This window comes from Lonchura striata, chromosome 5, assembly GCF_050655825.1.
Source record: "Lonchura striata isolate lonStrDom1 chromosome 5, ASM5065582v1, whole genome shotgun sequence".
NCBI lineage: Eukaryota > Metazoa > Chordata > Aves > Passeriformes > Estrildidae > Lonchura > Lonchura striata.
The window spans coordinates 69,507,565-69,619,619 of record NC_140707.1 but is presented as its reverse complement, the minus strand read 5'-3'; the positions used below and the strand labels follow the sequence as shown (position 1 = coordinate 69,619,619).

The 112,055-nt window shown below is 46.7% G+C and overlaps 3 protein-coding genes and 1 non-coding gene across 10 annotated transcripts; 2 read left to right on the top strand and 2 right to left on the bottom strand.

The window, feature by feature from the left end:
* Positions 1-16,891: 16,891 nt before the first annotated feature.
* ARMH4 (armadillo like helical domain containing 4) lies at positions 16,892-77,536 on the bottom strand. Of its 4 annotated transcripts, none has more exons than XM_085580975.1 (8): positions 77,449-77,536; positions 69,607-70,942; positions 68,563-68,775; positions 67,139-67,354; positions 52,231-52,485; positions 24,886-24,917; positions 21,010-21,144; positions 16,892-20,804 (listed from the first exon to the last, which is right to left on the bottom strand). In XM_085580975.1, the coding sequence occupies exons 2-8, from the start codon at positions 70,901-70,903 to the stop codon at positions 20,736-20,738; spliced, it is 2,217 nt and encodes a 738-aa protein (XP_085437101.1). In that variant the 5' UTR covers positions 70,904-70,942; positions 77,449-77,536; the 3' UTR covers positions 16,892-20,735. The 4 variants fall into 4 exon arrangements, with proteins under 4 accessions (XP_085437101.1, XP_085437099.1, XP_021390321.3 ...); XM_085580973.1 differs by lacking the exon at positions 77,449-77,536 and adding an exon at positions 75,688-76,830; XM_021534646.3 differs by lacking the exon at positions 77,449-77,536 and adding an exon at positions 76,765-76,830.
* Positions 77,537-88,840: 11,304 nt separating this feature from the next.
* On the top strand, positions 88,841-99,628 carry ACTR10 (actin related protein 10). Its single transcript, XM_021534648.3, has 13 exons — positions 88,841-88,974; positions 90,431-90,503; positions 91,057-91,139; positions 92,042-92,150; positions 93,643-93,750; positions 93,922-93,989; positions 94,264-94,343; positions 95,338-95,373; positions 96,644-96,723; positions 96,817-96,890; positions 97,716-97,797; positions 98,409-98,610; positions 99,153-99,628. The coding sequence occupies exons 1-13, from the start codon at positions 88,898-88,900 to the stop codon at positions 99,332-99,334; spliced, it is 1,254 nt and encodes a 417-aa protein (XP_021390323.1). The 5' UTR covers positions 88,841-88,897; the 3' UTR covers positions 99,335-99,628.
* Positions 99,629-102,131: 2,503 nt separating this feature from the next.
* On the bottom strand, positions 102,132-102,204 carry TRNAK-CUU (transfer RNA lysine (anticodon CUU)). The gene has a single exon. It is a non-coding gene; the product is annotated as a tRNA-Lys (tRNA).
* A 97-nt stretch (positions 102,205-102,301) lies between these two features.
* On the top strand, positions 102,302-111,474 carry PSMA3 (proteasome 20S subunit alpha 3). 4 transcript variants are annotated; one of them, XM_021534649.3, is made up of 11 exons: positions 102,302-102,359; positions 103,178-103,260; positions 103,779-103,902; positions 104,616-104,717; positions 104,845-104,918; positions 105,459-105,531; positions 106,468-106,533; positions 109,110-109,156; positions 110,654-110,721; positions 110,860-110,924; positions 111,286-111,474. In XM_021534649.3, exons 1-11 carry the CDS (start codon positions 102,339-102,341, stop codon positions 111,328-111,330), a joined length of 768 nt encoding a protein of 255 aa, XP_021390324.1. In that variant the 5' UTR covers positions 102,302-102,338; the 3' UTR covers positions 111,331-111,474. The 4 variants fall into 4 exon arrangements, with proteins under 4 accessions (XP_021390324.1, XP_085437096.1, XP_085437098.1 ...); XM_085580970.1 differs by lacking the exon at positions 102,302-102,359 and adding an exon at positions 102,534-102,696; XM_085580972.1 differs by lacking the exon at positions 102,302-102,359 and adding an exon at positions 102,562-102,616.
* Positions 111,475-112,055: the final 581 nt, after the last annotated feature.

Genomic DNA, 112,055 nt, shown 5'->3' with positions numbered 1-112,055 from the left:
CAGTGATACATACGGTATTATCTTCAGCTTTTCCTCATTTCCACATTTTCCACATTTCCTCATTTTCCACATTTCCACATTTCTCCCTGCCTACATCAGATCAATTCCTTCAGGCTGCTCCACACTCTGGACAGTAAAGCCAAGATGAAAGATCTCCCCTTCTGCATCCTTCTTTTTGGAGTATCTTGTGCTGTTGGAGAAAGTGATCTCTCCACACCCACTCTCAGAACATGGAGATTGAAACAAGTGATGTGACCTGGCCCTGCAATAAAACGAGTCCTGTCCCCTGCCCTTCACAGGTCCTTTAGATCACCCTGTAGAAGGATGGAGGTTCAGCTCCTTCTGATGTCCAAGACTGAACCAGATCACATCCAAAATTGCTCTGAAGTTTTGTGTGAATGAAGCCCTCAGTTTCACTACTAAATACCTGAGTGGCTTGGCTTGGGAAAAAACATAATCCTGGTGCTTCTGAGAGCTGGGATGTCTCATCCTGAGTCACTTCCAGGAGGTACAAGAGCAGATTGTTGCTGTATCCCAAGGCTGAATTTGCTTATTGCTTGTTCTGAATTACCCAAATTGTACCTGGAATGGGATAGGGCAGCACAACTCAACAGAGGCTCAGGGCAAGCACTCAGATTAGTCTCTCTGTGTGTGCATATCTCCTTTCAAAACATTCTGGTCAGTCAGGAAGATAAATATGTGCAGAAAGAAAAGCTCCCAGGCTGGGGGTGGTACCTTTAGCTGTGCTCTGCTTTCCCTGTCAGCCTCAGGAGGGTGGTGCATCACCCTTTGGAGCAGTACAGCTGCAAGCTGAGCCTTTTTGCTCTTGGGAATGAGGTTTTTATGGCGTGAGCTGTCTGTGGAGGTGAGGCTGATTTTTATCCTTTGCTTTCCATCTGTTTGCTGTGCTGGGCTAAGTCAAGCAGATCACAATCAGCCCTCAGTGCCCAGCCCAGCCTGCTGGCTCTGTCACACTGCCAGCAGCTCTGACATCCCTGAGCCCTCTGCAGAAGGAGCTCAGGAATTCAGACTGCCTGGGTGTGCTCCAGTCGGGTCTGTCACGTTTTGTCACCTTTGCCATGTGACAGATCTGGCTGGAGCCCTGCACACCTCACACCAGGTTTGCAGCCCAGCGCTGTCACTTCTCTTCTGCCTCACAGATAGACACGTGGGACTTGTGACCTGCTGTGATGCTCCGTGTGTGGGCCCAACAGCAGCACTGCATCATTCCCAAAGTCCCTGTCCAAGGAGCCCAGCTCCCTTCTCCCAAAGAACCCCAGGAACTTGACCCAGTGTCCTTATCCAGGTCTCATACTGCAGCCCCACTGCCCAGAGAATTCACTCCTGAATCTCATCTGCCTCCAATGTGAGATGTTTCATGACAGGACATTAAAAACAACACTGGAAGAGTCTGACCAGTACTCTCTCTCTCTCTCTATATATATATATATATATATTTCATGAGCTTTTTCCTCATTTCCTTTACAAATAACCACATTTGGAGACTTTATTCTTCTGCCTCTGCAGCTACTTCATAACCATGGGAGAAAACCCACAACAACTGACCCTTTCTCTAAAGGATCAGTGGGTAAAGCCTGCATTTCAGAATCTGTTTTCTCTCTGGAAACTGCTTGGATTAGATACTTGTGTAGGAAAAGAAATCTGGTGTCCCGCTCCCTCTGCTGGTACAACTTTTCAGCCAGTACCTTGTACCAGAGGTAAAGCTGTTCCAGTTTTCCAGCACCTCACCTGGCCCTGCTCCCTGGAGATCTATCCCTGTGCCCAAGGAGGAAGCTTGGGAGGGGCAACAGATCTCTTTTACAAACAGTTTTATAGTTAAATCCATGTTTTTCCCAGAATATTTTATGTCTGTCTTTGAAATTTCTGTGTGAGTCTTCTATTTGGAGATTTATTTCTGCGTCCATAGAGATTCCTGCTGCTACCCAGACTTTTCTGGTGGTATTTGTTCCTGCTTCCATAAGCATTTAAAAATTTCTTCCTTCAAGATGTCCTAGTCTGCTGCTTGGTTCTTTTCTGTGCTTCAGCCCTCAGAGGTAGGATCCCAGTGTAGATATCTCATTTTCTCCTTCTTACTGATATTTTATTTAGAGAGCTTTCTAGACTGCCAGCAAGCCCTGGGCAACCTTTCCATCTGATATTCTTATTTGTTACAAAGCCTCTTATCCCGTGTTTGCCAAATGCCACACTTTTTTTTTTTTTTTTTTAATTGAAATTGTCAGGGGGAAAATGACAATATGCTTCTTCCTTTAGTGATCACACACTTACACTGAAGTCATTTAAATGGGGTCTTTGGTCTTCAGAGTGATCAGAATTTGGCTTGTGTTTCTAACAGGGCTTGTCAAACACCAGCACAGACCAACCTGTTCTGCAGCCAGAATGAGCTGTCATGTTGAAATATCCAGGAAATGTCCAAACTGATTGCCATTAATCACATAAATTATGAAACCTTTCATCAAGAACAGAGCCAGCTGTTGCTGTTTTTAGCTAAATATATTACTTTTAAGTTGCCACACTTCTTGCTGCTTTCCAGAGTAATGCAAACTTACCATGAACAATGTTTTCAGTGTCTGGAGGTGATTAATTTTCTGCTGCTCCCTTTTGACATGTGTGAATCTTTATCTTTAGAAAAAACTCCAGAATTTTTCTTTACCCAGGAAGAACAAAATGCTCCATTCATACCCAGCACTGCTGGCAGCATCATTTTTCAGTGACAAAAATGGCATTTGGGGTGGCACTGAGATCTACGTGAAAGGGTACCACAAAGCACTGGTTCTGTAGAAGGGTCTTTTTTTCTTTTCTTTTCTTTTCTTTTCTTTTCTTTTCTTTTCTTTTCTTTTCTTTTCTTTTCTTTTCTTTTCTTTTCTTTTCTTTTCTTTTCTTTTCTTTTTCTTTTTCTTTTCTTTTCTTTTTTCTTTTCTTTTATTTTCTTTTTTCTTTTCTTTTCCTTTTTTTTCTTTTCCTTTCTTTTTCTTTCTTTTCTGTTTTTTCTTTTTTCTTTTTCTTTTTATTTTTCTTTTTCTTTTTCTATTTTTTTAATGTGATATGTGGCAGAAGTCACACTCTAGGGCAGAAAACTTTCTCCTGAGACAGCCAGGGCAGTGCTGGGTTTCTATTTCAAGTGTAACACGTAGGTGACACATTTTCTTGTATAATCTCCAAGAGAAATGAATTTACTAAACTCAGGGCTATGACTATGATACAATTGAAATTTGGAGAAGTAACAACCATTTCCTATCATTTGGTGTGAAGAATAGTTGGTTTCCAGTCATTTCCCTTTGTTTTTTTTGCTGTTATGAAGCAGCCCTGACAAGCCCCCCTGCCCTGTGCAGCTGCCCCACTTCCAAAATCTGTGTTACTCACCTTAAATCATGTTATGGTAAAGTTATTTATGCCCAGTTTGAAGGATGGCTCTTCCTCTTCATCCCCTTCTCCCCCTTGTCTTGGACACAGAGCCATCCCCATCCTTCCTTCCACACACATCCCCTCACACATCTCCAAGGCTTAAAAAGTAGCCCAGCCTCAAAGCTGACTTTTACTTATCCTCCCAAATCCAAGCCCACATTCCATGAAATTACTGCCCACTATTTTTCCTGCAAGTCTCTTACCTCCTGGAGCTGCTGACACAGTGGGCACAAGACACCAAGTCATCATTTTTCCATGCTCTGTGTGAGAGCTGAGCCCCTGTTTCCCACACAGCACCAAACCTCTGCACTGAACTGAACATGAATTATTCCCTGTGGGATGCTCATCACAGGAGAAACTGGGAGTTTTGCAAACAAAATCACTTTTTAGACATCACAACATACCACTAGGATGGAAAGCCCTCATTTAACATGTAGGGACGTAGGTGCAGACACAGAAGTACCAATTTTCCAGATATTTAACTGTGGTTTAGCACTTTCTATGTTCAAGGCACAGCTCTCAGTGTCTTTAGGGGTGGCTTGGAGAGCTCAAGCCATCCCCAAATCAAGCCTGAGTGGACCTCAGAAAACAAATCACTGATAATCACTGACCACAGGGGATAAGAAACTTGCTTATCATCCCTCCTCCTGCTTTGCTTGCCTTGCCTGGCAATGAAACACTAACAAAGGCTTTGCTTTCTTGGAACAAAAATCAATCTTAACAGAGCCTGAGAGACCAAAACCTCTGGGACAGCATCACTCAGTGAGATACAGGAAGGAAACCAGACCAAAATTATGTGGTGCAGGCAAAGAAACATCGTGTCGGTGATAAAAAAAAAAATAAAACAACCCAAAACCAAACAGAAATACAAGCAATCACTTTGAAAAGTAGCCTCAAAATGCTACTTAAGAGATTACAAGAACATCAAGCCAAACCCAGAGGGATCTGTAATACACAGAATTATTATGGAAGCTAGCACTTGTAATTCCTTTTCGAGGAGATGATGGAATGCCAGGAATGTTTCCTGGCAACAATCAATGCCAGTTGTGTACCAAAGGGCTGGGCTGTCCCTCCTCTCTGACCCCTGCACCTTCCTCTGCTCCCTTCTGGATCTGCTTCTTATCTTTCCAGGACACCAGCTGCTGCTCCTGTGCTTTTCCAGCACTGGGACACAGAATCCAGCTTTTTGCTGACTTGATCACAAGCTGGGCTCATCAGCTTGTACCTGGAAGGATTTATCTTCCTACAGGCCTTGTGCAAGTCACTTCCAAGGAGAACTTGTCAGAAGGAGTGAGAAGAATTATCACACCTTCCTTTAGGTGTTCCAAACATCCTTGTCAAGTCTAAACTGAAGCTTTGCATTCCTACTGCAATTAATGGAGAAAGATAACCAGTTCCACAGGGTGCTTCAGCCCATCCTAATTCAAATGCCTCACACAGGTGGCAAGATGTCTTTCCTGTGATTGCTAAGCTGCATCCAAAAGGACTTTTCCTCCCTGATTTTTCTGAATGCCTGCAGGTATTTCTATAAACACAGTCTTACAACAAGAATTTCCTCACATTAAAAAGCATGTGGTAAAAGTTAATTTATTTTGCTGCTTTAAAACCTCCCACTTGACCACTTGATAGTGCCCCCTTTGTCTCTTCATTCTGAGAAACAGTTTTGAATTGCTCCCTTAAATCTTCTCCAGCTGGTGCTGCTTTCACATGACTCCCTCATATTCTCTCCCAGTTAATCTCTGTTCCAGGCTGAAGGGTTTTATTTACTTCCCTTTTCCTCATAGAGATGTTGTTCCATATCTCTGGCCATCTCTGATGTCCTTCACTGTGCCTTTCTCTGGTTTGTTTTATCTGAGATGTCCTTTCTGAGCTGGGGGAGCAGCACTGCACACAACCTTCTCTGCACTCTCTGGATGTGAAAAAAAAAAGCCAAGTGATGGTGTCTGATTTGTTATCTGCTCTTACTAATAACCCTCCCATGCTGTTTTCATTTTTCAGCACCTCTGGAAGTATTGCCACAGATTTTAATATTTCTCTCCTGGATTGTAGCAGCCAACTCACAGCTAGCTTCTGTTTAGAAATGCTTTATAAGATTGTATTCCTTTGTACATACTACTTTTGAATGTCATCTTGCATTTTACCATTTCATTACTATCTAAAGATCCTTTCCCTACCATTTCCTCTGTACTTTTAACCACCCTAAGGAAAGGATCCTTGATAACACCCTGAATAGATGCCTGTCACTCAGCATTATGTCCTAACTGGTACTTCAAGGAAAATTAAACAAAAAAAAATTCAAAAGTCTTAGAAAGCATCACAACAATTCCCATGATTTGTGACTCATGGGAAATGTCTGGCTGCCAGTGTGACTTTAGGCCAAATTTCAACTCCTCTTGCCTCAGGCTTCCTCAGCTGTGAAACAAAAGATGCATTTATAGTGCATGGCAGAGGCCAGAGAACTTTGTCCAGCTGTTTCCAAGTTCAGCCTCCCAGGCTGCCAGAGCTTGTGCATGTCCTCAGTGTGATCTCCTGTCTCCCTGAGATTTCTCCTGATGGAGAATATCAAAGTGACTCTCCCAAAGGGACAGTTATTATCACCATGAAAAAATTTTTAAAAATCAACCTTTTATTCTCTTACTGAATCCAAAGCAGAGCCAAGGACTAAGAAGAAATTATCCCAGCCAAAACCAGGACATAAGCCTAAGTTTATAGACTCCCTAAAAAGTTTATTCTCCTTTGTAAGTACCTTGTAGGTCTGCAGAGGATAATTTATATCCATTATAGGTTTTCATTTCATATCCAATTACCCACTCCAGCAGCCTGGGCAGCAAAGGGTGAGGCTACATGAACAGGGGATGTGAAGGAAGGATAAACCAATGGATCTCCAGCACAGATCCAGCAAGGATCCTTGTCAAAAGTCCCTCTTCAGCTCTCTTGCAGCCCCTTTAGGTACTGAAAGGCTGTTTTTCCTTGCTTCCCTGGCTATTTCCCTAATATTTCCAAGCTACACTGCACAGTTTGACAAAACCAGTCTTTCTAAGCCGTTGTTTCAAGATTCACTTGCACTAAGGGAGATTTGGGAGCAATTAGAGTGGCTTTTACAAAGCAGTCATTTTTCTATTTGCAGTTCAGCTCCTGATAGTAAATATGACAAAGGGGCACTAAACCTTTAAGTAGCTCAAAGTATTGCTGTGCTCAGAGCAAGGCAAACTGAAAGAGAAGCCAGAAGAATACTTATGCAGACCACGTTACCAGAAACATTTAAGGGGACTGCATTTATAAAGAAAAATTCTTACAGTCAGTTATTAGCCAATAAGTGGAGCAGTTCATTGGCAAAGACACAGAAATACACAGCAGGCTACTGGAGCTCTTAGGGAAAATACAATTAACTTGGTAACAAAATTAAATATAGTAGATCCATAATAAGTGTGAGCAGCTTATAGTAAACCCAAAGGGAGAATTAAGAATTCAGCCCATCAATCATCACAGCATGTAACCACCCCTGGACAACATTTCGAAGAACCTGTTTGCAATTTTACGCCTGTTCCAGTTACTATATGAATAAAGCTGCTCCTTGATTGATTTTTGCTGCTATGACTCCTTGAATTTCAGCTCTTCACACTAGTGATTTCATTTCACATTTGGATATTCTTGGGCTTTGCACACATATGAGCTGCTGCAGTGTTGTTGCAAACCCATTGGGTTATTTCCACCACGGCCAAATAAACTTTGACAAGGTTTTCACCAAAAATGTGATTCACTTTCTCCATCTGAAAAATCTGGATAATGGTTCCATTTGTAATTATGAACAACTGGAGACTTTAGGCTGCCTAATGGAAATGTGTTGGTAGTGCTGCAGCCACCTCTCCTTTTGCCTCAGCTGAAGTAATCATGAGTAATGCCACAGACTTGGTGAAGTTTTTATGGTAAAATCCCAGCAGGAGAGAAGATGCATCTCCAATCATTCTAAAGAAAAAAAATATATCCATAAGATTGCAGCTTACAGAAATCAATCCCATGAAAAACAAATTGCTACCTGCTCTGTTTCACCATGATAATCCACTCTGGGCTCCCCAGTGGTGATTTGAAATTGCAGCACGTTCACTCAGCAGCTGTTCATTCTCCACTGATTCCCTTTGCCATCACAGGACAGGGAAACTCATTCTGTTTCAGCCCTATAAAGAGGCCCCACATCTTCAACCATGAGAGGTGACCTCAAAATGCAGCTCCCTGCTTCATCTGCCCTCACAGCAATGGATCAACTAATTTCTCTCCCCATGGATGAAGCTCAGCACTGGCAGAGTTCTGACCTGACTCTTCTGCTGCTCCTGCCAGTTCAACCCCTCACAATCCCAGCTGAACTGAATGTTTCCATATATTCCCCTGGAAAAGATAATGCTCTGTTCTTCTGTTCAAGACCACTTTAACCCAGGGAGTCAGAAGTGTCTGTAAGTGGAAATCTCAAGTTCCAAAAGACCCTGAGGTTCTGTGACCATTCCTAAATTCACCTTGTACTTCCAGAGCCCCCAGCTTGTGCTGGTTCCTTTGCCCCAGAGAAACATGGAGAAACTGCAGTTCCTAGGAATTCATGCAAGGATGAGGAGATTTGTTACAACCCAGGGGTTGGAAAACTGGAGAAGCACTTGAAAGGTCAAGTATTGGCCAAGGCCAACTCTGCTTTCTTCCTCCCTGGCAGCTTCCCAGTTCCTTATCCTCCCAACTCCTCCTCACTCTGGCCAGGGGCTGGAAAGGGTCTGATGCTGCCCAGGGTCTGATGAAAATGGTCTTGGAGAGGAGGTTTGGGCTTCTTTTCATATCCATCTCCATTCATAAATCAGGGACAGTGCTACAGCAAAATTCCCACAGCTGGGAGCATTTTAAACTCCGTTCTCCAGCCAAGACAATTCCAGAAAGGAGCTGGAATTGTCACCCAGCAGGAAGGGGAGCCTGGGAGAGTTGTGGGAGGAGGATCTGAGGAGCAGGAGTGACAGGTTTTTTGCTGGAGATGTTTTGATCCCAGCACTGTTTCCTTTGGAATACCCATCCAAGACTTGCCTCCCACAGGGTCCTCTCCAGGTCTGCTCAGCAATCACCCAGAGAGCAAAGGGAAAGAAAAAAAAAAAAAACAAAAACAAAAAAAAAAAAAAAAAAAAAAAAAAAACAAAAAAAAACAAAGAAAGAAAATTGCCACAGCCCTCTAACCATTGATTTTCCAAAGAATTATTCAGGGGGAAAACCTGCACCAGTTGCTCTTGTGGGTGCAAAAAAGTTGCTTCCATTCCCTTGGCATTTGGAAGACTCATATATTGACTGATCTGTCAGAGCAGGGGCTGCTTGTGCCCCAAACCAGGGCACACAGGCACCCTCCAAAAAACCCTCCCAGCACCAGGAGTGTGGCACAGACCAATGGCAAAAGCAGTAGAGAGGAGCACAGACCTTGAATAAGAAATATATTTTACAATCCACAGGACATGGCACCAGCTCAGGTAATGCAGAGCATCCTGCACACAGCCCAGAGTAGTCCTTGTTAGTCTGAATTGTCCTGTTGGGTCACTCCAAGGACTTGAGCAGACCCTTTTCTCTCCCCATTTACACTGCTCAGGGTGGTGTGAGCTGCTTCCTTTAGCAGAACCAAACCTTATATTTCTTTTTTTACCACTCTTCCCCCTGCCTGCACCACCAGCACTGAGTCCAAGGATTGGCAGTAGGTCAGGGGAAGAATCTGCAAGCTCTCAGTTTTATTTATTTCATTTTAATTACCCAGGTAATTCCCTAATCCAGATGCACAGCAGTGGAGGGTCCATGGGGGTGCTCCAGCAGACACTCACTAACTTCCACTGCTGGAGAGATTCCTCCATTCTTGGGAGAAACCAAACTCTGCAAGCTGTGCAGGTGGTATGAGGGTGACAAAGGTGCTCCCAGGGTGGATCCTGTTCTCTGCAAAGGTTTTTCATAAATACTCTTAAATAAAGTCATGAAACATTGCTGCTTGATTTCTTTGGAGAAAGGCTGTGCTGCTTCTCAGAGCTAGTGATGACTCCCCTGGCATTTGGAAGGTTTTTAAGAGCAGAAGAAAAAAATCCTGTTGCCTGTGAACAGACACAGCCATATCTATTTTAAAAAATGCAATGTGCATGCTCTCTGAAATGCTCAGCTGTCACAGCAGAGCAGGTCACAGCAGCATTTCATCTATGGCCTCCAGAGCTACTGGTGGACATCGTGTCCTTTATGGGCAGTTAGGTGCTTCTTCTTGTCTGTATCCAGCAAATTATTGCATTTGCAGCCATTACTATTTTTGAAAGGACTCTGTGCTTTTAAATAGACCATTAAAATAGTGGTTTAGTGTCCAGCCTCACCAGGAGCCACCACAAATTGACAGAGGGGCTGCAAGGACAGTGTGAACAGGCTCTGTGGCCATGACAGCATTTGGTGGCACCCTACTGCAGCATCCCCATCCCAAAACAAGAGCTTCTTCAGGAGAGCAACAGAACATCTCTGACTGAGACTAGCTGCTCCTCAGCAGCACTTTCTGATCCCTTTTCAGAGCCAGGGTGTTCTCTGTGCCCTGAAACACAAACAGCACCCACAGCCTCAGGGACACCAAAGCTCTCCAGGCCCATGGCTGAAGCTCTCCTGTGGTAGCACATAAAACCCATCTTGGACCAACATCCTTATTTTTTCCTGGGACCTCTCCCTTCTCTTACAGCTGGTCCTGCAGATCATCTCAAGCATCTCTAAAGCAGAAATCATTATTTTCTCACCCAGAAAATCTGTGGCTGAGCCACTCCTGGAAGTGTTCCAGGCCAGCCCGGAGGGGCCTTGAAGCAACCTGGTGTAGTGGAAGGTGTCCCTGCCCCTGGCAGGGGGTGGAACTGGATGATCTCTAAGGTCCCTTCCAACCCAAACCGTTCTGTGATTTGTGATTTTAGGACAGCACGTCACCACCCAAAGCTGTTTCATGAAGGGAACCCCCCAAGCCACCACCTCCCCTCTGCCCAACACCACGGTGGATCCCAAACCAGCTGGATCTGCAGTGGAGCGAGGGATGCTGGCAGAGCCTGGAGGAGAAGCAAGAGGCAGCTCCGCTCCCCCTGCTCTGTGTGTGAGACTTGGCAAGTCTGTGACTTGCACTTCCAAAGGCTGCTGAAAGAAAAGGGCCTGATTTGCCTTGAAGCAGTGGGAGTTCGGGTTATGTGCAGCCTCCCTCTTTGCCTTGAAAAGCATCTGTTAATAGAGAGGAGTTGGAGGGGAGCAGCAGACAAAGAGACATCACAGGCACCATCCTCCCCATCAGTGGCACTGCCGCTTGCCAGGAGGGTTTCTCATGCAGCCCACGCCTGTGATGTGCTATTATATTCCATGAAAGGAAGGGAAAATGTCAAGTTTAGAACATCTTGGCTATTTCCAGAGGTGCAATGCTATTACAGTGCTGTGGTGACACGCAGTAGAGGCTGCTGCCTGTTCCCAAGAAGCAGTTCAGGACCCAGCTCTTGAGGAATCACCCAAGTAAAAATAAAGCCAATCCCAGAATAAGACAGAATTCCCCATTTAGCTCCTTTTATCCATCAGGGCTCCCCATATCTCATCCTGAAGTGCCACTTGTTGACCAGAGCACAGGGGAAGGGATGGTGAAGGGCTCTGACCTCCTGTGACATTTCCCACACTCTGGCATCCCAAAGGCCATATGCCCCAGGGCAGCTACCAAATTTGTTGTCCTTCCTGTAACTCATTTTCCTGTTACTTCTGCAGCAATAAAAGAAACTCAGGCTCGTTTGCTGCATCCCAGGTCACTCCTCAACAAATAATCATCATTCCCCCTCCAAAGGAGCTTAAAAAGATCCACTAAACCATTTGCTCTCTGGTCCTTCATGAGGTGCTCCAGGTACCCACTGCAGCATCCAATTTCTCAGAACACCAGCATGGCAACAACTCCCTTCTGACAGGGGATATTATTTTAAAGGGCAGAATAATCGAACATCACACACAAGTTTTCCCTCAGTGCTGGCAAAGAAAATCCCTTTCATCTGAAACATGACACATCCTGATCAGGTGCAGGGAGGGAAAAAGAAAATAATCAGATCAGAGAGATTTTGCTTTCATGTGGCTACAAGATAAATCATCATCCAGGGCAAGAAATGGGTAATAATTGTAGCTCCTCTCTGCATTTACAGCACATCAGAGACCTGTGAGGGCTGAGATGCCTCCATAGCTACTGAGCCTCCCAGGCTCCAATTACCCCTCTCCCTGCTCTCAGTTTCAAAGGCAAAAAATTGCTTTCTTCATGCTGAATGAGCTGCAGGGTGCAGGCAAATGGGCAGAAGGACTTGGAGAAACGAGCGTGGGCTCTGCTGTGCCCAGGTCTCAGCTGTGTCCTCAGCTCCTCCTTCAGAGGAGGAAGCACAGTAGGAAGGTGTGGGGATGAAGGTGCTGAGTTTTGCACCTCACCCACCCTGTGAGGAGCTGGCTATTTGCTTTAGTAAACAAAAAAATTAATCTGGGCTCAGTTTGGCCTTTGGACACTCTGATATACCAGAGAGGAAGAAACAAACTGCAGAGAAAAATGTTTTTGTCTTCTGACACTGCACTTCCATTTAGGAAAAACACCCTGCAGCACTGACTGTCAGGGGCAGATGGACATGAGCATGTCAGGGGACTTTTCCTCTTAGAAAAGGAAAAAACAAGGCTGATGAAATTAATTTGGTATTAATTATCACCTAGCAATCTTGTGGCACGGGACCTTCAGTCTCTACATCCCAGCCAGGGCTTGGCTTCTCATGCCCTGCTGCTCTCCTAAAAGCAGAGACATCCTTTGGTCCCCTGAAACAAGTTTCCCTCCTTCCAGGTGGCACAAGACCTGCCAGGATGCTCAGCCATGACCAAATCTCTGTCAGGTACTTTTATCTATCCAGGGCATGCCCTCCCCATCCCTTAAATCAACTTAAAATGAATTTGTGCAAGGTGTCTATGCCCAGACATTTCAGCTTGCAGTGCCTCTTGTAGTTACATGCCCATGTAAATGTTTCCATTGCTGCCTGAAACGTGGCAGGTCCAGACAGCTCCATGGCAATGTCCCTGAATTTGCTGGATGCAGATTTTAATTAATCTGCAGCATTTCCAGTGCTCAGGTTCACTTGCTAATTCCAGGCTGATCACTGCACCACTTCCCTTCTCCATTGCATCAATTTTTTGGTGTCTTATACACTCATTTGCTGCTGACTAGACCCAAAAATACATGTATTGCTTCAATTTTATCTTACAAGCAGCAGCCATGGGTTTATAACCTCAAGAACAGCCAGGTAAGCAAGATCCTTTCCTTCACCATTCTTCAGATTCAATGTTCAGAATCACACCAACATTTTATTTCCATAGTTGAGATCCCTCTTCCACAGAAAATTCCCAGACTGTGGTTTTCTCATGAGCACCAGTGTCAGGGCTCAGGGTTTGCCATGGAAGTGAAGCTCACTCACAAGCAATCCACACTGAGATTTTAGCTCCAGTTTCTGCCAGACTGGGATGTCCAGAAGATTGTGCAGATTCTAATAATGTGGGTGCTATTCAGCACCATAAGCCCTGGTGTGGCTCACAGCACCTTGATTTGTTATAAGGTAAATGTGAAATTATAATATATTTTTCCTATTTCCTGTCTCCTCAAAGTCTGTACTCTGCTATCCAATAAACAAAAAAAAATCTCCCCAAGTATCTCCTGCCTCAGTGTTTCCACAGCCTCATCTCCTTTCCACTCTCAGATGTTTCAGAGTAATAGCTGTGTATTTTTAAGCCTAGCATGCTGACAGCAAAACAAATATCCAATTAAAAACTTCTTTTTAATAGATGCTGTACAGCTTGCATGCAGCCAAATCCCTCGATTAACCTTTTGTTTTTCATGCTCTTAAGCCACATTCTTCACTTTCAATTCTAGAGGAAAGTCTTCCCTGGATTGTGCATCCCCCTCCTGCAGCCCCCTGGCAGTGACCCCGTGCCCAGCAGGCAGATCCTGAGAGCCATGGTGGCTTTGGAGGCTTCTTCTGTCCCTTCCAGCAAGGACAAAACCCCCAACAAACCCCTGCCACCATTTCTCATGGTCCAGAGGAGCCACAGACCTGGCACCCTCCTGCCCATAAATAAATTCCACGTGCCCAGCACTGAGGCACAGCTCAGCTTTCCCTCATTCCAGCCTGGATTCAATGATGCATTTTACTTCCTCCCTCCTTTCCATTTTAAATCCAAGACCAGAGTATTTTTTTATGCAGGTCTCCTTGGTCCTGGCTGTGTCTTGAATACAATATCAATTTTATTCTAGTTAACTCTTCACCCCTTCTCCTGCTGAAGTGGGGGCAGCTCCACACTCCTCTGGGATGCAGGACTGACATTGTTGGTGAGTTATTTAATCTCACAAACAGTTCCCTGTGCCTAAATTACCTAGTTTGTCACCACAAAACCATCCTGGATGTTCACGCAACAGTGCAGCTCCCGTTCTGCAGCCCTGCTGATGCTCTTGTAACAAAAATCCAATTTCTGGGTATTTCAGTCGAATTCCAGACTGTACCCAAGTGACATTTAACCAGACAGGAATGTCATGCAATAAGTCAGTGGAATGGAAGGCTGTAATTTGCTATTTTTTTAATATTAAAAATACAAAGTATAAATAATCGGGGGGGGGGGGGGTGGAATTAAATCAGAAATCCTAATATTGCTTCCAAAATAGCAGATTAAGTTATGGAAGGAATAAAGCACAACTCCATGGGCAGATGATTTCCAGAGGCAAATCAATAGCTTTTAAAAGGCATATTGACCAGCAAAAATGAATCTTGGGAAAAGAGCTAAAATTGAAAAAATATCTACTTGACAAATTATTTAAAATAAGGATTTTTCAGCTTCTTGATCTAAAGTACATTTAAATCCAGTGATCTAAACATTTTGACTGCAAATCCCAGGTCAGGTTACAGCCTGATCCTGGCAAATGTTTTCATTATTGAGACCTTGCTTGTGTAAGAGAAGATGTTTTGAATTTACATCAGACACTCCTGATTTAATTCTGAATTTCCTTTTATATGAATATGGTCACTTTTTAGGCAGGGATTTAATTTTTTTTTTTTAGCACACTACAAATTTTCCCTCCATTAAAGAAAAATAAAATCTTTTCACATCAGCCTCTTTTGTTGCCCAGTTCCTTTTCCTCTGCCTCAGATGAAATGAAATACTTAGTGAAGAGCCTCGATGATTGCAGTTTGCCCTTCCAGTCACTTTGTATTAAAGATCTGAAAATTAGTAAAAGTACAGCTCCACTCCCAAATGCTGGCCCAGCACAGAGCTTGACACTCCTCTTTATGCACCATGTGCAAGACCCAGGAGTCTTTTTGGTATATTTTTGGGAAAGGACAGTCAAAAGCTGCCATTAATCTCCATTTATGTTCCTGAACAGCCCTGCACTGCCAGGAGCTGCTCAGCTCTTTGGCAACTTTTTAGTGTCAGAGAACCACAGAATCTTTAAGGTTGGAAAAGACCCCTGAGATCAAATCCAACCATTCCCCCAGCACTGCCAAGGCCACCACTGACCCCTGTCCCCAGGTACCACATCCCCATGGCTTTAAAATCCCTCCAGAATGGGCACTCCACCACTGCCTGGGCAATCCAGTGTCTAACAACTCTTTTTGTGAAGGAAATTTTCCTAAATCCCAACCTCAACCTCCCCTGGTGCAACATGAAGTAATATTCCCTTGTTCTACGGCTTGGTACTTGGGAGAAGAGAACAACTCCCCCCCACCCATGAATATTCCTGCCTGGACATCAAGGCTCTGCTGAACTGAGATCTTTCAGCCCATGCTAAAAAGCTTTTTCTGAACAGAAACACATTTCCATTGTTCTGGAAAGAGATTTTTACCAGGAAATCAGACTAAGACCTAAGCCAAAAAGACTTAAAGTAAACAAGAAAAAAACCACAGTGCCTAGGAGGTGGAAAACTTGGGTTGCAAATACCATATGGGTTTGCACTGGGTGCCCAGCACTTATCATTAAGAAAGGAAACATTTCTGCTGGGAACATCTCTGTTGACTCCCTGCTGCTGGCTGAGACCCAAATCCTTCCTTTGGGACAGCATCACCACTGGGGGAAAAAAAGGGGAAATCTCTGTAAGCCTTAAGGAAGCTTAAATTCTGTGCACTAAAATTCTGCACACCGAAATTCTGTGCACCTTAAAGTGCTTGTGACCCCCACACGTGCCAGGAGTTACACAGGAGGGAGGATGAGATTTGCCTCAAATAAAGGAGGTTTTTTGTGCCTGGCCCTGAGCACAGACCCTGGTGTGTGTGTTTACCACCAGAACATGCAGGGAATGCCTTTGGTTTGCCCTTCCCAAATTCATTGATGAAAACAGCCCCAAGCTGGGCTGTCTGTGCTGCTCTGCACAGTCAGGGTCCTGCTCGTGACTGAAATAGGCTGAGCCCTGTGCCAGACTCGTCCCTGGGCTTTGTTCAGGGCAGGAACCCCAATGATTTCCAGGACACCCAGCTTGTCCTCTCCATCAAGCCACATATAAATGCTGAAAATGCAGGAATTCTGCAGCCTCAGAATAGCTCCAAACACACTTTTCTTTCATTTTTTTTTAATTTTTTTTCTTTTTTTTTTTTTTGTTGTTGTTTTTTTGTGTTTTTGGGGTTTTGGTTTTTTTTGTTTTATTTATTTATTTATTTATTTATTTTATTATAGATTCTTCTCTCCCCCATTTCCACAACCCCCTGGCTTGGCTGGCAGACTCAGGGACATTAGAAGGAGACCAGCTGATGGACAGGCTCAGAGTGAGGCAGCGAGATCACAGAGAGTAATTTCCTAAGAAAATAGACCTAGGGAAAAAAAAACCAACAAACCCACATTGTCATTGTTTATCTTCTTTCAGCAGGTCTTGTTTTTCTTTGGAAAAAGCCAGCAGTGCAGCAAACAGCTTCATGAATATACAGATTGTTTTTGGCAACTACCAATTAGCAAAGATTGTGTTCATGCAATCCCCAAGCAGCTATTTCCCTGGGAATTTCTTGTTTTGAACAAGCCATTTTCCATTAGAGAAAACACACACAGTGACAAATAGCTCTTGCTGGCTCTTGTTAGTGAAGGGAGATGGGAGAAGGGCAGACAGACACCCTGGTACTGGGGGGTTGGAAGATCTGGGCACAGAGAAATCAGAAACAGGACAAAACAGAATGAAAAAATATCCTGGTGTGCACAGAGATGTCACTGTTGGGGCTCATTCCTGCCACTTTGGGGTCATACATCAAGGATTCCAGGTGAATCCTACCCAAAAAGTGCCAGCTGAGGTTCCCCACAGCTCCCATGGCCCCTGCAAGCCCAGCCTGGTCCTTGCACCGACCATGCAGCCTGGAGAAAGAAACACAACACCCAAATATTCCAAGCATCACTTCACAGCTTTGCCTGGGACACTGAATGAAACACAGATCAGGGAGACAGGCACTTAAAATCAGCTTTGAATGACAGCTTTTTATTTCGCAGTGTTTTCATGTATCAAAGTGCCACATTCCATAGTTACAGGATGAGGAGCTGCTCCTGTCCACGAGAGAAAACCACAAGGAAGCAGGAGGACTGCCCACAGCTCTCTGTGGAAGAAGAGCAGCCCAGAGGAGCCTCAGGGACACCTTTAGGGATCAGCAGCTCTGTGGTGGAGGTGCATTCCAAGGGGGCAAGAGCTGCCAGGCAGGCTGGCTCCTCCTGTCAGAAATGGGGCTGGAGATGCCAAATTGTGCAGTGCCCGCAAGGAAATTCTGGCTTGTGGGGTGCAGGGGGTGTTAATTGCTGCAGTGACATTGCAGTGCCAATGTCACCACCCTCAGCACTCAGGGGCCTTGCAGTTCACCCAGCACTGAGGATGAGGAGGGTCCTTCTTGGCTGCCTTCCATGCCCTGCCTCTTCCAAAGGAACCTGCTGGTTTGGTAAGGCAGAGGAAAAGATTCAATCAGCAGTGTTAGGCCACTGCAGCTTCAGCTCCCACGCCCTCCCTTGCTGCCAGCTGGTCATTCCAGGGGAATGAATCCAACTCCAGGAGCTGTGCAGAGGATATTTTTAAGAGCCCAATCCGAAGTCTCTTGGCCTTGAATGAGAAGGGAAGGGGCTGAGTGGTGCTTGTGCCTTAAGGACCTGCAGATGCTGCAGGAAACTCTGCCTGAGCTCCCAAGGCTCCCACAAGCTTCCCTCGAGCCACGGCTGGCTCTGACTGCCCACCTGAATTCCAGCTTAAGCTGAAGACGTGGGGACCCTCCAGGGCTGACCAAAACCAACTATTTCACAGAAAGCTCCCCTCCAAATGGCCTTCAGCTGGCACTGCTGGCCAGCAGCACCCGGGTCCCATCCTTGGCTGAAGGATTTCAGAGCCACAGTCAGGCCTGGAGTGCAGACAGATCACAAGAAAAACCTTTGGGAAATCCACCTAACTCCTAAATCTGTCTCCAGCAGAGATCAGAGAGCCCACACTGAACTGTGCATGCAGCTGGTCCTCCCTTCCTGGTCGACTCCCAGCATCCAAGCCACCCCTGCCACGTCCTCTCTGGCTCTGAGGACACCAGGCCCCCCCACAGATGCAGTAAAACCCCACTTCCATCATCCTGACTGGCAAGGTTGCCTTTAACTCCTCAAATTCATTATGCTGGAGAGGGAGAAGAGAGACAGGGAAAACTGATTGCCCCTGCAGAAAGGCAGTGTTTCCCAAACTGGGGATTTATTAGCCCAACAAAAGGCCACATCACCTCCCACCCACCTTCCCAACCCATCAAACTGACAAGCCATCCATAGGGATCCTCCTGAGCTGCCAGAGCTGGGCTACTTAAACCAGCAGCCTTCCTCAGCCATCCCTCCTCCTCCTCCTCCTGACTGACCCAGCAGCTCTGTGTTTTATCAGGTATTTTATCAGCTATTCACCTTGCAATCCCCACCATGCCTTACTGGGAAAAAAAATCATCCAAGAGCCCAAGGGACAGCATTTCCCAATAGTGCAAGACAGCCAGGATTGATCAGCTGGACTGTCAACACCTTAAAGCACCTCCAAGCTCCAACAGATTTAGGAATGAGAAGGAAATAGGGAGAAATCAGTCTGGTGGGAAAACTTCATCTTAACTTGGAGTGACCACTTAGTATGTGATAAAGAGGCCTGAATTTTGGATTTCATGGTATTGCCAGAGTGCCTGTTCAAGATGTTGGGCTGCTTTTAGGCAAAATCCTCCTGACTGATGTTCCAGCAACAAAAAGGCAGAGATGCACCATGGAGCCCTGTCTGGGAAAGCCTCTCCTGGAGGGATTAGAGTATGAAGACCCTCCCCCCACCCCATCACCCCCAAAATTTGTTGTCTCCCCATGCAGCCAGCAGGATGAATGACTGAGGTACCACCCACAGCTGTGGGTCTGGAAGACTGAGCATTAGAGCAGCATTTTGGAATTGGGGTGTCCCCCCTGTCCTTGTCCAGGTGACCCAGGGAGGCTCACAGGCTCACAGGAGAGTGCCTGGGCTCTGCTGAGCATCACATCTGATTTAATGTCCAGAGCAGGCCCTGACCCTCTCAAGAGACAGCTCACCTCAGGAGGGGCTCCTGGAAGTCCTCTCTGCTTTGCAACCCTACTGACACTTCCACAAGACATTTCCCCACCATCCACAGGCCTTTCCACTTCCACAGGCCACCAGATCCTCCTCCTGCCCCTCCTCAACCTCTCCTCCCTCCCACTTCTCCAAAGGCTCAGAGGGATTGAATCTCAGCAGATGTGGGGTCTGCCCTTACTTTTCTGCTCACATCTCCTCTGGCAACAGTCACTGCTCCTTGCAGGAAGGATGATTCCCCACAGAACAGCGATTCCCACCTCAGAAACATGGATGTTTTACATGCAGATTGGAGTAATTCAAAGTGGGAAGCAGAGCTCAATAGTGCAGCTCTTTTCCTGGCTATTTTGACAGCATTTCTGGGCAAAGCTACATTATTCTCCCCCTCTCAGTGCCTGTGTCACCACAAGCACTGTGTCCCTTAAATCTCAGCACTAACAGAGAACCTCCACAACCCCCTGCACCCATCTGTGCTATGAATTCACCTTTCTCCCTGCAGCCAAGGGTTCCCAGCGGGGTCATCTCACACCCCACAGCTGACATCGCTCCAGCTCTTGCTGTTTTCCCACTGTGAGACACAAATCCCTCAGCAGTGACTGCCATCTGCTCCCCAGCCTTTGGGGCCTTTCTGTATTCCATGGTTTGGAGACCACTTGCCCACAGAAGCCGTGGCTGCCCCATCCCTGGAAGTGTTCCAGGCCACACTGGATGAGGCTTGGAGCAACCTGGGATAGTGGAAGGTGTCAGGGTTGGAAAGGTCCCTCAAAAGTCCCTTCCAACCCAAACCATTCTGTGAGACAAGACCCATCCAGATCCCCCAAAGGTGCTGTTGTTCACGCAGCTTTCAGGGGCTGAAAATGCATTTTCCAGTGGGGTAAAGGGGCACGAGGCTCCACTCTCATCCCTATGGGAATGCAGCCTTGGAAAGAAAAAAACAGGAGTTAGTGTCCTTCCAAGAGGAGGCAGAAGCTGGGGAAGTTTCTGACCTGCCTCTTCTCTCACCTCCTTGCACACTGACCAAAAGCCAAGAGATGCAGGCAAGAGCACCCGTCAGTAGGTGAGCGCTGGTATTTATTGTGCTGTAACACACAGTGCTGGTTGAAAATGGACACGGAATTCTGTGGTGCAATCAGTGCTGAGGCCATTCCTGTGTGTCTCCAAGCAGCGTGGAGCAGAGCTGAAGGAAGGAAGGGGTGAGAGTGGGGGCAGAAATGTGCTTCAAACTGTATCAAGAACCCTGTACATGGGCAGCCAGGGGTACAGTTCAGGCTTACAACTCATTAATTAAGCAGAGCAGCTAATCTTAGCACTAACGAACTCTAGCTCAGGTAATGTAACATTTAAAATGAATTGGACAGAAGTCATTCACAGTAAAGATTTCCATTCCTGGGATGGGTGAGAGCTATTGTTATGATTAGATTACTGCCAGCCAGGACCAAAACAGTACAACAGGGCAAGAGGAAAATAATCATCCACATGGATCAGCTCCAGCTGTGGCTCTGAATGAGGCGCCGGGGGCGAGTGTGAGATCTCCACTACTGCATCAAAACAAACACCACGGGTGGCACACGTAGAGCATAGCATTGTCATTGTCACTGGGCTGGGGACACCACCCCTGCCCGGGACAGCCGAGGGAGCAGCAGAAAAGTCACTTGTTCTTCTTGCCCCCCGCTCTCCCTCCTCTGAAAAGTCACGGGCTCTCCCAAGGGCACTGCAGTTCCACTCAAAATTCATCTTCAGAGCTGTCAGCCAAGAGCATGACTCGGTCCTGCATGCTGTTAAATTCCCTCTGCTGGGGGAGGAGAACAAACATCAGAGAGGTCCACGTGCACAAAAGAAACAAAAGGAAGAGAATTCAGCTGCCCCCATCCCATAACCGAGGTGCCCCAGCCCAGCCAGACCCCAGCCAGGCTGTGTTTGCCTTCCAGCCAGAAGGGCTCACAGTTTCCATTCCTTCCCCTGGCAGTTTCCATTCTTTCCCCTGGCAGTTTCCATACCTTCCTTTTGTGTCTCTTGGAGCCGTTTCTCCTCCGGCGATTCATAATCTTGATGCTGTAGAGCGCTCCCAGGATGAAGAGGGCTCCAGCTATTCCAACTCCCACAGGAACCAGCATCCCTGACATGTATCCTGCCTAAAAGGAGAAGAGAGGAGCAGAGCAACACTCCCAAAGCCATCCTTTCAGAGCCATTTTCACCAGCCAAGGACTGCAATCTATCCCTACAGTGATTTCCTCAAAGTTTACTGGGCTGCCTGCACGGGATGATTCCCACCTCCAGGAGCAAGCTGGTCACCAGCACAACTCAGCTTTTCCTGACAGATATTTACTGGTGACAGCTGAGACCCTGCAGTACCTGCCTGCCTTTAGGAGAGGGACATAATCTCTCAGAGATGGGCCACTATGTGCTGGAATCCTCATCAGGGTGGAGGGATTATAAAACAGAGGATGGGGCAAATGAGAGGAGCACACAAGACCAGTGCCTCCTCAGCTTTGTACTCAAAATCTTGGAGCCAAACACTTTGGATTTCCATGGGAAGGGGTTCCCTGCATGGCAGCAGGATGGTGACACAGAGGGAGGGCACACACACCCTCAGGTGGCCTTAAGGGGAGCACAGCAAAAGTAAACCAGCCCCAATTCTATCACTGTGATCCATATGCCTGCACTGCCCATTAAAACAAAAAAATACAGACAGCATGGCTAATCTAAAATTACACATCTAAACACCCTAAATCCTCAGGAAAATATTCCCAAGTGCTGCTATTTTATATTTTGCTGCTTTAAATGAAAAGTAATCTAAGTTTTAAAGTGCCAGGTTACTTCAGAATCGTCATGTAATTTGGGCTGGTGGGCTCAGTGTTGCAAGGGAGGCAGGTAGAGCCTGGCTCCCCACTGTGTAGCTCTGCCTCTCCTCACCCTGCAGCCACAGTCCTCTGCTGTGCCACTACAGCTTCACCCTTTGCCTGCTACATCCCCCAAAAATCGAATTTACACCTGCCATGGGATGCAGGCTCCAATTCTGAGGACTAGCAGACAGCTCCTAGCGAGACTCAGCCCATTGCTTACAGCACCTGTTCTTCATCTGTGCTCTCAAAACACAACACAGCACACACACCATAATTCCTTCCCTTCCATAATCCACTGAGTGGGAGGAAAATAAAAAGTTATTCAGGTGCACTAGCCTGCCTTTGTACACTTACCTGGAGAATGACAACAACTGCTTTCATCTGGGGCAGGCACGATGCCAGGGAGGGCTGCTTTGTCCCCCAAGCCCCTCCAGATCCTACTCAGTGCTTTAAACAAAAACAGCTCCTCTGTGTTTGGATCCTAAAGCTTGAGGGATCTTCAGCTGCATTGTCCAGATTCCCTGAACACCCTCCCAGAAACCCCAGCCCTATTCAGCTCAGGTGCTGGGAGGGGGCTGCATGCCTGAGCCCAGCTCCTGAAAAAGGAGGTTAGTGAGGACACAGCTGAAGGCTGTGTCACTGTCAGGCAATTAAGGTGCCTTAATTGGGTGACCTAATTAGTGCAGCGGTGGGGTTTTCTATTTCTGGAAGTTTGCTGCTGGCATGGGCAGTGAGGGGAGGCTGCAAATGGCTTTTACATGCTGCCCAGCTGAGTTTCCATGTCAGAAATCACAATGGACCCCTCAGTCTGTCTGTGAGCCTTTTTCACACCCGACCAGCCCATGGCCTTTTACAGGCTTCCCCCAGCCCCCAGATCAATGTTTTATACCCCAAAAACCTGTGATGTGACACAAATCCAGCCCTTCTGTGTCTTGCAGCCCAACTTCTGAGGGCTTCTGCACTTTCTTGATAGAAAACCCCATTTCACAGGCCAGAGCCACATTTTCACCCCTTTATGTGGAAAATGTAGCTTCTTTAGGGATGTTTTCAATACACCCAATCCATGCTCATGCCCTTCCTGGCCCTGCTGTGCTTTGAGATAACAGCAGAACTGGAGAGGAACTCCATGTCCATTATTTGCCACACCAAATGCAGCATTTGCACAGTGACTGCAGGAGGCCAGACATAAATCTGTCCCTGACCCTGTGCTCCTGCTCCCACAGCCCCACATCTAAGGGACAGGGAAGGACATTTCTCTCAGAGATGGGCTGGAATTCTCTCCTGGGTGGAGGGATTATAAAACAGAGGATGGGGACAAATGAGAGGGGCAGATAAGACTGGTGCTGATAAACTCAGGAAGAGGAGGGAATGGGATGAACAGGTTTATTTGGAAGTGATTTGCTACAACTGCAACTGGCTGGGAGTGGTGGGGAGTGTTTTTAGTTGGGATTTTCTAAGGAAAAATGTGAGCCAGGTGAGAGATCCCAAAGGAGGGAGGTGGCTCAGGAGTGAGTCTCTCTTTGGACACCAGTGGTCCCTCAGTTACAGCAGGGCTTGTGCTGGGCACTGCCACACACCCAGGGGCTGCCTGCACCAGGTTCAGACTCCCCAGAGCTCTGCTGGAGACTGGAGCATGCAGCCCCTTGGCAACAGGGAGGGACAGAGGTGGCCAACAAGGTGACAAGAGGAAAGATGTGAGAGCTACAGCTTCAGGGAGAAGACACCCATGTCCCCAAGCTCGTGCTGTGCCACGTGTTGGCATGAGCAGGTGACTGTGCATGCTGCAACCCCTGCAGGCACACAGCCAGCCTCGGGGGCTGCTCTTTACCTTGGCTGGGAAAACCATTCTCTGTCCTTTCAGCATCTGCTCGGGATGAATCCCAGGCCAAGGAGGCCCTAGACTGCCTCTAGACTTGCCTCCTTCCTAGTGCAGAAAAAAAAGGGCTGGGCAGGAACCCACCTGGAACCCTCCCACCCCCCAGTCCTGGACACCAGACACCCAGCCCCTGTTTCACTGCTCTGATTTGATGGCAAAAGTGCTGCTGGAATTTGGTGTGGAGAACGTGGGAAGGCTGGGCTGGTTGGGTGAGCCTGCCTAAACTCAGAGATGTGATTTCAGAGATCACTCCCACTCCTTGTGATGGCTTTTGTTTCTACTGTCTCTGATCCTGTTCAAGAATTTCCAAGGCCTGTTGAGTCACAAAATGTTCTTGCTGCCACCTCATTTCCAGCTTCATGGCTCTGCTGTCAGCAACACAACACTTGGAAGGCTTCACAACCATTCTGAAATGTCAATATTTGCTCCAGGGCAGCAGAGCTTAAAAAGCCATCACTGCCTGTGGCTGGCACAGCTCTTGATTCATGGACCAGCCCAGGGAGGAAGGATCAGGGTCTGGTTTACCAGTTTATCAGTTTTACTCTATTTGATCATTCTCCTTGCAGGGATTTGCAGCACGTGCAGGTTGGAAAGGCCTCATCCAGAGGCACTGGCATGGCATGCAGCCTCTCACCAGAGAGCAGCACCAGAGCCTCTGGATTTGCATCCAGAACTGAGCTCAGCACGTAGAGAAAAGGAGTGGAAGTAAATTCTTTACCCCGGGGTCCCTGGAAACACCCCAGGTCAGGTTGGACAGGGTCCTAAATCCCTGGTCTGGTGAAGATACCCCTGCTCAGTGCTGAGGAGCTGGACTAGATGGACTTCCAAAGGTCCTTTCCAACCAAAACTATTCTAGGATAAGTTAAGGGGAAATTAAAAAAAGCAACTCAGCTTATCTGCCAAGGTCATTTTCTGGTGCAGAGAAATCAATCAAACACTTCTGTCTCTCCTGCTCTTAGTTACAACCCATCAGGGATTTATTTTGGATTCACACCACTCTATACCAGCAGCATCTGGTTTATTTGCCTCCCAGAAAAAAATTTTAAGCCCTTTCTCAACTGTCTGTATAGAGAACTGCACTGACATGAATTTATTTATTCCTGCAAGCAAAAGTGGCTTTGCTTTGAAAGGAACTGAAACACTGAGCCTCCTACCTTATCTTTCAGCTTCTCCATCCAGCTTCTCACTGAAAAATAAGGAAAAATAAAAGCTGTAATCATGTTACTTCCATTAATTACTGACAAACGATAGTGATAACATTAAAATAGACAGCAATTAAATTGACAAGCTGATAAGGCTGAACATTAGATTTCCTCTTTTCTCATTCATGAGAATAAAGCAAATGCAGCAAATCAGCACAAGAAACTCTTGGAGTGAATTGGCAGGCAAGTAGCTCTCCTTTGGCTGAGCAATCACATCTTCAGAGTGAATTAAAAAGGAAAATAAAAACCAGGATTTCAGGCTGTGGATTTTTGACCATCACTTTTCATGCACACACTGGGAGAAAACCTTACAGTGCAGTTCTCCCCTTCCAGTGGCCTCCTCGGTGTGGATATTCTTCCCTGTATTTTGTATAGCCTGTAACGATGGTTAAAAATGTATTATTCACTGCCTTTTATTCCCCTGATTTTCTGGAAGAGCCACTGGCTGCTCTGGGAAGCTTCCAGAGGGCTGGGATGGCACTGGAGGTGCTAAATCACCAACCCAAGCAAATCTGTCCTGCCAGCACTGCGACTTTCTTCTCCTGACAGTTGAGTAAAACATGAAATATGACAGCTGGGAGTTAAAACTGTGTAATGGCAGGTGCTTTGGGATGGAATATTCACTGATCTCAAAGTGCTGCCAGGGCTCAGCAGTGGCTGCAGGAGTCACTAACACCACAGGGCACTGGCTGTGTCTGCACTGCACCCAGGGCAAAATGCCCACAGGGATCTGACAGGATTTTAACAAATTCCTGCTCATAGGTAAGAATCAATAAATAGTTAAATATTGGGGGTTTTGGAGGCTCAGCAAGTGTGTTTTATCAAGGATTCTCATCTCTCCAGGAGGACAGTGCTAAAGGCACAGGGGACTCTTGGATGCAGCAATGTCCTTCTGAGGGATATTTTTTCCAGAGTGTGTTAAATCCCAAATGTAACAGGTAGTTTATGGATTTAGACCTGATTTCCAAGCCTGCTTTCTTATGAAACGTCCCCTCAAAGCTTGAATTGGCAATATCAGTGTCTGCAGGTGCACCTGCAGCACTCAGAGCACCCTTCTGTGAGTGGGGAGGGGGCACAGGAGGGCCAGCAGCAAATGGTTATTTTATGTCTCAGATACAACACAAGTTCAATTGAATACTCCCTTTCAAGTGTTAGCACCACAACACCTTCCAAACAGAAGGATCCCAAAGTAGCTAAAGGTGAACACGTGTGAAAGAGGCACAGGTGCACTCATCTCTGATGAGGAGCTGAGAAAAAACAAAGATGAATTATCCAGGAGAGGGACACACACAACACTAGAAGAGAACAAGAGGTTTTGTTTTATCAGCTCTCCCCATCATTAGTCCTGGCCTGCATAGGCTGAGCCATGCAAAACTCAGTTTATGAAGGTGCCACCACAATCCTCCTCTGCCAGCCCAAGCTTGCATGCCCTGGATTCACAGAATCACAGAATGACCAGGTTGGGAGAGACCTTCAGGATCATCGAGTCCAACCCAGCCCCAGCACCTGAACCAAACCCTGGCACCCAGTGCCACATCCAGGCTTTGTTAAACACACCCAGGGATGGGGACTCCACCACCTCCCTGGGCAGCCATTCCAAAACTTTATCTCTCTTTCTGTAAAAAACTTTTTCCTAATATCCAACCTGTGTTTCCCTTGGCACAGCCTGATGGAATTCCCAGTGGAATCCCAGAGAGGAAGGAAACCCATGGCTGCCCCGGGCTGGGTCTGCAGGTGTGACACTGCCAGGAGGAGAGGTGACAGTGGCTCGGCCACACAGGGATTGGGGACAGATGCACCCCCAGTGCCCAGCTGAGAACAAAGCCTATTTTTACCCCTCTCCCAACAATTCCATGGGAGCAGTGATCTCATCAATAGCCGACCCATTTTCCTGCAGCTGAACAACGGCAGCAATTAACTCCAGAGTATTTCTGCCAAGGCAGAGGCAGGGGCTGAGCTAAGAATATTCCATTACCTATTTTTAATGAACACAGACTCTGGCTTTGTTCCCCTCTGCTCCACCACACAACAGCAGCACACCCGCCGGGGCCCACCAGCTCGATAGTACAAATCTTTATTTGCTATTACACATTTGTTTGTTATTAAACCCAGCCTTGTTTTCAGCCATGAGGTGCCTTTAGAAATCAACCCAGGCCACCCAGGGAAAAACAGCCCAAGGTGATTCTCCCTGACTCTCCAGGGGATGCATTAATGCAGCCACAGCCTCTGACCTCTGCTAGAGGAAAATAATGGCCCCAAATTAATGAAATTCAGAAACCTTCAATGCACTGGGAAGGAGCAGAGAGCATGGAGCTGTCCCAGCCAAGGTCCCAGACCTGCCAGGCTGGGGCCAGGACAAGTCAAGGAGCACTGGGTTACCATGAATTACAAACACTTCTCATGTCACCAAGGTTCTAACACCTGGCAGGAGATCCCAAGCCACCGTGCCACCAAAACTGAGAACCCTCTGCTCCAGTGATTTACCCATCTGTGTGTGGCTAGGAGACAGAGCATTATTCCAAGGTAGAATTGATATCTATGCTAAGCAGCTACCATCAATTAATTCTGGGCTTCAGACTCTAATTATGCAACAGAATCCATAATTAATATTCTGGCTTGGGAGAGGAACGCTGTGGCTGGCACCTTCCCATGAAAATGCAGCACTCTCCAAGAACACCAGGTGACTTGCCAGTGAGGGCAAGCAAATAATTAGTAAGAAATACACTAGTCCATGTATTTGTCATCATCCCCTTTATTCCTCCTTTCTCTGATCACTGAATGTCCTGAAGAAATTCCAAGAGTCTCTGGGTGTGAATGACTAACAAGTGTCTGCAGTGCTGGCTCATCTTCCACAGCACTTTTCGGATGGTCACTGCTCCAAACTCTCTGCCTCAGCTTAATTTTGATCCCTTGGTTTCATGGGGAGCTAAGTAAGATGAGTGTGGAGCACTTCTGCAAATTACATCCATAATCTGACATTTCCTCAGTGATTTATATAATGTCTGCATCTCTGGAAATTAATTTTAAATAACATATAGCTTAACATTAAGCCGGTCAGGAGTGCAGAGGAGGAGCATGCTTGTCTGGCACTGGCCTCAGAGCAGTGCAGGATGAATTCAGACAGCTACAGATGCAATGTTGCTATTTTTAGGCAGTTTTCTCCCCTTCAAAATGAGCAGCCAGTTAAAGAAGTGAGGCTCGTTTGCAGAGGTAAGCAGCAGCCTGGGGTGTCTGCCTGGCCCTTTTTGGTGGGAGCTGGCCCAAAGGGACAGGCACAACCCCCTGTGAGCAAAACCCTGCTGGAAGTTCAGGTTTTGGCAGATGTAGGCAGGAGGCTGAGGAGGGGACAGCAGGTGACACCTGAGGGTATATGGCACTGGATGCCCAAAATCAGAAGGTGCTCTGAGGTCTCCCCAGAGCCTTCTCCAGGCTGAACACTCCCACCTCTCCCAGCCTTTCTCCAGCCCTCAGAGCATCTTTGTGGTCTCCTCTGGACTCACTTGGGTCCCATTTATGTTGAGGCTTCCCCCCTGATCTCCCTCCCTGCTGCTGTTCTAAGGATTGTCCATCTTCAGACAAGTTCTTGTTCATTTTCCAGGTCTCCTGTGCCCCCCTGTGCCCTGGCAGCTGCAGGGGCTGGGTGCAGGAGCTTGGCTCTGCCTTTCAGCCTCACCACAAGGCACCACCAAATCTCTCACCAAAGGCTTTTCCCTGTTTCCCTCTCCACCTTCCTCTAAAATCAGGAGCACAAGTCCTCAGGGCCTCTTGCTTTGCCAACTTTTAGTAATCCTAATTGCCTAATTATCCACTCCAGTGCAATGATAAAGCTGTTTAATAATTCTGTTCTCTTCTCATTCATTCTCTCCCTTCCCAGATAAGAAAATGCAAAGACTTCTGGTGGAGATTTTAATCAATAATTCATGTCCTACTGCCATCAGTCGTGTCTCCCCACTCCCCTCTTGGAGGCCCTGCTGCTTTGTCTTGTCACTTTGGTTTCATCTAATCAGCTTGTTTTAATCATATCCTCTCTCTTAATCATCAGTTCAAGCAATTCTGTTTTTCCATGGCACATTATCACTCATCCCTGCAGATGTTGCTTGGTTTTCAAATCCAGAACTCCCAGCTTCATTCCAGAACTCCATCCTGCTACTGATGAAGGTTCATCCATCACCTTTCCTTTTAATAACTTTCCACCACAACCCCCAAACCAGTGGTGAAAATGTGGCACTGCCAGGGATGGGGGATCCTCAGCTTCTCTGGGCATCCTGTGCCAGAGCCTCACCACCCTCAGAGTCAAGAATTTTTTCCTTATATCTACTCCAAAGCTGCACCCTTTCAGCAAAGGAGAGCTGGTTAAAGTGCAGAAAATAAGGAAAAGATTGGTTACTTTCAATCAGTCTGTATATACCAAGCAACCTGCCCTGTTCCATTACAGATTTCATCCCTTTCTCTTGCAGGTTAAACTTTTTTTCCCAAATGAGACTTGTGAGAACAATTTTGCAGAAATGCTCCGTGCTTCATCTGCTCAGCTCTGACAACTTAATGGCACAAGGGTGCATCTGCTCCTTTCCCTTAAAAAAGCACAATTTTCAATTTACTTACTAGCACAAATAAATAATAAAAGAAAATGGCATCTGCCTGGAAGGCAGCATATTTTTAATTCCAGAACAACTACGCCTACCTGATGGGAATGTTGATGCATGAATTGCCCAACTCGAGAAGACTTGAACAGCTGGATAATCAAACAAATGACAAACTGACAATTACTATTTATGTTTTCAGATAAAAATTTTGCTTGGGTGAACTTTGAATTAACCCAGTGAACTTTAACAGCTACCATGGCACTGTCTGGCCCCTGAACTGCACCATCTACAGCCTTTTCCCTGTCTGTCCAGCTGCAACCCAAGCATGGCTGCAACCCAAGACTGCCCCAACCTGCCCAAATCTCTTGGAAAATAAATGGAAATGGGGAGACAACCCACCACACTCACCCAGGAAGCAGGAATTAAAATGGGCTTCCCATTTTGACACTCCTTTCCCCATGGACTTTTGACACTCCTTTCCCCATGGCATGAGGTTTGGTTCCTCCTTTCCCTTTTCCTTTGCACTTTTTAAGCTGTTTTCCCTTTATCTGCCCACAGTGAGTAGCCCCTTACTGAGGCTGGCAAAGGCACTGCCCTTGTGCCTTGGCATTTCTCTGTGAGCTCAGTTCTTCTGTGGGACCTTCAAAACACATATTGACATCTACACACAATTTGTTTCTCCCTCAGTGGCCCCGGACAGGCACAAGATGTTAAATCCAAGCCAAGGTACAAATCCTCCCATTATCCTAAAAGGCATCAGCAGGACATTGCTGTGAACTGGCTGTCACAATTTGTTGCATGATTAAATATTTACTGATCACACTGTGTTCAAAAGCTGTGTCTGCTCTGGGAGAGGAAATGCAAACTTTTTTTATGGAAATGTCAACACCTCTGCTGGAGCACACGTGGGATCAGCTTCTCCCTCACTCTGCCCTGGCACAGCTCCTGGAGAACCCACCCTGCCTCAGCTCATGGGCTTCTTGTGTGCTGAAAATATTCATATTCAGCAGCTTTCAGAGAAACACAGGCTCATATGGCTTAAAGGGACCTTAAAGACAGGCTTGTTCCACCCCCACACCTTCCACTATCCCAGGTTGATCCAAACCCCCTCCAACCTGGCCTTAGGCACTTCCAGGGATGAGGCAGACACAGCTTCTCTGGGCAACCTGTGCCAGGGCCTCCCCAGCCTCACAGCCAAGAATTCCTTCCCAATATCCCATCTAACCCTGCCCTCTGGCAGTTTGAAGCTATTCCCTCTTCTCCTCTCACTTCATGCCCATGTCCAAAGTGCTTCTCCAGCTCTCTTGGAACCCCTTGAGGACTTGGAAGGGGCTCCGAGGTCTCCCTGGAGGCTCCTCATCAAAGCTGTATCCTGCTGAAGATGAAAAATCTTTCTTTATCATGGGCCTTGACTTTGCAGCTTCAATAAACTTTTTAGGGTGGCATTTGTGTGCTGTTTATTTACATACCACTATCCAAATAGAACTACCTAGAAGCAGCAGCTGAAGAGACAGGTTCTATGAAAGAATGCTTTCCAGGCTTTTCCAGTGCTTTTTCCAGAGCACTGATACACCTCTTCCAGAGTATTTATGATCCCTGCACTCTCAATTCTAAAAGTTTGCTGTGCAATTATTTTTTTCTCAGAGGTCTCCAGTAAAAAATGTATTAATGGTTTATTCTTCCCGTGATTCAGGCACTGGAGCAGGTGAACTTCTTCGGTCAGTTTTCTTAAAAAGTCTGGGACAAGCACCATGGAAAAATCTTGGTCCCGACAGTTAAAATTTGGTAAAGTTATCAAGAACTAGAATACAAGAGTATAAATCCAACAAATTTAATGATTGGATTTCTTTCCCCAGCAAGTGCAGTCAAGGCCACGTTAGACAGGGCTTGGAGCAACCTGGGCTAGTGGAGGGTGTCCCTGGCCACCACCCTGCAGAGGGGTGTGAACAGAGAGGGTCTTTGAGGTCACTTCCAACCCCCACCATTCTGAGATTCCACAATCTCAACCTTACTGGCTGATTTTTGGAGAAGCTTCCAGGTGCACTGCAATCCTTATTTTGCAGATCCTCAGATGCTTAATTTCCTGATTTGTACAGGAAATTACCTGACAGTGGCCAAGGATGCAGCCATGGAAGAGAAACCCTTCCTCCTGCCAGCAGGGTCCCTGTTGTGCTGTCAGGGTGCCCAAGTCCCCTTGGGGTCAGAGGGAACCAGCAGGTCAAACATGGGGAAAACTGCACCCATCCCATCCCATCCCATCCCATCCCATCCCATCCCATCCCATCCCATCCCATCCCATCCCATCCCATCCCATCCCATCCCATCCCATCCCAGACACCAGAGCTGAGCTCACAAACCATGTGGGGATCTCTGTCCCTACCCCAAGCCAATATTTTAGCTCTTTGTGGCACCAAGTCCCTCTAAAATCACTGCTGGTTTTGAGGGATGACTGGAGGGTTTGACCCTGTAAATTTACAGGAAAAAAGCCCAAGAGGGAATTTGGTCCTGTGCTATCTTTTAATGCCCATTTTTCTCCAAGCCTGTTTTCTGCTCCATAACCCAGCAGCCTCTCCCATAGTCTGGTATAAGGCTGAACAGATTCTGGCAAAGACAGAACAGATTTTTGCAAATGAAAAACTGTTGCAGGGATGGAAGGAGTGGAAAAGGTGGAGAAGCTGCAGGTGGAGAGCACCTCACACATCCCCCTGCTCCAACAGCATCTCATTTCAGCTGGAGGACAGCAGCAAAAGGGTGCTGGCTGTTATGGTGCCTTGAGAGGCTACCTGGAAAGAGGCTGGGCAGAGCTGAAGGAATAAAGGAGGGATTTATTAAAAGGCCCTCAAGGGATGCACCTTGGGCAGTGCAAGAGCCCAGCTGCGGCTCTAACTAAGATCAACCCAAGATGGACCCCAAGTCATGAGTTTTCACACTTTTATAAGATTTGGCCCATTTCCATATTGGAGTTAATTGTCCAATTACAGCTCCAGGTTGTGCAGTCCCATCCTCCCAGGCTGCTCTCCTCAATTCCTGTTGTTTGCACTTTTTGGGGCTGAAGCTGCAGCAGTGTCCGTGGTTCTGGGGCTGGAAAAGGATTGTTTTGTCTGACTACACTGTGAGGAGAACTTGCTGACACTTTAGATGAAGTTCAGAGTCACACACTAAGGCAGTCCAGAATCTGCAAAATGTGAAAGCTAAAACTTAAGGCATCAGTTATTTGATTAAACACCTTCCAAATCTCCAGCTGAAGCCACGTGATACTCCCCTATACTGAGAGGAGAGGGCATTTCTCATTCAGCCCTCTCTAAATGCAAACCACAGAGATCTTCCTGCCCTCCTGACAAAGCTCATGGCCTTATCTACTTTAAAGCATCAGCAACTACACTGCAAAATTTCTTTTTGTGCTTCAGTTTATGTCTGATATTAATCAGGCTCGGAAAAGATTCTTGGTTTGCTTTTTTCCTTCCATAAAGAACAAAAGTAATTTTCAGAATCCTATTTCCTGGGACACTATATGAAGGATTTGCCAGCAGCAAGGGCTGAAATAGGGAATTTTCCATTTCTGTGTTAAAAAAAAAATGATATCTTTTTCTTATTTCAAGTTTTGGCCTTTATTTCATCTGTCAAGATGCAGCACTCCCCATGAAATGACATAAAGATCAATAAAGGACTAAATGGTTGGAAACAAAAACGATGGAATTGACCTTTGAAGGAAAAAACAGGTATTAGACTGTGTTTTCAGCCAACAGTTATTCCACTAATTAAACCACAAAGCCCTGAGCATCGATTAGATGCTAAAAATAAGATCTGATTATCACAGAAACTCATTTTCCTGCAAATCTTGGGAAGAGCAGCATTGTCCAGTGTTAGTCACAAAAAGAAAATGAACTTGCTTATGTCTGCCAACAGGACAAGTCTTATCCCAGTCCTTCTGCATCCAGAACTGAGCAACAATTCCCACTGTGATTCTCTTGTGATCAAACACCAAATGGAGCCTTTAAGCTCCTGACACCTGTCCCTGAGTTCTTGTATAATTGTGGGCAAGTAAATTGATCTCTTATTCCATTTCCCATCCTTACTGTGGGAATATTAAGGATATAATAGATCATATCTAGTAGGTCACTTGTGTTTCTTTCCCTTGTGTCAGAGCCTCTTCCTCCATAGTTTAATAGCCCCTACTGGCTGTGGGATGTTCTGGGAGCTGAAACAGTACAAATCCTGAATCACAGTAAAATGGGATTTTTTGGAAACAAATGTTCTTTAGGATGCCATTATTTTAAGCATCCAGTTCCAATCCTCCTGCCATGGGCAAGGAAACCTTCTACTGTCCCAGGATGATCCAAGCCCCATCCAACCTGGCACCTGGAACACTGCTGAGTGCTCTGGGAAAGTCACTTCATGTCTCTGAGTTGGCTCCCCAAATGCAGAAGAGGGTTAATGGCATCAGCTGCAAGGCCTGTTTGCATACTATGACTTGTAGGCCCCTCCCTAGAGCTGCACAAGGGGATAATTATTCAGTTCTTCTGTTTCTAAACATGCCAGTGCTTCATGAGCATTGGAAAATGATAGTATCTTGTTTGCCATAAATGCAGTAATTATAGCTAAAACTCTTCATTTACATGGAAATGACAACAAATTAGAATCAAGCATCTACAATTAGGGTAAAAAGCCACAGCAATTTGTTATTCTTCACAAGAAATCATTTTTCACATCATTTACTGGGAAGGAGGTCTCATTATATAATGATATTTAGCTCTTCAACTGCTTTGCAGTTTATTAATTGCACTCACAACAGTTCTCTAATATAAACAAGCATCTTCATCTGCTGGCTGGGAATGCAAGGCGGGCAGCAGTGACAGGATGCACCCAGCTCTGCAGTGTCCAGCCCAGGAGGGACATTGACCTGTTGAGTGGCTCCAGTGGAGGCCACCAAGATGATTTGAGGGATGGAGCCCCTCTGCTGGGAGGAAAGGCTGGGAGAATTGGGATTGTTCAGCCTGGAAAAGAGAAGCTTTGGGGTGACCTCACTGTGGCCTTCCAGCACCTGAAGGGAGCTGACAGCAGAGGTGGAGAGAGACTTTTTACAAGGGCCTGGAGGGACAGGACAAGGGGGAATGGCTTCAAACTAACAGAGAGCAGGGCTAAATTAGATGTTAGGAAGAAATTGTGAAGGTGGGGAGGCCCTGGCTTCTGCCCCTTCCCTGGAAGTGCTCCAGGCCAGGCTGGACAGGGCTTGGAGCACCCTGGGATACTGGCAGGGGGGTGGAACTGATGCCCTTTAGGGTCTCTTCCCACCAGAACCATTCTGTGATTCTCTGTTTCTATTTACAGCCAAATAGAGACCCAAAGCCAGCAAAGAAAAGAGAGGGAAAACATGAAAATATCTTCAGCACAGCTGTAATTCCGTGGTAATTTCTCAGTAATAACAACCCAGACACCTGATGATGGCAATCAAATAAAAAGGCTTCACTGAGACTATGCTGGCTGAGGAGAAAGCAAGTCTGACAGGCAAAAGATCTTGCAGGAGGCAGAATGTGACTTCTTCTGGTCTATCCAAGTGAAGGAGCTACAAATACAAGGAGCTACTGTCTGTTTGGGCAGACAAAAGGTGGAGAAGGCAGCTCCAATTTAACTTGCATGGGGAAAATGGGCTGATTTCAAACACTTCAAAAGAACTCTGAAGGGAAGTGCTTTGAAGATGAGGAGCAATTTTGATTATTGGCTAGATGGGCAGCTTCAAGGTGTGGGTTATGGTAGGACCTGGCCTCTTTTGATCTGCATTTCAAAAGAGCACAAGGCCAAATTCAACCCCCAGACAAGCAAACCTGGTTTCATACTGTACTGGCAGGAGTCAGCAGGAAACTGCAGCAGTGCCTGGCCACCACCTGGGAGTCTGCAGCTCCTGATTCCCCTTCAGATTTTACCCACCCCTGAGAGAGATGCCCTGGCTTGAGAGGTTAAACACCAAACTAAATGCTGGAATCTGAAATTCAGGGAATTCTCAGAACTTTGGGCCTGTCAAGCCAAAGCTTAGAATTAAACAGAGGATTTAATCTGAGATCTTGGAAGAGGCTTCCAAACTTAAGTGCTAGAATAGAGAATGTGGATTTATAGTTTAAAGCAGAGACACGTTAAGCTAAGTGGAGGAAAGTTTAGAGTTTTAAAGTTTAAGATATAGAAAAAATAAAAGCAGTTACAAAGGTAAATAAGGAGTTTAGAATGCAGAACTATAGGTTTGTCATAATATGACTGGCAAGAAAGCTTACACTGTGCAAGAGTCCATAAGACAAAATATTTAAGGATTGGGTCAAAAACATAAATATCCTTGTTGGCAGTGTTTCATTGGTCAAAAAATCCTTAAAAGGTCTTGTAACTAAGGGTCTTGTGACCTTCTGAGCCATGCAGTGAAGATGTGAGCCAAACTTATCCTTCCTGCCTGTGTAGAAGATAAGAGAAGTAAATCTCATCATCTAAAAAACTCAGAGGTCCTGTCTCTGACTCATTCAGAAATTCTTCCAAAATCCCCATAACTAAGCACTAGCTCTACCTCCACATCCCTCTGGTCTTGTACCTCCAACCTAGGTCCTCATATAAGAAGTTTGATTGCATTGGAGAGGCTGTTCCAGGGGCTGCTGTGAAGGAAAACCTCTCTTTTCTCTGCACCACCTATCAACAGTTATGGGTGAGATTTGCAGACAAATTAATATCCCAAAATCTTGGTGACATTTGCTGCCACCCACTGAACTTTATAAAATCACCAGCACCTCCCAGACAAGCCCTGCACAGCCCTGCAGTGAAAGGGCTGATTTATCCTCACATCCTCTGCTATCCACACTTCCCATTTATTTCCCAATGGCACAGAGCACTGCTCCTGTGTACTCCAGCCTGTGTAATGTGATATATCCCAAACACACACCCAGTGCTGTGGCACTCTCCCATCCCACTCCTTCCACTCAGAAGTGAACAGATCTGGAGTTTCTCCAAGCAGATGGAGATTATCAGTAACAATTTACTTACCCTGAATGGGCATTACCCTGATTGGAACAGGTCAGAGCCCACTTCTGATTAGGACAGTGATATGATGTGGCTCTAAGAAGATATTTTAAGCATCTCTGAGTGAACTCCTGATTTTGCTGCCATCATCTGTTCAAATAATGAAGGACCAATTTGATACAAGAGAACCTTCACAACATTATCTGGATAAAGCCTCAGAGGTCAATCTGCTTTCAAAGTGGCAGCAAATATTGTTTATGATCTAAGTGCTGAGGGACACTTGGTACTGCTTGCTTTCCAAAGACCACCAAGTGGGCTAGAAAATATTCTGTTGGCTTGACAAGGGTGGTCTCAGCCCTCTAGGAAGACAAACTCTGCAGAGAGAGACACAGAAAGAAATCACTGACAAACCAGAAGGAAGAAATAAGCAGAGGACACTTTCTAAACTCATTTTTTATAGTGGTCTGATTGCACTGAGGTTTTAATAGGAGAAGATATTTAGATTAGTTATCAGGAAGAAATTCTTGATGCTGAGGGTGGTGAGGCACTGGTAGAGCTTGCCCAGAGAAGCTGTGGCTGCCCCACTCCTGGAGTGTTAAATCCAGCTTGGATGGGGCTTGGAGTAACATGGTCTAATGGAAGGTGTCCCTGCACATGGTAGGGGGTGAAACAAGGTGAAAGTCTCTGATTCACGAGTTAACTTCTCTTATTTTAGCTCCAAGGCTAACAAATATTAGCAAGGAAAGAGGTTGGGGTTGTCAAAATCTCCCCTTAGTCTTCTAAAGGAGTAGCTGCAATGCTTTTGTTTTTAACTGCAAATATTCTACACAGGGAATTCCCAGGGGAAAAGCTGCATTTTCCACAGCACAAACAAAACCACTATGGGCCACCTGAAATTCTTTGTAGGTACAGAAAACAGTGAAACTGCAGAGCACTTCTGAAATTTGGTCCTAAACATGAGAAGCAGTCTACTGTCCTTACCCTGCAATATTGTGAATCAATTGACAGATTTGGGAATAACTGAATAACCTAGTTACAGGTTGGACTGACAGACCCAAAGAACTATTGACTCAAAGCAGTTCATCACAACATCCTAATTTACCAATCTCTCCAGTCTGACAAAAGCTGTTTGTCCACTTGAACCCAAAGGGATACAGGAGCTGAAGTCTCATTTTTAAAGTCCATTTCAAAGAGCCAAACAGATCTACCAAAACCAAAGGAGCAACAACCCACACATTTCCATGTGAGCTGTTGGACCCATAACCAGCTTTGGGAATCCACAGGTAATTTATGCATTCAGGAAAATTTCCATTTGGTATCTGGGAACAGCAAACAAGACCCTGGGAAGCTGAGCAGAGCAAACCTGGTGCCTTGCTGGAAATGCCATGACTTTCTGTGCTATTGCACCAGCTTCTCTGCCTTGAAGACCTGAGAGAAAATCATGCAGGAGGGGAATTAACTCAGTCCAACAGCAACTGCAGGGCAGCCTGAGCACAAAACAAAACATGCAAAGTCCTCATCCAGGGAAGGGGATGACACAGATTTCCACTGAATTCTGCACTGAGCTGCCTGTCTTTGGTCTCTCAGTTAAACTATTGACATCTCTGATTTCAGTACAGAAGTGTTTTATGTGGAGCCTGGTTGTGGGAAACGGATTTGTAGAGAATTCTTAAAGTTTGACAGAAAGCTTACATAGTATTTGTATGTAAACTTTGAGGTAAGAAATGCTGACTTAGAAATGCTGTGCAATAGAATAGACATTGTTGAGAGAGAAATTGAACTAGAAACAAGTTTCAAAGGATGGCCTTGCAAATAAAACTAGATACTTTAGAGAAATAGAACTATGAAAGATGCATTGTAGTAGGACCCATGAGGGGTAATTTTAGATGATTTGCTTTAAGGCATTTACAGCATGGGGTGACTAAAGCTGATAGGCCAAGAAACACTTATAAAGATATTGTAATTAAGAAATAGTTGGCTTCTGATTGTGATGGTGTGAATTATAACATCTGTATTGTCTCACCCTTCATATAAGACTGAAAATAGAATAAAAGTTTTTTAAATGCTTCTCTGGGACAGAAAAGGGCATAATCCAACAAAATTGGTGTTTTGTGTGAGGAACAAAATATTGGTTAGTTTTGTGTTGTAAAATTGTATAAAGGCATGAAAGCTCGTGAATTCACCTGGTGAATTTAAAAGACACTGGAAGTGCTTTGCAAGGTCCTTTCCCTTCCTGAGTCACAGCTCCCTGCCAGTCTGCAAAACCAGACAGGTTTTGGGTTTTCTGTCCCCAGCCTGGTTATGGTGTAGGGGGAACCCTGTGCCAAAGGAAGAGAACATAAGGATGGTTGTACTGGACCAGGTGAGCCCCACATCCCATCTCTGAAGGCAGATGCTCCCAGAGAAAGGCAAACAGAGCTGATACTGCCCTTCCTCACTCTCCTACCTGCACCAATTCTCTGCTGAACCAGGACTCACAGCCTCCCACTTCAGCAGGCTTCGATGCACATTTTTGTCCTAGCAACTGTGAATATTTAATGAGCAAAATGTAATACAGGAGGGAGAGACTGAGTTTCCTGTAATTAATTTCTCTTGTTGTGAGAGCTGAAAGGCCACCTGGGACCACACACACACACGTGATAAATGCTCTACAAACATGCAAAGACGAGCCAGGATCTGCCCAAAAGCAGCCAAAAGAATGACCACAGAGGACTGGAATTGTCCCATCTGTGAACACCAGGACTCAAGCACAAGGTGGGGAAGTGATTTGCTCCAGGACTTAGATAAAAATGCAACCCTGGCTGTAATGATGTGAGGCAGTTTGGGCCAGAGCCAAGGTCAGGCTGGCAGTGACCAAGAGCATTTTTCTAGGAAAAGTTTACGATGGGACAGCACACAGCAACACTCCCCTTGCACATCCTCCTGTCACTCTGGGGTTCTGGACAATAACTCTGCAGTCACTGCTTGCACAAAATCCCATTTCTCCTCTGGTTATCCATGTTAATTTATCCTTTGGATTATCCTCCTTTTTCCTCAACCCCTTTATATCTCTGCTGCATCCCTTTCCAGATGCACAGAGGGGCAGAATGGCACAGAGTATTCAGAGTTAAAATGCTGGTTATAATTTTTCTCTCTGTTCTTTATCCCCTCACATCCCTCCAGGCCTGTGCTCTTACTATATCATCCTCCCCTTTCTCTCATAAGGATTTGGAGCAGAGGCTTTGCTTTAATTTCTCCTTTTTGCCACAAGTCCCCAGTTTGCCATTGAAATTCACTCTCTTGTGGTTACAGGACTAACAACAAAAACAACTCTCAGCCTAAATTTCCCCCTGGAACTTGACTGTCCCTTGGATGTTCTCCAGGATTTCAGAAACAGCATCTAAGCTTTCTTACTTACCCAGGCATAAATAAGCTCTGTTTACCCCATGGATTTACCCTGAGCATTAACACCCACCCATCCCAGCTCAGGGGGACTGTGGGGAACATCTTAGATGGGGAACATCTCTGCATCCCTGCTCAGGGCTGGGGACAGGGTAGGATGGGACCAACACCCATCACCTGGGAACCCTGCTACTGAAATCTGCTTTTAGAACCATAGAAATACAGAATTGTTTAGGTTGGAAAAGCCATCTAAGATCACCAAGTCCAACCATTCCCCCAGCACTGCCAAGGTCACCTCTAACCCATGTCCCCAAGTGCCACATCCAGATCTTTTAATCCCTCCAGGGATGGGGACATCACCCTTTCCCTGAGCAGCCTGGGCCAGGGCTGGACAATGCCTTGGTTAATGAATATTTCATAATATCCATAATAACTCCTATGCAGTGAAGAGCAGAGGAGGGAAATACCTGAGCTGTCAGGCCATCAGAGGGGACTCCAGCACCCTCAGGAGCAATCCAGGTGGCTGCTGGACCTCTCCTGGCTCATGCCAGGGAGATGAGGACAGGGGAACTCTCCTGCCCACTCACACTATGAAATAAATCCAGGGAAACTGCTGGCAGGAGCTTGAAGAACATTCAGATTATATTAAAAAAAAAAAAACAAAAAAAAACCCACCAAAAACAAACCAGAAAGTCCTACTGTTCTTTAAACCCTCATGTTCAGAGCCCACACAGAAGTGACTAACTAAACCTTAATAATTAATCACTGCTGCTGCTAATTAGTGCCACTGAATGTGCTTTTCCTCCTGCAGGTGACTCCACATTCAGGGCTGCCTGCTCTGGTTTGGAGGGATGGTGCTGCAGCATCTCAGAGAACCAGCAGGGCTGGGAAAACCTCCAAGATCATCAAGTCCCCCTGTCTGTGCCACGTCCATGCCCTGGCCCAGGAGCTCCCACCCGCTGCAGCCACAGCTCCAGGGACATCCCTGGGGACAGAATCCCCTGCAGTGCCTTGGGAAGGAGTCCTGGAGCTGCATCCCAAGCCCTGCACTGCCCCAAAGGCATTTCTGTCTGCTTGGTGCTCTCCGAGTGATCTGGCAGGGGCTGAGACATTCAGCCTGGCCCAAAAAACCTCTGTGGCTCTTGCTCTGAGCTTGTCAGGAGGCAAAGGCTGAAATCAGACACAAGGAGCCACTGATGGTCCCAGAAAAGATCACAGATCCCTCTGCAGCTGCAGGGCTGTGGGATCAGAGCATTCAACAAAGCAATGCTGAGTTTTGCCAGCTCAGATTCTGGCTTTGTCTGCTCTGTTAAGACATGCACCTTAGCAAAACATGCTCCTGGCTGCCTCTGTCTACCAAAAGTTAAATTAACTCCCTGCCTCTCCTGCTCCAGACTGCAATTAAAGAATCACAGGGTTGTTTAGGTTGGAAAAGTCCATCCAGCTGTACTGGAGCAGGGCTGACTGACCATGGAGTCACTGCAAACTGTGGCTGGAGAGGTGAAGCAGCACACACAGGAACATGCTCTGGCTGTGGGAGAGCAGCTAGAACCAGAAAGCAATGCTTCCCTCAGGGTACTCACCAGGTCTAACATGATATTTGACCCTCTAGCCAACACTCCCTAAAACTTAAAAAATCAAAAGAGACTCTATTTAACCAGGAAATTAAGTTGTATTTAACAGAAAATTACAAAACCCACAAGGAAGTTATTTTCCTGGCAGGATATTTATACTGCACCCTATCTTATAATTTTCCTGAATTTTCTTATGGGTAGTTGTAAGGAAAGCCAGGATGGAGCAAGGCAAACTCCCTCACTCTCAGGAAGAAACAGCTTCTGGTGGGACTGGAAGGGCAGACACTGAGATCTCTCCTCAGCACACACCAAAGCCATTGAGGGGTCTTGGAAATCCTCTGCTGGTGTTAGACTCATCCCAGAGTGCACAGAAGGAAATGCTGGAATAACTGGCACACTCAAAAAAGCACAGGAGGGTCACGGAGATGCCACACGTGCCAGGGGTGGCTTCCTGGGCCATGCTCCTGACAGGGACCCTGGAGCATCCTCTGGATCACCTGGGCATGGGCATCCCTAAGCTGGTGTGAGGGATGCAACAGCACATCCAGCTTGAGGGGACAGTGACAGTAGCACAGCAGGTGACACTGCTAAAGAAACAAGGACAAGGAACACAAGAGTGAGCAGTCACTCCTGCAAAACCACACACCTGAGTGGTCAGAGGGGGAAGGGGGATTTGGGAAAAGCAGCCTCAAAAAGGACTCAGACTGGAGAATCTCCTGGCCTCACTTCACAGTGATAAAGCCTCAAGCACAGATGGTGCTGCTGGTATATTAAAATAAATGATAGGCTATCAGGGAGCAGCCTGGCTGAAACTCTTTATTACAGCCCAGGCTCGGATGTGGCTGTGATTAGAATTACTTAAAAACAAGGGGGGGGAAAGAAAAAAAGAAAGCAAAAGCCTCCAGTAATTCTCACCATATCGACCCCTGTCTGTGATTAATGTTGATACTCAGCATCTTTGCAAGACAACAACTGCTGGAGGTTTGAGGTAATTATTTCATTGTCAGACAAAAATCAGAGCAATTTGCTTATTTCCAATATATGTTCCTAACTCACTCTCAGGCAGAGCAGAAATTCTACATATATATATATATATTATATATAATAGAGAGAGAGCATCCTTCCAGGATATAACTCGGATCTCCTTTGATTCTTAAGGGATCTTAATCAGAGGGAACAGCAGAGGGGAGACAGGTTTAGCATCAGTCATTTGTGGTTTGCACTGTCCAAGCAGAAAGTGCATCTACATTCTCATTAGGAAGGAACATTTTAAAATTACCCTCTCCATAAATTACCCTCTCTCTTCCTGCTACTTGTTGCAAAAAGCTCTTTTCCTCCATTTTTCTCTCACCAGTCTGCCATGGGGCCAACGTTTTAACCCCAAAGATCAGCCTCTGACGTAAATCCCCAGAAGGACAGAGGCAATTCAAGGCTGATGGACTTCACATTCCCCTCTCTCTGTTTTTTGAATGCCATGAAAACAGTATAGATCACTATTAGAAAATAAATGTGATTTCTCCAATGTAAGGACAAGCCTCTTTTTACATGGCAAAGGCCACCCAGACAGGCACAGGGAGGGAAAATGAGTAACTCTCACCCAGGGAAGGCACAGCCCTGCCTGGGCTCTTCAATCAAGATAAGTGACTGCTAAAGTCCAAAGGGAGAGAGGGGCCCAAAACCAGCTCCTCTGCCTAAATGGAGCCAAGTTTTCTGACATGTAGAAGCTGAAGGGTGGCAGAAAAGGCAAAGCACACTGAGAAGTGACATATGTGTACATTGCAGGGATGGGAAAGGACAGGATTACTGCAGACTAAAGAGAGAGCAAAGACACCATGATTTACATTCCAGTGGGGCTGACAGGCAAGGAGAATCCTTGGTAATCCAAGGCAGCTGACAGCCCAGAAGGATTCCTGCCTCCCCGTGCTGTGCAGGAGCCTGGATGGTGTTTGGGCAGCAGATGCAGCCCAGCCTTTGGAGCACAGAATTCTGCACTGGCTAATGGATCCTATCCTTGAATCCAGGCAAAAAAAAAAAACCCAAGATAAATTACCTGGAGTAGCAAATGCCAAGTCATGCTCCCAGGTACTAACTCTGACACATCCTGACTTTAAAGGATGTGTCAAACAGATGGATGGAGGCAGACAGCTGGGGGAGGTCAGAAAGGCTCAGACCCGTGCCTGAGTTCCCCAACTTTGCTTTCTTGAGCTGACAAGGAGCAACTGGAGGTGCAGCAGAAAGCCTTTTAGGAGTCTTCCTGTGCTGGGAAAGTCCAGAAGCCTGGTGCTGCTGCAGCTGCCCTTCTGTGCTACCCAGCAAGCCAAGGAGGGAGAATCTCATAGCATCATTAACACTGGAAAAGATGACAAAGTTCAACCACCAACCCAGCACCAACCACCATTTCCATCACTAAACCATATCCATGAGTTTTTTCAACACTTTCAGGGCTGGTGAAACAATAATTTCTGTGGGCAGCCTGTTCCAAAGCTTGACAAATTTTGGTGAAGAGTTCCCCTTAGTAAACCTTCCCTAAAGCTCTCTGTAACAGACATCACCCAAGACTCCCCTACCTGAGCTGTGCAGGGAAGTCTTCCACCAGAGAAGCTGCTGAATCCTCCTTGCAGGTATTTCAGGGAATTTTTGCCTAGCAGGGTAGTGGGGATTAGGACAGGCAGGATTGGCAGCAGCCCTCAGACCTGGATTCATCCATTGGAAACTTACCCCAGTCATTGGGACCTCTCACACCAACCATGGTGACCAAAATTCTCTTTCCCCTCCCACAGCCTGGCAGATGATTTCTCCATGCCAACTCTCTCTGTGGGGATTTTTGAAGGAATTTTGAATGAGTTAGAGATGGTATCTCTGAGTTTTTTAGATTATGTGATTTATTTCTGTTATCTTCTACACAGGCAGGAAGGGTGAGATCGGCTCATATCTTCACTACATGTTTCAGAAGGTCACAGGATTTTTAGTTACAAGACTTTTTAAAGATTTATTGACCAATAAAATACTGCTAATAAGTATATTTGTGTTTTTGACTCAATCCTTAAATATTTTGTCTCATGGACTCATGCAAAGTGTAAGCTTTCTTAGCCGATCATGACACACAAACCTACAGTACTGCACTCTAAACTTCTTGTTTACCTTTGTAAGTGATTTTTTTTTTTCTATATCTTAAATTCTAAAACTCCAAGCTTTCCTCTTCTTAACGTGTCTCTGCTTTAAACTATAAATCCACATTCTGGTTTCTAGCACTTAAGTTTGGAAGCCTCTTCCAAGGTCTCAGATCAAATCCTGTGTTTAATTCTAAGCTTTGGCTTAACAGGCCCAAAGTTCTGAAAGTTCTCTGAATTTCAGATTCCAACTCGCTCCAAACTGAAGAAAAAGAAGCAGAAATGCCATGGATGGACAGGATCTCTTCACTCCCTGCAACAGCCAGTAACTTCAGTTTAATACATTGTCTGATGGGGCTCCATCTTTTCTGTGGGCAGGCAGAGCCAAAAATGAGAAAATGTCTCTAAATCCTCCCCCAGCTCCTGGAGGCAGCACTTAATGGCTGGGAACAAACGGGCTCAATCTTCCTCTGGCACAGGTTTAACTGGATGCATAAACATTGTGGAAGGGCTGGTGTTTCAAAGTGATGCATCCAAGGATGTTTTAGTGCTGCTGTTTCCCAGTGCACTCCAACAAAAACATCAGGGTAAAATATCAGCCTGATTATTGTCAGCAACAGCTTCATGTCACTATTTCTGCTGGCTGAGCTGGGAATCACCAAGGCACCCTCCAATCTTCTGATTTACTCAGAGGACCACAGGATTGTTTCGTTTGAAAAGCCCTCAAAGATCAAAGCCCAACAATTTCCTCAGCACCTCCAAGGCCACCACTAACCCGTGTCCCCAAGTGCCACATCCATACAGCTTTTAGATCCCTCCAGGAATGGGGACTCAATTGCTTCCCTCATCTCTATCCCCTTCCCTTAGCCTTGATTTCTGCCTTGAGGACAAGAGCTGAGGTGCTTCCAGGAGGAAGGATGTGGCTCCAGCTCATCAGGGGGATGCTCTGTGGTTGGAATCTCCTCATCCCAGCTCACAGAGCAGACACACCCGTCCTGTCTCCTCTTGGAAACACACTGGCCTCATTCCCAGGGGCACAGCAGTCTTGTGCTGGATGGAAAAAGGGAAGAGCATAAAAGGGTTGTAGGGCAAGACCACAGGGCTCAGACTTCTCTAAGTTTTGTGTCTCCTGGAAGGTCCCACTGACCAAGATCCCAGCACAGGGACGTGCAGGGAGCCAGCAGGTTGAAGAAAGAAGGAGTATTAGAGAGACACACTCCCCAAACCACCTTGGAATTAGATCTGATGAGGAGCAAAAGCCATCTCTGATGTGAATTGTCCCCTCCTGGGAGCTGCTCTGTTGTTATAAAGCAAATGTCATCCCGAGCTGGCAGAGAGGAGCATCACTGCTCACAGACAGCATGCAGAATTCCCTTGGACAAGACAAACCTGATTAAATATGAGTCTGCTCCAGGATTAAGATGCAATCATGAACAATCTCTGAAGTAAAAAAGAAGCAATTCCAAAGGGAGGGCACATCCCTCACGAGGGACTGAAACCTGAGTTAGGCATAGATTGGTGCTGGGAGCTTCACTGCTGCTTGGGAGAGGGAAGGGGTGGCTAGCAAGGAACATATGGAACAGCATAAATTATTTGGAGCACCCAGAAAGACAGGAAGAATAATCATCTCTGTTCCTGAGACTGCTCATTTCTGTCTGCAGCCATCTGGAACCCAGACCCTGAGTGGCCACAAAACTCCCATAAAGACCTGTGATGGGGCAAGGCCACGGAGGGCAGGATTGCTGCAGGCAGCTGCACTGGAACACGTAGGGAAGGAAAATTTGCTGGTTTCTCTCCTCATCCTGGCTCCTTCCAGCCTCTCCCACCTGAAATTCCTATGGACTGTCAGGATGGTGACTCTCTGAGTGGCCACTCCAGGGAGAAATGCAGGTGTGCACATCCTGCCTCCAGAAGGGAAAGGCAATGCCCAAGCACTAATTGAACTCCCCTCCTTCAAATCCCCACTCTGCAAAGGCTCCCTGGTGAAACCAGAGGGGTCACTGGACCTCTCCGTGGTTTTCTCACCACCTTTAAAACACAGATGAGCCTTCCCAGGGTGATTAAGGAGATAAATGCATAAAAGATTAAAAGGCACTCTGATGTTCCAATGCCACGAGCTGTAAGAGTACTTAAAATAGATCCATTTGGGGCAGCAATTAAAGAACATATTACTAATTTCTGAGCCTCAGCTCCTGCCTTCCTAATGCTGGTTATTTTTGCCCATAAAAGCATTAATCCTATCTTCCTGTTAAAATGACATTTCAAACATTCATCATCTTCTACTACTGTCCTTCTGCTCCTCTGCCTCACCATCATTAACCAGAGGCATCTGTTATATGGTTTATGCAGTGTAATTTGTGACCACAGATCTGCAATACAACGAGAGCTATTTTCTCTGTAAGTACCTGCTCAGAGCTGCAAATATTTTTTATCCATTATATTAAAAAAAAAAAAATCACATTCCAGAAGTGTGTTTATTATGCAAGTGTCTTATCATTACCTGAGAGAGTTATACAACCTTCCATTACAGTAAGTATTAATGTCCTAGCCACAGAAGCACACGAAACACAAACATGGTTTATATTTTGGAAACTACATGTTGAGAATTATATTGTCACACTTCATAACTTCTTCCTATATTGCTGTTTGTTTACTGTTTTTGGGGTTTTTTTGTTTAATCTCTAAATCCTATCCTCAGGGAGGGTTCAAACTCCCCTGTGTACAATTCCTCCATGGGTAGGTGGAAATCAAAACCAAATGCTGTGGAGCCAGGCAGCTTTTCACAAACTGCAATCCTGTAATGTGGTTTTTCCATGAACAGGTGGATGCAAAAAACACCCCAATGGGTCAGCTAAAAAAAGGCAGACCTGGACAAAAATGGATTTAGGTTAAAACAGAGAATAAAAAACAGCACCTAGCACACACACGAACCACCACAGAGAGTAAATTCAGATGTAATATGGTATAAGTTGATAAAGGTGCAAAGCTGTGTTAGCAAACATACAAAAATTACATCAAGTGGACCCCAAATGGAGAAAGAATAAAACACCAGTTCCATACATTTTAAAGGCACAAAGCAAACAACTGCATGTCCCAATGTGGTAAAAATTAAAGGCTTGGTGAATTGCCCTAGATCTCCTGCTGCTCCCTACTGTGGATAGCAGGAGTTGTTCACCTTGAAATGTGGATGACAGGCAAGCACTAAGGCACCAGGAAATAGCCTAGAAGTCTGAGACCATTTTCCTCTTGGCTCATTCGTGTTAAATTAAGAATTCTCACAAAACAGAGAATAAACATTCTTGAGAACTGGGAGAAGAAGCCACTACCAACAGAAGCAGAGGGGTTTGATCTCCTTGGAGCTGCACAGCAAAGACCACCTGCTCTAAGATGCATGAGGAGTAACTGAAGGACCATAAACTAATCACCAGGTTTGAACCCACCTCAACCAACTGCAGCTCTCCTGGTAACGCATCACAAAAGAGGGAGCAGGGGAAGATCAGGTATTTTTATTTATTCCCTGAAACTTCACACTATCCACCTGGTCTTTGTGCTCCTCTGATGCTCTCCAGGTGTTCAGTGTTTGCCTACAGCACACCACCTACACACAATTTAAGAAACAAGCATAGAGACACCAAAGCCACCTCACAGAGAATGCAGAGAGGTCCAAAAGTGCTGCTCTGTCCTTCACTGGCAACCTGTGGAAGCAAAGCACTTGAACAGAACACCAAACCAGATCCCAAATCATATTCAAACCTTGCTTCCCCAGAGCTGCAGGATACCAGGATGGCTTTTAGATGGTCAAATTCTATTTTATAAATGCACAGATTTTCTCATTTTCTTCTTTACTCTTTGTCTATATATTGCTGGTTAGAGAGCCAGTTGATGGGCTGTAAAACTGTCAGACTCGTTACTGGCACTAATAAATGGCTTTTGCTCAGCTGGAGTTAATGTAGGACCATCTGACTGCCCAGAACTGACATTTTTAATGATTCTGTTCCTCCAGCGCCTTCTCATTGACCACTACAAAAATCCAAACTGTCTCTTGCTCTGCCAAGCTGTTTTGTGGATCAAGTTCCTCGTTCTCCAGGGATTTGCAGTTGTGTCAGCCATCAGAGCAAGCAGACTCAATAATAACTGGCCTGAGAACAGCTATTCCAACACTTCTGGGCTCTTCTGCACTATAGATTTTAGCATTAAATGTCAAAATTCTGAAGGCTAGAGGACAGAAGCATCCCCAGGAGGAAGAAATTTGTGCAAAGTATTTTAAAAATGGAAAATGCCAACTGTAAAAGTTTGGTGCTTGGATGTTGTCCCCTCACCCTGCTCTCTGCTGGGTGCTGTCAACTTCCCTCAGGTCTCCCTTTCCAAGGCTGTACCCCAGGTGAAGCAGAACAACTTCCCCTTCCAAACCCTGCTTAATTTACACAATAAGGGAAATTCTTCACATCTCAGTGCTATTTAGGGAAGGAAGAGACACACAGAGCTCTTCAGGGGATGTCCAGCAGTTTCAAAGCAGTCCCCAGATTTAAAAAAACTGGACCTTCAAAGATGAAAATCACCTGGAGAAAAAGGGTTTCAAAGAAAAAATAGCCCATCCAGCAGATTTAAAGCTTACCAAGTCTTTTACAGTGAGTCTGGTGTCTCCAGGTCCTCCAGCAGAACAATGGGAGCAGCTCCTCCAGCTTCCTGCCAGATCTGGGGGGAATTCTTCTGTTCTTAACAACCCACTTTGTGCTGACACAAGCTGTGTGCTTTTTCCCACCTTTCCTGTTCTCCCAAATCCACTCCACCAAGAAGCACATAGGCAGGACCAGGAATGGACACAGAGGCAGGTCTGGGACCCTGGCAGGGGTCAGGAACCCCCCTGGACAGAGCCCCCAGAGACACTGGCTGTGATCTCTGGCCATGGAAAAGAGTTTTCAATCTTACAGCATGAATTACCAGCTCTGAGTGTTTGATATAAGTAATAATTAAGTGTGGCACGGGTGCAAAAGTAAAATTTTAGGATTCTAGATGAGGGGTCCAAAGGGGACAAGATGGTGGAAATTGGGTGTGCCTTGTCCTTTTTCTCCTTCTTCATGCCCTCCATGTTTCACTGTGGTGTTGGCATTTTTCTGTTGGTTCAGGCTGGGGACACACTGTCCAACGTGGGTGACAGATATTGGCACGTTCTTGTAAATCCAGCCCAGGGAGTTTCTGGTATTTAATGTTTGTAACATCCCACTGAGGGCAGAGCCCCACACGCTGCCCTGCAGGACAGAGCTGGGCAGGGCAGCAGAACATGTGAGAGATAAACAGAATAAACAACCTTAGAACCAGCACAGACCAATTATGGCTTCTGCTTTGGCAGCAGGGCAGAAAGAGACTTTCTACAATCTCAGAATCATGAATACCTCAGATTCTGACACCCATGAATCCAGAGCTGGGAGCAGGGCAGAAATTCTCACCTGGCACAAGCTGGAGAGCAAGGGCTACACTCCTGCAGAAGCATCTCCCATTCCTCACTCACCCCCAGGAAATCAGCTCCCATCCCCTGGGCTCAGCTCCTTCCATGGCCTTTATCAATGTGAGCTCATGCAAGCCCTTGTTTTTCACAGAATCACAGAATCATGCAATGGCTTGGGTTGGAAAGGATCTTAAAGATCATTTAGCTCCAATCTCCTCATCCAGTTCCATTTTCATTGCACCTCTAAAACATAAATAATTTCCCTTTCTCTTAGGAGTACTGTTGAGCACCAGCACACTGCAGATGGGGAAGGAGCAGTGTCACAGAGCCACTGAGGTCATCTAGACAGGAAAAGAATAAATGGCTTTTTACATAAGAGTCTGCCTGCTGGAATCAGAGGGGTGAGTCACAGCAGAGAGGCTGATCCCACTGCGTCCCCTCTTTTCTTGCCAGCACAGCACTGCACAAAAGTCCCATCTAACTCCTAAAAATGAACCCAGCTCAGCCACAGCCTCATCCTCTCCCTCATGGGTGTTTGCACTGGCTGCAGCAGCCTAAAACCAAAAGGCAATCCCAACCACTTGGATCTGGTGACTTCCAGAGAAGACCAAAGTCCTCCAGGTGCTCAGAGCCATCACTGATGCGGACCCAACTCACACTTCACAGGGGCTCCTCCAATGTGCATGGAAGTCAATAAAACATAAGGTGGGAGGAAACTCCTGCCTTTTACCATCTAGTCTGTTTATTCCTTGTCTGAAACTTCTGGAAATATGTCCTTGCAGGGGTCTGAGGAAAGCATCAGGCCCTGGTCACTGCTCTCTCACCTGCTTGCTGTACCAGATTTGCAACTCCTACCCTGAGCCTCTTCCTGCAGCAGCTGGAAATGCAGTTGTGACTCCAGTCCAGAGTCCTGCATAAACCAGGAGTTGTGTCTGGCCCAGAACCTCCTCTGTAACCCCAAAGTTCATGGCAAACATTGCCATATATAACATATATAACCTCCTCTTTCACCCAGCTTGCCAAAGACAACCAGAAACCCTTTAAGGACTTGGAATGATTCCCCTCACACAAGTCCTGGGGGGACACCAGGACAGCCCTGACACAGCCACCACCCACACTGTGCTTCTCAACCAGGATTTTGTGTGACAGGGAGGGATCAGTCCTGCTGCAAACTCAATCTCTCCTTCAAAGGCCAACCCTCCCTCAGAGGTCTGGAAATCAAGCCTCCCACATAGTTCTTGAAAAACACCCTTTGATTCAATTAAGGAAGCCAACATCACTAAAGCAGGCTGAAAACAGCATCACAGAGGAGAACCTCCAGGTTAAATCAGAATTCTGCATTCAAGGAAAGTGATAGAAACCACATAGATATATGTGATACACAACATATAAAAGACTTTGGAGGTTTTTTTTATTTGATGGGCTTCTCAGAACAACTAACTCTAACAGTCAGACATAAAGACCTCTGTGTAAATATGATTGAGTGCCCACAAATTCACCTGAAATGTTCCCACTGTGTTTGGGAATGCTGAGAAATTACTCCAGAGCCTTTGCCAAGGTGGACAAGTTCCTTTCTAAAATCTCCTTTGTCCCACACCAGCTTTGACCTGCATCACATGGACTTCACCCATGCAAACACTGACTCCTAGGTGGAGTAAATCAGTCCAGCCATTAAATACAGGGCCTGTATGTACAGCAGGAATAAATTGTATAAAGGTTTATAGAGGCTTTGCAGGTTTGTCTTCACACTGCCAGCACAGCTTCCCAAGGCTGGACCATGCACCTCCTAAAATGTCAAAAGTGGAACTCAGACAAATGCTGCTGAAGTAGCAAACAGGCTGATGAGCAAATACCCAACTCCTCTGTCCCCACAGGACAGATATCCCTACACCAACCCATCTTGGGCAAAGAGAACCAAAATTTGCCCAGGAATCTCACCTGAGATGTTTTTTATTGTCCAACCTTGGAGCAAGACAACACAAAGCTCTGGGAATGAAGGAGCAGGACTGGAGCATCCATATTTTCCCAAAAATAACAAGTCAGGTCACGCTGCCTGGGACACATCCCAGTTTCACCAGTTGCCACTGGTGGAACTGGGATTCCTCATGAATGAACCTGCTCCGTGTTTAGCTTGAGAGCCAACCTGTGGCTGCTATGAGGGATTGAAGAGCAGGAGAGGTGAGGGGTAAAGGAAAAAGGGGCTTTTCTCTTACCCAGACCCTGGTTCTGCTGCTCCCACTCAATGGTGTCAGGAACCTGGTAGGACACCCCAGCCAGCTGGGCCACAGGGTTTTCCAGGCCAGCCAGGGGCTCCTGGGAGGTCTCCCCTGGAAGTGTGAAGCCTGGCAGTTCCATGTCACCCTCCATGCTTTCATCCATCAGGTCTATGTCTTTGTCCTCCTCATCTTCCTCCTCCTCCTCTTCTTCTTCCTCCTCCTCCTCTTCATCCTCTTCCTCTTCTTCGCCCTCTGGCCAGGGAGACAGAAAAGAAATGTCAGGGAAGATCTCACCAGGCAGAAGGTTCACAGATCTCTCTAGGGGAGCACCAGGCAGAGCAGCTGAAGGAGCTTGTGCCTGTTCTCTGGCAGGAAAGGCACCCATAGGGGCTCATCTGGAGATGAAACTTGCTGGGGAGCAAGGAGATGTTGTCTCAGACTCTCAAATTAGTGGGAAATACAATGATTTTTTGCTTCCTAGCAGCAGGGTGCAAACAAGGATGTGCATGTGCACCAACACCTGGGCATCTGTAACCACAGAGCTCCCTGCTTAACTAATCACAGCTCAAGTGAGAGCTCTTCTTCTGATTTCCAGCCCTGGAGGCAGCAATGAGCTGGTTCTGTGTTTAACTCTGAGACTTTCCCAGCTCTGGAAAGGGCACTGCTTTCAAGACCAAATTGCTCCAGGCCCCATCCATCCCACCTGGCCTTGGAAAGTGTTGGAAAGAAGGCAGCACAGCCAACACTTCACAGGAGAGCTGGTAAATGGGACTTCGAGGAAATTCCTGTGAATTCAGTGCAAGGTCTCCCTGCCCATGGAAGGGGAGAGTTGAAACAAGATGAGCTTTAAGGTCCACTTCAACCAAAACCAATCTGTGATTCCATGAATTCTGCACTACAGCAGATACCCATTTATTCCAAAACTGTCTGTACTGTTAGCATATGGAAAAATAAATATTTATTTAAGCCAGTATTTCATCACTGTAATCTAAAATGGCAACACAGGGACCACTGTACTGGAAGAAACCAAAGGGTTTTTTCCTATTTTCTCCTATTTCCAACCACAACTGGCTGCAGATGCTGAAGGAAATCTGGAGCAGGGCAAATACAGAGACAGTCTTCCCACAGTTTCTTTTCCCAAGTTGCAGCTACCAAAGTCTCAGGGACATCCTATGCCAGAATTTGCACTGGAGCTATTTAATAGCTGCTGATGGAGCCACCCACCTGGGAAAGATAATATCTGGAACAATGGCATGCTTTGAGTTTCTCACAGTTCCTTTTTCAAGGCTGAGAATTGAAACATAGTATTTATGCACTTTTATCTAATTTACACCAACTCTGCTCAGCCTTGTAGAAAAATCCCCTCCTTGTGCAGTCAGCCTGGGAGAGCCCATCACCCTCATCCAGGCACTAAAAACTAACACTCCAGCCAAAACACCCTTTGTTACCCAAATATCCCTTTATTTCTGCTATAGTTGTACCTCATACAGGTTTGGTGGCAATCCAGCCTGGATTAAATGACCTCCACAAATTGGGATATCACAAGAGATGAGAATATAAGAAATCAGTGCATGTTATAAACCCACTGATCCACTGTGCTGTGCCATGGCATCTCCCTCCCCTGTAATTCAAGGATTTGCTTCCAAACACTGCCTGTTTTCCTCAGCTCACCAGACAAGACAATCCCAGTGCTGCCTTTCCCTCCTAGCCCTGCATTCCATACAAATGAGCTGCTGCTGGGATTTAGCTGCATCATCCTGCTAGAGCATGGGTTTTGGTACCTGGAAAGATCATTCCTACCACCCAGAGCATCTAATGGAGCTCCCAGGGATGATTAAATTCCCATTGCATTTTACAGGCAGTTTCTGTATTATAATGTGCCCAGCATTTAGAATCAAGAGAAGAATTTTCCCTGTCAGAATGCACATTTTCATACAAAAAACACAACTGTGAAGCTGAGAGTGGCACCTGGGGAGTGCTCACAGGACACCTGCAAAGGCAAGTGAATGTAGGTGTTTTTCCCTCTGCTGAGAGGGAAACACAGCAATCAACAATCCCAAAACTTACCAGCAGAAACTCTCAACAGCCAGAACACCATGAACAGAGCTTTTCCCTAGACTGGGTGTAAAAACCAGCCAAGAGAGAACAGACATCGGATTTTTATCTCTGAAATGCTACTCTGGGACAAGGGTTTTAGAAGCTTCTTGTGATTTTTAGCAATCCAAGTGACACACACCTGCCAGGATGGAGTGCTGAAGCCACAGATAGCCATCTCCCTGTCTCCAAAGCCTCCAGGCAGCCAAGCTGAACACCCAAATTGAAAATGCTGAGACTACTTATCACACCTGATGATCACCAAGCTTCATCAATCACCAGGCAGGCACAGCAGAAAGCTGTGAATAATGAGATCCTTGTAGCACAGCCCCTGCAAGGAGGGGAGGAAAAGGCTCTGAGCTTGTTCCCTTCTCCTCTCTGGCTCATTCCTGCATCTGAAAACAGCTTTTTAAGCCCCATCCTGAAATACCAACAGCTTGCCTAGCTGCAAGGTGCAGTGCAGAGCTCCACTTGGTGGTCACAAGGAGGAAGCTACACTCCCAAAAAAAACCCAAAAAACTTCCCAAGGGTGGGATTTCAGCAGAGGAGGCTCAGCAGGCAGCCGTGGGCAGGCTGGGCAGTCCCATAAAGATGGGAAATAAAACGAGCAGCACACAGCTGAAGCTCAGGCTGGAGGTTTGTGCTTCACACAAGATCCTTCTACAAAAGTCACATTTTCCCTCCTAAACTGGCACATTTTGGCCTTCAAAACGCCTCAGCAGCAGATGGAAAGAAAACTATTGGGAAAGACAAAGAGTGAAAGTGTAAAGCCCAGCAGATTCAGAAGTAATCCAGAACTGAAGTGCATTTGCAGCTCCATGTGAACTATATTTGTGTGACATGGAATGGTTTAGGTTGGAGAAACCCTCTAAGATTACAGAATCCAACTGTTAATCCTGTACTAAAGCACAGCCCCAAGTGCCACATCCACACATCTTTTCAATCTCTGCAGGGACAGGGACTGGGCAGCCTGGCACAATGCCTGACCACCCTTTTGTTACAGAAATCTTTCCTAATATCCAACCTAACTGAACCTCCCCTGCTGCAGCTTGAGGCTGTTTCTTCTTGTCCTATCATTCTTGTCCAGGGAAAGGAGTCTGAGATAAAAAAACACATTTTCAGCAGAGTTTTTGGGGGTTTCCAGCTTTATTAATAGAAACATTCACCAGTGGGCTTTATCATGGGACTCTGAATTTATCCATTAGTGACACAGGTGAGATCCAGAGCATGGAATTTGCGATTTCAAGGAGGCAAAAGCACCTTGTGCTTGCTCCAAAAGTGAGGCTTTTCACCACAAAACTACACATCCATGCTGATTTCTGTGTCTTAGGCAGGAGAAGTGAGACCACCTCACACATCCCTTGTGAGGCATTTCCCTGACCCAGCAGGAACCCACAGCCTGTGGAATCTGAAGCAAACCACCAGCATCCAGCAGGTAAAAGCCACCTCAGGAGCAATTTTTGGGGATGTGACGGCTTGGAAGAAGCTGGAGCTGAAGCCACTGTGCTCATAACCTTGCTGAAGGCAATGGAGCCACACCAGGTTTTCAGCTGAAGAATGATGTTTCTATGTTTAGATATTTTCCATTAATGTTTGCAAACACTCATATTCCTCAGGAGAGCCAGGAAACCATCATTTTGTCAGGCTGAACACACAGCAGAAAGATCTTGCTGTGCCCTGAGCAGAGAGAGGCTCTCAGTGGAAGGTGACAGATTCACTCAGAGAGGCGCAAACTGAATTCAAAGTGCAACAACAAAAAAATGAAACAAAAAAATCCACAAAAGCCAAAACAAACAAAAAATTAAAAAAAAAATCTCCTCCACATAAAAAAAAAAAAATTAAAAATGAAAGAAGCTGTAGGGCAAAACCTGGAGTTGTCATTTGCTCTATCCTTTTCCTGCCCCTTCTCCCTCTCACCAAACTCAGTGGATAAAGATGTCTAAATGGTACCACAGAGGATTGCTGTGATCTGTGCCAGTTTAAGCTGTGGTTTTACATGGTGTTCAGTGCTGCAGGGTCAGCCCTATGTGCTAATACCACCGTGTAAATACGTAAATAATGCTGTGTAAATAACAACAGGATTAGGGGTGGGGGGGTCTGTAGCTCCCATCTCTTGCCAGAGCAGGAGGGAGAGGCACTGAGGAGCCTCTGCCAAATGTTTACTCCCACTGAGGTTCAGTTTCTGCTCTGCTTTTGTGATCGCAGCTGATTGTCAAGGCAGGAAGGCCTTTCTGGGACAATTTCTTTATTATTAATGTGTTGCCTTCGTGTGCTCAGTCAATGTCACCGTCCACCAGCTCCAAAATGCTGCCAAGAGCCTTTGCCAGCCTGGAAGGAGAGAGCTGCTAGGAAGATGGACAGGCTGTCACCAAGCAGGGCTCCTGTGGGGCAACAACCCAGGCACAGAAATTCTGCCAAACATCAGGGTAAAACCCCCTGGGATCAGCTCTGCAAGCCCAGGCACCTGCACTGCAGAGCCACCCAAGGCATCTGCAGGATGTGGTGGTGTCTGTGCTCTGGAAAAATCAATCTCTTGGGAAGTTGCAGCATCTGGGCAAATGCACAGAGACAGGGAAAGGATGTTGGGGGGAAACCTGGTGGGTCAGATCCCACACACAAAGCAGGGTGACATAACCCTACCCATGGAAGCTTCAAGAGATTTACACAGCACAGAATCATTAAAGTTGGAAAAGCTCTCAAATAGAGCCCAACCATTCCCCCAGCACTGCCAAGGCCACCACTGACCCACGTCCCCAGCTGCCACATCCACACATCTCTTAAATCCCTGCAGGGCTGGTGACTCCGCCACCACCCATTCAGTGATTAAATTTTGCCCTAATATCCAATCTAAATCTTCCCTGGTAGAACTTAAGTTTGCTTTCTCTCACCCAAATTCAAGGATTTCTTCCTAAAACAAAACCAAACTATCTCCAGCAGCATTCACCTCAAAATTGCTCTCATACTGAGCCAGGCTAGAGAGTCAGCTTAGCAACACAAGACTATTTTAAAGGGAGAAAACGCCCAAAATGCTGCAGAACACGCTGCATATAACAAGTTTGCTCCCTGGCTTGCTGCAGAACAGCTCTTCTGCCCCTGGGTGTGCAGGTGTTGAACCAATCAGTATAAAAATGAAGACAAGAAAATGGTGATTTATCAAGTGAGGGCAGTCAAATCAGTCCAGATTTAATGACCATGACCTGCGAGTGGATAGGACAGAAGGCAGAGAAAGAGTTTACAACATCTCTTAACAAAATGCTTTTCCCAGGAAAAGGGCTGTGGGCATAGGAGTTTTTTTTTTTTTTTTTTTCCCCAAACCACAAAAAAAAAAAAAAGTCCCCAAACAACAACAAAACAAAAAAAAAACCCACAAAAAAACCCAGCAGCAGAAACACTAATTCAATTTTCATTAGAAAAAGCTGTTGGTATTTTCTTCCAGAAGCATTCAATTCAACCCCACTGCCTGGAAACAGAAAAACCAACAGGCCAAGAGTTAAGAAAACATTTAATTTCAGTTTTATTTTCTAGACAAACCCAGCTGGACCATCACAGATGATGCATACTGGGGAGCAGGTCTGTTATTATGGGCTACAGTCTCTTTACTCAAGTCCTGTGAGGGCTAAAAGGAGGCAAAGAGGCAAAGGGAACATGACTGAGTCCACTCAGCTCATTTCTAGTCTGAGCTCCTGCTTCTTCCCCCTCCTGCAGCACCTCTGGTCCCAAAGCTCCCAAAACAGCCCCATGAGCAACACTCTCCCACCTGCACAGGAACCTCAGCCATGAGCAACTCCAGCAGAAAATATTCCTTGCAGAGCCTTTTCTGCCACAGCCCTGCTTATCTGAACCCACCTCCTTCCCCTGAGCCAGGAGGGCAAACTGCTTAATCCTCAGATTAAAACAAACAAACTCATTAAAAACTTTCACTCACACAGCCCAATTGCATTCCAATAATAGCAGCCACGGGAGTTTATCTGTTGTTTTTGTTCCAGCTTGGAGAAAGCTACAACAGTGAGGTGATATTTAGGTGAATTTTTTTTTTAATTAATACAGTTCAAAATTCAAACAACGCCTGGTGAGAACAGGTCAGACTAAGAAATGTCATCCAGCCTTTAGGAGGCAGAACATCACAAAGAACAGAGAACCTGCAGAAGGAAAGGTTCCAAGGAGACCTTAGAGACCCTTCCAGCACATAAAGGGGGTCCCAAAAAATCTGGAAAAGGAATTTGGACCAGTGCATGACAGGACAGGGTTAGGTAGGAGATTAGGAAAGAATTCTTGCCTGTGAGTGGAGTGAGGTCCTGGCTTGGGTTGTACAGAAAAACTGTGCACATCTGTATCAAACACTTCCAGAAGAGAGGAGGAAAAAAAGAAATAGTTGGGTTTGATACAAAAAAATTGACACTTTTTTCACCATTTTCTGCTACAAAGGAAAAGAAGGGATGAGCCAGCACCTGCTGTGAAGAAGACAGAGGTCAACACAGAGCAGTTCCCATTTCAGTGGCAGCAATAAAGAAGATGCAAGAGGAAAGTGTGTACCAAAACCATTTAATAATTCATTCTGCATGTGCTCTAAATCATATGTTCCTTGCCAATTTAGTTGATATCCAAAGAGCTGGTGAGGAACTATAATATCAGGCTAGTTAACCATGCTGGGTTAAATGCCTGTTTTATTTACACCTCTGCATCCTAACTTAAATTTTTAACAGGGTTGTAGAGATTTAATGAGGCAGATCTTAATCCATACAGTCAAGGTCCAAATAGCAATCACCTTCAGAGCCTTAATTTCTGGGAAAAATACCCTTCACATCCAAAAAAAACCCAAAAAACAAAACAGAAGGTTCCTTGTACTGTGCCGCAGCTCAGAAGAAAAATGGAGAGTTGAAGAATCTTTTGTAAATTTATGTAAATGGCTACAAGTTCTGAAGTATTCAGGAATAAATTCTTCACAGAAAGGGTGATTAGAAGGGGCTGCCCAGGGAGGTGGAGTCACCATGGCTGAAGGTGTTGAAGAAAAGACTGGACGTGGTCTGGTTGACACAGAGGTGTTTGGTCAAAAGCTGGGCTCAGTCTTGAAGGTTTTTTCCAACCTATGCTGCTCTGTGGTGTTGCAGAGGATAGATAGATACGATTGTTATTTTAGCTAGCCGGATGTCACTTCTACCCTTGGATGAATCCTGGAGTGAAATGGACTGTTCCTCCCACCCTGCAAAAGATTGTGGTTCATCCCGCACCTCTGTACCTGCCCCTAAAACAGAGTCTGTAACCCCATTGGCCCATGCCTTGTCCCAGCCCACCTGGGAGCCCCTGATAAGGGGGCTCTGAGCGGCCATGCGGCCTCTTGGACTTCCTCCCTCTCTTGGCCCTCTCCTCCTCTCTTGGACTTCCTCCCTCCCTGGGGCTTCCCCTCTCCTAAACCCTCCGTTTCTCTCTCCCCTCCCCCGTCCTCCTAAGCCCAGCCACGTGCTACGCCTGAGAGCACGAGGCTTGGGCATTCCTGAATTCTCCAATAAACCTCTTCCCCCAAGAGCAAGCTTCAGAGATCTCTGCCTCCCTACACCCCCAACCGTGCAACAGGAGCCTACTCATCCCACAACTGGCGCCCAACGTGGAAGAAAAAGGAATCCACGAATTTCGACACCTCCATGCACGGTAATTACCTGTGATAGCCTCCTCTTCGCTCTGAGCACAGGCTGTCGTTGCTAAGCAACGTAGAAGCCTTATCTCTTTAAAGTTTGCCGAGGCATTTTACCCTCGAGCACCATCGCCTGTAAATAGCCGGCTTTTGGAGCTCTTGGGACTGCCCGAGCAAGGAGCTGTGAGCTGGTGGCACGTGGCCACGTTAAGAGAGCGCACCGAGCACTGCCCAGCACTGCCTGCGCTGGAAGCCCCGAGGGGGGAGGTCTGAAGGTCCCGAGCACGGAAAAGCCGTCCGGAGAGACGCCCGGAGCTCTGAGGGGACCTGTGCAGAGTCCTGAGGAGAGGATCTCTGCTTTTGCGAATTTGAGGTGAGCTACACAGGTCTAAAATATGGGACAATCCCACTCTACCCAAGATAGAGATCTCTATAAACAATTGAACCATCTGTTACGTAGTCATAATAGTACTTTGCCTAAGAAAGAGTTAAAATCCCTTTTGGAATGGGTCCTGCCCCACTTCCCTCATGCTGATCCATCAGCCGCCTTTACCAAAGAATTCTGGGACTCAGTAGGTGATAAGCTTTTTATTGAGATTTCCAGGAGAGACGCCGTTGCTTGCAGGTTACTCCCAGCTTTTAGAGCTGTGGCCGAATTGTTCGTTCCTCGAGAGCCGGTCCCGGCCATGTGGCCGGCCCACGCGGCTGCTGATGACCGCGCCGCGATCCCCTTCCGCCCCGCCCCTCCCCCTCCCGCCGCGGCCCCGGCCGCAACCGCCGCGGCCGCCCCACTGAGTGACGCGGTTCCCGCCGCCCCCGCCCCGGCCCCTGCGACCCCCCACCCAACCCCCGCGCCGCGCCGCCGGCCGCCGGCCCCCGTTGCCGCTTCCACCCCTGCCGCTTCCGCCGCGACCGCGACCCCACCCCCAACCGCCGCGGCTGCGCCGGCCCCCGCGACCACCCCCCGCACCCCCCCGATCCCCGCGCCGCGCCGCCTGCCGCCGGGCTCGGCGGCCCCCGCCGCGGCCGCTCCCGCCCCTCCCACCTCCGCCGCGACCTCACCCCCCACCGCCGCGATCAGCCCCGGCCCCGCCCCACCCCCCGCGGCCGCCGCTCCTGTCCCGGCCCCCGCTGCCGCCCCACCCCCCCTACTGGCCGCGGGGCTCCTGCCCGCCCCGGCTCCCCCCGAAACCCCCCTAGCAGCGGCTGTTGCTACTTTCGTTGGCTCCTTACAAAGCGCCTTCGCCGCGTTTCTACAAACGCTCGATCCGGCGATCACCGCCGCCGCTGCCTTGCCGCCGCTGCCCGCGCCGGGAGGGCGCTTGGCCACGCCCCCAATCCCGGACGTGCGACAGGAAGCACCGGGAAGCCCGGTGCGCCCACCCCAGCCCGAGCCCCGGCCGTGGGGGGACACCCCGGGTCCCCGCGCCGCGACCCCGCCACCCCCCGCCCCCCGCAAACCCCCCCGCGGAACGTGCCCATCGTCAGCATGCTCCGGCGGGGCGGCAGACGCGGCCGCCATCTTGGTTCGGCCGGCGGACCACGTGGTGCGCCCCGCACATGCGCAGTTCGCGGTGCCCCCGGTCCGGCCGGTCCCCGTCGCCTCTGCCGTGCCGCCGATAGAGCCTGCCACTCCCGCCGCGCCCCGTGCCGCGACCCCACCACCCCCCGCCTCCCGGCAACCCCCCCGCGGTGCGGGCCCAACATCAGACGGCTCCGGCGGGGCGGCAGACGCGGCCGCCATCTTGGTTCGGCCGGCGGACCACGTGGTGCGCCCCGTGAATGCGCGGTTCGCGGTGCCCCCGGTCTGGCCGGTTCCCGCCGCCTCTGCCGCGCCGCCGACGGAGCCCGCCGCTCCCCCCGCGCCCCATGCCGCGGTCTGCGATCAGCCAGAACCCCCGAGCTCAGCGGCGGCGCCGGCAGAACCCCCGGAGCCGCCAGAAGGAGCCCCACCGCCGACGCCGGGGACCACCGAGTCGCTTCCGGGTTTGCCGCTAAAGCCCTCCGTGCCGGGTGCCCGCCCGGAACTCCGGCCAGCCGTGCAACAAGTAGTTCTCGTCACCCCACCGCCGCCCCTACAGCCCCTGGATGCCCCCACTTCCTCTCCTAGGCTGCATCCACATTCCACAGCTGCAGCCTCAGCTTGGAGAGAGCCCTCCACATCCTCAGGTTTCTCCCATGAGCCTTTGCTGACAGTCTCCACTCCTGCCCCTCTGCCCCAGCTGTTGGCAGCTGCAGCTGACTCACAGCTTAGCATGCAGCCAGGGGAAAAGAAACAGCACCTAGCAGCTGCTTTGACGAATACAGGATCCACGGAGAACTGTGCTACCCCTACCAATACCACCCCTGCTGCCTCAGTTTCCCAGGATGCTCAGGGGAACATTGATGGCCTCCAACTAATGGACAAGCATATATCCAAGCCTCATGGTCCCAGAGAGTGGACGGCTGTCCCATCTCTGGACAAGAGAGAATTCCTAGTAGCAGCAGGAGATAGTTGCTTCCGTTTCTCTTATGGTTACCAGCTGTTGGGGGGTACCATAGAAAAGACATCTAAAGCCCTAGAAAGCAGCTTATTAAAACAGAAAAGGGGAATATATAAGGCCACACCCCAAAATTGGTTCAGCAAAGCCCCATACGCATACAATCTTTCAAATTACTGTATAGGACAGCCTGACATGCCCATTTACAGACACTTTCTGAACAACAAAAAAGTAAAAATAAAAGTCTTGATCAAAACCTCAGTCACAAGAGAAATAGAAAACCCATGTAACCTTGTAACATGGGAGAGAGGGTTTGCTTGTGTCTCTACAGGCGAAGGACTCAGATGGATCCCGGCAAAGAATGTAAGGCCTTACCATACACCGAAATCTAGCAATGCCCTCACAAATGGCAGTGACGTTGCAGGTGTGAATCAAGAGGAAAGTGCCCAAGCTTGAACTGCAAGCCAAGAGGAGGGCTGCCCGCCAGAGACAACCCAAGACTATGGACATTTGTTTTCACATGCATGTTACTTTTGTACCCTTGTTACATTTGTTCTCTTATTTCAAATTTTTGTATTGAAGTTTCACCTATAGGTTAACCAAAGACAAATGCCTGGGTAACTCTGGCCAAGACTGCAAGCTCTGATACCATATCTCTAACTGATACAAAGCTCTAATAGACTTTTTCAACCTAGTCAATTATAGAACCTTCCCCAAAAGGTTTTTATAACACTACCTCAGTTAAATTCTTCCATTAGACTAAAGTATTCAAATGGTTAAAATGCTCAATCAGTAAAGAAATAAACGCCACCTTGATTACAATTAATAATCTAGCTAAACAGTTTATCTGAAGGTTTGAGCTCTGCATCTTGGCTGAAGGAACTCTGTAAAGTAAGCTTGATTGTTTTTAGAGTAATAAGTGTAGTTTCATTAGCAATATGTTATGTACCCCAAGTTGTGCAAAAATAGTAATTAAGTCTGTATTTACCTTTTCAAAAGTTTAACGAAAAGGGGCAATTGTTGCAGAGGATAGATAGATACGATTGTTATTTTAGCTAGCCGGATGTCACTTCTACCCTTGGATGAATCCTGGAGTGAAATGGACTGTTCCTCCCACCCTGCAAAAGATTGTGGTTCATCCCGCACCTCTGTACCTGCCCCTAAAACAGAGTCTGTAACCCCATTGGCCCATGCCTTGTCCCAGCCCACCTGGGAGCCCCTGATAAGGGGGCTCTGAGCGGCCATGCGGCCTCTTGGACTTCCTCCCTCTCTTGGCCCTCTCCTCCTCTCTTGGACTTCCTCCCTCTCTTGGACTTCCTCCCTCCCTGGGGCTTCCCCTCTCCTAAACCCTCCGTTTCTCTCTCCCCTCCCCCATCCTCCTAAGCCCGGCCACGTGCTACGCCTGAGAGCACGAGGCTTGGGCATTCCTGAATTCTCCAATAAACCTCTTCCCCCAAGAGCAAGCTTCAGAGATCTCTGCCTCCCTACACCCCCAACCGTGCAACAGGAGCCTACTCATCCCACACTGTGGTATACAAAATAGTTCACAGCAGGCTGCAAATGCACATGAAACTCCAAATTCTGCCAGCTGAGAGCCATCCTAATTAATTTGGAACACTCCACACTCAAGAGCCACTTGGTTAAGGCCTCCTCCTCTGGAGCAACTGATTTTTAAGTTGCCATTTTCAGAGCTATTGGCTGCTCCTGACACCACACAACAGGCACAGCAGCTCCTGCTTTAATCAAAGCTCTGAGCACCCTGCACAGCCAGCAGCTCTCCTGACCCCTGAACTGTGTGAGCAGCTCACTCCCAGCAGGAGGACAGGCTGCAAGAAGAAATTCTTCCCTGGGAGGGTGTGAGGGTGCCCAGAGAAGCTGTGGCTGCCCCTGGATCCCTGGCAGTGCTCCAGGCCAGGCTGGATGGGGCTTGGAGCAGCCTGGGACAGTGGGAGCTGTCCCTGCCATGGCAGGGGGGTGGGATGAGAAGGTCTTTGAGGTCACTTCCATCCCAACCCATTCCATGGTGCCATGACTCCCTGCTGTCCAGGCAGGGTGGAGGCACACAGGAGAACCAAATCTTGAGTCTGCAGGGCCAGATACAGACTCACCCTCACCCATAGTGACAGGACCAGAGTCTGGTGTGCTCCACCCAGCAGATTCCAGCTGGAAACTGCAGGGATTTTGCAGAAGATGGAGCATGGCACATGTCCTGCCACTTCAGAAAGTCCCACCTGCCAAACCCTGCCACGCTGGGGATGTGCAGCCACCCCTGCCAATACCACAGCAGATGTTACAGCACAGGAATCAAGTTGAAAAGCAATGTGGTTTCTTTCCAAAGAGTCACTTTTTGAAGGGTGTTGGGAGGCTCCCACAGTGGTCCTCAGTAAGCCAGCTCTGAACAGGATCCCTACAGAGAAAGCTGCAGTGCTCAGCTTGCTAGAGACATAGAAATTCTAGGCACAGAGACAAAATACATAATCAATTCCCCCAGACAAGCAAGCCTTATCCTCTGCTGTGTCCTGTCCCCATATCCTATAATCCCTTTATAGGATTTCTCTGACTAGGAAGGGCAAGTAGAACCAAGCTCACCAAGGAGTCAAAGGCAGGAGGAAATGTGTCACCCAGCTCATCTCTCCAGAGTCCACCAGAGAGGAGGATAAGCTCATCTAGACAGATTTTCATTTTTGCCTGTGCAATTTGATTTTTAAAACAGTTTTGCATCCAAGCCAGGTAGGTGAATACATGGATGCAATTAACCACAGGCAGTTTGGCACAGATGGTCCCCAAGAAACAGAGTGAGCTGAGCAGCAGGGGTTTATATTTAATGATGAGCCAGGCCTTCAGTGAGGCAAGTCAGCAGGACTCCCCTGAAGGCAGCAGAGCTCACTCAGCTCCTTGCACTTCTTCCAACAGTGAGCCCCTCCCCAGAGGGCCAAGATCACTCATTAGGGACCCAATCATGTGCCTGCAACAGCATCCCCCAAAAACCTGAGTATCCTGGCTGGAACTCCATGCAGCTTTAAAGGAAAGCCCCCCCAAACATCTTGGATCTGGCAGCATTTAAATATTCTGAGAGTAAACACCAGGAACTGTAATTTCAGGAGCTAAGCTTCCAAATGCCACTCTACCACGAGGATGTGATACTCCCCAGTTGCCATTAAGCAAAAAAAAAAAAAAAAAAAAAAAAAAAAGTTGAGAGAGCAGAGTTGCAGCTCCAAAACCTTCGTTTGTGCTTAACTGGGGCAGCACCATCCCCAGGCAGAAAGCCTTTCCCCCAAATGATAATTGTAGTTGTCCCATTTTACAAGATACGGATTCATGCTCCCCAGCACCTTCTGGCTCCCTGCACAGAGGTCCAGGCTGAGCAGAAGAGATTCAGATCACAAAAGCTGTGCCAGTTGTCAGATGCACAAAGAGCCCCATGTCCCTTGGAGAACAGGCACCTGCAGAGCCAAGAAACCCAGATTTCCATTTGAGTCCCCATCATTGAGGGCACCCGGCCCCAGCTCCAACCCACACTTGCCTTTAGAGGAGCCCAGAGCAAAGAAAACAGTGCAGTAGGAACCCAAGAAAGTTGCATCAGTCCTGTATTGGAGCAGAGATCTTTTTTTATATGCCTGTGGAGAAGGTCTCATTAAATTGTGAGAGACCAATGCTCAGCTGAAACTGAAATCCCTCTTATCTTCCCATGCAGAAACCCAGGCTTCTAAAGGAGATCCCAGAGGGCTATAAAACACTTTAGCCTCCTGAATCACACTGCTCTTGCTAAGCAGAGACCTTATTTCCCAGCCTGAAGGATCAGGTTTTCCCCACACACATGACCCATGCTGCCTACTCTCCCATTAGCACCACATCCCTGCCTTGCCAGAGACATCCAGGATTCATCCTGGCAAGGGCAAAATGCTGCAGCTGGAGTCCCAGAGAGCTCAGGGAAAGCTTCAAAGCCAGCAGTAAGCCAGGCACATGCAGTGGGGAAGACTCCCAGCTTCTGCTGCCCTCTAAACTTAACAGGAGTGAGAGTTATTGCTTCCTGCAGAGAAAAGATGCTGATGAGCTGTTGTCTAGAGCACCCCACCTCTACTCAGAGGAGAAATACCATCTGGCAGTGCCACCCCTGGAGAGCTGCCAACCTTTGCAGTAAAACACTAAGGCAAGAGAAGGTCAAGATAAAGGAAGGGGAGCAAAAAAAGGCAGAAAGATTAATTCCTGCCAGGTGGTATCAGCCCAGACACTGGAGCATAGAACTGGATGGATGAGCAAGCAGAGAGGAGTTCAAGTAGGAAAAAGAGCAAGGAACAGACCTCTGCAGGAAAAATTGTGAGTGAGCTGAATAGAAGGCAGAGCAGAGCTGCAGACCAGCTCCAGGGCAGGATCTCTCTGCCTCAGCACCCCTTGGTGAGTGCTCCCTGGAACAGTGGATGCACACACCAGCATTACAGGAGTGCAGAGCCAGACCCTGCTGCAACACCAGCACCACTGCTGCTCCCTAGCCAGGAAAAAACCCAGCCACTGGAATTTCAAGCATCCTCCAGAACACTGTTCACTGCTTGCTTCCTGTGCCTCCCAAGAGAGGACAGGCTGTCCAACACCTTTATTGGGAACAGGAAAATGTGCACACAGGTGAGTCAAACACAAACTGGGGGCTGTCAGGGCAGGGGTGGCACCCCACAGGAGGCCCCCTGCCCCTGGGGCCCAGGGGTACCTTCAGACTCCAGGCGGTCCAGCCCGTAGGTCACAGCTGTGCTGGTCCTCCTGGCAGGGGAAACAGCAGTTCTGGCAGAGGAGGCCACCGAGGCTGGAGATACCAGGACCACAGTTCTGCTGGCTGACTCCTCTGTCTGCCCAGCTGGGGTAGAAGACATCCCACCAAGGGCTGGAGCAGCTTTCTCACTGGTGAGCAGGATCCCATCTGTGAGATCTACAGGAGACAGGAAACAGCAACCATTCAGCCTAATGAGATTTTATATAAACCCAAGAAACTCCTTAATGGAAACTCAACTCAAGGGAAGTTACTAAGCTTTTGCTCCCTTTGAGATGTGGCTCTGCTGTAATGAAACTTTCTCCTCCAGGGCAGCCAGCAAAGGAGGTTCCCCTTAATGAGGGGGGAACCCTTAAAGGTTTTAATTCCACTGCTTTAAGGACTACTCATCACCACACCCTCGCAAGATCAGAGCGCCAAGCCACCAGTTAAGAACTGAGCCAAGTGACAGATTTAACAGTTCATTACAAAGGTAAAAGTTGGTGGAATTCATAATTAAATCCCAGAAGCAAATTCAACTAATGGAAACTGCCAGAAGAACCTTCTGCCCCTTACAAACAGACCCTAAATTTAAAGATACAAGGCAAACAGCTTTTTTTTTTTACGCTCTGCAACACAAGAATTGCCAGAAAAGCTGCCCAGCAGCATTTTCATTACAATGGTCCCCCCACTACTACAGAAACAAACTCCAGCTCAAAGTCAGCCTCGTGCTGAGGGAGCCCTTGCTACACTCCTGTCAGGAAGACAGGCTCCAACATGGACATGCCAAGGTGACATCAAAGCAGCAGCTACCTGAACATGACTGCTTAAAGCATTTCTACACAAGCTACACCAGCCTGAGCACAAAACACCATTCCTCAGTGGAGGTGAAGATCACTGCAGGTTTCCACACCCAAGGACTTGCCAGGCTCCTGCAGGAGGATGTCTTCCCCCACCACTGGCTCCCATGGAACCCTGATGACACATTTTCATCCTCCGAACTGAGCACCAGCAATCTGTGACTGCCTTGGGTTCCAGAACTGAGAACTCTCCCTCCATAAATAAAAAACAAATTAAGTGTCTAAAGCTAAAGGCAGCTTGCTAGCAAGCACAGGTAGGTAGCTTGTTTGGTTTGGGGCATTTTTTTTAACCTCTACTCCACTTATCTGGGGTAAAAAAAAAATCCATATGCTGGCAAACTCCAACGTGGTGGATCTCATGGCATGAGCAGAAGCAGTAGCAGCCCAGGTTTAGAGGCAGAGGACAGAAGGTTAGCAAAAAAAAAAAAAAGTCACTTAAATTTGGATGTTGCATTGAGACTGGAGTGTGACACAGGTTTCAGATGTACCATCCCATCTTGTGTGGGAGTCCTTGAAGCTGAATCCTACCTTCTGCATCCACAGGGCTCCCCGTGGAGGCAGCACCAGCTGTCAGCAGCACCTCGGTGGCACTGGGAGCCGTCAGCATCTGGGTGTCCTCCCCGCTGTTCTCCTGAGGAAAGCTGGCAGCCCCTGCCCCCTGGGTGGCACCAGAAACCTCTGTCACAGCAGGCAGAGCAGCATCAGCCTCCTGGGCAGCTGCTGTCACCTCCTCAGTGGCACCTAGAGCAAGAAGAGGTGTCAGGGCAGGCTCACAGCACAGCTGGCAGCAGCAGAGCACACCTCTGAAGCAATACAAAAGGAACAGGACTCCAAGCTTTAACAACTCCAGAGCCACAGGGCCAGCAGCAGGTCCAGCCTCCATGTCCAGCTCCCACTGAAGCCTCAGCTATGCAAAAGTCTTGCACAAGTCTTAATAGACAGTGTTGTTTCCCCAACATCTGGGAAACAGCAGAGAGGCAGCCTGCTGACAAGTCAAGTGCTTGGAAATTAATCTAGAAATTAATCAGTCAGGTTGCAGCACCAGCCTGCAATTAGCTGCTTTTCTTTTACAGCAAAAATTAGGTCTTTCGGATGCAGTGAAGGGAAATCATCCCTTTGCATCTGCAGCCAAAGAGGGACAAATGAAGATACCCAGCAATTAAAAAGTCCTCATCAACCTGGAAGCATGTCATTGCCCAACACCTGACCAGTTTTTTTTTTTTTTTTTAGTGTTCCTTTTACATTTTAAACACCAAGCAGGAATACTGTCATGAGGCTGAAGGTGCCATCTCTGGAGGGATGTGCAGGGCAAGGTGACACCATCAGCCTGTGCAGGCTGTCCAGGAGGAATTCTGCCTGCAGGCAAGAGTTGGGACGAGCACAGCTTCACCATGGGCTGAGGAGACCACACCAGGAGTTTCTGTCAGAAGTGCCAGCAGCTCCCTGCACAGACCTCCAGGCCTGAGCACCCTTGAAAAGGCATTTAAGACATCAGTGGCTCACAGGCTGCTGGCACAGCTCACTTCAAATCCCAGAAATGAGAGGCAAGTGTCTGTAACAGGCAAGTTTTACCTTTCCATGAACTCTCCAGAGTAGGAGAGAGCTCAGGCTGGGTATCTGTCACCACAGCAGCCTCCGGCTGTGACGGAGGGATGCTTTTCTCCTCCTCTGCTGTGACTGCACTTATGTTTTCCAGCGAGCCAAGATCAGCTGTGCCTGCATCTGACAGGTTCCCAGCGTGGAAAGCAGCGCTGCTGCCCGGGGAAGTTGCTGGCAGCTCCTCCCCTTGCACTGGCACTGTGCAGTTGCTCTCCTTGGCAAGCTCAGGCGCTGGTGGAGGGGACACTGGGGAGGGCATGGCTCTTGTGGCATCCTCTTCCTCCCCCACACCTTCCTGGGTGGTCTGGGATGGTTCTGTTGTCCCCAGCTCCTCTGTCACCTCCTCGCGAGTCATGCTTCCCCTGTGAGTGATGTCCCCCAGTTTTGTGTCATCCCAGTCAGGTGGCACAGTGTCCATAGAGGGGACGGTGACAGTGCCAGCCGTAGTGGGCAGCTCCTGCTGTGTGACACCTGTCCCTGCCTGTGGGTGAAGGAAGGCTTCAGTTGCCACAAGGGGATGTTTAGCAGCCACAGGTGTTGGTGGAGCCAGGGATTTCAGAGGGCTCCCTGTGCGGGCTCTTGGCATTTCCAGCCCAGAGGTCACACCTGCAGCCTGGGGACTTGGAACTACAGCGTGGTCACTTGCTGCTTCCCAGCTGGGAGAGCTGGGGTTCAGCGTGGCCTGGGGCACAGCTGAGGGGTGTGAGCTGCTCTCTGCTTCCTCCTCCTCCACAGTGGTCCCAGAAATGGGGTTTGCTGAGGGGCCAGCAGAGCTGGGCTCCACTGCCACACCACTCTCTGTTGTGGGGCCACCAGACTCCTCCTGGACTGGAGGGCTCAGCGTGGTCACAGCTGTGGTCAGCATGGCCCCAAGTGCTTCATCCTCCTCCTTCTGTGGCTCAGTGGGAGCCAGCTCCCCCTCATGCCCAGCAGAGGGGTGACCCCCCAGGCCCTGGCTGCTGGGCAGGACACTGCTCGGGCTGGCAGGGAGCACTTCTGCAGTGAAAGCTTCATCTGAGGGTGTCCCAGATGGCTGTGCTGACACTGCACATGGCTCTTCAGAAGCTGTCTGCTCAGAAGGGCTCAGATTGGTTTTCAAGTCCACCATGGCTGTCCTTTCATCTTCCGGCCCATTCCCCACCCAGGAGCCACGCTGGATCTTTGTCACATCCCCCTCCTCCAGAGGCTGAGCAAGGCATGGCAGGCTGGAGGACAAGAGCAGGATGCTGCAGGTGACCACACAGATATTAAATCCTTTTGATCTCCTCATGGCTGGGAGGAGATGTGCAAGGCTGACAAATCCAGAGACCTGGAAGGGGAAAAAGGAACCAAGATTACACATATCCATAACCAAGCACAGACCCAGGGCCTTAAATAAATAATGGGAGACCAAGTCTATGGCCAGTTGTGAGCAGACTCCCCTACACATTCCAAGCAATTAATTCCCCCATCTGTTTTACTCTTCTTAGCCTACCCTACCTGAAGATGCCAGACAAAAACCAAATGTTGATCTGAAGCCCAGGACAGACCTTGCCCAGCTCTCATCCCAGCAGCAGAGTGCTATACTCTACCCAGCAGGCATCAAACCTGCAAGCAATGGTGTGGATCAACCTGTTTGTCCTGAGCCAAGTCTAAAAATTATCTTCGTCAGGGCCATGAAGTCTCAGGTTTGTTCTGGCCAACCCTGTTGTGTGCACTGGCACAGGAGGAGCCCAAGGAAGAACAAGAGGGGTCTGTGGGGGACAGCAGAGCACCAGAGCCACACCGGGAGGCTTTAGGGCTGCATCATGTCCTGGCTGAGGTCCTTGGCCCCACAGAGGAAGCTGCAGCTCTGCTGCATTAGCACAGTGCCCGTGCTGCACTGCACCACAGAGGCACTTCCAGAGAGTTTCATGTCCAGGATCACCCTGCAAGCTGGGAGTTCCAAGAGAGCACTGAACCTGTAGGCCAGCAGCGATGCAGCCAGCTGACAGCCTGCCCTTGGCAAGCTCTGCTGCCTCCAGGCACACAGCTCCAGCTCCCTTGGGCATGTGCTTCAGTCCTGGGCTTGCCACTCCACCACTCCAGAGCAGAAGAGCATCCCCACCCAAGGCCCCACTCCGTGGTCACACCAGTGCCACGCACACAGCAAGTGTCCCCCTGCCACAGCAGATCTGGGGTGCTGCTCCAGGAGGCAGACTCTGCTCCAAGGGCCTCCAGCCATCAGCAGCTTCAAGTTCTCTCACGTGTTCCTCCAGCTCTGAGACTCCCAACAGGGGAAAGAGCTTGGCCTGTTGGGATAAGTCCAAAGAAAAGCCACCAAGTAGATCACAGGGCTGGAGCACCTCTGCTATGGATACAGGCTGAGAGAGATGGAAGGTGGATAAGAGAAGGCTCCAGGGACACTGAAGCATCTTCCAGTACCTAAAGTAGTTCCAAAAGAGCTGGAGGGGGATTTTGGACAAGGGCATGGAGTGACACAGCAAGGAAGAATGGTTTTCACCTGACAAAGAGTAGGTTTAGATTAGACATTAGGAATAAATTATTGACTGAGGGTGGTAAGGCCCTGGCACAGGTTACCCAGAGAAGCTGTGGCTGCCCCCGAGTCCCTGGAAGTGTCCAAGGCCAGGCTGGATGGGACTTGGAGCAACCTGGGATAGTGGGAAGTGTCCCTGCCCATAGCAGGGGGTGGAACAATGTGAGATTTTATCATTCCCAAGTGAACTGCTCTTCCCTTTGGGCTGCAGGAATAACAAATATCAGTCAGGAAAGAGGCTGGGGCTGTCAGAACCACCCCTCAGTCTTCCAAAGAACAGCAATGGTCACCCTGTGCAGTCTCCCTGCCCATGGGCACCAGGATAAATCCCTGAACCTGCCACACTTCTCATTTCCCCACCCAAACAGCACATCCAGAAGCATTATTCACATTTGTACCCAGAGAATGCAGCAACACAGCTCAGAATTAACCACTGCAGGCTCCAGCATCTGGCTGAGCCTTCAGGGCACATTGAGTCACTTTTTCCATTCTCCCTGAAGCCTCATCCCAGCAGTCTGAGCTGCTGGAATAATTCCCCATCACAGGCCACACACATGCACCAGGTGCTCAGGGACAAGCAGAAGCCACCAAAAAGCTCTTCACCAGCCTAGACACCTTCCACTTTATTTTTAGCACCTTCTATCTCTGAAGGATGGGTGGCCACCCATCTATTTTCTCTATCCCCTCCCTAAAAAAAATAGCTGAAAAATGACAATATTTAGCTCTTTTCCCAGGCTAATTCTTTATGCACTTTTGTAATTAAAAAGCATTAAGAATATATTACACAAGTTAAATTGTTAGTGCCTAACTACATGCATCTGCCTCACCATGCAGAGGAATATAAATCATGTTCATCACAACACCCCTTTAGCAAGTGCCTTTTAAGAGCAGGCATATTGAAACATCAAGAAGTTGGGTTTTCTCTACTTAAAAGATAGTTTGGCTTTAAATACAGCCTCTCAAGAAGCCAGGAGCATTTAGGTGGCACAAATACTTTCAGCAGTGCTTAAATATAAACAGAACTCCAGCTGCACTTGAAAAGCACTTCTCTTGCAGTTAAATACATTATACATATGTATATACACATCTGTACAGATATTTTGTAGCTTTCTAGCTCTAGGCTCTCAAATAGCCCACAATACTCAGGACGTGGTTAGCAGAAGAACCAAAATGCTCATCTCCTCCCAACAAGCTTAGCACATATTTACTAGACCCTTTCCTCCTTCTGGGTAGTAGATAACATGGGCACTCAATACCAGCCTGATAAAAGAGTTCCTGGGGCCCTGCGTATTTTTTCTACCAGTCTGAAAAGCCCTGTTTGTCATAATCCTACATTTCTATAGGGCAAAAATCATATTGGAGTTATTTGCTCAGGAAATCCACAACAGGCAGATGTAAGCTAACCTAGACCTTCACACTCAGTAAAAGCAGGAGATAGTGGCACAGAGCTTGCTGCAGGATAATGGCACAGGTTCACACTTCAAAGAAGATTAGTCAGGGCTTAAGATCTACTTAGCTTTGGGAAGAGGCTGGATTAGAGTGTATGAACAGCAGTGACCTGGCCATCTCCTTAAGCAGAGTTTGACACCTTGCTGAAGCACTTCCACTGAATGCAGAAGCTGCAGGTACCTGGCTGCAGAGCAGGCTGCTCCTCAAGCTGCACCGAGCTACATTTATCCTTCCATCTGGCTATTTTTATAGCCAGCCTGCTCTCCAGCCCCAGCCAGGCTGGAACAGCAGGCTGGAGCACACTGCCCCTGACCAAGCACCTCCTCTGTAGTAAGCCTGAGCTCTCCCGTGACCAGCTTGAAGGTAGTAACTCAATATTTCATACTGCAGGAACTCCTCGTCCCCAGATTTCACCTGGCATCCTCCGAGCTGAAGCCCTGGAGGCAGCTGCCAAGCACTGGCCAAGCTCTCAGTGGAAAACTAATCCTTGCTTCCAATAGGAAGCACACACTGAGGGCAAGAGGCAGTGCCAGCTACTTCCCCTGCACTCAATAACAGCAAATCCCAGGAGATGCAGTTCCTCCAGCCGCAAAGGCAGCACAACTGCAGGCGGCCAGGGCGCTTTATCTCCAGCATGGAAAATAATAACTTCTTTTAACACCTGGTAGGCTGGAAAAAAAACACACAAAGGATTGCTAGGCTGAAAACGGGCCAAAACTGGACATCTCCAGGAGCTGCCCACAAGAATAAGAACTATCTACCTCAGCGGGGAAGTCAGGAAGCTGAGGGACAATAAATATGAATTGGTCACCAGCTGAGACAGTCTCAGACTCAGTTGGATCTTTCTGAGCCAGGCTGCTTGCCTGCTCCATACAATTAGCACTTGCAGTTATTAAACCATTAACCCCTCTGAATTCTGGAGACTTCTTTGAGATCAGCTCTTGGGGGGGCCCAACAAAAGCCAGCTCAGAAGGAGTCCCAGCCTGTTACGGTCACTCCAGCAGGGCAGGTTTGCAGGGGACCAGCACAGAGCAGAGCAGATGTCTCTCCTTCAATAGCTGCTCCTTGCATGGACCAGTGGTTTGTGGAGACATGCTGCAAAGGATTAAGCTCCCCCTCCGTCCCAGCTGTGTGCAGCTATTCCCTCTCAGAGCTTTTTAAGAGCTTCACCCAGCCAGCTTATTTAGAGAAAACAACTCCCTTCCTCCCCACCCCCTCCAAAAAAAAAAAAAAAAAGCCGTTATTTTCTGTCTTTGACAAGTTATGGCTATGTTTCTACCCAAATTGTCGAAACGGTGTGGAAAAACAAGCACTAAGTTTTAAACTCCCTTGAATTAATAACTCTAACAATCCCTCTGACACAGGGAGGACACTCGCACTCAAAAGCTGAAGTGGCTGCATGCATCATAAAGCAGAGAGAACAGGTCAGCCCCAGCCAAATCTGTCTCGCCTTTGAAAAGAGCTTCTCACACCTCCAAGCACAAGCCTGGTGTCAGCCTGGGCTGCCTAAACATTCCGGGGCGTGCTCAGCTCCGAAATTTTTCCTAAGGGAACCGGACAAAAAAGCAGCAAATCTTATAATGTGAAGATTTAGCCAAAACATACAAGTCAAACAACTGCCAGCCGTCAAGTGCTCTGTTAAAGGGTGCTAATGTATGCCATCCAAGCCTCATTACTTGTGCTGAATACAAAAGGCAGCAGATAATACACTGCAGAGCTCCAACTCCTACTTTTGTGCACAAGCCGAGAAAAAATGCCTTCATCTCATCGTGCTTTATGCCCTTGACCAGCTCATCCGAGTGAATTTGGGATCTGATGCCCTTCCAGCACACACTTCGGGTAAACAGACCTCCACCAGTCCGACCACCTCCAACAGCCCAGTGAAATCCCAGCCGCGACACGACTCTACGCCAGGCACCAACACAAAGTCAGGCGAATAAAATTACGTCGAGACGAGCACACACAAGAGGAACACATCCTCACCTACCCTTGAGGATGCATCCTTAAAAGCAAACAAACGTGATATTAATATTCTGTATGGCCAGCTTTCCACCAGTCCCAGTGAGGCACCTTAATACATAATACATCACCTCCACTTCCAGCCTCGGCATTCCAGCTGGAGTTCTTTGAGGAGCCAGGGACATGACATGTTTGAGGCATTATTCCCCCAACCATCAAGCGATCATTTGCTTTGTTGGGAACTGCACCCGGACCACCTATAGAAATCCCTACTTGGATTTGCCAGTAAAAGCTGCGCAGTTCTCCGTGGCTTCTGACCCGTGCCAGGTCTCCGGCACCACAAAAGTCTAAGGTCTACCGAATTCCTGAGGGATTAAGACAGGGAGGAGGGGGTGTTGAAGAATGAGGCCAAAGGGTGCAGCAGTTTCCAAGCAGCAGCAGGACAGAAACGCCGCTCCCCAGCCTGCCTGGGAGCAGAGGGACAGACAGACAGCACTCGGATTCCAACCAGCGAGAAACGCTCCACAATTTCAGCGCCTCACCTAAGCTTGACAGAAGCACCACACAGGAGCGCTGCAGGAGCCCGAGTCCCTGCAGGTGAAGGTTTAAAAGCGGATTTAAACGCACCTTGTCGGGCGCTTTTGGCTTGGGCAGAGCCTGCGTGGGGTCCAGAGAAGGGGATTAGCGCTGGCTCAAGGCTTGATTCCACCCAGCCCGCCTGCTTGCCGGGCACAGGTCCATCTCCCGTCCTCCTTAGTCATATTTACAGGTGACTTTACACCCCAGAATTGCGTTCTTTCCCCACCGGGCAGAGGATCGAGCGCGAACAGCCGCCCGGGCATCCCTCCTGCCCAGGCCCGCAGCAGGACAGAGGGACAGCGGCGGTCACCCCCAAACCACCCCCTCCAGAAACACACACCCGCCCCCCAAAAGACTTCTCGAGGGAGCCCACCGGGACCCCCCATCCCGACAGGACGGCACCCCGCGCTGCCCCTTCCCCATCGCCATCCCCCGGGGCTGCAGGGACCAGCCAGCCGCTCGCCGGGAACAAAGAGCCGCGCCGAGGATGCGCTGCCCCGCGGGCAGCCGAGCATCGTCGGGAAAAGCCACAAATCGACCCAAAACGCGTAACCCCGCGGCAAAGGCGGCACGGGGGTGCGATGCCGGCTGCGTGCTTGTGTGTGTGTGTGTGTGTGTCCCGGCCTCACCTGGCTGCCGCCGCCGCCGCCCGGTGCCTCGGCGCCGCGCTGCCCCAGCCCCGCGGCCGCACGGGCGGAGCGGAGCGGGCCGCCCACCGGCGGGCGGTGTCGGGGGCCGGCCCGCTCCGCCCGACCGCCGGCCCCCGCCTGCCTCCGGTGGGCTTCGTGCTCCCCGACACCCGCAGCCCCCGGGAGGGGCCGCCCGCAGCCGCCTTTGGCGCTCGCTGCTTCTGCAAAGGGAAGTTGGAGCATCCAAGCGCTCGGCTCCCGCGCACAACTCTTCCTCAGCGCCCGACCCGAGGCGCTCAGTGCGGCTCTTTGCTTACGAGGAGCTGTGAAAACAAGGCCTAAGGCACCCTTTAGGAGTTTTCCATCTATTACAGAGTGTCCTCCAGTGTTTTCAGCTGCAGAGGTCACCTTCCCCTAATACACCCTCTGCAAAGGAGAACAACTCCCTAAATAACAACATCCGAATTAGAAGAGCTTTGTTCAATTTCCCTTTTTTTGATGTGTTGTTTTAAGCACCTATTTGGCCAGTACAGCGAAAGATAAACAGCTTTACTTGTGCTTTCCTCCTTCAATCTTTTTTCCAAGAAAACTCACATAACTAACAAGTGAAGAAAACCTTTAGACTATCAGGTCCTGGCTCACAGATCAATTCCCTTTGCCAAAAAGCAAGTGAGAAACCCATACCTTGACTCCAAACCCCAAAGATGAGAGGGGTTCAGCTTCTTCTTGCTCCTCCCAAGCCCAGTGCCTCTGCTGCACACAGAGGGTTTTATACGCCCTCTCAGGCAGGGGCTCATTCAGAGTGGGGCTGCAGCAGGTGCAAGGTGTTTCAGCTGGGCAGGGACAGGTGAGGAGAGACCAAAAATAATGATCTCTCACAGGAGGCAATGACTGGGGTGGGGGAATTTTGGGGGGTGGAATTGCTAGGAAGGACTAGAGGGAAGGTGTGGGAGAGGTGAGTTAAAATCTTGACTTCCTGATGAACATGCTCTGCCACACGAAGCTAATCAGTGAATCTTCCAGTTATGATAGCAAACTACAAAATAAACTTTTTTTTCTGCACAAAGGGAGATGTAACCTGCTGTCACAGGTCGTTCAGTTCTTTAAATAAACAACAGAACTGGTGGAAGAAAATGAGATATTCCTTATCAACAAACTGTTCATTATTTTTCCTGTTCACTGTGCTCCTGGTAATAACATTTATATTAGTGTCTTTGTGTCTCTAAACACAGCCCAAAGTTTTACTTGTTTAATTTTAGAGAAACAGTGTGTTTTCTGCTGGATTCCAACCAAACTGGATCCAACCCAATTCATTTGGTTGTAGCACTGTGCATCCAACATTAAAACTTTCAATAGACAGATTTGTTGCGAGTTAGCACAGCTTTTTTCAGGGAAATATTGCTAACCCCTGCGTGAGTTGAAAATAAAGTGTCAACATGCCTGTATCAGCAATAAAGACAGCCAGTGACAAAAGGCATCAGAAAAAACTTCAGAGTTAGGCTTGGGGGAGGAAATAGTCACTCAAAACAATGGAGAAAGTCCCTTTTGGCTTTACCTCTCTGAACTGCAAAATCTGGGGAAATTATTCATTAATCAATATTTCTAGTGCTGTGGCATCTTCATAAATAAAACAGAAATATGTGAAAATAAAGGAGTTTTCCTCTCTCCTCTAGGGGAGGTGGGGTGGGAGGGAAGGAAGAGGTAAGAGCTGCATTTTTTATGTGTTTTAAACACCATTACCTCCTCCATTAGGGACTCAAAACTCTTCACAGGTTCAACTTCTGTCCTGGCCAATTCATTTTGGCCAAGGGCTCTAGCTGAGAAGAGGGGGTGGCTCAGCCATGCAGGAGGTGCCACCTCCCAAGTTAATGGGGCAGCCAGATTTTCCAGGAGACCAAAATCAATTCTCAGGAGCAGCACTGCGCCTTGTGGTGGCTCTGGGATTGATTCCCAAGCTGTTCAGTCATTTGTGTGTGGGGAAAGGAGCAGGAAAACAGGGACCACTCCAGCAGAAATCAGAGTCCTCAGGAATGAGTCCAGGGGCTGGGCTTCAGCAGCTGCACAATTCCCCCCTAAGAGCTGACCTGGGATTCAGAACAAGGCATCTGCCAGTGGAAGTTGTCCCTGCCCATGGAATGAGATGATTTTTAAGGTTTCTTCCAACACAAACCACTCTGTGATTCCATTACTGTTTTCAGTCCCATTTCTATCTAACCTTTACAATTATTGGGAAAGTTACTTAAAATGTAAAGCATGTGTAAGGGATGATTTAATGTTCTCCAAGGATGCAGGGCACTTAATAGACTGGAGAGGTTTTCACTTCCCCCTTGCCATCGACTCCTAACCCAGACTGGCACTGTGTCCTCTCAAGGTTAAATATTTCACTTGTAAGCACAGGAACCAGAATAGCTGGTTATCTGTGGGTTTTTTTCCCCTGCCTAAAAATGCACATTCCCTGTACGCTGCAAGTTTCTCTTCCCCGCATAACCTGCCAAAATCAGAGGCTTCTGCGTTATCAACAAAAATATCTGCAGACTGAAAGAAAGAGGCATGATGAAAGAGGCAGAAATCAGAAATCGTCAGAGAGCACTCTTTTGTTATTCCTTTCTATAGTTCGTTAGTTGGAAATATTGATTTTTAACTCAGACCAATATGCCATGGAGCATACATGTAACCGAGCCAAATAGGCCCCACTTCCACAGCAAGTTAAGAAACATCCATTCCTCTTCCCTCTCACCCTTGCTTTGGGTTGAGACATTTCAGCACAATCCTCTGTTGGTCTTGTCCTTCAGAACTTCTCACCTGAGGTGAAGTCAGAAACTAAATTGGGATGTAAGCAGGCTCATTCTTCCATGCAGGTAGCGTAGCTGGGAAGGAGTGGGACTCATCCCATTCCCAGCTCTGCCTTTTTAGAGTACTTTCAAAACTGAATTTCACTGCTTTCAGCCTCTACTTCTTCTGTAAAATAACAATACCTAATTTTTATAAGAGCCTCTCATGAAATCTGTGTATTATTATAGAAGCTGGCTCTGTTGTACAAAGTAACGATACATCAGATTTCTTTCACAGGTGATATTCCTGTCGCAGCCTTCTTGCAGAACCCAAAAAGTACCAACAGCACGTCCTAATTAAGAGACTAGGTCACATAAAAATTTATATGAAGATAGATTTTGCCTGTATAAAATGAACTAAAAAATGATTGTCCTGACAGCAGAATTCTGCACCTTATGCTGCTACTCCTGGCACCTGTCAGGAGATGTATCAGCTCTCCTAAGTATGTCAGGACATGGCACAGAAGGTAAAGGCAATTTTAAAATAGTTGCCATTAATTTTGCTGCTGAATGACTTTCCCAAATTGAATATTGGGGACATCCAGCACACAAATCAGTGCACATCTCCAGCACAAGACTCACCTTTTCACCAGCTGGTAGCATCTGTTTTAAGGGAGGCCTCTCTTCCTACTAAACAGCAGAAACTGGAATGGAGTAGCCATGAGTAATTCAGGGAAAATGAGAACCCTGCCAGAGAGAGGAGAGTTTGCTTAAAACAACTCCATTTTGAAAAAGATTGTGACCAATGAATTATTTTGAATGTAACCATGTTATGGATGAACAGATTTCTTCAAACCCGAGAAATGTCAACTGCAATTAAAACTCAATCAGGAGAATCAACTTGGATCCATTTCTTCCATGCATCTCACTGCTAGCACTGACAGGAAAGCTGGGCAAGGCCAAGTGGTGCCAGTGCAGCCCCACTGCTGGCTGGGATTTACAGTAATCAATCCTACAAGGAGGCACGGGATCCAGCTTCTGCTTCCCAGCTCTCGTGTTTATGAAGTGCTCACAGAGCAGGAAAGCCATAAGAACTTATTTTTGTCACCAAAGTCAGCAGATGTGACTTGGAGAGCACACAGAGCCCAAATCTGCTGAGTAGGAAATGCCATTTTTACACACTCACTCTTCAGAGTAGAACCAGGCTTCTGCTGACTGGCCCAAGGTCACTGGAATCCATTGCAGCTGCTCTGGGAATACAGCCCGGGAGGACCAATGCTCACATCCATAACGGAATCACGGCACAGCCCTCGCTCTTCTTCATACCCTGCAACAAAATTAGTGCAGTTAATGCCAAGGTACACCACTAATTACAATTTCCCCAGAGATAAAGTGCTCAGGAAGCCCTCCACGTGCATTTTGGAGTCTCAGCTAAAACATGAACCATCTGTCAGTTCCCTTGGATGTTCCTTCCCCCCCCCCCCAGCCCCATCCTACAAATTCCACTACAAAATTAGGCTGACAATAAGAAAAGCACCAGACACACCACCCCAAAGCAGGATGACCCGAAGCCCTGCTCTGACATTAAGCCCTGAGCTTCACAGATTCACAGAAACAGAGAATCAAACACAGATCTCCAAGATCACGGAGTCCAACTTGAAATATGGTTGTTCACATACATAATTAAATATGGTTGTTCACACACACAATACCCAGAGGGACTTTAGAAACTGCAGCTTTCTTTTGTTTTTCAAAACTTTGGAGGTTAAACTGAACCACTGAATCCACAGGCAGTGTCAGTACTGCCAGTCCATCCCTCCCAGTATAGACCTTTCTAAAATAGCAAAGTGAGTCTGAAAGCTCCCACCACAAAGACTTTTGGGGTCTTTCCCATGGATAACAAATGGAATTGGGATGCCTGGGTGGGAGGAGCACTGTTTTTTAGAGTGAAACAGCAATGCTCCAGACACCATCGGTGTTTTCATTTTTCCCCTTGAGGATGGTTAAGAGCAGAGAAATACACATTTTTGTTTTGGAAACGTTCCAATTAATTAAGCCGAAATCCTACAGCAGGAACCAGATCCAGCTGTTAGCAGAACCCCAAGCAGGAGGCTTTCATCCTTTTTCTCTCTTCAGAGCGGTGATACATGGATTCCCATTGAATCTGTGAGCTGGGAAGGGGTGAGGAAGCACTCTGTGATCTCCAGAAGGTCTAAAGCTGGCCCTACGTATGCAATTCCCTGATTTTGTGAGGAAGGGATGTGTCTGTGACTCAGTTAGCCTGTAGAGATTAGGGAGACCTAAAAGCGAGTACACAGACTAAGGCAGCCAGTGCAGGGACACAAAAGAGTGCTTATTTTATGACCAATTAAAAATAATAATGCTCTGCTGCTGAGATCTGCCTGGCTCCAGCTGAAATCCGAGTCCCTGCAGGGGTCTGGACAGGCATTTTGGCTTTCAGGGAGCAGAGTATTAGCTGGGCGTGCTGCTCCGTGCCACAGCCATGCCGTGTTTGTGCTGCAGGACACATTCCTTTATGCTTGCAATGTTCGCAAGTGCTCCGCGGGGATTAATTCAGCTGAGAGCTGCCTGTTTGGGGGCGAGCAGAGAAAAGTGATTTTCTTTATGAAAAACGTTCCCTTTGAACCCTCCTGGAGGGTTGTACAGCCGCCACCTCGAGGCAGCAGCACGGAGGAGAGCGCTGGGACAATGCCGTGGCCGCAGGACTCCCGAAAGGGGCTTTCTTCTGCCAGCCGCTTGAATACCAACAGAATCCCAAAAAAGGGGAGAGAAAAAGGACTGCATTAGGCTAAAGGAGCTGTCCTACAAATTTGGTTTTGTTGGAGCGAGTCTAGAGGAGGCTGCTGAGAAGAGCGGAAGGATGGAGCGGCTCTGCTGTGACGAAGGGCTGAGATAACTGGGATTGCTCGGCCAAAAAAGAAAGGAGAAGGTTTTGGGGTGACCTAATTGTGGCCTTCCACTGCTTCAAGATAGCTGAGAGAAAGTTGGAGAGGGACTTTTTACAAGGCCATGGAGTGATGGGACAAGGGGGAATGGCTTCAGACTGAAAGAGAGTAGGTTTAGGTTGGTTATTAGGAAGCAATTCTTGGCCATGAGGGTGGTGAAGTCCTGGCAGAGGTTGCCCAGAGAAGCTGTGGCTGCTCCATCCCTGGAAGTGTTCCAGACCAGGCTGGATGGAGCTTGGAGCAGCCTGGGATAGTGGAAGGCATCCCTGCCCATAGCAGGGAGTGGAACTAAATGACTTTTAAGCTCCTTTCCAACCCACACCAGTCTTTGATTTTATGATAGAAGAGTTTTCACTGATTTCAATGGACTACTGTTAATTTCTTGTATTTTCATGTCCTTATACAACCTCTTCCTTGCCTGTCAGAGGTAGCACCACTCTCAAGAGTTGTATGAACTGGCTGCACTCAGGGAATAATTTCTTATTATATTATGGAAATCCTGCTTTTCACTCTGCTGGACATTCTGCTTACGAGCTGGCTTAATTGTCCCACCGTCTCCTTAGACTGTGAATAATTATCTCCATTTATATTGTTATCCTGAATGTATTTATAGCCTGATTCTTTTGGGTTAGCATCACCATCTGTTTCCTCAACAGTCACATATTCGGGGAGAGCGAGTGCTCTTCACATTATGCAAGCAGCTTTCTTGATTAAACCAGCCCGGCATGGATGGATTTTGTTATGAAACCCTGACACATCTCTAACTCTCAGGCTCCTATTATCAATAACTCTGAAAAGCCCATCCATTAAATTAAGCCACTTTTAAGCTGCAGCCTGCATTTCAGAACTTGTGTTAACTGTGATTGATTAATGTAATTTAAGAGGAGATTTCCAATGGACTATAAAGACGGCGATGTGATTAGCAGGAAACTCTGATCATTCCTAACCCAGGGATAATACATTCAGGAGGAAGCCATGGGCTGTGGATTTCAAGCAGGGCCCCTGATTTTTGCAAAACATATCTAAGCAGCCATTTTACATAAAACATTATATTAAAAACATAAGTATAGTGCTGTAAATATGTAATTATAGCATGGAAAGATATCATAAATGGGTGAGATCTGGGGATGAAAACAGATCATGTAAACGTCATGCTTAGACTTTAGTCATATATTATCTAAATTACTCCAATTTTTATACCTAAAGTATTTCAGGAGCAACAAAATTAAGTATAGTGTATTATGTCTTTATAGGTCCCCTATCACAGAGATACTCTGGAGGATTTTACAGAATTTGAGAGGAAGAATATTCACACTCCAGTGAGAGGACATTCTCACCAGGCAGTGACTGCACAGCTTCCCTGTGCAGTCCTTGAACAGAGAGGGCAGACAGCACTCCAGGTAGTAACTTATCCCAGAATCATGGACTACCAGGCTGCAAAGGATCTCAAGGCTTGTCTGACATGATTTTTCTTGGCAAAATCATTGTTGAAATAAGATGGTCCAGCACCCTGTGTGGCTGAATCTCAGTGTCCAATGTTGAGGGATCCAACATTTCCCTGGGGAGATTATTCCAATGGCTGATTGTTCTCATTGTGAAAAATTTACCTTGTGTCTGAACAGAATATCTCCAGGAGCATCTGGGAAATTCTGGGATTGTTTCCCTGACAAAAAAACGAAATACAGAAAAGTTTCTTGAATATAATTCTCATCTCGGGTATAATTACCACTGCGTGCATGTTCTTGGTGCACTGGGGAATTGCTCAAACATGGCAGAGTTAAGGTTCTGTTGTGGAAATGACATTTGAACATATTTTCATGCCTCGTTGTTTGCATAGCCTTTAAAGTTCAGCTGCATTTCCATGTTCTGGAAGGCCATAAAATACTAACCATAAAAAATAATTTAAAAAGCCATTAAAAACATAAAGCCACACAAAATCATAAGGCAAGTTGAACTCGGTGTCACAATGTTTAATCACTGCAGGCTTTTGTTTGTTTATTTTTTCATGTGTCGGCATCCTCCACTGCTGCCTTGGCAATTATCCCTCCTCCTCCAGAATTCACTTGGGTGTGTGCTGGTCCCATCACTGTTTCTGTGTCTCACATCACCACTACAGCCTTGTCCTTGCTTCTGAGTCTTCCTCTCCTAGGAGAGGAGGGGAAGCTGCTGATGGGTTGTTTAAGAGGGCCTGGGCTCGTTTGGAGCTGTGGGATGGTGCCTGAAGGAGAGATAGCAGGAATTTCTGAGGGATTGTGATTTATTATGATCTCCTTGCTCTGAGAGGAGTCTCCCCTGAGTTTGTCACTGCAAAGCTGCCCTTCTTCACACCCTTCCTGCATTCCCTCTGCACTGTCTGGATTCTCTCATGTGTCCTCCAAGAGCCCTTCCAGGATGCCCCATCTGCTTTGGCTCCTCCACTCTGCACTTCTGCTCCACACACACCGGGACCTTCTCAGTGCTGCCTCTTGACCCCACTTTGTCACCTTGGTGACTTTAGGATGACCAGAAGGGGGGAACACGACAAGGCTGTGACAGGAGCAGCAAAGAAAGCATTTGTGCAGGGCTGCTAGCCCATGGGCTAGTGAGGGGGCTGGCCCAGGCAACACAGCAGATGGTGGCAGCGACAGCTTTTGGTGTCTCACATCACTCCCACTCATCATCTGACTCCCACACTCCTCCACCTTCATGGCTGCAAATAGGAAGTGTGGATGTGGGACACACAGCACTGCTGCAGAGGGGAAAGCACGGCGAAAAGCACAGCTCCACAAGCTGCTGCAGCTGCTCCCAGGTCAGGGGGTTGGGCTCAGTGACAACAAAGCACAGCAGTGTCACCTCAGCCTTCCCTGAAACCCTCTGCTTTCATTAGCACCCTTGTCCTCCTCTGCACAAACCCTCAGGCTCTCAGCCTGGCCTGGCTGGCAGTGAGCAAATGTCTAGACCCAGCTCCCCAGTTAATTGATTTTGCAATGCTTATTTTGCTTCCCTGAAGAAGAAATGGGTCTTGTGCACTTGGCTGAAATAAATACCCAGGACTTCTCCTTTGGGGGTGTGAGCAGGGCCACAGTCACGCTTCTGGACATCACAAGTGCCTGAAGAGCAGCAGGTTTTACAGGTGTGGTTATGTGGGGAAGGGGAAAATTGGCAGGGGAAAGAGGATGGTTGTTGGGAGAGGGGCAAACGCTACCTTTGGAATCTCCTCCACAAGTGATCCCAAATTTGCATTACATCAACCAAAATCTGGTAGAAATTCCCTTTTCCCAGCCAAGGAATCCAGTCAGAGAGAGACACATACCAAACAATATTCATCAGAACACCTTTTATTTTTTTAATTGCTATTTTTCGGTTCTTTCTACTATGCACAGCTGATCTTCTGCCTCCCTGATCACCTGTCGGAGGCAACCCAGTCTTGAAAGAATGGATTCCTAGAAGGTCCTGAGCTGAAAGGGATCCACAAGGATCACTGTGTCCAACCCCTGGCCCTGCATGGTTTGTTACCACCATGGGGTTTATAATTTCTGTCTTCAGTATACTTTAATGTCTTGTCTTCACTCCCAACCTCCACGCTCCTGAAGCAGGAGTGATGTGGCTTTTTTAGTCCCTGAGTTATTTTATTTCTGTTCAAGAGGGAGGATGCTGTACCCTGAGGGTACTGTACATTTAACCTCACAGAAATGGCTTTTTGCATTAAATGTGGCTGTTTCTGTGTCAGCCATTGATGTTGTTGAGCCAGGGACGGGCGAAATGACCCGTATGATTTTAGAAGGCAAAATGAGTGTTTATTTAAAAGCACTTCTCTCTTTTAAAGAAAACATTGTGAACATTAATTTCATTAGTTTTAAAGTAAAAACATTTTACTTGATTGGTATGCTGGACTTAGGTTAGTGTGGTAGAACATATCTATAAACAATATGAATGGAAAGTAAGAAAGTAAGAGTTTACACTCTTCTCGGACTTTTTCTCAGGTTTAGCTTGGTAGAAATCTTTCTCTATTTCTCTCTTGTGAAAAATGCCAATCACTCAGTTTTTAAATTTTTTAAAGTTTTAAAAATAGTAATACAATTAGAGTAATAAAATTTAGAGTTAGGACAATTACAAGACAACAAGAAGCAAAGAATTACAGAGGTCCGGATGCTCTCGGACACTAGGTCACAAAAAACATGCCTTGTGATCAAAGGAATAACCTTAAAAGCAATAGCCTGTTGCATATTCATATATCTCATACATGATGCATAAATTCCTTGCAAATGAAGAACTTTTCTGGTTTTTGTCAACTTCTTCCCCTTAATCCTGGTGGTTCTATAAAGACAGAGAGAAGGTGGAAGAATATTTGTCTTTTCCAATAAGAAGGCTGCAACTCTTTATGTGCCCTGTTGCTGTTATCTCTGTGTGAAGAATTTCTTGATTATCTCATCTCTTGCTTGAGCTAGTAAAAAAAAATCCTACATCGTAGAGTTTCTATTTTAACATTATGTTGTAACCTAAAACTATATTTAACACACTACTTAAGAGAATTAATACAGCATAACTTTCTAACATTACACATATAATATTCATTGTAACATTTGTGAAAAGCCAATCATAAAATATGCATTTTTCATATATTTTTTCAATATTCAAATATTCATATATTTTGTCAATAGTGCCCTCTGTGTGGGCACTGCTGAGGGACCTCCAGTCCTGGGGCAGTTTTGGACCCCTCAGGACAAGAAGGACGCTGAGGGGCTGAAGTGTGTCTGGAGAAGGGAATGGAGCTGGGAAAGGGTCTGGAGAGGCTGAGGGAGCTGGGAAAGGGCTCAGCCTGGAGAAAAGGAGGCTCAGGGGGAATCTTGTGGCTCTGCACAGCTCCTGACAGGAAGAGACAGCCCCAGGTCGGGCTCTGCTCCAGGGAACAGGGACAGGACAAGGGGAAATGGCCTCAAGTTCTCCCACAGTCCGTCTAGGTTGACTGTTGGGAAAAATTTCTTCACAGAAGAGGGACAGGAGAAGGGGAAATGGCCTCAAGCTGTCCCATTCACAGTTTAGCTTGAGTGTTGGGAAAAACTTCACAGAGCAGGGCAGGACAAGGGGAAATGGCCTCAAGTTCTCCCACAGGCAGTTTAGGTTGACTTTTGGGAAAAACTTCTTCACAGAACATGGACAAAAGAAGGGGAAATGGCCTCAAGCTGTCCCATGTGCAGTTTAGGTTGAGTGTTGGGAAAAATTTCTTCACAGAAGAGGGACAGGAGAAGGGGAAATGGCCTCAAGTTCTCCCACAGGTAGTTTAGATTGACTTTTGGGAAAAACTTCTTCACAGAACATGGACAGAAGGAGAAATGGCCTCAAGCTCTCCCATGCAAATTTAGGTTGACTTTTGGGAAAAATTTCTTCAAACATGGACAGAAGAAGGAGAAATGGCCTCAAGCTCTCCCATGCACAGTTTAGGTTGAGTGTTGGGAAAAATTTCCTCACGGAACAGGGCAGGACAAGGGGAAATGGCCTCAAGCTCTGCCATGAGCAGCTTAGATTGACTGTTGTGAAAAATTTAGTTCACAGAACATGGACAGAAGGGGAAATGGCCTCAAGTGCTCCCATGGGCAGTTTAGATTGACTGTTGAGAAAAATTTCTTCACAGAACAGGGCAGGACAAGGGGAAATGGCCATAAGTTCTGCCATGAGCAGCTTAGGTTGATTGTTGGGAAAAATTTCTTCACAGAAGAGGGACGGGAGAAGGGGAAACGGCCTCAAGCTCTCCCACAGGCAGTTTAGGTTGACTTTTGGGAAAAACTTCTTCAAATAACATGGACAGAAGGGGAAATGGCCTCAAGTTCTCCCATGCAGTTTAGGTTGAGTGTTGGGAAAAATTTCTTCATAGAAGAGGGATAGGACAAGGGGAAATGGCCTCAAGCTCTGCCATGAGCAGCTTAGGTTGACTGTTGCGAAACATTTCTTCACACAAAGCGCTGTCCCATCACAGCACAGCTGCCCAGGGAACTGACGGACTCCCCACCCCTGGGCGAACTGAACAGCCGCGTTGATGCAGACGTGTTTTAACGGTTCCACCGGACTCGCCAACCCGGGCGGGCTCCCCCAGCCTAAAGGAAACGCTCCGAGCCGAACGCTGCCGCGTCCCCGTCCCGCCCTCACGCAGGGCCCGCCCGGGCTGCCCGCGCCGCCGCCGGAGCGGGGCTGAGGCGCGGCCGCGCCGCTCCGCGCCCGCCCGGCCCCGCGGCGCTCCCGGCCCCGCCGCCGCCCCGCGGGATGAGCGGCGAGCGGCGGAACCGGGCGAGGGAGCGGCGGGGCGGCGGCAGCGCGGGCAGGCGGCGCGGGCAGCCCGACGGCGGGGAGGGCCCGTGCGGCGGCGGCGGAGGGAGGCGGGGGAGGGAGCGGAGGGAGGAGAAGGGCGAGAGGGAGGCCGCGATGCCGCTGTACGAGGGGCTGGGCAGCGGCGGGGAGAAAACCGCCGTGGTCATCGACCTGGGGCAGGCCTTCACCAAGTGAGTGCCCCGCCGTGAGGCCGGGATTTGGGCGTGTGCGGTCTGCAGAAGGGAGGGGTGCAGGGGGAACGTGGAGCCTCTTGCAGTGATTGAAGGGGAGACAGAGAGCTGCAGAGGGATTTTGGATTAGGGGTGGAGTGACAGGGAGTGGGGGAATGGATTCACATTGTCAGAGGACAGGCTTAGTTGGGATATTGGGAAAAAATCCTTCCCTGTGAGGGTGTGAGGCCCAGGATCCCCAGAGCAGCTGTGGCTGCCCCTGGATCTCTGGAAGTGTCCAGGACCAGGATGGACAGGGATCAACCTGGCATAGTAGAAGGTGTCCTTGTTAATGGCAGGGAAGTAGATGGTTTTAAATTCCCCTTCCAATCCCAACCATTATTCCAGCAATAATTATGTGAGGTTCCCCCTTTCTATTCTGATCTATGTGGTGTGGAGCTGGTAATGAACAGCCTATCTTGTGTTTTAGATTAAAACAAGATTTAGCTCGAGTGCTGAAGCAGGAATGCTCACTATATTTTTAATATTTCATCTCATGCGCCAAAAGCTTTGTTATTTGGGAATGGGAGGATTTTACAGAGCCTTCATGGATGCGGACAAGCGATTCCCATGGGTGGCTTTTTGTGGATTCATGTTGTGTGGCCAATTGTCCCAAGTTTGGAGTGCTTGTGAGCTTTTATTCCCTGGGCATTGTTTATCCAGTAAAACCCTCTTTTGGAAATGCTTTTTCCCTGGATAGTGTGTTTTTAGGATCTGTTTCCAGCCTTCACTCTCACAGAAGTAACAACAACTGAATTGTATGAGAAGTGTCTGTTCTGTTCCAAATAAGGCTGAAATTAGCTGAAAGTTTAAGGAAAACTGCCTCTACACACTGGGACTGCACAAGGATCTGTTTGAGAGAAAAGAAGAAAATTAAATTCTGAATTGTGTCTGTTTCAAGATTTTTTTTTTCTGAAATGATCTAACATGTTGACAGCTGCAAATACCAGAATCAAACATTAATTGACTTGCTGCATTAAAAGTGCTCCAAGTCTAGCAGCTTTAAAGAAAACTGCAGTTTTTTTCAGAGATTTGTAGTTACGGGGAGTGACAGGGATGGAACAAATATCAGCCACTGAGACTAAAATAAACCTTGAATTCATTTTGCTTTTAATTTGCTTTCTTCAGTCCATGGTTCTTGTGTGTTTGAGGAAGACCAGGTAGGTTTCTGAAAAGTTTTGTCTGGGGTTATTGCTGTTTTTATCCTTTTGTTGAGGGAGTCAATAACAACCAATACAAAACCTTTATCTTTTAGTTAATCTTTAAATTTATCTCCTAGTGGCTGGATAGGAAAACTGTGTGCAATACCCCTCTCTGCAATAACAGAATTCCCTAATTTGTTACTCTGTGATAATCCCTAGGTCTAGGGAGCCTAGTGATGACTTCAAATAATCAGGTTATTAACATTTTCTGTCAGGTGTGGGTTTGCAGGAGAAACAGGACCAAGATGCATCATCCCCAGTGAAATCAAGAAACCTGATGTGTCAAAGGTGAGCTGGTTTTATGCTGTTTGGTGTGTTATGGCATAGCAAGAATTTGCAGATGCTTTTTCTGTCCATCACAAGCCATTTTTCACTGCCTGAATAAAATACTCTGAAATATTATTATATTTTTCATTCTTTTAACTGCTGCTGTTAAAACCTGTGAGTAGGTGCAGGTAAGTGTGATGCCAGTGCTGGTGTGTTAATTGCTGCTCAGCCCCCATGGAACTTGTGTTTTGGGGCATTTATTGAGAAATTGCTTTGCCTAGTTATACCTTTTTTCCTTTTAATTTAGTAGAGGGTGGGAAACTAATTCTAAGTTGCCTGTATGAAAAATTAGCATGAATTAACTGTGGAATTCAGTTATGGGGTGGGTTTATGTGATGCTTTAAGGACAAAGAGCAAATCAGGCAAGAGTGAGTATTTATATATAATGTTAGATTAAATATATATTATGTATGTCTCTTATATATATCTTTATATATCATGTGTGAAAAAAAAAATGTATAGAAATAATCACTGCCCAGCATTTGAGCTGACTGTGGATGTTTTCCCTTCCCAGCCTGTCAAGGTGGTTCAGTACAACATCAATACAGAGGAGCTGTATTCCTACCTGAAGGAATTTATCCACATGCTGTATTTCAGGTGAGACACCTCCCAGGTATCCAGGCCTTCCCTGAGCACTTCCAGGGATGTGGGCAGGGGATGGACTCTGTCTGGTGAGATACAAAAACTGAGTTAAGGCTTTGCAAGGGGCTGCCTGGCTGTGTTGGTGCAGGAGGAGTTTGGTGGTGCTGAGATCCAGGTTATCTTACAAAGAGTTCCTGTCCTGCAGCAGCAGTTGCTCTGTAAAAGCAGAAGGTGTTTGATAAATTACCTTTCAGCTGAGGGATTTGTAAAGGGCCTGAGAAGGGGAAGGCTTTACCTCAGGAGTTGCATTGATTTTGGCAGGGCTGAAGCTCCTATCAGTGCAGAACTCTCTCCACAGTGGTTTGGAAGGAGGAATGTTTTTACCTCACCTATACATCTCTTTATTGTGTTTTTAGTACCCTTAGATAATAATGAAATTGGACTTGGTCTTTTCTCTTTGCTTCCAGGCCATGTTTTTACACAGTGAAAGCCATCACAGGGAAACCAGGATTTAATTTCTGTGCCTCAGATCTGTTGTGGCCTGGGTTGTTTTCTTCTCCTGTGCTGGACCACCACTTTGCAATTGAAAATAGGACTATTTCATCCTTTTCCACTGAAATCTGAGTATCAGAGTGTCATCATTCTTATGTGCTTTATGACACTGGATAAGCCATTGATGACTTATTTTGTATTACTTTATATTGGTTTAGAAATGTATAATGAATTCCCTGACTTTTTTTAGGAAAGCATTGGGGTTTTTAGATTTATGAAAAAGACTTTGGCGGTCTGCTGTAGCAAATGCTATCTATATGCAAATATTAGGATTTTTGAGGAAAATGGAATATGACTGTAGGATAGATTTCATAATATCTGCCTAAAGTTCCAAATTTTATTTTGCACATCTTCTCTTTTTTTAGGCATCTGCTGGTGAATCCCAGGGACCGGCGTGTTGTGATCATAGAGTCAGTCCTGTGCCCTTCACACTTCAGGGACACCCTCACCAGGGTCCTTTTCAAACATTTTGAGGTAAGTGTTTGACAGAAGTGTGTTCATTTGCTCCACTTGCCAGGAGGAATTTTGCTTACAGTCAGTACCAGATATGGGAAAAAAAAAAAAAGGAAATAGTGGCAGAAGAGTGAGAGGCATAAAGAAGAAAAGTCAGATGATGGTGTGAGCAAGTAGGGTGTGGAAGTTGGATTAAAGACCATTGTGTTCCATTCTGACTCTTAATTAACAAGACTCTGCAAGGTTTCCCTGGCTTGTAGTTAATTCAGCTCACAGTGTTCTGTCCCAGACAGATCCAATAATCCCCACTGAGCACTGCCTGGAGTCAAGATTTCTATTGAAACATTTCTTAGTGCCCTGTCAGCAAGTCTCATGATTTCTGCCACAGTCAATATCTGCCTAGCACATGGCTGTGCTCATTTAGAGAAGAACTTACCTGAAATCAAATACCTGTTCAGTCTTTTTGAAGAAAAGTTGTGGGAAAAAGAAACCTGTGGCTACCCCATCCCTGGCAGTGTTCCAGGCCAGGCTGGATGGGGCTTGGAGCAGCCTGGGATGGTGGAAGGTGTCCCTGCCCATGGACCTGGATGATCCTTAAAGTTCCATGCAACCCAGCCAGTCAAGGATTCTGTGAAAAGCTGGTTTCAGTTGTTTTTTTGAGGCTTTTTTCCTAATCTCTCTTGCAGCAATAAAATGTCTCAGCTAAAGCACATCCACCATGAAAAATGGTTTGTTGAAAATGGCTTATGTATTCAGTCATATTTTGATGGAGAGACATTGTAGCATGTTAAGAAGCCAGTTAATAGTGATGGAAATTTAATTCTCTCTGGTTTCTATTTTTCTACTTGGTGCAAAGAGTGGTTTATTATTGCAGGTCAATGTTTTACCTTCTGGCTCTGGGTTAAGGGTCAATATGTTTCCTGTAAGTGTGGGATTTATTAAATTTCTCATTTAATTCACACTTCAAAGTGTTCTTTTAATTGAACTGTTGCTTTCTACGAAATTTGATTTGTGAAATTCTAGGAGAAGGAAGTAATTCTCATGTAATTTTAGCTTGAATTTCCACATTGTTTTTGTGAGTGTTTCAAAGAAAGCCTCTTCTGTTTGGGTGCAGCAATATTTGTCTTAAGGCACAGTTTTCTGGATTTTCTAGCTCATTTATTCACATCTTCAAGTTTTTACAGCTTTTGAAGGTGCTGTACTCCAGCTTCTTTCATTTTTTTCAGTAACAATAAGAAACTGGACCTGAGTTTTATAGCTAACACTTGATTTTCTTACAAGCCCATTCCAACATCCATCATTACTGAAGTACCTGGTGTGCACCACAAAGCAGATGGACACAGAATTTGGAATCCTGTTGTATTTGTTCATTAGATTAGCACTGGAATAATTCAAGATAGAGTTGTTTGGGCTTTGCTTTTCAATTGCCATTCAGGGAAGGCATGAGTGCTTTGTTTCTTTTTTGTTTCTTTTTTCCCCCCTTCTGCCAACTTTGCTTTTGGTTTCTGTGTAGGTACCTTCTGTTTTGTTTGCTCCAAGTCACCTGATGTCTCTCCTGACACTGGGGATCAACTCTGCCATGGTGCTGGACTGTGGATATGCAGAAAGCTTGGTGCTGCCTGTATCCTTTTGTTTTCAGTGGGGCTCTCATGAACTTGAGATATTTTTTTTTTACTAGAAATTAAACTATAAAAGTAGTTAGAAGGTGGCTGAGTGTAGAAGGGAAAAGGCATTTAATTCCAGGAGACTGCAAACTAATGAAAAAGAGGAGAATTTCCTGATCTTCCTGTAGATCTATGAGGGAATTCCAATCCTGAGTTGCTGGGGTTCCCTTCCCCTGGGAGGAAAGGCCATCCACAAGTAAGTTCATAGTTATCCATTCCAGATTACAAATTATTTATTTGTGGAAGTTCCTCTTTGACCATGAACAAAAGCTCCTCTTCTACATCTTAACTTTAGAGTTAAAACTGTGTGACTGTTGCTGATGTGGTAAAAACTGTGGGAATGGGGTCTCCTTAAGTTTCTGTTTAGAAGGATGTAACTGGAAGGAATGAATCCTGTCCCTGGAGTGCAGTCCAGAGAGCCAGGCTGAGTTCATGGATGTCTTTCCCCGCCCTCCTGTGCCCTGTTTTAGGGAGCTGGAGTATCAGCTGCTGGAGCAGTGCACGGTGGATACGGGACTGGCCAAAGGACAAAGCCTTCCCTCTGTGATGGGTAAGGACTGGCATGGGGCATCTATGCTGGGAACTGCTTTGGGGAAAGGGTGGTAATCCTAACAGAGAGTAAAATGGGTTTAGGATTCACTGTGTCTCTTGTGGCCTACCTGCATGAAGACCACACTGTTCTTGGATCAGGAGCAGTGTGGCCAGCAGGAGCAGGAGGTCATTGTTCCCCTGTACCTGGCACTGCTGAGGCCATACCTCGAGTGCTGTGTCCAGCTCTGGGCCCTCAGTTTGGGAAGGATGTTGAGATGCTGGAATGTGTCCAGAGGAGGCAACGAGGCTGGAGAGGGGCTGGGAACACAAACCCTGTGAGGAACAGCTGAGGGAGCTGGGGGTGCTCCGCCTGGAGAAAAGGAGACTCAGGGCTGACCTCATCACTCTACTACTCCTGAAATGTGGCTGGGCTCAGGTGGGGCTGGGCTCTTCCTCCAGGCAGCACTGACAGAACCAGAGCACACAGTCTGAAGCTGTGCCCAGGGAAATATAAGTTAGATATTAGGAAAAAGTTTTTTACAGAAAGAGTGATAAAGTTCTGGAATGTTCTGCCCAGGGAGGAGGTGGAGTCACCATCCCTGGGTGTGTTTAACAAAGCCTGGATGTGGCACTGGGTGCCAGGGTTTGGTTCAGGTGCTGGAGCTGGGTTGGACTCAATGATCCTGAAGGTCTCTTCCAACCTGGTCATTCTGTGAATTCTGTAATTTCACAAGTATATTATTTTTATGACAAGCCTCTTCTCACAGCAGTTTTGAATAAAGGCTGAGATAAAAGTTCTGTAGTAAGTTTTCAGTCTGTTTTGAGCAAAGACAAACTTATTTCTCTTATTAATCTCTTTTCTGCTTTGCAAATCTTTGAAAGCTGCTGTCAAAGTGAAAGTTTAATACATTAAATGTAATTCAAACTTAGAACAAAACTTTTTTTTTTTTTAAGTAGGAAGAGAATAAGAGAATATAAGAATGAAACTAAGTTGGTTTTTTTGTTTATTTCAGGCTCAGTCCCAGAAGACATAGTAGAGGATATAAAAGGTAAATTTGTTTTCTTTGTGCAACTCTAGTGTATGAAATTGTGCAGTAGAGTGTGATAATAACAAGTGTACAATATTTTACATTTAGGAATTTATTTCTCTTCTCTGTTGTATTTATTACCTCTTGGATGAGCTTGTATTGTTCTTCCTCTTTGAAGGCAAAACTAAAACCAGGTTTTTAATTCCTCTTTCACATTAACCTCTGTGTTGTTAAATTGCAACTTTTAGATGTATTTGATAGGTGGGCACAGAAAGAGGATTGCACTGTTGTGTAGTCTTGTTTATTGATTAACTAGAAAGGCTCAGTTTGCTTTAAAGTCAATTTTTCAAAAAAAAAATTACCAATAAAAGATATTTTGGTGTGTTAAGGTAGGCAAGAGGAGACAAGAACTACATTTACTACACCAGAAAAAGTAGAGTCTTTCTTTGGGCAGAACTTGGATGAATTCCTATGTGATTGTTACATGTGCAACAGATAGAAAAAGATGTGTTTTCCTAGAAAATAGTAACTAGTATGTCTCCCTTGGGTTAAATTAGGAAAAAATCCATCAGTCAAATGCAAAATAAATGGCAGCTGGTGCTTTATGAAATGGAACTTGCTTTTCTGATTCCTGGATTTGCACACTTTTTCTGATGAGTATGTTTTCTGTGCAGCCTTTTGGAAGCAGAGACACCAGGCTAGAGATTAAATTGTTGCTGTCTGTGTGTTGAAGGGTTGTTTCTCTGTGACAGCAGTTTATGGGGGAGATGCTCACCTGTGCCAATACAAATAATTAAATGTATAGGAACAGTGGCAGCTGGGATACAAATGAGACTGCTCTGTCAGTGTTGTCTGGAAGCAGAAAAACCCTCTGGAATTCTCAGGGTGTTGAAGAGTTGCAGTAAGGAAAATGTTGCATGGTAGGAGCCTGTTTAGGAAATGAGCAATACCTCATTTGAAGCTGTGGTGCAAAGCCTGCAGTGAAGGCAGGATACAACCCCTGGCACCTCGAGGCACCATTAGAAGCATCCCTCTGGCGTATGTGGTTTGTGTGAGAAAGGACAGGCAGGATTTCCAACATAATTTTAGTGTCAGCTTTGTTTAACTCGTGATTGAACTCTGCTGGAGAGTAGAGACTGCTTCTCTTTGCATTTATTTGATAATATCTTGGACCAGCAAGGGCCTGGAGTGTGTGTTCTTCTCTAAATTAAGAAAATGGCTGTTTTTGCTGGTGATAAAAGGATCCACCAAGGCCTCACTCGTGCCCCTCTCTTCCTTCCCCTCTGCACAGTCCGCACTTGCTTTGTGAGTGATCTCCAGCGGGGGCTGAAAATCCAGGCAGCCAAGTTCAACATTGATGGCAGTGCTGAGGTGAGTGGAGGATGAAGCTCTTCCTGCTCTTTGCAGGTGGCTGCAGCTTTCTTGGGCTCTAAAATAATAATACAAGTCTGGTTTTGTTTCCAGCGTCCCTCACCACCTCCAGACGTGGACTATCCTTTGGATGGAGAAAAGATTCTCCATGTAGTTGGCCCCATCAGGTGAGAAGTGCCATGGCAGAATATTTGTCATTACAATGATATATTTCAACTCTAAAAGCATATAAGTTTTCATAAAATTGGATTTTAATGAGACACTTGCATATGCTTTTCATGTCTCTAAAATGAAAGCTGTGTGCTGGACACAGTGCAAGCCCATCATGGGAGGGGATGGCTTCTCCAGAGCCACAAGAGGAGGAGGATGAGAGCAGAGAGATTGGAGGGATGGGGGACGAGAAACGAGTATCAAAGCCTGCTAAAAGAACAGGTTTAGTGATATGAACAGAGCATTTGAACCTGGAGAAAAAGAGGCTCAGAGGAAACCTCACTCTGCAACTCCTGCCAGGAGAATGCAGCCAGGTGGGGCTGGGCTCTGCTCCCAGGGAACAAGGGACAGGACAAGAGTAAAGGGCCTCAAGTTGACTTGGGGAGGTTTAGATTGGATATTAGGGAGTCTTCACTGAAGGGTTGTAAAGCACTGGAACAGGCTGCCCAGGGAAGTGGTGGAGTCACCATTCCTGGAAGTGTTCACAACACGTGTGGAGGTGGCACTTGGGGATGTGGTTTAGTGGTGATGACGGTGCTGATGCTGGCTTGAGGGCTGAATGTGATGACCTGAAAGGTCTTTTCCAAGATTCCATGAGTGTCCCAAGGAGTCCACGATTGTCCCCTCCCTGGTGGCAGTGCAGTGTGCATGGGCTGTGTGACAGGAGTGACAAAGTGTTGGCAGCAGGAAGGCTGGAGTTATTTGCAGCTCTGCTGTGCCCGAGTTCAGCTCAGAGTGGCTCTGCTGCTCATTAACACTCACTTCTCCTGTCTGTGCCACAGAGACTCCGTGGTGGAAATCCTCTTTGAACAGGATAATGAAGAGACATCTGTTGCCACTTTGATCTTGGATTCACTTGTTCAGGTATTTTTATATCAGAAACACTTTAGGTGATGCCTCCAGCCTTGGACAACCTGCAGTTAAAAATGACTCAAGACTTTGAGTCCTGCAGGCTGCCGGTTTGCCTGTGCTAGAATAAAATCAATTTGGACATCTTTATTGCAGGCAGTATATTAAATTTATTGCAGATTTTTTTTCTTGGAGTATATAAATGCTTCATTTCTTATTATATTTAGAAAAAAAATTGCATTAGAAAACCACTATAAATGGAAATTTTCATTATGTGATGGTGTATATATGTTAATTAAAGTTGGCTCCCTGTAGCTATTGATGCCATTTAAATAAGTTTGCTGAGATGCAATTTATTGCAGAGCCATGGACTTGGCTGATATGACAAACATTTCAATTAGAATTCTTTATGAAAACAAATTGTTTAAGAAGTTCTGTGCCTGGAACCTTCACCTCTGCACCTCCAGGCATTTCTCTCATTATCTTGGTTATTTTCCCGCTAAATAGGAGAAAACAGCAATTGGAGGGCGCAGAAATGGACTGAATTTCTAAGGGACTTCTGAATGTCTTTAAGCTCAGGCAGTTTGATTTATTTGGGTTTTTTTCGGTGTCCCTGTTTGCATTAGTGCCCCATAGACACCAGGAAGCAGCTGGCAGAGAACCTGGTGGTGATCGGGGGCACGGCGATGCTGCCGGGGTTCCTGCACAGGCTCATGGCTGAGATCAGACACCTGGTGGAGAAACCCAAGTACAAGGAAGCTCTTGCCACCAAAACCTTCAGGATTCACACTCCCCCTGCCAAATCCAACTGCGTGGCCTGGCTGGGAGGTAAGAATGGGAACAGGTGGGAAGCAGGGGTGAAGCAAACCAGAACAATTTCTGTGCACCAAATTCTGTGATGCTTTTGTTCCCTGGTCAGCTGCTGTGGGCTGAATCTTCTCACAGATGGTGTGAATTTGTGGTGCAACTTTTTGGGGGTAAAAGTTGCCCTGAACACAATGGGGTTTGGTTGAAGTGCTTCAAATAAAAACTTTGTTGTAAGAAGTGGGTCAATCAGGCCAGGTTTGCTGTCGGCAGAGAGCAGATGATTCCTTGTTTTCAGTTACTTTCCAGGGATATAAATGGAAGCAGTTTAGGACTAGCTGGGCTGCTGAAAAGGAAAGCAGCAATATCCATTCATCCTTTTACATTTAAGGGCAGAGCTAGAAAATCCCAGTTGGGATTCTCAATGGGAAGAAGCAGAAAGAGAAATTCTCTGGAATTAATGGAATTAATGCAGATTTTTTAAAACGGAGTTAATTATTTCTTTTAATGAAATTAATGCAGATTAATTCTCTCTGGAATTGATGCAGATTTTTTTTCTTTGGCAGGAGCAATTTTTGGAGCTCTCCAGGACATCCTTGGGAGCCGCTCTGTGTCCAAGGAATATTACAGTCAGACTGGCCGCATTCCCGACTGGTGCTGCCTCAACAACCCCCCTCTGGAAATGATGTTTGATGTTGGAAAAGCACCCCCACCACTGATGAAAAGAGCTTTTTCCACAGAGAAATAAGCACTTAAATTCCACACAAGGATTCTGCCCCATTTTAACTGCATCCATGTGCATTGGGGTTTAGGTTTTGTTCATTAAATTGTGTGTAACACTATTAAATATGAACAACGTGGGTGTTGTCAGGGTGTAGGCACTAACACTATTTAAAACCCTGTCCAGTTATAGTTTACAAACTTAACTCTGGCAGCTCCTCTGCTCTTTTGTCTTGTTTTGGAGAAATTCTGTCCCCTCACGAGCTGTTCCCTACTGAGTTGTTTATTATTTATCTGTATAGTAAATGCATTGCTGAGAGAATTTGGTTTAAGATATTTTCATTTTGAGCATGTTAAGAAGAATGAACAGCACTAGGGAAAAACATCTATGATAATTTTTAGTGCCAAATTCTGTATTAAAATATTCCACCCTTGAGTCACATGTGAAGAAATGGTTTGGGGCTGTTCAGCAAAGGTAATAGAACATTATTTCCCCTTTTGTAAGAGTTTTAGCAGAGAACTCTTCTGCCTGTAATCCTCTCATCATGCTGAGCTAAAACCTCTCCCTATGTCTCCTCCAAGAAAGATTTCAGCAGTGTAAGTGTATAAATTATTATAAATTAATTATAAGCAGGTGTGAGGTCAAACTTGACTCGGTGGCTACATAGTGACTGCTGGTACCTGCTGGTTACTGAGGTGTAAATCCTACCCTGAGGAGCAACTTTTGTCTCAATTTTGGGAAGATAAATATAACATTTCTCGGGGTGGTGAAGCCTTTTATTGGCACAAACATGCTTTTTGTGACAGATCTCCCCGTGCTGCCTGCTGCCCACCTGCTGTGTGCCTGAAGCACGACTCTGCAAGTCAAACAGATATTTAAAGAAATCTTCTTCTGGTGAGCCCTAGCACGGGGAATGTGCTGCAGCACTTCAGTAACTCCTGCATGGTTTTGTCAGTGTGTTTTACCGTAAAAGGTGCTGCTAGTTTTTATAATTGTGGGATGAGGTTGGTGTTTCAGGGATCATCTCCTGGTGCTGTTCCAGGCTGGATAAACAGACAGTGTCTCATTGCCAGGCACAGAGAGCCAGCCTCAGGTGTACAGAGCATGCAGCCTGAGCTGTGCTGCTCATTTTCAGTCACAATCTGGGTAATTTGGGGTGTAGGTTTTGTTTTACCTCAGTAAGAACTGAACCAGAGCTTCCTGAGAGAGGAATTTGCCATCAGCACGAGTCCCATGGAGCTGGGAGCTCCTTCCCTTCTTGCTGGGAAGGAATCAGGAGCTGAAACTCCTACAGAGCCTGTGGTGTTGGTGGTGCAATGATGTCATTTTCCTGAGCTGCAGCAGACTGCAGCTGAGGAAATTCAGGATATTCTTAGCCCTTCCTTTCCAGGGGTATTTCTGTGCTGCTCTGCGCACGTACCCTGGGACCTCTCCCGGCATGTTCTGCCACCTCATCTTCCTTCTGCCCACTCAGATCTCCTCCTGTGGGGTTTCTGCATCACTGAACAGCCTCAGCTGCTTCTGTTTCACGTGGCAGGGACAGAATTCCTAACTCCCATGTTACTGCTGGGTTAAGTGCAGAGTCCCAGGACCTGCTAAGGCAGATTTTTATTTCATTGAAGGAGTGAGAAAGACTCTTAATAGCGTGCCCTGGAGAGCCCCCAGAGATCACACCCTACATGTGTAATGGTGTAGAAATGGTTGGGTTTTCACCCTGTGGTAGTTCTTCTGTCCCCGGCACAGCTGTGGGATCATGGATCCTCCCAGCAGACAAATTCACAGTGTCTGCCTGGTTTAGCAGGAAGGACAGTGAGAGACACAAACCCCTGCAGAAACTGGAGGATTTCCCTCTGAGGCTTTTCATTCTGGACTGGATGCCATTCCAGCAGGTTGGTGTTGGCCAATTGCAGGCAGCTCCAGGTGAGTCCTGCTGACTGGAGGAGGATTTTGGAATATGCAAGATGCTGTTCCCTGGGGGAAGTGGCTTTATCTCATTCCCTCATCTCCCTTTTCATGGAATCAGATTGTCTCAAGTCAAAAGGGACCCCTAAGGCTTATGGAGTGCAACCCACTGCTCCTTGCAGGACTGCATGAAATAAATCCTGTGGCTTTAGGAGAGCATTGTCCGGATGCTCCTTGAGCTCTGGCTGGCTGGGAGCACTTCCCTGGAGAGCCTGTTCAGTGATGGACCAACGCAAACCACAGAATCCCAGAATGGTTTGGGTCGTAAGGGACCTTAAAGCCTACCCAGTTCCACCCCTGCCATGGCAGGGACAGCTCCCACCATCGCAGGGTGTTCCAAGCCCTGTCCAACCTGGCCTGGAGCACTTCCAGGGATCCAGGGGCAGCCACAGCTTCTCTGGGCACCCTGTGCCAGAGCCTGCCCACCCTCTCAGGGGTGAATTTCCTGCTACCCAAAACCCCCAGCTCCCCTCCTGTGGGGCTGCTCCTGCTGCTCTCCTCTAGTTCTGTGTTTAACCATCCAAATGGAGAACCTCACCCTGGCTCCTGTTACATTTCCTATGGCAGGTGCTTGCCCAGCTCTGCTTTTTCCAGGGATCTCTGTAATTCCTCTCTGTCTTCGAGGGAGCCCAGAGCTCCTACTTGATTAACATCTGATTCCTGCATTGTTTATTAAAAAAGTAAAATATCCCGGGAGCCGGTGTTTAGCGGTCACTGCCCAGCCCCTCGCGGCTCCAGCTTTGTTATGCACGTCATTCCTGAATGGAGGTAACTCACAAAAACTGAGTTTTCCACTCATGTTTTCTCCCTCAGGCGTCGGCGTTTTCCAGCCTGGAGCCCTTCAAGCGGTTCAAAAGTAATGCGCCCAACGTGGGGCTCGAACCCACGACCCTGGGATTAAGAGTCCCATGCTCTACCGACTGAGCTAGCCGGGCTGTGAGAAGCCACCCCCCAGTATCTGTAATTGAACGTAGCGCAGGTGACGTCACCGCGGGCGCGCGGCGCGGCGGCCAATGGGCGCGCGCGTTGCTGGGCGGTGGGCGCGGGTCGGGCTGGGAGCGGCGGCGCCATGAGCTCCATCGGCACCGGGGTGAGCGCGGCGTGAGGGGCAGCGCCGCCGGCCCGGCCCCGGCGCGGCCGCCCCCGCGCCCCGAGCGGCCCCCGCCGCACCCGCGGCCGCCCCGGGCCGGCGGCGAGCGCGGCAAGGCGGCTCCGGGGCGCTGCGGGCGGCTGAGTCACTGCGGCCCGGCAGGCCCGGGGAACCGGCGGCGGGGCGGGGCGGGCGCCGGGATAAAGCACGTATAGCCCTCTGTCTTATATACCTCTGCGTAATTCGAATGGATTCCTGTGAGCCACGCGTTTAAATTAAGTCGGGGCGTACGGGGCGGCACTGTGGATCGGGAGCTGTGGTGGTACGCGGGTGCAGGGTGAGGTTTGATCTGGGCCGGAATCGTTCCCGGGGAGGCTCCGCGGCCCCAGAGCAGCCGCGGCTGCCCCTGGGTCCCGGCCGTGCCCAAGGCCCGGCTGGACGGGGCCTGGAGCAGCCCGGGACAGTGGGAAGTGTCCCTGCCCATGGCAGGGGTGGAACTGGATGGTCCCGAGGGTTCCTTCCAATCCAGACCGCTCTGGGGTTCCGTGAAATGTGAAGGCAGACAAAAGCTCCCGTAGGTTTGGGGTGTTGTGTAGTGCTCGGCGATTGCACGTCCAGGATTTGCAGTGTGGGGACGTCCAGCACTGATGAAATGGCCTCTCCTGGCTTTTAGTCTCTGCATCTTATGTGAGGGGTCAGCCTGCTCTGGGGGTTTCACACCATCTCTGGCAGTGACAGTCTTGAAGTTTTTAAATTATCTGAAAATGCTGTGATATTATGTGGGGTTTTCTTCCTGAGATTTGTGTCTTTTCCTTCAGTATGACCTGTCAGCTTCCACGTTTTCCCCAGATGGCAGAGTGTTCCAAGTGGAATATGCTATGAAAGCTGTGGAGAATAGCAGGTAAGATCCAAATGTCTCCTGTTTTGGCCTCTTTTAAAGCAGTGCTGTTGGACTAGAATAACATGAGGGTAAAACTGTGGTGGTAAAATGAGTTCTGATCTAAAAGCCCATTTTAGGGATGTGGATTGAGGCATGCTCAGAACCTTCCTTGTAAATGTGTATCAATTCCTAGGGATTCCTCAAGACATGGAGGACATCCAGGAGCTGCTGAAGCTGCTCTGGGAGTGTCTCTGTTCCCTGACTGTGTGTGAGGGAATGGTGGGAAGTGGAAATCCCAGCTGTGCTTTAGGGGCAGCAGGATGGATTGGCAGGGTCACCCAGGGGTCTGTCTGCTCCAGATAAGGATCAGAATCACAGAATCCCACGATGATTTTTGAGTTGAAAGAGACCTTAAAGACCATTTAGTTCCACCCCCTTGTTGTCGACCTACCTCGGAAAAAATTATGTTTTTTCTGTCTTAGTAATTGTTTGTGAAGCATTTTACATTGTGAGAAACTGATATTTTTCTTGTCTTTCAGTACAGCAATTGGGATAAGATGCAAAGATGGTGTTGTGTTTGGAGTAGAAAAATTAGTCCTGTCCAAGCTTTATGAAGAGGGGTCCAATAAACGCCTCTTCAATGTCGACCGACACGTTGGGATGGTAAGCTGCCACTTCATTTCAGGTCTGCTGAAATTATAAGGTGACCCCCCTCAAAAGGACAAATTTGTCAATCAGAGAATCAAAAATAAGTACATTAAGAAAGTGAATGTGTCTGTGTACAAAGTCAGAAATGTCAGTGGGTTTTTTTTACTGTTTTCTGTAATTTATTCACTAAAACATACATAAGTAAAATCCAAACTTAAAGCAGAAGTTAAGTGTGAGGCTTCTATTTTAAGAAGTAGAATATGTTGAGGCTGTTTTAAATTTTTAGGAATGCTTCTCCAGTTGTTCAAACTTGTATGTAAATATAAACACAAGCGTTAAAATGGTACTTTTTTACAGTTACCAAATAAGGTGTGTTCAGGGAAAACACGCTGCAAATGAGATTTTCTTCTCAACAATATTGGAAATCACCTGAATTCCTTAAAGATTGGTGTATGGAGGACAGGCCTGTCCACCAGAGATGTCAGAATGGTGTCAGGGTGTGGCTGCAGTGTGAGAAGCCTGGTGAAAACACAAGATCTGAAGCATTGTGTGGGTTGGTGCAGTTGTGGTGACTCAGAGATGATAATTAATGATGATAACGTTGGTTATTGATGTTCCTAGAGGAAAGCTCTGTTACTACATGGTGCCACTGGCAGGTTTGGAGCTTGGTGGCACGGGGCAGTGCCTGTCTGAGCTCTGCTGTGTCTGAGCTCCTGCTCTCCTTGCAGGCAGTCGCGGGGCTCCTGGCAGACGCGCGCTCCTTGGCAGACATCGCCCGGGAAGAGGCTTCCAACTTCAGGTCTAACTATGGCTATGACATCCCCCTGAAGGTAAGAGACCAGTGCAGCTCCCTCTCTCTCTCCCTCTGTCTGTTTTGATTTTTATTCTTGACAAGAGAATTACATTTCATTCCTTATTTCTGTAAATAAGGGTTTTATTTTTCCTTTTTGCACGCAGCATCTTGCAGACAGAGTGGCCATGTATGTGCATGCCTACACCCTGTACAGTGCTGTCAGGCCTTTTGGCTGCAGGTGAGTCTTGCAGACACACTCTATTTGTAAATATCTTTTGGTTCACAGTTGCTGGAACTGATTCAGTTGTCTGAGTTCTTTTTGGAAACCTGGAATTAGTACCCCACAGTTCATCTCCTTAAGAATCCCTTCCCCTTTCTTTTTGTGCATGTCTAACACCTCAGGTGGGGAATTTGTATTCCTTTAAGGCTCTGCCAGGCTTCTACAGAGCTGGTTAATTTCTCCCAGGATTTTCAGGTTTGAGGGTTTGTGCCAGTGAGTCTGTGATGGTAGAGAGAGCAGTCATCCTCTGCAGTCATCCTGCTTGCCCTGACACCCAAAGAGCAGGTTACAGCCCCTGTGTGCTTCTGGTACAAAGGGACTGATAAACAGAGATCTGCTGCCAGGTTACTGAGCAGTAAAATGGTTCTGGCAACGTGCAGGTGCTGTTGTGAGGCAAATTGCTCAACAGAGTGTAGCAGGAAACTGAGCTGCTGTAGTCTCTCTAGTTCTGTGTGTGTTGGTAAAAGGAAAGGTTTTAATTTCTCTCTTCTCCTCCAGTTTCATGTTGGGGTCCTATGATAGTGATGATGGTGCACAGCTGTACATGATTGATCCCTCAGGAGTTTCATACGTGAGTGTGTCAAAACTATTTCCATCTTAGCATAAGTTCCTCTTTTAATGTTTCTAGTTGGGAAAATACTAAGTATTGGTCCAAAAGAGCTGTTGTTGTTTTCTGCTTTTGCCTGGGAAGATCTCTGCTGAATCACTGCTGCTCCTTTGCACATCTTTGTTAAACAAACATGGTGTATTTCTTAAAAGTGCAGTCTGAGAAATTTAAAGCTTGTCTGTCAGAAATTGGGAGTTCATCCACGTGGCTATGTCCAGTGAAAACTCCCATGCACTGCTCCAAAAAGGCAAGAACTGTAGTGATACCCCCTTCTCTAAATACTTCAGGTAAGAGAGAGCTGTTCCTCTGGCACTGCCTGCCAGCAGCAAACCAAATTAAAATAGAATTGTTGTTAATTGCTGTTAGTGCTGCATTTTCAGCTGTGTTACACACAGATCAATGCACACTCATACTGCTGGATTTCTTAAAATTTCCTTGCAGTATAGCCAGTACCATGGCTGTTGAGAGAAATAGAAATGCTTTATTTTGATGTGTTTACACTTCAAATGTTTGCACAGTAGGTGGGTTTAGCCTGGGGTTTGCTTGGATCCTGTAGAACATCTGTAGTTCATGTAGAACTTCTCTCTTCAAACTAATTCTAGTTTATTCTTCCATTTTTTAAATAGCAATTTTAAAAACCTACTACAACATTTTGAGCTGATAAATTTCTGTCCAGGAATTACTGGACAATTTCTATCAATAGTGGTGGTACTTGATGTATTAATTGGGCTCTATTCAACAATTTGGGGATGTGCCCAGGAGAGAACAATACCAAGGTTTTTTGTCCTCTCACTGTGAGTAAAGTGGGGTTTTCATGTGCTAAGTGACAGTAAGAGGTCACTTAGTAGAAGGTCTAGTATTTAATTACATTTCTATATTGTTTGTTTCTTGTTTTTTTAGGGTTATTGGGGTTGTGCCATTGGTAAAGCCAGGCAGGCTGCAAAAACAGAGATAGAAAAACTTCAGGTATGGTGTTACAGTATTGTGCTGTCTCATGACAAATATTTCTTGCTTATCATGTTACCTTTTGGGTGCCTGAAATACATAAGATGCAGGAGAAGCAGGTGAAATATTTCCTTGTACATTTGCCAAAGAGCCAAGTAAGTGAGTGAATATAATTTTTTAATTTTGAATGAAATCCATAGGGCAGCATTGTGCAGGGTGCTCTGTCTATTTTTCCCAAAGGTTTTAGATGATTATTTGTTTAACAAGTTCAGAAAGGCTGCTCTTGCTAAGGACAAACTGGTCTGTGGAGAGAAGACAACCAAAAAGTATTGACATGTCCCTTCAGCTGATTGAAGTTATGTTAGAATCCTGAAAGATTTCCATTTTCCTCACGTATTTGAATATCTGACACCCTTGGAGATAACATGGAACCAAATCCTTCTCCTGGGCTGTCTCATGTACTTTTTATGTGATACTCTGTTATATCTTATTTTAGTCTGCAGAGGGATGCCACAGCTGTTCATGGAAAGGTTCAGAGATTATATGAATGTTTTATTTTTAATAATAGCCTATATATGGTGCTGTAGCATCATGACTGAAAAATTACAGGAAAAATGAGAATATTCTAGACTTGATTCACTCAGTTTTGAATCTGGTTCAGATGCTTGAATACCAAATTAAAGGTAAGCCTGCATGATCATTTGATCTTCATACTGGAATTGTGGCACCTGGGGAATCATAATTTCAATTCCCATGTGTGCACATTGGCAAAAGACAGTGCTGTGTTGGCTAACACACAATTTACTCCAAATAGTTAATTTTGTGTGCAATGCTGAGATTTTCCAAAACCTCTGCAGTTACTGATGTGAATTACTGGAACTTGGCAGCAGAGCTGTAGAATGCACACGTGGAAGAGAGGAGTGGCACAGAGCTGTTCATTTAGGGCTCTGTGCAGTGTCCCCTGTCACTGCAAGTGTGGGATCCTGTCACAGCTCTGTGGGGTGAGTCCAGCCCTACTTGCCAATAACTGTTCAGTGTGGACTGGGCAGGTTTCTAGTAACAGCTGATTTTGACAAGGTGAATTTGTCAAAGCTAAGATGGGTAAAACCAGATGTACAAAAGGTTTTGTGGGGTGATCTAGGTCAGATTTGTTTGTTGGAAGAGATGAGTGCAGGTGGAATGGGAGAGGCAAGCAGGGAATCAGGACTTTAACCCTGCCTTGGGAGACCGCAGAGAGCTCCTGGCTGGGGAGGATCCAGTGTGTGAAACTCTGCTTAGCTGAGGGGGCAAGAAGAAAACCCTGCATTCATCACATCCTCTGCATTTTAGGTCTGTAAACTCAGCTGTGGGAAAACCTGTAGTTGTGTGGAGACTGCTTTAATCTCTCATCTCCTGCAGCTCTGATACTATTACAGCTTTTGGATATATGGACATGATCATGATTAACTCCTGGGATAAAACTGTTCACATTGTTTACTTTCATTGTCTGCAAAATTAACATACCTGGGATGGGAAAAGGATAATGGCAGGAATTAAATTGACTTCAGTTTTCTTTTTGTAAATATGCATGACAGTAGTAGAGCTTTAGGGTTTCCTGCTGGACTGCTAACTTTATATGCATGAAAACACATCATTTGTGTGACACAAGTTTTATTTCTGTTCTGGACTGAGTGTCACAAAGGCAGTGGATCTCTGTTTAGGGAAATTCTCCAGATGGGATTGTGGTGGCACAATTGTCCAACCAGGCAAGGACATTTCTTCTCTGGCCAGTTGCTTCACTCCAGAAAGGGCTGTGACACTCCACCTGAACTCTTGTCATCTTAGTGTCTTCACCAGTACCTTACAATTACCTGCCGTACTAAGAGTTTGAAAATATTTTGGGAATTGGAAGAGATAGTAAATTGCATTAATAAAATATAGGAAAATATATTACTGCTTCATAGGCCAGAAAAATTGATCTATAAAACACAAGTTTATTATGGCATGGAAATTTGCACCAGCCTTTGTTCTGATTAACTGTGAAACTGCCAAAAGACTGTGATACAAGTGAGAAAATGTGAAATGAGATGCTGATGCCCTGCTCAGGCAGGCAGTTGGTTGTTAAACAATATTCTTCTCTTGGGGCATTACTTAAAACCCAGAATTACTTTCATAAAATGTTGGTAAGACAGAAAGTATTACTATGCTGCTTAGAAGGAATACCAATATTACATGTGAACATATGGTGCCTCTCCCATGTGATTATTTGGTATCAGTTGAGCATAAAGCATCTAGGAACAAATCAAGCTGTTAAAATGCCATCACCACCAATGTAGATTCTAAGATTTCAGCTGCTGAGTGCTTTAGACTGGGGAATTTCCAGGCAGTATTTTTTTCCTAAAATCTTTCAATTGTAATATTCTTCCCTGGAAGAATGACTTGCATAGAGCAGGCTGAAAGACGCATTGTAGAGAAGAAATGTGGTTCTGGCCTTTTCTGTTCCTTTGACTACTGAACATGAAGCTCATTAGGCACATGCACAGCTTCCTGTTCTGGCCCTGTGGAAGATTTATATTCTCTTAAAAGAAATCTTGTATCTGTATGTCTTTTGCCTACAGATGAAGGAAATGACCTGCCGTGATGTTGTTAAGGAAGTTGCAAAAATGTAAGTCTCCAACCTGTTTTTCCAACTTGACAAAAATCCAGAGTGGTGAGCTTGCTTTGGTTTCAAACTGAGGCTGTTCCTTTTAAATTGGGTGTTGTGTGTTAAACTGTCTGACTCTAATCCCTGGTTTGAAAATATTTAAAGCAGGTGACAGATGAAGGGAAACTTATTGGTGTGCTGCTTCTGAAGTCAGAGTTGTTTGAACAATGACCTGATGCTTCAGAATGATGCTGAGATTTAGACCCAGCCTAAAAAAAAAAAAAAGACTCAAATGCTTAGGAAAGAAGTAAAGTGGAATTTCTTTAAAGGAATATATTCAGTATAGCTGTATTGTTATTAGACATTTAAAAGTAATTTCTGATAATGAAAATACTTTAATTCTGCTTCAACTCAAACTCAGTAGCAGCTCTAGAGAGGGTTCTGTTCTTCAGCTCAAATTCAGTTCCTTAGTACCATTTAGCCAGATAGTGAAGATTTTAACAACTTTTAAACCTAAAATACTAGGCATAGTCCAGAGCAGTGATTTCTTCAGGAGCTTGTGAAGGTGTACACTTTGTTGCAAAAGGCTTGTAACCAGCTGAAACATGAGAAAGGCCTAGAGATCACCTCAGCGAGCAGACAGGAGGGTCTGTAAGCATAGAAGGGCATTTCCCTGGACACCAATGTTCACTTCAGTCTTTATATTTGTTTCACAATACTTCCACTGGAAGTGTGCTGCTGAAGGTATCCTGCCTTCCGCCACTATCTCCAAGGTTTCCACATTGCGTAGGATTTGCTGGTATTTTTCAACTTCTGATTTACTTACTGATTTAGTGCTTTCTGAAGGAATTAAGACATACAAAATACAGGCTTCTTACACAGTGAAGCCACAGGTTATTGTGAGTTCTGCTGTTTCTAGTGTCTCATCCCAGGACTGGACTGTTCCAGTTTGTTTGCATGCTCTGCCACAGGCTGAATCAAGTCAGTTTTGTTATTACAGTGATAGCATTTCTGTCCCACAGCCTAAGCAGTGATTTTACTGCTCTGGGTGGCACTGTGATAGCACCTGGAGTTTAAATTCCCACTTCCATGTTTGCCAGAAGCACCACATTGGAAATCTTTATGTACAGACTTCTGATTAGACACAAGATACTGTGGTGGTGGTATTTAGTATAAACTGCAGTAAGGTTTACAGGGGAAATGCAGGACACTCCAAGCTGTATTATAATTGGTCTAGCAGAAGCAGGCAGTGATGATGCAGCTTTGGTCCCGCAGTATCTAAATCTTAATGTTTGTTCCAGTTAGGGAAACTTGAACATCTCAACCTGCATCTTGCTGTAATGATTTAAGGTGTTGTTAGATTAGCAGTTAAGCCTGGAAAATTCTCTGCTGGTGTTTGGCACAGGGAGAGCTATTAATCATGAGAATACTTTAACAGAAGAAATCTGTGACAGGAACAAAGTATATTTAGCCTGTTGGTCAGTCTGTTCTAATCTGTTCTTTGTCTGTTCCTTTCAGAATCTACATAGTTCATGATGAAGTAAAGGATAAAGCTTTTGAGCTGGAACTCAGCTGGGTTGGAGAAAGTAATGCATTTCTATAATTTCTATAAACACTACAGAAAATTTATAACTTTTTGTAACTAACATTGCTTCTTAAATTCACTCTGTATGTCACGGTCCTTGTGTGAATGTAATTAAGACATACTTTTTTTTTATTGGCAGTAACCAATGGAAAACATGAAATTGTTCCCAAAGACATCAGAGAAGAAGCAGAAAAATATGCCAAGGTAAGTTATGACTTCGGTGATTCGCAGTGTTTCACTTGACAAACTGCGGAGCTGCCTGGAAAATGTATCATCCCAACACACATCCCCTCAGGGAGAGCTGGTGTTCCTGGGAAGGGACAGCAGGAAGGCTACAGTGCAACAAGGGATAGGTCTTGCTCTCAAACTGTTAATTCAGAGCCTGCCATGAGTGGGGTCTTTCTCCTTCGAAGTAAATGCACTGATGGGAACTGTCCTGCTGACAAGGGTTTGGGCACAGTAAGAGGGGTGTGAAGCTGCAGCAAACCTCATCTTGTTACTTGCAGGCTGAACTATAAAACAACTGTTAGACTATTCTTTAATTACACTTTCTTTTTTTAAACAGGAATCTTTGAAAGAGGAAGATGAGTCAGATGATGACAATATGTAACACATTGTTACTCCAAAACAAGTTCAACTTTTGTTATCTTAGACCAGGTTTGTTTATAATGCATTATGCATGCGATGCTGTTGTGTACTTGTTGGAAGAAACCAACTGACCAACTTGCACTAATAAATTTTCCATTTTACTGTCTATAAGCTTTTATTTCAAAATGTGTAGGCCAGCAACTGTATCTAAGGAGACATTAAGAAGGAAAGACATTATCAGACTGCTGTTACTTCCCAAAGCACTCAATTTGAGCCAGGCTCTGCACAGAAAAAAAATCTATTTGGACACTAGACAAGTCTCTTGTTAATGCTGCATAGTTTAATATTAAAAACTAGTACTCTGTTCTTCCTTGATTGACCAGTAGCACAATTTGCAGTTTGTTCAGAGCCACAGTCTGTGACTGCTCGTAGCAGAAGAGATGAGAACGTGGCCAGCTCCAACAGCAGCTGATAGTTTAAGGTGATGTGCACAGCTGACAACTCCTAACAGCCCATATAACAACCAGGAGTGCAGCAAGAGGAATGTTAATCTGAAGTACTCAGCCTAGGCTTAGTGGAGGAGTAGGAGGAATTAAAAACTAATTCAATTTAAAATAGTGCTTGTGTTAAGTTCTAAAGCTGTGAGATCTATTAAGCAATGTAATTGGAATTAATGCTTGAAGAGCCAAACTATTTTTAAACTCTTTTATTCAGCTGTAGTTAATCTTAACACACTTCTGAATCAGC

Bases quoted from the DNA above. Each gene is read 5' to 3' on its own strand.
- ARMH4 (XM_085580973.1), bottom strand. From the start codon at position 75,741: ATGTCCCTGGCTCCTCAAAGAACTCCAGCTGGAATGCCGAGGCTGGAA. The intron at 67,355-68,562 runs GTAGGATTCAGC...TGTCTCCTGTAG, and splicing joins GAGCCCTGTGGATGCAGAAG to ATCTCACAGATGGGATCCTG. The intron at 20,805-21,009 runs GTATGGAAACTG...CTCCTCCCCCAG, and splicing joins CCAAGAGACACAAAAGGAAG to CAGAGGGAATTTAACAGCAT.
- ACTR10 (XM_021534648.3), top strand. From the start codon at position 88,898: ATGCCGCTGTACGAGGGGCTGGGCAGCGGCGGGGAGAAAACCGCCGTG. The intron at 94,344-95,337 runs GTAAGGACTGGC...TGTTTATTTCAG, and splicing joins AAGCCTTCCCTCTGTGATGG to GCTCAGTCCCAGAAGACATA. The intron at 96,891-97,715 runs GTGAGAAGTGCC...TCTGTGCCACAG, and splicing joins CATGTAGTTGGCCCCATCAG to AGACTCCGTGGTGGAAATCC.
- PSMA3 (XM_021534649.3), top strand. From the start codon at position 102,339: ATGAGCTCCATCGGCACCGGG. The intron at 103,903-104,615 runs GTAAGCTGCCAC...CTCTCCTTGCAG, and splicing joins TCGACCGACACGTTGGGATG to GCAGTCGCGGGGCTCCTGGC. The intron at 104,718-104,844 runs GTAAGAGACCAG...TTTTGCACGCAG, and splicing joins GCTATGACATCCCCCTGAAG to CATCTTGCAGACAGAGTGGC.